This window comes from Corythoichthys intestinalis, chromosome 7, assembly GCF_030265065.1.
Source record: "Corythoichthys intestinalis isolate RoL2023-P3 chromosome 7, ASM3026506v1, whole genome shotgun sequence".
In the NCBI taxonomy this organism is placed as follows: Eukaryota; Metazoa; Chordata; class Actinopteri; order Syngnathiformes; family Syngnathidae; genus Corythoichthys; species Corythoichthys intestinalis.
The window spans coordinates 31,341,370-31,485,548 of NC_080401.1; the positions used below are offsets into that span (position 1 = coordinate 31,341,370).

At 39.4% G+C, this 144,179-nt stretch overlaps 1 protein-coding gene across 4 annotated transcripts; it reads left to right on the forward strand.

Annotated features, from left to right (window-relative positions):
* The first annotated feature begins 46,708 nt into the window (after window positions 1-46,708).
* On the forward strand, window positions 46,709-103,414 carry kita (KIT proto-oncogene, receptor tyrosine kinase a). Of its 4 annotated transcripts, none has more exons than XM_057841855.1 (21): window positions 46,709-47,047; window positions 55,822-56,076; window positions 59,153-59,437; window positions 61,839-61,978; window positions 67,169-67,361; window positions 67,558-67,747; window positions 74,985-75,100; window positions 75,172-75,286; window positions 78,097-78,281; window positions 85,328-85,434; window positions 85,512-85,638; window positions 89,207-89,311; window positions 91,212-91,322; window positions 91,421-91,562; window positions 92,412-92,524; window positions 92,604-92,734; window positions 93,691-93,813; window positions 94,096-94,207; window positions 94,284-94,383; window positions 95,350-95,455; window positions 99,561-103,414. In XM_057841855.1, the coding sequence occupies exons 1-21, from the start codon at window positions 46,990-46,992 to the stop codon at window positions 99,774-99,776; spliced, it is 3,030 nt and encodes a 1,009-aa protein (XP_057697838.1). In that variant the 5' UTR covers window positions 46,709-46,989; the 3' UTR covers window positions 99,777-103,414. The 4 variants fall into 4 exon arrangements, with proteins under 4 accessions (XP_057697838.1, XP_057697839.1, XP_057697840.1 ...); XM_057841856.1 differs by having other exon boundaries at window positions 67,190-67,361; XM_057841857.1 differs by having other exon boundaries at window positions 55,902-56,076.
* The last annotated feature ends 40,765 nt before the right edge of the window (window positions 103,415-144,179 follow it).

The following is a 144,179-nucleotide window of genomic DNA, read 5'->3' on the forward strand; positions in this document are numbered from 1 at the left end:
GCAAGGGCATTGAAGATGAGGCGTGGCTGGGTCTTTCAGCATGACAATGATCCCAAACAAACAGCCAGGGCAACAAAGCAGTGGCTTTGTAAGAAGTATTTCAAGGTCCTGGAGTGGCCTAGCCAGTCTCCAGGTCTTAACCCCATAGAAAATCTGCGGAAGGAGTTGAAAGTTTGTATTGCCCAACGACAGCCCCAAAACATCACTGCTCTAGAGGAGATCTGCATGGAGGAATGGGCCAAAATACCAGCAACAGTGTGTGAAAAGCTTGTGAAGAGTTACAGAAAACATTTGGCCTCCGTTGTTACCAACAAAGGGTACATAACAAAGTATTGAGATGAACTTTTGGTATTGACCAAATACTCATTTTTCACGATGATTTGCAAATAAATTATTTAAAAATCAAACAGTGTGTTTTTCCGGTTTTTCCACATTCTGTCTCTCATGGTTGAGGTTTAACCATGTTGACAATTACAGGCCTCTCTAATATTTTCAAGTGGGAGAACTTGCACAATTACTGGTTGACTAAATACTTATTTGCCCCACTGTACATTATAATTCTTTTAATTCGTTCCACAGCCCAAAAACCTACACTAATAAGACACTCCTTTGTTGCCTTGGCTGTGTGTTTGCGTTCATTGTCATGCTGAAAGACCCAGCCACGTCTCATCTTTAATGCCCTTGCTGATGAAAGGAGATTTTCACTCAAAATCTCTCGATACAAGGCCCCATTCATCCTTTCCTTTACACAGATCAGTTTTCCTGGTCCCTTTGCAGAAAAACAGCCCCAAAGCATGATGTTCCCACCCCCATGCTTCACAGTGGGTATGGTGTTCTTCGGACGCAATTCAGTATTCTTTCTCCGAGAACACGAGAACCTGTGTTTCTACCAAAAAGTTCTATTTTGGTTTCATCTGACCATAACACATTCTCCCAGTCCTCTTCTGGATCATCCAAATGCTCTCTAGCGAACCGCAGACAGGCTTGGGCATGTACTGGCTTCAGCAGGGGGACACGTCTGGCAGTGCAGGATTTGAGTCCCTCACGGTGCATTGTGTCACTGATAGTAGCCTTTGTTACAGTGGTCCATGCTCTCTGTAGGTCATTCACTAAGTCCCCCCGTGTGGATCTGGGATTTTTGCTCACTGTTTTTGTTATCATTTTGACGCCACGGGGTGAGATCTTGCATGGAGCCCGATAATGAGGGAGATTATCAGTGGTCTTGTATGTCTTCCATTTTCTAATAATTGCTCCCACAGTTGATTTCTTTACACCAAGCATTTTACCTATTGCAGATTCAGTCTTCCCAGCCTCGTGCAGGTCTATAATTATGTCTTTGGTGTCCTTCGACAGCTCTTTGGTTTTGGCCACAGTGGAGTTTGGAGTGTGACTGACTGACTGACATTGTGGACAGGTGTCTTTTATACCGATAATGAGTTAAAATTGGTGCCATTAATACAGGTAACGAGTGGAGCCTCGTTAGACCTCGTTAGAAGTTAGACCTCTTTTACAGCCAGAAATCTTGTTTGTAGGTGACCAAATACTTATTTTCCACTCTAATTTGGAAATAAATTCTTTGAAAATCAAACAATGTGATTTTCTGTTTTTTTTCCACATTCTGTCTTTCATGGTTGAGGTTTAACCATGTTGACAATTACAGGTCTCTCTAATGTTTTCAAGTAGGAGAATTTGCTCAATTGGTGGTTGACTAAATACTTATTTGCCCCACTGTAACATAAATTACCTAAAGAACTAATGTGGGGTATGTTGTGTTCTAGATGGAAACTGTTTGTCGTGTGGTTTCCGGCAGAGAGAGAACACCAGACACGAGCCACGACACAACACGAACTCAACTCACCGAGTGACAAGACTCACTGTAGATATACCTATATTTCTATTTATTCACACAAATATATATCTGTTTATTTCACATCGTCATTTAGAATCATTTACTATCCCACAGAACTGCGTTTTGTCTATTTTGTGAAGTCCGGGACAAGGAGTCGCCTTCTGTTATAGGTAAGGGGAGTGAGATACAGCTCCCAGCCCTGTTCTTGATTTGCCTGTTTTTTTTATTGTTTGTGTAGAAACTGTTTGAAGTTGAAGGTCAGGAGACTTTTTTGTGGGAAGCACCTCGTTGTGCTTGAGGAGAGATGTCTGGCGGCCAGCCGGTTTTAAAAATGTTTTCCCTTATAAATGTTTATATCTTAGGTGATTATTGCTTTGTTTTTGTTTCCTGAATTGTTTGTCGTCATCTCCTGTTCGTTAAAAGAATCAAAGAACCTGTAAAAAGAAAGAATCAAGTATTTTCCTTCATCACCTACATCATCCGTTACAGTGGTAACCCTGACCTGCCTCGTTGAAGAGTCCGAGGCATTTTATGAACATTAAATGTGATGACGGACATTAGATTTCTCGAGCAATCGATGTTTAATGAGTCTTCTGCGGCCGCGTGGTTTGTGTGCGCGGAGGCACAGTTCGCCCTTAGGGATATTTCAAGCGATACCATGCGCTTCTACCACGTGGTAGTTGCGCTCCTGTACTCAACGGCGGTCAAAGCTCAGCGCTTTGTGGTCTTTCCGCTGAAGGAGAACAAGTATATTGGGCTTAAGGTGCACTTTCTCAGGCGCTTTAAAACGTTGTGCACATTAGCGACTTCTAAGGCGCCTGAGGTGCTCGTCACGAGAGCCCTACTGCCTGAGGTTCCTGCTGAAGATGGCAGCACTTCCACTTACTCGCAGTCGTACTTACATCCCAGTGCACGCACAGCCACAGCTCACTTCCGCTCTTGCACTTCCCGGCGCCGACGTTCCCGTCGCGCCTCCAGCGTCATTCTTGCTCACCTCAGCTCCGGCGCTTCTTGACGACACCGCGTCCGCTCCTGGTCATCTCGACGACGCCCCGTCCGTTCCTGGCCTTCTCGACGATGCCTTGTGTGTTCCTGGCCTTCTCAACAGCGTCCTGTCCCACGCCTGGTGTCCCAGACGTCTTCCTGGTCGTCCCACGACTGGCCTTCAGGACGTTCTCCCGATCGTCCTGTTCAGTCATCCCATGCCTGGTGTCCAGGACATCGCTCCAACGCCTGCGCCTCCGGAAGTCTCAGAGGTCGCGCCTTTGCCAACGCCGCTGCTAACCTTGCTGCAGTGCCAGCGCCTCTGGAAGTCTCAGAGGTTGCTCCTCTGCCAGTGCCTGTAAACGCCACCGTCGTCTCTCCTGTTTTGCCGCTTCTAGACGATGAGGATGTCTCTTTGACTCCAGTTTCGGCGCTTCCCTCACTCCTGCTTCGACCGGTCGACTTGTTTCGTTATGCTAGTCGCCCTCGCCCCCATCCCCGGCGGGGCAACTCCGACCACCGCGCCAGTCGCCCTCGTCTCCAGACTCGACTTGGTGGCACTGCACGCCGCGCTTCTCGACCTCATCCCCAGCCAAGGCTGGGAAACACATGCTGCCTCTCTGGTCGCCAACTTCTCCAGCCATGTCTGGGCAGTGCGGCATGACGTGGTCCTCAGCCTGGACGTCCGGCTCGGTCGTCCAATGCCTGGCATCCCGGACGTCCTCCAAATTGTCCCACTCGGTCAGCCCACGCCTGGCATTTCGGACGTCCTCCCGATCATCCCGTTTGGTCGTCCCACGCCTGGCACCCTGGATGTCCTCTTGACTGTCCCGTTCGCTCGTCTTCCATCTGGCGCCCGGAAGATCCGCCCGATTGTTCTATTCAGTCGGGTTACGACTGGTGTCCTGCGTGGGTGAATTCTGGGGGTGCGGCTGTAAAGTGACCATTTCCTCCTCATAACATAGTTCACCCACGGAACTAATGTGTGGTATGTTGTGTTCCAGAGGGGAACTCTTCATCGCATGGTTTCCCGTCGAGGGAGAACACGAGACACGAGCACACTGCACAAAACGAACTCAACTCACTCGACTCACCAACATCATCCGCTACAAGTGAGTCTTTTGTGCAGGGATTTTTTATTCCTGCAGATATGGTTGTAGGTCCAACATTATACGTACAATAAGTGACAGTGCTTATTGCATTGTAAAAAAGATGGATTTCAAGAAAATTGAATAAATGCTGAACAAGCTTTCTTTGCTTACAGATTACTAACGGTAATTTAAACCAGTTCTTCTTGAATTTGAACAAACTGCATCCTTGCAAAAAAAAAACAAATATGAAATTCCTCACGTCTTCTGTTATAGTTTGAAACTCCTTAGGTTGTTGAAATGAGGTTACAACTTTTAATTTGTATTCCCTTCAGATTACCACGCCGTATCATTTGACTAGGACAATATTTAGGTATGCAGAAAAGACCTGCAGGGAAATGTTCACAATAATCCTCATGCACTGTTTCTCACCTGCAAGGAGAAAACTTAAAAAAGATAAGTGCCCTCGAGGATGTTACAGAAGATGACTGTCGTTCATATCAGACCTAATGCACTTGTCCATTTTCTATACTGCTAATTCTAGTATGTTTTTGTGGGTAGGCATTTGCCCGATCTGATCATGTGATCGGAAATTGAATTTGAACACTTCATTTTCAGAGGATTGAAATCTGGTGAAAAAGATCAGGTTGTTTTGGATTGACACTTTTAAAGGTGACAATGCAACAAGATAATCAAGAATTAACATCTTTTTTAACTAGGTGCTTGGTGATGGATGGGAACCGTATACATACGAACATTTCAAGGGGGAAACACGGCGCTCGTTTGAACTTTGCCCGTTACCAAAATATTAAGCAAGCATTCACTTGGATGAATTGCAGACTACAGAAATAAAGGATGATTTCAAGTTAGGTCTTTTTTATTTAGACCTACGGAGATTTTGTTTAAAAGTTGGCTATGCCGATATACATTTTGGGAAGAGACTGCAGTTCATTCAAACCAAACCTGCTTTGTGTCCTCCTTGATAAACTCATGGTCACTCTTAGACAACAAAAGAGGTACTCTAATAGTCACATGAATATTTATTCCCCCCGCCCCTCTCTTTACAGGCAGAGAGACACAATGGTGTCTTCATTGGACACAAAACATTCCTTGAATTTATTGCCAGACATAGAACTGGTGATCTCGAAATACAGTGTATCACAAAAGTGAGTACACCCCTGGCATTTCTGGAGATATTTAAGTATATCTTTTCATGGGACAACACTGACAAAATGAAACTTTGACACAATGAAAAGTAGTCTGTGTGCAGCTTATATAATAGAGTTATTATATTTTGCCCCCAAATGTCTTCAGCAAACTGTTTGCAGGCTTGTACCGTCTTCACTAACAGGCTGACCCCCCACCTCTTCAATCTCTGCAGCAATGCTGACAGCACTCCTGTAACGAGTCACATGACATTTTGGAGGTAAAATGACAAGCTGTACTCAGTTTGGACATTTAGGGATGTGCATTTTTTCATAGGGGTTTACTCACTTTTGTTGCCAGGGGTTTAGATATTAATGGCTATATTTTGAGTTATTTTGAGGGGAAAACAAATAAACTCTATATTATATAAGCTGCACACAGACTACTTTTTATTGTTGTACTTTAGTAAGAGGGAAGTGTAAATAAATTATAGAATTAAGATTTGTAAATAATGAAAGAATTAAAAGTGTTTGTTGGCTGTCACAGAGTAGCATTTGCGATTGCTACACAAAAATAGCTATGTAAATTGCCCCCCAGAACGGTCAGAGACGTAAGAAAACCAGAGGATATAATAGATAAGAAAGACAGGGCATATGGTGGTAAAGGATAAATTGTTGAAACAGGAGAATGTCATTGTCAGTGGCGTAAGGCAATGCACACAAGAAAAAGGTGTCGATAAATAAGCTAATTCTGGATCAGGTCGGCTCGGCTTTTTTCTGCCCTCGACACTCAAGCCATCTCTTTAACTGAACATTTGTATGTTTTTCCACATCTTTAAATAGTAAATTTGGCACCAGTGAGTCAGTGACATCATTTTCGGACAGAATTGGTAGGTTTAGCTCAGTACACATCTCATTCGTACACTATTTACTTTCTTTTACTATTAGGGACAAACGGGAGGTTGACCCGCCTAGCCACATTTGCTAACGTCATGAATATTAATGAGCCAAAGTGACGTGTTGCTTGCGATACGCCATTCTGCAAAGATGGCATTGTAACATAAGAGCCAAAAAGTTTTGTTCGAGGAGGGAAAAAGGGAGGCTACCAGGATACTCAATAATAAACACTGGCCCATTTTTCACTCGCTAACGTGACACCCCTTCACTCAACCAAACGTGTCAGCACTGACGAGTTCGGGTGGGGGTTTAGCCACACTAACCCACATGATTGCTAACCGTCATATGCTATTGTTTAGCCACGACTGGATTCATTACCTCATTACCAGTGTTGTCACCAAGGTGTTACTAAATAACGTGCTCCTGTAATTTGATTACTTTCTTTCAGTAAAAAGTAATCTAACGAGTTCATTTTTTCAAAACGGTAAACTGAATGAAGTTATTTTCCTTAGTGTCTGTGCATTATTATTTTGTTATTGCCTTATAATGTATGTAGAATGGATAATGTTGTAGTCATGTACGATGAGCCTTTTGAATAGAACATGCTAGAAAAGTTCCCGCTACGTGTTCGTTTACATGTTAACAGTGACTTTTTGTTTTGGTCTCAAGTCACACGCTTAGTGTTTTGGGACTGAAAGAGGCGTGTGACAGCGGGGGTGCACATTCGAGCCGAGTGTGGCCAAATTTTGAGATGAGCGAGGGAATGGTGATCTGTGTTTTTTGAGTATTTTTCCATTATTCTGCAAGGTTCCAGCGATAGGTTGGCCCACCTACATGCACGGCCGTTTCGTAGCTTTGCCGTTGCAACGGCGGGTAGTCATCGCTCCAAGTTGGCAAGCCATTGTTTATATCATATTCATGTTGAACATTTATGCCGTGAGGTGACGAGTTCGTTTAGCATCTTCGGGATGTGTTGTAGTGTAAAGCGCTTAGTTGCCGCCACGATTTGTGGCCAAGTTGACCACATATGTGTATGGTGTACTTCCAGGTTGTGCACATGCATTTGCGCCCGTCCCCACCTTTGTGTTTATGTGTTGATTATTGTGCGGTCAATTTGCATTGTTTTACATTAGCACTGATATGCTGTTAACCCTAAACCCTAACCCGGAATTTAGAATTTTTGACATTAGGCTTAATCTGCAAGTTAGCAGGGTTCTGTGGAGTTGATTTCAACAAATTCCATGCAATTTGTCATTTATTTGTTAGTTTCAGGGCTCCGGAGTGGCTAAGCTAGCGTGAGTCAATGGTTGTTGAAATCAACTCCATCAAAGATTAAAGCCTTATGTGAAAAATTCTGTTCTTCCCCTTTAAATTCAATTATCGGAAAGTCATTTACATGCGATGGCATTTTTCTGTTGTCATTCCTATGTTGAGACAGCAAAGGGAGAACATTTGATAAAAAAGTAACCGATAAATTTTTAAAGTAACTTAGTTACTGATAAAAAAGTAATCATTAAAATAGATTACTTTTTTGAGGCCTAATCAGTAACCAGTAATGACATTACTTTTTCAAGTCATCTGTGACAACACTGCTCATTACTATTCATCCACAAAGCCACTGGAAACAGAAATGTCGTTAAATCCATCTGCAGGCAACAGGTAGATCATGATTTTACGACAATGAGCGGGCGCTGACGAGTTCGGGTGCGGGGGTTAGCCACACTAAGCCACACGGTTGTTAAACGTCATACGCCATTGTTTAGCCACAACTAGATTCATTGCCATATTACTGTTCATCCTTCATACAGCCGCTGGAAACAGAAATGTCATTTAATCCACCTGCATGTGACCAGGATATCATGATTTTACGACACTCTGAGGATGCGCGCTGGTCTTCATGGGAAACGCTGTCTTCCTCAAAGCAAAACACTACCGCTTTTGTCCACTGGTATTGCTAAAATCGACCAAAACGGAAAAGTTACCTGGTGTTGCTTTACGTACATACAACATACATATAAATAGTGTTCTTTTATTCTATTATTCAGTGATATATTTTTGTTTATTAATAATAATTGTTAATTGCTTATGAGGATAAGCAGCCCGTAAGATGAACGCTTGATGACAGTTTGATATTTTCTGTTTGAAGAACTGGAAATGTTTATATACTATTGTTACATACTTCCATACATATATTGTTATATACCATTGCTCATGTTCTGTCTCTGAATGGGGTCTGTTATTGGCATATTAACTCAGTGGCTGCCATTGTTGATAGTCGGTGATAGACATTCAAACCATTTGAACAGAGAGGGTAGGCAGTGATCATTTGTTTTCAAAGGCATTTCTCAAAACCAAATTTCATCAGATTATGTGCAAAGAGCCCACAGTTTTTTGTGCTTTATTTTTTATTTATTTTTAGTATTTGCCAAACCAGTTATTTTCCACTTGTATTTTTCACACTGCTTTGTGTCTTTATTTCTAGAAACCCAGGATATTTGCCAAACTGCATGTGGTGCCTTGGAGGCGATTCCTTAATCGCCACTAAAAAAAACAGGTTTTAATGCAAACCAGTGATCTGAAACAAAGATGAAGATAGATAAATGAAATGCAGATTATAAGACAGTGAGTCAAATATATGTCAACAGGCCCAAAGATATAGGCCACATTTTTTCCCCTGGACCTTCTGACAAAGGTTTTCAATTTTAGACCTCAAACAACTAAAATTCCATCTTTGACCGCTTACCAAAGGTCCGTTGGCATAGGCTGCAGACCACCATGACCATAACTAGGACAAGCACCATGAATCGGTCTTTTTGGCTAAAGAACCACTTGTTGCATTGGCAGATGTTCCTGATATGACACTTCTTGAAAAGGATGGGGAAATAGTCTTGGCTACTGACTTGATCACACACAGTCCTTTTCACAGCAAAACTACGGAAAATGAGAGCAACGCGCCATTAGGAAATTAGTTATGGATTGTTGTAGGCAGTTGATAAGATCTTGGAAAAGAAAACAAAATAGCCGAAAAATTGACCAATCTCAAGATATGTATGACTTTGCAATGCAGCAGAAGAGGAATGAGTCTTCTTCAACAGCAAGGTCGACACAGGAGTGAGTGTAGAAGTTTCCCTCTCCATAGCTCTCTATATGTATAGAGAATGTGCTGCCTTTGTGTTGCTTGTTATTTTTGTTGATTAAAAAAGCAACAACAAGAACCAACAAATCAACTAAACTCTAGTGGGCCAACTATGCAAAATAATGTTACATAATATACCAAGTAAAGAAAACCTCGAGGTTTACAATCTTTCATAATGATTAGTGTGCGAAAAACACAAGTTACGCAACATAAATAATGCAGGACTGAATTCTATGCTGTTCTGTTCCAGAAATACGAATACAAAGTCTACCTTGTGGACTCAACCCGAGTCTATTGACTTAAAGTATTTTCTGCACTGAATTGGATTTAAAGTCACTGCGGCGTGAACACAGATAAACACATATACAGCAGATATCCACTGCAAGAACGTTAGCAAGTGGTGTATCAAATAAGACGTTTCGCTGATTTGTCTGGGTCCACGCGCGTCAAATTTGCCAAGTAAGCAGCCAGCAGACGGATGTTGATGTTAATGTTGATTTGATTAACTGTAACGGCTGCATTTGGGTCCATCTGTTTGTGGTGCTTTAAGGAAAACAATTCCAAACATAACATGAGACCGAATCCCCAGAGTTGCATCCCAACAAAAGTTGTTATTATTAACATGAAATTTATAATTGACAGTATATCATTGAGTGAGTCTCAGTACTCTACTGGTGATAGGCGGAGTTTGACTTTTGTGGCAGGGAGGGCAAAACATGTTGATGACCCCAAAACGCGGTGCCAACAATAAAATTAACTTACAAGTTATACGCTCGGTTAGTAGCTTAGCCCATGCTCGTAAATACAGGCATCCCAGCTATTTGTGATTGGGTGTGTGTGCGTGTGTGAGCTCGCGTTTTTCTGTGGAGAAAACATTGGTTTTTTCAGTCACTCACACCCTTGCGAAACGAATCCTCACTGTGATGAGTTTGAAAATGGCAGCAGACAAAACAGGAGACTGCATCCTTTTTGACTGAGTATTATAGTCAGGAATATTAATAATCATACATTAAAAATAAGCATTTTTTTGTTTCCCATCATTTTTTAGGGGAATTCTAAATCAGGCTACTTAGGACAGCTGTGCTTTTGGCCAAGGACTTCGTCCATTGAATATGGTATGCACGGTTGTGCTCTGTTGTACAATTAGCGTCTTTAGTAGGGGTTTCGGTACAGGAGTTCGGTACAGAAAGAAAACAAAATGCAAAACATAAATGTGCTAGTTGTTTATTACACACCTTTGTGCTTTCAACAATAGGAACATTAGCCTATACAAAGCTAGAATTCTGCTAAAAAAGTAGTGGATATTTAAAGATAATCCAACAACAATTTGCCTTTCAGACCCCACGTATTGGTCAGCTTTCTTTCTAAAAGAAAGAAGAAGTCCTGTGCTAAACAGAAAAGCAATCCCAATGACAAAGATTTTAACATGTGTTTTACAAATAAAATGCCCCAATGAATCATTTTTTTCTTCTTATGAACGGTTTTCAAAAGCTTTATTGGCTGATTTTCTCAAGTTAAAGCGCCACACAGAAATTAATGAATGTAATTGTGTAAGCAGGATCTGTGTACTATTCTTATCATTTAATTACAGGTGTTTTAGCTCATTTCAATTTATTTTATTTAAATGGGCTATTATTTATTTTATTATGTGTTTATATTTTACAAATGTGATGTAGTATTCATTTATATTGTATATTTGATGTTGTATAACTTTAGTTCCTATGTGAATATTAGTTCCTACTTGTTTTGTTGTGTTTTTTTTTTTATTATTAAACCCGGGGCCAAGTTGGTTAATATTATAGCAGAGAAGACAGCAGTAAATTAACAAAGACAAGTCAACTGTGCCCCGATCTACCACTCAAGAGATCTGATGGATTCAAAAAGTGGGTTACAATTGCATATTAGTTTGAAAATCAACCGGATCCACCGTATTTTTACACGAGTGACTTCCGGTCTGCCCGATCCTAGCTACCGGTAGTAGTATTGACGCAGGAGGGTCGCGTCTCGGGTCAAATAATAAACTCTGCCGTTCTTTTCGCGTGCGTCGTGTTGAGCCACTTCTAGGACGCGTCTAACACGCGGCCACACTGCGACTGGTGTGCATTGGCTGATTGACTTTAACGCCTACGTTTCACTGCGTTCTCGCGGCGGCCACGTTGTCACGCCGTTGACGTTGCTGGGTTATACTGTCGTACCGTGTTGGTCCTCATTATAGTAGAGAAGACGGAGTAAATATAATCTACACAAAGAAACTAACCCGATCGACTCACAGCCTCGAAAAGTAAGGGTTACATTACGTCAGAAACTCATTCGGTACGCCTCCGTTCTGAACCGAGCATCACGTACCGAAACGGTTCAATACAAATGCATGTACTGTTACACCCTTAGACTTTAGTGGGACAAACTAAAACTCCGCTGACCATTTTGGTGGTGCTCTCCGGCGTTTCAAAGGTCCACATCTTCAATCCTTGGTTCTCGCTCAGTAGTTGTTGTTGCTTATGAAAGCTTAGGTTTGAAAAAGGATACGTATATCCATTTTGTTTCTTCTGTCCTCAGGTGGTTTTGCCTAAGCAAAGCCAATGACCGTCTCCAAGGTGCTAGTCACATGATCTGTTCGAAAATTAATTTTGACCCATTATAGATTTTTTTTTTTTTTTTGTTCATTTCATTAATTTTTGTTGTTTGCTTTATTGCTTTGCAACTTTTATGAACGACATTTTACCGGCAAAGTCTTACTTTTAAATTTATATACTGGAAAGTCAATTACATGCAACGACATTTTCGGCCCCCACCCCCAATCTCTGCGTATGCTACAGGTAGATGCTTAACTCGAACGAAGTGAATCCAACATAGTTTTACAGGGACTAGGACAGCTTTTTCCAGAACACCAAATGGTAGGACAATTTGTGGCTTTTAGATAGGCTTTAAAAAAAATCACAAAATCCAACTGAAGTTAACAAATTTCACATGATAACAATGTGATCATAATACAATACTCTGATTCTAAAGCATGTAGTTAATAAAAAGCAGAGGTGGACAGTAACAAGTTACATTTATTCCATTGCCTTTACTTGAGTAACTTTTTGAGAAAAATGTACTTTTAGGTTCTAAGCGTAGTCTTACTATGCCATGCCCTTTAACTTCAGTGTGAAGAAGAAACACTATTCTTGCTCCGCTACTTTAGGTTACACTAGAGTTGATACATTTTTCTTCTTTAAGCTATATACAGTGGAACCTCTACAGATGAAGTTAAATTCGTCCCAGGACCTTGTTTATAAGTCAAAATGGTCATATGTCGAGCAGGATTTTCCAATAAAAATACATTATAATTCCATTAATTCGTTCTACAGCCCAAAAACCTCCACTAAATCCTTAATAAATACTGCTGGAACTTTTAAAAATGGCAGATACACATAGCAAAACAAACAAATTATAAATAAAAATCGTAATAATAATAATAATAATAATAATAATAATTCCTGTAGCAATGTAAAGAATCTAAACAAATTCTAATGTGGTGGCCGTTTTTTTACTGTACCTGAACCGCCACGCGGCTGACGTGACAGAGAGAGGCTTAATCTCAGTATCAATGTTTTCTTGAGAACACCGTCAACTGTGGGGGACGGTAGGCGTTGCACAAGTTGATGGAATAAATGATTAGAAACCTGACGAAAATGGAGATTTCTTTGGCGATGTTATCACAATAATAATTGTCACCTTCACTTATAAAGACTGGCGAACGGTGGTCAGAGGAGGACCGTGGAGATGTATTGTTGAGCCAGTTCACGGATGCGCACCCAACGCTCTTATTTTTCTATAATTTGCATCATCATTTCAATGGTAAGCGTCACCTTCTTCCTTGTTTCACCACCTGTACCAACCTTTTTGAAACCTGTGTTGATTTCTCTCACAATAAAATCCGCCGTGTGTTTGTCCGCGGTGCTGTCATGTCGCCGTATTTCGAGCATGTCGTTGGATGTAGAGACAAATGACGAGTCAAATTTTACGTCGGCTGTCGAAAAGATCGTGTGTCAAAGCGATCGTATGTCGAGGTACCACTGTATTAGATTTTATTTTACTTTTGCCAGAGATACCGACAGTGGGTCTACCAATCTACCAGACATCGCAACAATATGACTCCATTATACCAATGAAATGTAACAATACATTCACATTACCACACACAACCTTGCAGTCGAAAGACATAATCACGTAGTGTCTTTAAAGCGTCATGAAAATTAAAGTATTTGACATAGAGTGAACGTTACTCTAAAGCGCGGATTTCATCCTCGCTCCTAGTTTTTATTTGGCACTGGTAGATCATGGAAAACTGTAGATAAGATATTTTAGTTTCTTGGTAGGTAATATGTTTTCTCCAATAGAGGACACTCATGCTCTATGGATGGGACGGATGATGCTGATGTTTCATTTCTATCTTTGCAGTCGGAATTAAATTATTGGTGTGTATTTTTTGGCCCAATAGGGTCATGGAGAGTTATGGTACAGTAAAATAATAAAACTTCATATAGATGACGTTTTGCTGAGAAAAAAAATATGCACTTGTTTAAAACACTGGTCTCTAAACTATTCCACATAGGGCCGCAGTGGGTGCAGGATTTCACTCCAACAAAACAAGACCACACCTTTTCACCAATTTGGTGTTTTATAGGTGTAAATCAGTTGATTGCAGTCAGGTGCTGCTTGTTTTAGCAGAAACCACATTGGTTAAAAGGTCTGTGCTTGATCGGTATGAACAAAACCAGGACCCACAGCGGCCCTCGAGGACTGTTTGGAGACCCCTGATTTAAAAGAAACATTAGTCATTGTAAACAGTTACAATGTTGCTCCACTAGGGCAAAATCCGAACAAAACTCAGCGCAAGGCATGACAAACATCACACAAGGTTCATGGATACGTTATTCAAGAAATGTTTAGGGCAAGTGAATATTTTTGGTAATAAAAATATATAGATATATTATTTTATTGTACCGTCTACAACGACAACGCTTGGTAATGATAATGTACAATCAGCAGGAAAACAGTAAATTATGTTCAAATAATTGTACCCGCCCGGACAGCACAAACTGTATGTTAAAAAAAAAAAAGTTGCCTAAGAGTTTTAGATGACGCTTGCCACGCTAAAGACTAATGCTAACGAAAACGTGAATGCTATGCTAACGTTCCGAGCCACCTAGTCGATCATCATCGGGTTTGCAACGCCCCATCACCAGCCCCTTCCCTCCTCCCCCCTCCCACTCTGCTCTCTCCAGAGCAGGCAGGCAGGCAGGCGGATGTGTGACAAAATCAGACAACTCCCATTTCATTCAACGAAATTGTAGTAACGCAACCCTTCACATTCTCAGTAACAGTAAAGCATTGCAAAGATGGGAAAAGTAATTAATTACTCTCTACCGAAAACAATAACGGTATTAGAAACGGCTGATTCCAAGACAATTTATCCATGAAATGCAGAAACATGATGTAGCAACAGTCAGCCTATGTGTAATGGAACAAGAAATTTATGTGGGGAAAAGCAGGTTATTTTTTCACAGTCCAATATTTTCTATTTGACAATACAAACTGAAAATTCCATCACCAACATATACCACCAATTCTAATGTGAAGTAAAGTGACCAACTGCTAGCATGCTAAAACAAAGAACAACTAAATTCAATTCTATAATTCCCTCTAGTTCAGTGGTGTCCAAACTATTCCACATGGGGACGCAGTGGGTGCTGGATTTCATTCCTACAAAACAAGATGACATCTTTTCACCAATCTGGTGTCTCACAAGCAGTGTTGGGAGTAACGCCGTTATAAATAGCGCCGTTACGTAACGGCGTCATTTTTTCAGTAACGGTGTAATCTAACTAATTACTTTTCCCTCTGTTACAACGCCGTTACCGTTACTGACGGTCAAAAGCGGTGCGTTACTTACTCTGAATAAATTCAAGAAACGACCAGGCGTGTCGAGTCGACTCTCTGCTCTGTTGATTTGTCATCCAAGACTTGGGGTGCATTCAGGTTCGAGAATAGCGCACGTACTTCTGACTCCAAGCTGTTTGTCCCTGCTCATTCAATTAGACAATGCTTTCCAAAGTTTGGTAACGTTTCTGTATTTGCTACACCTGATGCTAGCCTCGTTCCCATCTCCCACTGTCAGCCAGCAATAATTCTGCTTCCATCTTGAGGACGGTAGACGCTTTGAAGGTGATGTGAATTGTCGGGAAACGAGCCTACCTGAATGCAGCCCCTCGAGAGATGCGATGGAAGTGATTGTGATTGGCTGAGGGTTAGAGTCATGTGTCGTGGTAAGCCAATCAGAGCCGGTGATTTCACAAGCATACCGGAACAGCGCGTGCGGCAAACACACACACGCAAAACAGATGCACAGGGTCGGGATGGCAGAGCATTCAGAAGAAAAATTGTCCTTTAAGAGGTGGAGATATAGACACTATTTCAAGTTTGTCGAAATTAAAGGAAAGAACCTGCATGTAATGTGTAATTTATGTCCCGGGGCAAAGCTTTTGTCGACATCTGTGGTAAGCAATTCAAATCTGCTGAAGCACCTAACAAGTTAACTACCTGTCTGTTCTTCTCTATTCCACTGACTCAAATACTGCTCAGAAAATTTCAAATTCTTTGACTTACAACAAGTTCTTTTTAAAGTAACGGAAATAGTTACTTTCCCTGGTAACTAGTTACTTTTACTATAGAGTAATTCTGTTACTAACTCAGTTACCTTTTGGAAGAAGTAGTGAGTAATGTAACTAATTACTTTTTTAAAGTAACGTGCCCAACACTGCTCACAAGTGTAATCAGTTGATTGCAGTCAGGTGCTGCTTGTTTTAGCACAAATTTCATTGGTTAAACCGTCTGTGCTCGATTGGTAGTAACAAAAACCAGGACCCACAGTGGCCCTTGCGGACAGGTTTGGACACCCATGCTCTGGTTAATAGGTGCTTTGTTGATGGAAAATGACTCATCTGTGGCAGCAGCCCAAACAAGTTGACAGTGTATAAGGAATGGTTTGTTTAACATTACCTACCTGTAGCTCCTCTCAATGCAGTGATCACTCACGAGCTCAAGCTTGTTGTGCTCAGGTGTAACTCCAAAAGGGAGGAGAAAATGGCACAGGTGGTTGAGCGAGTCATCCACTGATCAAAGGATCAGGGGTTTGTATCCAGCTCCCACTTGTGCACATTGTCGTTGTGTCTTTAGGCAAGATACTCACCCTACTTGCTTGTGTAAAAGTAGGGCGGGAATGAGTGGTTGGTGGTGGTCAGAGGGGCTGATGGCGCAAATTGGCTGCCTCACTTCTGCCTCCTAGTTTACCACAAATTAAGCCTACCACAACCGTGGATTAAACAAATAATCCAAAGTAAAGTGTAGTTAAGTGCCCTGAAAATCACAATGTAAAATCTAATGCATTATTCATTATTGTTATTAATTATTAGTAGGGTTGTTCCGATCATGTTTTTTTGCTCCTGATACGATCCCGATCATTTTAGTTAGAGTATCTGCCAATCCCGATATTTCCCGATCCGATTGCTTTTTTTTGCTCCCGATTCAATTCCAATCATTCTCGATAATTTTTCCCCTGCTCATATAAATTTTGGCAATGCATTAAGAAAAAAATGAATACAACTCAGACGAATATATACATTCAACATATAGTACATAAGTACTTTATTTGTTTATTATGACAATAAATCCTCAAGATGACATTTACATTATTAACATTCTTTCTGTGAGAGGGGTCCACGGATAGAAGGACTTGTAATGGCGTACCGCAAGTAACACGTCACTTCTGCTCATTAATATTCATGACATTAGCTACTGTTGCTAAGTAGGGACAAGCCACTGTTTGTCCCTAATAGGAAATGAATGGAAATCGTGTACGAAGGAGATGTTTACAGAGTTAAACCTACCAATTGTCTCCGAAAATGATGTGCCTGGTGCCAAATTCACTGGCAAAGATGTGGAAGAACATAAAAATGTTCAGTTAAAGAGATGGCTTTAGTGTCGAAGGCTGAAAAAGACAAAAAAAAACTGACAATGACATTCTCCTGTTTCAACAAGCTATCCTTTACCATCAGCCCTGTCTTTCTTATATACCCTCTGGTTGTCCAACGTCTCTTACCGTTCTTGGGGGTAATTTAGTTAGCTTTGTGTAGCGATCACAAATGCTACTCAGTGACAGCCAACGAACACTTTTAATTTTTTCATGATAACACATCCTAATCCTATGATTTATTTACACTCCCCCCTTACTAATGTTGTTTTTTTAATATATATAACGGAAACGGTAACAGTGGCAGTCAGATACCATTGTAATTCTTTTCAGGTCATTCATTGTCAGACAGAAGCAGTACGGCACAACGCTAAAAAAAGTTAAAAATATAAAAATGGCTTACCTCTTTGTCCTCTGAAAGACCATGCCAACCCAACATAATGTTTACTGCATATAAAATGGGAATGCTTTCACCGAGCTGGTGTTAAAGTCCGCGCAAGTTGATTCGGTCTTCACATTTTTATCTCCCGAGTTTTTGGTTTCCGGAAAGGTATGAAGAAAACATCCTTCATGTGTCGTAATGTCTACAGTCGTTTTTACAAGTTCCAAAAAAGCAATGCGTGATCGGCATTTTTGTTTTTGAACGATTACCGGCGAAAAATAGCTCTAATTGCGTTGTGTCTATGCGAGGGCGGGTCTATAATGTCCCACTTCGGCTTTACTTCCGCTTTACGATGCGACGTCACGGTCTAAAAATAGCCTGCGTGCGGTACACCATTGTAAGTCTTCAAGGACAGATGTGACTTTGTATATTGTGACTCAATATTGCCATCCAGTGGATTTTCATGAGCTTTCAGTAAATGATAATTCAGGCATTTAACTTCTGCCCAAATGCATGATGGGAAGTGCACCCATGACTGCGTAGTGCTACCAATTGATCTATATTCTCTGCGTTGTGAAATAAAATGAGATGTTAAGATAAAGATCAAGTATTACCTTGCTTCCCCACATTGCCTCCCACGATATTTCTAAACATAGGGAGAGGGATTATAAGGCTATTGCCAATTAAAAAAAGGCTCCAAAGGCTGTCACAATTCACACTATTCATTTTACGCTGCCTTTTAGCTCTCTTTATAGGTTAAAGGGCGCCATTACAGATTGAGCGCGACAATTCGTGAGTGGGTCATGCAGCGCATGCATTGATTGCGTTAAATATTATAACCTGATACATTTTTTCAAAAATTAATTACCGCCGTTATCGGGATAAACTTGATAACCCTACCTTAACCCTAACCTAAAGACTCTGGATGAGTGTAACATATTATGTCTGTAACGTTAAATAAAATTAGAAAACAATTTAATTAATACATATATATATATACATATATATATATATATATATATATATATATATATATATATATATATATATATATTAGGGCTGTCAAATGATTAAAATTTTTAATCGAGTTAATTACAGCTTAAAAATTAATTAATCGCAATTAATCGCAATTCAAACCATCTATAAAATATGCCATATTTTTCTGTAAATTATTGTTGGAATGGAAAGATAAGACAAGATGGAGATATACATTCAACATACGGTACATAAGGACTGTATTTGTTTTTTATAACAATAAATCAACAAGATGGCATTAACATTATTAACATTCTGTTAAAGTGATCCATGGATAGAAAGACTTGTAGTTCTTAAAAGATGAATATTAGTACAAGTTATAGAAATGTTATATTAAAATGCCTCTTAATGTTTTCGTTTTAATAAAATTTGTAAAATTTTCAATCAAAAAATAAACTAGTAGCCCTATTCTGTCCTCAATGTGTGTGAGTACACAAATTGACAGATAGCGAACATAAGTTCCAAAAAGAAATCAGACGGTGTGGCAAAGTAGCATGGGCTTTACTGATGTCATCTCTTTTTGACAGGAGCACGTTTCTTGTATTTTTGTAAAACTGAAAATAACAAGGCAATGTGTCAATAACTTGCATAAATCACAAAATAACATAAAATGTACACACACGTGTCCATTTGAGCAATAGCATTAGCCAATTAGCTCACAAGCATCTAACAATGTAACTGCATTTCACCATATATGTGAACAAATTCAAATACACATCATCAATAACTATCTAATGCTCATGAATATAAACAAAGGAGGAATATAACTCACAAGCGATGCATGTATTAGACACAAACAGTGTGATGGGGCTATGAGAACTGGCACTGAATACTGGATGCGGACGTTAGCTGGTTTGAATAGCACTGTCTATTAGTGTGAGTTCGCGTCGACATATAATCACGTCAAAAAAGCGCGCCGAAACCCAAATAATCAGCTGCACTGAATCGCCAGCAGAGGGCAACATTACGCCACATAACATATGCAAGTCACACCCAAGCGCCAGCAGAGGGCGGAAAAACTCCATAAAACACAATTAACAAGTTGGCCTTTCACTGTACTGACATTTAAATCTGTCTGAGCGGGCCTAGTGCGTTAATTGCGTCAAATATTTTAACGTGATTAATTTAAAAAATTAATTAACGCCCGTTAACGCGATAATTTTGACAGCCCTAATATATATATATTAAAAAAAAAGGCATGTCCGATATTTTTTTGCCGATTCCGATACTTTGAAAATGACGTGATTGGACCTGATCGATCGGCATCCCGGTATGCTGCTTATGGCTGTGCCTGATGCCATATAAGGCATTTAAATTCTGGACTGTCCTGCCTGAATAAGGTAAATGCCTAACCAAATTAAGTGAAGGGTAAAGGCCCAAGTACACCGCATGCGTGATCGTTGCGTTTCCGGTCCGACTCCGGTAAAAAATAGCGCCTGAGCCAATCCGTTCCCATTATATCCTATTGTTCAACGTATACCGGCCGCGTCAGTGCTCCGGATTGACTGCGGACCAACTCCGGCGTGCCGCATGCCCGCCGAATGGTATAGGCTATTTTCTATTTTTGCCGGACACGCATCCGACAAAATGGGCGGAGCTGGGCCTGGACGTAACAGCCCAGGGGCCTAATCATGGTTTAAACACGAGCGAAGATGGATGATGAGCGCTTCATCATGGAGGTGGAAACCCACAAAATCATTTATGATGCAGCAGATCCTTTCTATAAGGACAATATAAAAAAGGAAGCTGCAAGGTGTCCTATTATGTGTGTTTTTCTGTCCTGATCTCATCATGATGCAGTCATGTCTGTCTCTTAATTCCAGATTAACTAAAATATCAATATGCAAAGAAAATATGTGCTCTCTCTCTGCTTCTCTGATGAGTATAGACGCCGTGTGTTTTTCGTTGTTTTAAATGGCACATTATCGCGCGCGATCACGCGAGAACTCACGGGGGGACGAGGTTGGTGGACCGCAGCCGTGCAGCAGCCGGTATGATTTTCCTATTTTTGACGGACTGCGTGGCACGCAGGCAACACTGAACCGGACCGGAACCGCAACGATCACGCATGCAGTGTACTTGGGCCTTTAGACTGAACCCAGAGACAAACAAATCTGTATAAAGCAGGGGAGGGGCTGCTGTGGGTCTTGGTTTTTGTTCCTACCAATTGAGAACAGACAGCTTAACCAATGAAGTTTCTGCTAAAACAAGCAGCACCTGACTGCAATCAACTGGTTACTCTTGTAAGACACCAGATTGGTGAAAAGGTGTCGTCTTGTTTGGTTGGAATGAAATCCAGCACCCACCGCGGCCCTATGTGGAATAGTTTGGACACAAAGCATTGCTGAAACTAAATGAAAAAGTTGTCCACAAAATATACACAAGGTCTGAAATGGATGACAAAGTGACAAAGTGTCATGAGAGTCAACCAAAACCTTTTGGACAAGCAGGATATTTGTTAAACTGCATGTGGTAGGTTAGAGGCGATTTCTTATTTGGTATGGCTGATACTTGTGTGACAATAAAACATAGTCCCATTGATAAAGGTTCTACAGTGGTAACAGTTGAAACCTGTAACTGATTCACCAAGATAAAATTTTCCATGGTTTCCAAATAACAATCGGGACGATGCAACCAGATGACCATTGATTATCCCCATTACAAATGTCGTACAGTGTTTTACTCTCATTTTGAATTAGCCAACCGACAAGCTAGTCCGTCACGTTGGATAATGTTATGAAATTATATCAAACATGAAAAGATCCCCTCTCACGCACATATCCTGTACACACAAGCACGACGGTAATCTTTTTATGAGATAGGAACAAGCACACGATCCCATATATGCCTCCTTAGACTGGCTCCGACGTGCTCTCTGATGTCTATTGTAGGAGCGATAATGTGAATTAAAGGGAAAAAAAAAATCAATGTGTGATAACTGATGTGTCGTTTACAAGGTTTAATGTGTTGAGGAAGTTCAATTAGAGGTACAGTTTCAGGAGCCAAGCCACCTGAGCCTTTAAAAGTCATGTTTATTTATGTTGCCCTGAATAATCACTCTATCTAGCTCGGAGCATAATGCGTTAAAGGTAGATGGACAAATAGCCCACAATCCATATATTTTACGAGGAGCGTCCGAGCTCTGACTGAGAAATACTGTAGGTGGATGCAGAAGCCACTTGGAAATTCTTCAAATGTCATTTATTAGACTTCTCATACCCTTAACCCTTCATAGGGCACGCATTTATTTCACTCGTTGGATTGCATTGATGGCGCTAAGCGTTCAAACCATTTTGACTGGGTGGGCTGTCCATGAAATTTCTGCTAGCCCTCCCAATCAAAATAAATTGGACATGTTGTACAGTCAATGTCTCTGAAAGTGCCAATCATCCTAGTTTAAATGAATTGTATTATATTTTGCATTTAAATATACAGTGGGGCAAATAGGTATTTGGTCAACCACCAATTGTGCAAGTTCTCCTACTTGAAAAGATCAACATGTAATTGTCAATATGGGTAAACCTCAACCATGAGAGACATAATGTGAAAAAAAACACACAAAAAAAACAAAGTCACATTGTTTGATTTTTAAAGATTTCCAATTTAGAGTGGGAAATATGTATTTGGTCACCTACATACAAGCAAGATTTCTGGCTGTCAAAGAGGTCTAACTTCTTCTAACGAGGTCTAACGAGGCTACAATCGTTACCTGTATTAATGGCACCTGTTTTAACTCATTATCGGTATAAAAGACACCTGTCCACACCCTTAGTCAGTCACACTCCAAACTTCACTATGGCGAAGACCAAAGAGTTGTCGAAGGACACCAGAAACAAAATTGTAGACCTGCACCAGGCTGCGAAGGCTCAATCTGCAATAGGTAAAACGCTTGGTGTAAAGAAATAAACTGTGGGAGAAATTATTAGAAAATGGAAGACATACAAGACCTATGATAATCTCCCTCGATCTGGGGCTCCATGCAAGATCTCACCCCGTAGTGTCAAAATGAAAACAAAAACGGTGAGCAAAAATCCCAGAACCACACAGGGGGACCTAGTAAATGACCTACAGAGAGCTGGGACCACAGTAACAAAGGCTACTATCAGTAACACAATGAGCCGCCAGGGACTCAAATCCTGCACTGCCAGACGTGTCCCCCTGCTGAAGAAAGTACACGTCCAGGCCCGTCTGCAGTTCGCTAGAGAGCATTTGGATGATCCAGAAGAGGACTGGGAGAATGTGTTATGGTCAGACGAAACCAAAATAGAACTTTTTGGTAGAAACACAGGTTCTCATGTTTGGAGGAGAAAGAATACTGAATTGCATCCAAAGAACACCATACCCACTGTGAAGCATGGGGGTGGAAACATCATGCTTTGGGGCTGTTTTTCTGCAAAGGGACCAGAATGACTGATCTGTGTAAAGGAAAGAATGAAGGGGCCATATATTGAGAGATTTTGAGTGAAAATCTCCTTCCATTGGCAAGGGCATTGAAGATGAGACATGCCTGGGGTTTTCAGCATGACAATGATCCCAAACACATAGCCAGGGCAACAAAGGAGTGGCTTCGTAAGAAGCATTTCAAGGTCCTGGAGTGGCCTAGCCAGTCTCCAGATCTAGTATTGAGATGAACTTTTGCTATTGACCAAATACTTATTTTCCATCATGATTTACAAATAAATTCATTAAAAATCAAACAATGTGATTTTCTGTTTTTTTTTTTTCCCCCACATTCTCTCATGGTTGAGGTTGTCAATTAAAGGTCACTCTAATATTTTCAAGTGGGAGACAATTAGTGGTTGACTAAATACTTACCAGTATTTGCCCCACTTTACATCTGTGGCGAAAAAGCGTAGATTCCACAGAGAACGATCCTTATTCTATGATTCTCAATTCTCCATCTTGAAAGTTGTTTTACATGAGAATGTTTTTAACGACCAGTTATAAAGCACATTTATGCAATAATTATGGTAGAGACAGACAGACAGACAGACAGATACATACGTACATACATACATACATATAGATAGAAAGATTTTGAAAAAGCGGAAGCCATCCACTAGACTTGGATATTGTGAATATAGGCCAACCGCTTGCAGCAGAATAAATAACTTGAAAGCAGAACATTGCATTAAATAAAACAATTTAAAAAAATAAAAACTAAGTACACACTATCCATTTGATTTATAAACATTAGTTCTGAATGCTGGGGGAAAAAAACTAAACATTCAGTCAGGCAATTAAATCAATTTTCTTTCAGTGTGAAAACTACAAGTAAAATTTGCATGCGCCCTGTGTTCCACAGACTCGTTTGATTTCCATGGAAGCATTTTAAATCTGTGGTAAATTTCTCATGGAATCATGGGTTCCGGCTAACTAATACAGATGACATTACTAACTAATACAGATGACATTGCAAATAATTTTAATGAATGTTTTGTTACAATCGCTCCTAGGTTAACGGAGAACATTCCACAGGGACATTATAATAACATACAGCAAAGGGCTCTGCACTCCTTATTTTTGCATCTAGTGAAGGACACTGAGATAAGGCATCTGGTCGGGACATTGGGAAACAAAGCTTCGACAGACGTGCAAGGCATGGACATGAGGCTTATAGAACTTATAATAGATGACATTCTTCAGCCTTTAACATATATTTTTAATTTTTGTTTTAAAAACTGGAACATTCCCGAATGAAATGAAAGTAGCGAAAGTCGTCCCCGTAATAAAAGGAGGGGACGCACATGTATTTTATAACTATAGGCCAATCTCCATTCTGCCACAATTATCGAAGATCCTTGAAAAACTTTTTCATAACAGGCTTAGCAAGTTCATATCAAAGCATAGCTTACTAAATCATAGCCAGTATGGTTTTAGAAAAGACCACTCAACTGCACAAGCACTGACGGAGTCAATGTAAATTATTATGGATGCGATTGATCAAGGACAGTATTCTGTTGGAATTTTCTTGGATTTGAAAAAAGCATTTGACACGGTAGATTATAATATATTATTTGACAAATTAGAGCGACTGGGAATCAGAGGAATAGCTCTAGACTGGATACGTAGTTATCTATCTAAAAGGCATCAATATGTGACAATTAGTGGGAAAAGGTCGGAAAAACTTGAAGTTATATGTGGAGTACCTCAAGGCTCCATCTTGTGACCAAAATTGTTTCTACTATATATAAATGATATAGACAAGGCAGAGATTGCGCTAGACTTTTTCGTTGTCTGTCATATTGACTGACAGGGTCATAAAAATCCAGTTATAATCTATTTTTACCCATCACTTAAATTTTAAAAATGATAATAACGACATATTCAATAGTATTTAGTTTTCATTCATTTTTAATTCATATTTTGTCCGAACAAGCTTAACAGAGAAACCACACAGTGCCATCACACATCAAGCAGATGAATATGTAACTTTTTCTCCGCAGTGACAAAAACAGCTGACTGTGGCCCCAGTAGGTAGGCTACATATGGAACAATGAAATTAACAGTTCACCTGCTGTGGCCTGAACGCAGTCTCACACCTTCCTCCTGGTGCACATGGACTTGAATTGCATGCCCGCTTGTGCATAATCAAATGTCTCAAGTGGGATTGCTGCAGAGGCTATTGTCATGAGGTTTTGGACTTTTGCCTGGGACAGACGACTTCTCATGGCCGTTTTGATGTTGTTCTGGAGGCTGAATCCGCGCTCTGCGGCCACACTGGAGACTGGGATTACAAGCGCCACTTCAGCCAAAGTTTTGAAATCAGGGAACATTTCTCCAAGTGACCTGATCAAAAGTCGACAACTCTCTGAACGAGGGGTTTCCTGAAGCACCCGCTTCAGCGGAAGAAAATCCCGCAACATGCATTTTTCCGAGTAAGGCCAACGACGTCATGCATCAAGAGAGACAATAGCTAATTAATATGCTCACTCGCCACCCTGTGGTCTGGGGTGTGAATTGCAACCTGTCAAAATGACAGATGGACTTCAGTTTTTTCCGTCACCATTTTAAAAAAACGGTCAACAACGGAAAATATTTGGTTAACGCGACCCCTGATACAAGGTATCCAGCATATTAAAAATGGTGCTTTTTGCTGTCGACACCAATATCTTTTTCTCAGGAAACGACCTAAACAGAATGACCCAACGAGTGAATAACGAATTAAGCAAGCTACAAGAATGGTTCAATGCCAATAAACTGTCAATAAACCTTAGTAAAACTAAATATATGCTATTTGGCAAAAAAGGACTGAAAGAACATCTAGACATTCAAGTAAACCAGGTGGCTATTGAACGTGTTAGAGAACACAAGGTATTAGGTATAGTACTTGATGATTCATTAACATGGAATGCACATATAAGACAACTGAAAAATAAATTAGCTCGGAGCGTCTCCATCCTTTACAGAGCTCAAAATGTACTAGATCACAGGGCCCTTCAAATAATTGATAGTGCACTGTTTTTGTCCTATTTGACGTACTGCGCCGAAATTTGGGGAAACACCTACAAATCTCGATTACAGCCTCTGTTGGTCATCAAAAAAAAAAGCAATACGGATTATTCATAAGGCAAAATACACAACACATACACACGAGTTATTCATCAAATTGAAGCTGTATGATTTAATAAATTTAAAAACGGCACAGATGATGTACAAACCCTCAACTAATAGCCTTCCGTATAACTTGCAAAGTCATTTCCAGGCTAGGGAATCGGAAGACGATTTGAGGGGAGAAAATGTGTTTAAACTTAAGGCAAGGCAAGGCAAGGCAAATTTATTTATATAGCACAATTCAACACAAGGCAATTCAAAGTGCTTTACATCACATGAAGATCATTAAAATCACATTTAAATCAATGTAACGTAAAAACCAAGACAATCAAAATCGGAAATAAAATTATACATAAAAATCGCATTTAATAACAAATAGAATAAAGATTAAATAAAAATAAAACAAAAACTACTACTACTTATAATAATTGAAATCAGCAATGGAGATAAGCACAAGAGGAATAGAAAACAAGTAGATTGAAATATATAGAAAGTTATGGATATGCAGTGCTAAACAAAAGCGTTTTTAGCCCTGATTTAAAAGAGCTAACAGTTTGAGCATACTTCAGACGTTCAGGTAACTTTTTCCAGAGGTGAGGAGCATAATAACTAAATGCTGCCTCACTTGGTTCTTGTTCTTGGAACATGCAGAAGACCGGTTCCAGACGACCTTAGGGGTCTAACTACGCTAGAACAACACTAAAATCATTTTCGGTTCCTTACTCTGGTGTAAAGCTGTGGAACAAACTAGATTCTGCCGTGACCAGCTCAGGGTCATTGGCTGTCTTTAAGAGGAGGTATAAACAAACCTTACTGAATAATTATGTTGCTGACTCAAGCTAACTCTTGGACATAATACGAACTGTACAAATGTTAAATAATGTCTGGGTGGCAACTCAAACCTGGAAGCGAAACCGAGTGTACCCAAAACAATGGACTCAAAGCCAATGCAAACAGAACTCACAAGGACATATCGTCTGTTGGCTGTAAATGCACAGACAATTGACTTCAAGTTCTTCAAATTCTATAGCGACATGGAACTGGTTGATTGGCCACTATCCTGCCCAAGACAACGCCTGCCCGGAAAACACCTAAAAGTTTGGATATTATTTAGGATAGCTGGGGCAGATGGCGGCCGCTGTGTCTGACCACAGTCAAAGTGGAACGATATCGAGGATGTTTCCTTTCGGTGCGCTGCTGGCAGCTACTCTTCTGATTGTGCCAGGTGGGACAGTGATCGCTGGGACGGTCCTTATGAAGGACCTAGCGACGCCAGTCCCTCAGGCCATCCACAACCGGAATGGCGATGCAACCTACTACGAAGCTGCGCAACCTTGAGATGAATGTTCGTCGGGAGTCAGAATGAAAACTGCGACGAGGATTAAGTCGACAAAAGGAGGGTGGCGGACACGGCCTACCATCGGCCTACCATCTCAGCTATTCCCGATCTTCTGGATCGAATCAACTGAATAAACTAACTACTGAATGATGAACTAATCTACTGGATCTAATCAACATAACAAGCACATTGCCCAATCGACAATGGACTAAAATTAACAATCAGAGGGGATCGTTACTATAAAAAACCTTGTAATCACTACGATATCTGAATGTCAAAAATTGATATTCGATATTTTCTGCGTCCTATATGGTATAGACCCTACCCACGTGACATCACAACTCCATCCTCCTGACTGGTACCGCCCAATTGTCCGTCAACACATCGTGTTTACCTGTTACGGCTACGTACATTCCTCCTATTTACGCCGTGTTTTTCTGCTCGTTAACATTAATAATCAAAATGGTGAAGGCGTGTGTGGCGGTCGGTTGCAATAACAGAGAAGATAGACGGAGAGACTTGAAGTTCTACTGGATTCCGAGAGACCCGGAGAGAAGAGCGCGAGATGTGCTGCTGCAATTCGACGAGAAAACTGGGCTCCAAACGATTACCACAGATTATGTAGTAGTCATTTTATATCTGGTAATATGCATTTAATATATATTTAGAGGGTTTTGGGCTGACAACCACAATTAAGATCATTGCTAGGCTAATCGCCGACAACATACACGTATGTATGTAGTGAGAGTGCTATCGCTAAACCATATAAACATTACAAGCCCTAGCTCCATTGACAAATGACATGAAATACATTAGACTTGACAGTGGATGTTAGCAAGAACAAAAGATTTTGAATTGAAAATATTCGTAACTCACCTTTCCAAGCACAAGATAGATTCCTGCCGAATTTTCGTGGACGAGGACCTGTTTCACCCAACCAGCAATGAAGTATTTATAAGCCTCCAAGCTCTTAAAGTTTTTCAAACTTTCGTGAGAATAGGCTGATTTTGTGTGAACAAGATAGTTGTACATATCAGGGTAGCTAGCAGATGTCAGGCAAATACGGCGGAGACAGCGGGTTGAAAAACATCGATTTAGGCATCAAATACGGATCTGGCGAATGGATAAACTGAAGCTTTTCCACATAACGCCTTTTATGCAACGCATCAAGTGAGTTTACGGCATCCGAAAGCACCGGGTCTTCCATGAAATGCATTATAAGTTGCTCGATCAATTGAGACCATTGATAATACAGACACAAAATGACGGACAAGGGGGCGGAACAATACAACGATCACGTGATTTTGTGACGTCGGTGGGTAGGGTCTATACTGGGGACGGGTTTCAATAAGCTTCGGCTTCTCCTGTCAGCCCTTTTCTTTTTGGGTTGAATTAATTGTAAACACATTTAAATGCTGTATGTTTGTTTGGATTTGTCATGCCTGAAGGGATTTTTTTTTTTTTTTAAATAAATAAAAATAATAATGATTAATAACAACCACGCATACACACATCCTATACATACATACACACACATATATATCATATACTGTATATATAACATTTTCTTTATTTATTAAGAAAAAAATTATGCTACTTTTTTGTACATACCCCGATAGCAGGTGATTGAGCACGAGCTCATGTGTCAGCTCGCCAGATTGACATAGCAATCACGGCCGCTGAACGTCAGTGCGCCAGATACGGCCAGGAGTGTCAATCTGACACTCCAAATTATAGGTTACGCACTGTTCCAGGGCGAACCGTGCAGCCCGGACGCCCTCAAAATCTGAAATTTAACAGCTAACGTGTGACGTCACAACAGCGCGCAACCTGAAGGCTGGCATTGGCGCTGCGACACTAAAAAGGAGAACACGCAGGAGTGAGGACACAGCATCTCAGTGGACGGCCAATTTTTATGGTAAGTGCTTCATTCAAAGTCATAATCACGTTTTGAAGTCAGCTGCTTGACTGTTAAACAAGTTATTCAATCGAGCGTTAATAAAATAGCTGGTGTATTCAAGTGCTCTGCCATGTCTGCAAGTTAAGTAATTCAGAATTTGTTGCAGAACAACATATAAAGGTAGAAAGCATTTACTCTGTATTTCTATAAATGTTTTAATGTTGGAATACTGTTAGGGCCCCGCCCCCTGTGTATTTGGACACTGTCTTGATTGCAGGATTGGACAGATGGGTGAGCCTGGACCAGGTGTCGGTGATCATCAGCAGCAGCTTACTTAAACCAGTCATTGGCCTCACATCATCGCTAGATCAACAACTCAACTACAGTAGTTTGTGACTCAAGCTTTCAGCTAACAAAGAATTTTGTAATCCTGATACTGAGCTCATTTTTGTTTTTTGTTCCCCTAGATCCTGCACTAATCGCCTGCCAGAATGCCTGCCTGTCCATTTACCTGTTCTATCACCAAAATTCCCACCGGATTCTTCGGACACTATCTCCCACTCCCTCTAACTGTCAATAAACTCTTGTTATCACTGTCAGTTTGCCTCACGTCTCTGCGCTTGGGTCCCCCGTTACCCCAGAACCTTAACAAATAGAATATGTTGTTTACCGTCTAAGAATTGGTAATCTTTTATGTGGAGTTGCTTGTTCCAAATAAAATCTTTTGTGAAAAAAAATGTGTCCATTAATGTGTTAGCATTAATGAATGGCATGGAAAAGAAGTGTCATTACTGCTTTTAATAAACACATTTAATTTGCCATATAAACACATTAGAATATGATTGGAAAAAATGGACCCCAAATTTAACACTGAAAACTGTTTTGATACAAATCTGGCCCAATGCTGACCAAGATTGGGTAACGTGTGCCATATCCAGGCCATACATTAATGTGGTTTCTGCTACTTTGGACCAGTTCTGGCCCAATACCGTTTGGTAATCCGGCAAGTGAATCCCTACTGAGTTTGGCCCATTGTTCAAAAGGACACTAGGGCAGATCCGTTTTATGAAATTGGGCTGAAATTTGTAGTTGGTCTGGCCCATGTCCGCTCCAGTTATATTTTGCTATCTGGGTAGTTTGAATGTTGCTTATCTAGAAAAAAAATACTACATCAAACCAATTGTGGCAATTGTCTACCTTGCCAAACTTAAACTCTATACTAAAAGGTAACTTTAGCCCAAACTAAGTGACTTCATCGAAACAAGACTAACCAGGGCCCAATCTGAGTGAATCCATTAAAATCATTTACTGAAGTCTGAATTACATCATGGGTTTACTGGGTACAGATGCTGAGTCTTGTGTAAACATTTATCTAATACACAGCAAAATCACGAATGTTAATTTAACTCAGATAGAGTTAAAATCGACACTTTTTCTGAGTTTGTATAATCCTCACGCATTCTGAGTTATAGTTACACTTTGGAAAGTGTTAATATTTTATCTAGGGTTGTTCCGATCATGTTTTTTTGCTCCCGATCCGATCCCGATCGTTTTAGTTTGAGTATCAGCCGATCCCGATATTTCCCGATCCGACTGCTTTTTTTTGCTCCCGATTCAATTCTCGTCATTCCCGATAATTTTTTCCGATCATATACATTTTGGCAATGCATTAAGAAAAAAATGAATAAAACTTGGACGAATATATACATTCAACATACAGTACATAAGTACTGTATTTGTTTATTATGACAATAAATCCTCAAGATGGCATTTACATTATTAACTCTTTCTGTGAGAGGGATCCACAGATAGAAAGACTTGTGACTTTGTATATTGTGACTAAATATTGCCATCTAGTGTATTTGTTGAGCTTTCAGTAAATTATACTGTAGCCATGGCCAAATGCATGATGGGAAGTGGAACCATGACTGTGTGTAGTGCTACCAATTGATATATCTTCTCTGCGTTGGGAAATAACTTAAGGTGTTAAGAAAAAAATCAATTGCTACCTTGCTTCCCCACATTGCTTCCCATGATATTTCTATTCGTAGGGAGAGGGATTGTAAAGCTTTAGCCAATTAAAAAAAAAGGCTCCAAAGGCTGCCAATATTCACTCTACTCATCATACATAGACTTTTATCGCTCTATATAGTTAAAACGGGCCATTACAGATTGAGCGCGACAATGCGTGAGTGGGTCGTGCAGCGCATGCAGTAATTGCGTTAAATATTTTAACGTGATACATTTTTTAAAAAATTAATTACCGCCATTATCGGGATAAATTTGATAACCCTACCTTAAGCCTAAACTAAAGACTCTGGATGAGTGTAACATATTATGTTTGTAACGTTAAATACAATTAGAAAACCATTTAATTAAAATATATATATATATATTAAAAAAAGGCATGGCCGATATTTTTTTGCCGATTCCGATACTTTGAATATGACGTGATCGGACCCGATCGATCGGCATCTCTAATTTTAACCCATTAATTGTGTTAAATATTTGACACTGTCTGTGTTGTTTAATAACACATTAAAGTGTACTTTCAACACTAAATTGTGATACTCCTTTTCACACTGAGTGTTGTTGTTTTTTTATTCGTGGTGTTGTTTATGAAAAATGATTTTTAATACGAAATGTGTTGTTTTCTTACAATGGGAGTGTTACTTCTAAATATTCAGTTTGATGTAGGGGGACCCAAGTGCAGAGACTGGGCCAAACTGGCAATTGTCCTCTATTGTTGTGGTCGCAAGTGATAACGGAGAGATTTTGCATCCACAAAGTAAGCAAAGAAGTCAGGCCCACTTTTACTACTCTTATTCAACCGAACACACCCCACCTATTTAGACAAGACTACTTACAGTCGTGGTGTCACTTCACCCACAAGTCTTTGCGCCTGCTTAGTTTTTTGACACATGCACTGAAAATGGGTGTCCTTTATTAACTCTGCTAGGAGCACATTTAACTCTGCCAGGGGTGTCAGTGTTCAACTCACTTAACTGACACTGCACCAAAAGCGATCTTAAGACTGCTGGTGTTGAAACAACATCCAAATCAACACCGATCAACTCAAAATAATTTACACCAAAAAATCAGTTCTACAGATTTTGCTGTGTAGTAATAAGTAGGGATGGGAATTGATACGAGTTTTACGATTCCGATTCCATTATCGATATTGCTTAACGATTCGATTCTCTTATCAATTCTAATTTGGGGAAAAAGAAGAACAAACGTTTTGATTGGCATCGAGTTTGTTTAATCAGAAGTCACAACCTTACAAACTCACCACGAGGTCAAAAGAGGTCCAAAGCCTTTATTTTAACTATTGCTATAAGTGGCAAATACACAACAATGTGTAACATTTTACTGAAACATTTTTCTAATAGAAATTTTAAAATATTGGTATATATTGGCAAATGGCATATAGGTTGTTGTCCACCTTTGGCAATATGTGTTAAAGTGTATTATTTACCATTATATTGAAATGCATGCCTTTTAGTTTTTATGATGCTTTCTCGCTCAAGTGGGGGCGCCCTTGCGCTTCCTCACGCGAAGAAGAAAGTGCTCATGTGAAGAAGAGCGCACTTACACGCGAAGAAGTGCAGCTTCAGAACATCCAAGCGAGTGAGTGAGTTAGTGAGAGAGGGAAACACTGCTACGAGCCTACGTTCTTTGTTAATGTTTGTAAAATATCTACAGAGGCAACGCCTGTATGTATCATCTTTTGTGTTGTTGTTGTGTGTTTCCACTCGCGATCGGACTCTTAAATCCTGTTGTGTAGTAGTTTGAACGATGTGCTAATGCTTGCGAACGCATGCTAACCGTTTGTGTTATTACTAGTGACGGGATCTGTCGTTCACTTGAGTAAACGAATCCATTCCGGTTCGTTCAGTAAAAAGATTCGTTCAAACAAATCGTTCAACGAATCGTTCGCCCTCCTCACCTCCCTCCCCGCCCAAATGAATCGTTCGGTTAGTGAACGGGAAGTGACGTTGACGAACGAATCACCAAAGACCGCTTCGCAATACAACTGAACGGGAAGTGACATTGGTTGGTCCCTCCCTCTCTTGCACACAGGCTCCTCATTGACCACTCGTCGTAGTTTCAGAAATGAGTGACAGGCAATATCATTCTGCTTTCACAGACAGCCTCGTCTCCTTCCCGCTGCTGCAAAAGCGAGGGAGAACTTCCGCGTCGTCGGTCCTAGTTCAATGGGATCAAAGTCACGGCTCGTGCTTGCATTTTGATTTAGGACACTTTTAAACATTTCCCTTTTGTGGGGATTTGGGGTCGGGGGCGCACGGACTTTCTTTAGCATGATCTTGATCACATATACAATGCTGCTGCTACCAGCCAACGCGGCATGCTTGATGTCACGAAAATAAAAATCAAAAGTTTAATTTCTAAATATAGAACGACCAACACACTATATTTACCTCACGCTTTGTTGTGTTTTTGTTTTTGTGCTCATCACTATCATATTTTGGTAACTATTGTTAAAACTAAAGTGTAAATAGCTAGTTGTCAAATGTGCTGCTCTGAAATAAAAACAATACTACATTTTGATATTTGACAGCTTAATTACAAATCAGTATTAAGATGATCGTATTGAATTTTTGCAATGGTATTAACAAATAAAATAATCCGGTCAGCTCCCCTGTCGTCCCCTCATCTCAGATCGTCAAATGCTGACGAGAAATAATTGTTTGCTCTTTACGATGTTGCCTTTCTACTCTCATTAGTCTGTTAAGAAAAATGTAGACATATTGCGACATCTCCCGTGTCCGCGTGCGTTGTTTTTGGGCGCTTGAGTAGCACATGATGGACGGATGGACATAATTTGTCAAACCAACCAACACTCGACACGCTCTGACGCGAAAAAAAATAATAAAACAGTCGGAAAAAATTGACATGTATATACAGTTTCATTGCAAATCAGTATTATGGTGATCATACTAAATATTCTTTTTTTCTGTGCACATATGAGGTAAATATCGCTGCCATGAAGCCTCCATATAGTGACAGTTCTCTGCCCCCTTCACTGCCGTCACGCGACCGCAGCTCACTTTTGCTTGCCTCGTAGCTACCCGTGGTTTTTTATTATTTTTTTATTTTTTAGCTACCCGTGTTTTAAACTACTGTAAATTTGATAGTATGTCGTCAGTCATAGGTAGTCCCGAGTCAGTTGAGAAAAGTAGTACACTAAACCATGCTCGCTAGATTTGTGTGGTGTTTTGTCTGTTTGAGCAGCATTTGATAGGCTCCACATTAACAAATATGTGACAAAGTCATTTTCTTCCATTTTTTGACTCGTTCACCGCATTACTGGAAAGTCAAGTTAGCAGCAAGCTAGGTCAGGAACCGGAGGACCGAGTCACTGAACGGGAAGTGACATAACTCAGTCTTGCCCCCTTGCGTGCACGCTGGCTGCTTATTGGCTACACGTGGAAGTGAGTGACAGACGCCCTGATTCTGTTTCCGCTCCCTCCCCTGCCCGCGATGAGGCTGGCGTCTGATTGGTCGTGTGCGATGTCAGAAGATGCTGCCGCTTGCTCAACGCCCTCCCACGCAGCGAACAAGCCCTAACTTCATAGAACGAATCAGTGCAGATGGTGATTAGTTCGGTCTCGTTCACCCAAACAATTCGTTCAAAAAGAACGAATCGTTCGCGACCGATACAACACTAGTTATTACTGTATTAGCAGCTAATCATCGCTGATTTACGTTGATGCGAACCTGTTTGTTATTGGGGACGAAATTGTTTTGTATCATTTCTATTTTTAGTTTCACTCTTCAAGTGATGGTTGAATAAAGTCAGCAAATTATACCAACATCTTCTGCATCGTCATTTGGGAGTTTAGCTAGCTGTATAGCCAGGACTGCGGCTTAGCGTCTCGGTGAGGACACTACAGTCGTATTCATTCCCGATACAGTTATCTCCACCTTGCATTGACTGCAAGTTGCTTTGTTGTTTTTTTCCTCATGAAGTGAAGACACACTTTCGAACGTTTGAACCTACGTGCTGTCATTGCGTAACCTTTCATTTTCACCCTCTTTCCTGGTGAAGTGTAGCCAAACTTTGGAGCGAGTGGTTCTTTGCGCCCTGCTAGTTTGATGCATCTGGACAACAAGACACGTCACGTAACGTGATGACGCAATATGCGTCTTTAGGAATCGTTAAAGGGATCGTTAAGGCTTTTTCAATGTGATGTCAAGGCCTCGAAACACTAGGAACGGGTGTTCGGCCATTCCTTACTATGCGGCGAAACGTCCTACACAATGCTCAGCGCGTTTGCGCAAACATTCACACGCATGCGCACATCGGTTAGAAGCGGCGAGTACTCACTATTTTTGTTTTTATTTAGTTATTTACAACCTTTTCACTGCCTCAAAGATACTTTTTGCATGTAATACCCTCTTATACTTTTAACCATTGTGTTTTTTTTAGAGCTGTCAAAATTATCGCGTTAACGGGCGGTAATTAATCTTTTTAATTAATCACGTTAAAATATTTGACGCAATTAACGCACATGTCCCGCTCAGACAGTATTCTGCCTTTTGGCAAGTTTTACAGCAAGGCTTTTGAGCTGTCTAACAGCGAACTCTTGTGGTCGCTTTGCGACATGGTTTATTGTTTTCTTGCCAGTTCAATATGGCTGCACGACGTCTCGGGCTGACACTTGCGTTGTAATGTTGTGCTTATATGATCCTTGGACAAGATTTGTCCGTAAGTATGGTTGTTGTAAAGAATGTATATATTATGTTAGTAAGCGAAATGTTATATTTTTTGTATGAGACGCTTTTTGTATATGTTTAGTGAACCTGTATAGCGTGCTAAGCTAACGTTGTTGCTAATGCAATGCTTGTGTACTGTTTTTTTTAGTAGTTTTACGACGGTCTAAAGAGGACAATGGTTTGAGGCCATTTTATTAATAAATCAGATGGAAAAGGAAGAAGTCTGATTATTAAGGCGTCATTCACTAGCTGTCTAGCTTTGGAAAAAGTAGACGCTTCGGAGTGAGGACAGCATAGACAGATTTAAATGACAGTAGAGTGAAATGCCCACTACAGTCCATATGTACCGTTTGTTGAATGTATATATCCATCTTGTGTCTTATCTTTCCATTCCAACAATTTATTTTACAGAATATATATATAATTTACAGAAAAATATGGCATATTTTATAGATGGTTTGAATTGCGATTAATTACGATTAATTTTGAAGCTGTAATTAACTCGATTAAAATTTTTAATCGTTTAACAGCCCTAGTTTTTTTGTGTTAAGCTTTGAAGCAGTTGACCACATTAGTCACGTAGCATATTTAAACCGTCCTTATTTGATATAACTACGTTTAAGTATTTTCTGCAGGCATTTGTTTAGTACGTTATTCCCAGTGTTGTCACAGATTACTTGAAAAAGTAATTTAATTACTGATTACTGATTACGCCTCAAAATAGTAATCTACTTACTTTACTGATTACTTCATTATCAAAGTAACTAAGTTACTTTAAAAGTAATCTATCAGTTACTTTTTACCCATTTTTCTCCCTTTGCCGACTCAACATAAAAATGACAACAGAAAAATGTCATCACATGTAATTGACTTTCCGATGATTGAATTTAAAGGGGAATATTAGAATTTTGCGCTAGCTTAGCCACTCCGGAGCCCTGAAACTAACAAATATCTGACAAACTGCTTGGAATTTGTTGAAATCAACTCCACCGACGAATTAAACCCAGCTAACCTCTAAGATTAAGCCTAATGTCAAAACTTCTGAATTTCGGGTTATGGTTAACAGCATATCAGTGCCAATGTAAAACAATGCAAACTGACTGCACAAAATTGCAAAGGTGGTGGCGGGCGCGGATGCGCGTGCAAAACCCGGAAGTACTCCTCTCAACACACAAGCGGTCAAATTGGCCACAAAACGTGGCGGCAACTAAGCACTTTACACTCAATCACACTTACAACACATCCCACAGATGCTAAATGAACACATCGCCTCACGGCATAAAAGTGCAACACGCATATGATGTAAACAAAGCTTGCCAACTTGGAGCGATGACTGCCCGTCGTTGCTACGGCAAAGCTACAAAACGGTCGCGCAAGTAGGGGGTCGAACCTTTTGCTGATACCCTCCAGAATGAAGGAAAAATACTCATCTTCATTCGTGGATATCCACAGATCAACATTCCCTCGCAACGTCTCAACACTCGGCTCGAATGTCCACCCGCCTGGCCCACGCCTTTCAGTCCCACAACACATGTGACGTGAGACCAAAACAGGAAATAGCTAAGAGGTTGTCATGGAAACACGTACCGGGAACCTTTTATTTAAGCATTTTCTATTCAAAATGCTCTTCGTACATGACTACAATATTCTACATTCTACATATATTATGAGGCAATGAAAAAATAGTAACGCAGCGACACTAAGGAAACTAACTTTAATCAGATTACTGGTGTAGAAAAATGAACGCGTTAGATTACTCGTTACTGAAAGAAAATAATCAGATTACACTGGTTATTCCTGTATGCAGCTAAACAAAACAAGTTTAGAGCGCACTTAGTACTTTGGGTGTCAAATTCGACTAATGTAGCATGTTTCGCCGATTCAGGAGATTTTGGCAGAACACCGGTTCGGAATTGGAATCGGGTTTCGATTCCCGTCCCTAGTAATAAGGCTGTAATTATTACATTTTGAAGACAAATGCTTGCTAAATGACGTACTTGAGAACGAGTGTGACAAAAACTATCAGTTGCTTTATCTGTTTTAGTTATTTAAAATGATGCACAGCTAGCACATTTATTGTTCAGTTAGTAGCCATATAAGAGCATAGTCTGTATAAAATGTTCAACTCACGAGTCTTGTATATCTTGTGACATGGGCGCATGGCTGTAACTTGTTGAAGAAAGCAGCCAATAGTTTACCAAGCCATGAATTTTATGTGCAATTTTTACGTGTTTATCTGTTATTGACTTTCATTTGCTTTAACCGGAGATTACAACTGACATATAGTGACAACCAGAGTTTAACCTTCAGGGACGAGAAATCCTTTCCTTTTAGCATTAAAAAGTACTGAAAGCGCTGGCCTCCAAAATTGATTTTTAAAAAAAATTATTTTCTGTAAGATTTACCTCCAAAGTATGACAAAAGTGGTGTCCAATGCATTGATAAATATGTGAGTCTTAGAAAAAGCTAAGCCATCAAGCCATTCTTTGGACCTTCTTATGGTGGATTGAGATGTCACAAGACACCAGAAATAGTAAGGAAAAGTTTAAATGTTTTTTTTTTTTTTTCCAAGACCCACCATGACCCTATCCAATGACCCCCCCCCCCCCCCAACTCAGACTCCCATATTTCTTTTAACAATTGAAGATGCAGCCTTCAGGCGTGTATGAGCGAGTGCCAGTGTTCCAATGATGCAACATGTGATTTCAAGAGGGAGGAAAAAACAAAGGGTCATTGTAAATTTGTAGGTTTTTACACTGGGTTAAGAAAATCCACCCAGAGTAGAAAAAAAATCACAGATTTGGAGTAGCGCTGACTCTAAATGATTGGTAAAAATGAGATTTTTCATCAAATTAAGAGTTAAGAAGTCTGAATTACAATACAGTGATACTCTAGTCATCGTGAGGGTTTATGCCGCGAACCATAGGACAGAAATGACTAGGGATGGGAATCGAAATCCGATTCCAATTCCGAACCGGTTCCGAGTATTTCGAGGCCTCGACATCACAATGAAAAAGCCTTAACGATCCCTTTAATGAGTCCTGAAGACGCATATTGCGTCGTGACTGTCTTGTTGTCAAGATGCATCAAACTAGCATGGCGCCAAGCACCACCCGCTCCAAAGTTTGGCTACACTTCACCAGGAAAGAGGGTGAAAATGAAAGGTTACGATGGTTTAACACGAGCATTGCAGCCGTAAACATAACAATGACAGCACGTAGGTTCAAACGCTTGAAGTGTGTCTTCACTTCACGAGGAAAATTTACAACAACACAACTTGCAATCATTGCGAGGTGGAGATAACTGCATCAGAAGGGAAGGTGGAGATAACTGCATCGGGAGGGAATAGACTGCACTGTCCTCACCGAGACAGCTATACAGCTAGCTAAACTCCGAAATGACGATACAGAAGATGTTGGTATAATTTGCTGACTTTATTCAACCATCACTTGAAGAGTGAAACTAAAAATAGAAATGAAACAAATCAATTTCGTCCCCAATAACAGGTTTGCATCAACGTAAATCAGCGATGATTAGCTGCTAATTCAGTAATAACAACACGATTAGCATGCGTTCGCTAGCATTAGCACATCATTCAAACCACTACACAACCTGATTTAAGTGTCCGATCGCGAGTGGAAACACACAACAACACAAAAGACGATACATACAGGCGTTGCCTCTGTAGATACTTTACAAACATTAAGAAAGAACGTAGGCTCGTAGCAGTGCTTCCCTCTCTCACTAGCTCGCTCACTCGCTTGGATGCAGCATTTCTTCTTCTTCGCGTGTAAGAGCGCTCTTCTTCACGTGAGCGCGTTCTTCGTCGCGTGAGGAAGAGCAAGGGCGCCCCCACTTGAGCGTGGAAGCACCATAAAAACTAAAAGGCATGCATTTCAACATACTAGTAAATAATACACTTTAACAGGGGTCCCCAAACTACGGCCCCCGACATTTGGTCCGTCCCCCTGAACAATACCAGAGAGCATTTTGATTTTTCTTTTTTTTTTTTCCCTCAATAATGTTATTTATTTTCTGGCCTTTTCTGTGAAGAACTGAGAGAGGGTTATTTGGTTATTTATCTATTTGATTAATAGTGTTATTATTATTAATTATTATTATATATTATATTATTATTTTTTATTTTATTTACTTTTGTTCTGTGAAATATCTAGAAAGGGTTATTTGATTGTGGCTTTCTGAAAAACAATATATTTTTTTACATTTAGGCACTCCTGCAATCGTCACACTTTTTCTGTTTCAAACTGAACCCGGCCCCTCATCAGAGAAGGGAAAAGTTATGTGGCCCTCACTGGAAAAAGTTTGGGGACCCCTGCAAGTTTAACACATATTGCCAACGGCAGACCAACGACCTATATGAGAATATACACCAATATTTTTATTTCAATTAGAAAAATGTTTCAGTAAAATGTTACACATTCTTGTGCATTTGTCACTTATTGCCACAGTTAGGCTTTGGGCCTCTTTTGACCTAGTTGTGGGTTTGTAAGGTTGTGACTTCTGATTAAACAAACTCAATGCCAATCAAAACGTTTGTTCTTCTTTTTCTCCAAATTAGAATCGATAAGAGAATCGATAAAGAATCGAATCATTAAGCAATATCGATAATGGAATCGGAATCGTAAAAATCCTATCAATTCCCATCCCTAGAAATGACCGCTTTAACTAATAGTGGTGTTCCAATGCAGTTTTACCAATCAATTTTATAGCTTTTCTCAGTCAGTTGAATATTGTAGTTGTATATTGTTTTTCTTTTTTGAAGCTTTTTTCAAATATGCAGATCAGAAATATTAAGATTGGAGTTCTTGAAGTTGTATTCCATTCCCAGCCAGAAGTCTGAAATATACTTTTTTGTTGTCGTTGTTGTTGTTATTGAGCACCAAGTTAGGGGTTGGAAATGAAATTTTGGAGGGCTTTACATGGCATTCCAATGTATATTTGTGGGTTTAAAAAGGTTTTTAGTGCAAGTTTAAGTAAAACAATTAGGTATTTGTATTGCATTCAAATGGACTTTTTGGCATCAGTGGGTGATAATTTGTGGCTTTTAAATGCACTTTTTCTGGTCAGAGTTGAGAAAATTCAAGTTCAAGTGCAGTCCCAATGCATTTGTGCTTTTCTAATGTTGGAAAGTTAAGGCATTCCAATGTCTATTCGTGATAAAACATAAATCTCACGCACTTATAAAAACTCCAAAATTCCTCAAAGGTCCCCAAACTTTTCATAGGGGAAGGTCTGAACATTGAAAGTGTGATCTTTCATCGACCATTCCAATGCATGCTCAATGCCAGGGTTTGGAAAATTACCGTGTTTTGTTGCAATTTTCTAGTCGAAAGACAGAAATGTATTGTTGGCATTCTTGGCGTGTGTTGAGCACAGTTGTATCTGTGGTTTGAAATATTTGGCTTTGAAATACACCAGAGGTCGAGACAATTTCAATTTAAGATCTTTGCTTGCTGTTCCAAAGCTCTTTCGTTGTCAGTCAGGCAATTCGAAGCATTCCAATGCTCTTTTCAACAGTGAAGATTTTCGACATTGTCAAATTTGACAATCAAGTAGCGTTCCAACGAAGTAATCCAAGAAAAACTATTGTAATTTATCATATTGGTGCTTTGAGCTGGGTCACAGTGGACTTCAAGTCTGAGGTTAAAAATATTTGCCGGCCAGGTGCACTGCTCAGGGTTGAAAGGGTCTTAATTCTGAGTCTCTATTGTGTTGTATATAGTACAGAACAGAAGAACTAACTACACTAACTACTAATATGTTGGTGCTATCGTCAGCTAAATGTATTTCCGGTTGACACCATGTGGGGGGCCTGTTGACCAGGGAAAGAGGGGGAAGGAGGTGGGGGAGTCTATAAGCTAAGTGATAGAAAGGGGTAGAGTGTACACAAATCATCTCTGTGATCTAGAACCCAGTAATCGTGTGAATCCTATGTGAGTGAGTGACAAAATAAATTAATTACTTTTTGTATCTTGCCTATGTTTCTCTTATGTACATACAAGATTGCCTTTGGATATAAATGAGTTGACTTACCAGTTTTTCAAGATATGACCAGACAATTATTTGCTTTCATTTGCGAGTGCAGACCTGATTTTCAAGCTTTGAACTAAATTCTCATATTAAGATCAAACAAAATATATAGGGAATCATGTGTTTAAAAAAAGCCACATACAGTGTCTCAGCCTCTAAGTCCATTTGTTTAAAGCTAAATTGCATCTATTCTGATGCTTAAACCGTTTAAGCATGGGATTGAAAACAAATACTGAAGCAACATTTGCAGACAAACAATTTAACAGCCCATAGCAAAAATATGCTACTTATCTGTTGCTTAATTTCGTTTTGTGAGACGAATTTGATCATCTGAAATTTATCTCATTCTCTGCTTGTTTCTGAGTTTCTGCTCCTAAAGGTAGAAATGAGTCAAAATGAGCAAAGATATCATTGCGACAAGGAGATTGATCTGAGAAAACCTGATTGAGCAATATTTGAGAAATAAGAGAAACAGAGGAGTTCTTGACATTGGTCCACAGATTAATTGCATATTTACTGTATTGTTGACTGTAGGCTCTGTGTTAGTCAGTAGAGGGCATGCGTGCTCTTTGAGCCCTTTTTTTCTATTTCTTTTCAACTGCTAGCCTTCTATCTAATAGGAGAAATCGGTTTGCTCAGTGGAAGGTTGACTAGTGCTGGCGCTTGGTATGAGGAAGTATAACAGACCTACAGACAGCGTGAATTGTGTAGATAATTTTTTAAAAAGTCATTTTACATTATAAAAATAGTATGTAATGCAAGGATGTGACAATCAAATGAGAATGTGGATATAAAAAAAAAAAAAAACACAAAAAATGAACAGTGTGAAATGAAATGAGTTTCATTTCATTTACCAACGTGAAAATCTACAGCAAAAGACAAAATTATTTGGGCTAGCGCAGCCCATTCCTCCTCCCGCTGCCCAGCAAAGGAGCCCTCATCCCCTCCCCCCCCGGAATCCAGGGTGGTCCCCCAGGCCACCCGCGCGCCCATCTACCGGCCTTCAGGGATGGCAAGAGGGTACGCACCACCAACCCCACGCCCGTCCCCAATCGCGAACTCTTGTGGTCGCTTTGCGACATGGTTTATTGCTTTCTTGCCAGTTCAATATGGCTGCACGACGTCTCGGGCTGACGCCTACGTTGTAATGTTGTGCTTATATGATCCTTGGACAAGATTTGTCTGTAAGTATGGTTGTTGTAAAGAATGTACATATTATGTTAGTAAGCGAAATGTTATATTTTTTGTATGAGACACTTTTTGTTTATGTTTAGTGAACCTGTATAGCGTGCTAAGCTAACGTTGTTGCTAATGCAATGCTTGTGTACTTTTTTTGGGAGTTTTACTACGGTCTAAAGAGGACAATGTTTTGAGGCCATTTTATTAATAAATCAGATGAAAAAGGAAGAAGTCTGATTATTAAGGCGTCGTTCACTAGCTGTCTAGCTTTGGAAAAAGTAGACGCTTCGGAGTGAGGACAGCATAGACAGATTTAAATGACAGTAGAGTGAAATGCCCTCTACAGTCCTTATGTACCGTATGTTGAATGTATATAGCCATCTTGTGTCTTATCTTTCCATTCCAACAATTTATTTTACAGAATATATATATAATTTACAGAAAAATATGGCATCTTTTATAGATGGTTTGAATTGCGATTAATTATGATTAATTAATTTTTAAGCTGTAATTAACTCGATTAAAAATTTTAATCGTTTGACAGCCCTAATTTGTTTAGACCAAATCACAAAAACAGTTATCTGAAGAAGAAAAACAAAACATACTTTAAGGTGCAGTAGCCCTTCGCTGGATTTCGACCTACTTGAGCATTGAACCTTTTTTTTTTTTTTTTTTTTGCCCCCCAGGTAAGACTAATGCCCACCCACACCCATAGGCGGAGTTTGACTTTTGGGGCAGGGGGGGCACAACATGTTGATGATCCCGAAACGCAGTGTCAGCAATAAAATTAACTTACAAGAATATTTATAATAACAAGTTGACAATAAGCGTTTTTTGTTTCCCATCATACTTTTCGCCAAAATCTTCATCCATTGAATATGGTATGCCCGCCGGTGTCGTGCCAATGTAGTTACCCCAGTCAAAAATTTCATCCCCTGGGTGGAGCCACATGGAGGTAGATTTGTGTCTTTATTATTTAATAAAAAAACAAGTTGCACCACAAAAAAAAGTTCATTCAATCAAAACATATTTTAAAAAATAACAAAGTCGCTTCAATTTAAAAAAAAAAAATGTGTTTGAATGCAAAAATAAATTTGAAACTCAAAAAAAATGCATGTGAAAGCTACTTTTCTTTGATTGGTTTTTTTGTTTTGTAATTGAATTAACTTTTTTGATTGAAGTAATGTAGATTTGTGTGTGGGCAACATTTTGGCTAGGATGTTTTTGTCTTGCTTAATTTTTTTTTTTTTTTTTTGTCAAAAAGAAAAATCACTTCAATCAAAAAAAAGAAACACTTCAATCATAGAAAACGTTTTTTAACGCAAAAAAATATTTGAGATTGAAAAATGTGCATTTGAACACTTAATTTTTCATTGAAAAAGTTTTCTTTGATTGAAGCAATCCATTTTGTGTTTCGGCCATATTGTGGGTAGGACATTTGTGTCTAAATCATTCAATCCCCAAAAAGTTGCTTCAATCAAAAAAATTATATATTTTCAGTCAAAGAAAAAAATCATTTGAAAAATAAAATTGCCCTCCCCTATTTTTTTTTTTTTTTTTTTTTAATTACATGCAAAGCAAATGTCCATCTAAGGTGCTAGTCACATGACCTGTTCGAAAAATACTGTTGCTCCCTTTATAAAATTATATTTTTTTGTTCATTTCATTCATTTTTGTTGCAGTTTTATTGCTTTACAACTTTTATGTGTATATACTGGTATATAGACCCTACTCACCAACGTCACAGAATGACGTGTCGCTGTATCCGGCCGCCATATTGTCCGTGTTTGTTTATTCGTATTCTCAATGGTTTCAATTTGTCGTGCAATTTATAGTGCAATTCATGGAAGCCCCGGTGCTTTCAGATGCTGTAAACTCATTGGATGCGTTGCATAAAAGGCATTATGTGGAAAAGCTTCAGTCTATCCATTCTCCAGATCCATATTTGATGCCTAAATCGATATTTTTCGACCCGCTGTCTTTGCCCTCTCTGCCTGACATCTGCTACCCTGATATCTACAACTATCTTTTCCGCAGAAACTCAGCCTATTCTCACGAAACTTTGAAAAACATTAAAAGCAGCACTCTAAGCAACATTACCCCTTGTGATTTCTAAAATTTTTAAGTTGACTGCGATGGCCGACGCTTCAAGGATAGGTGGATATTGGACTATTTCTTCAATAAAACACGCAACAACTGTGTCTGCCTCAAAGAGACAGTCGCTGTTTTCAAAGAGTTCGATGTGACGCAATATTACCAAACAAGACACACTGACATGTATGACTTCATTACAGGGAAGATACGGAGCGAGAAATTATAGCAACTTGAAGCTAGTTTAATTTCACAGCAGCAGTATTTCGCAAGAGCCCGAGTGTCGAAAGAGAACGCCACAAAGAAGAGACTGTTGAAATTATGAATTTAAAAAAATAATAAAGCAAATGTGACACACAGAAGGGCTTGCTAAAATATGTTTAAATATATTGTTCTATGTAAATCAGCCAAGGTAGCCCCCCGCATTTTTACCACACCAAATCTGGCCCCCTTTGCAAAAGGTTTGGACACACCTGTTTAACCGATGATCCGTAGACGAGGCCAGCTTCTTTAACTTGGTACCAGCTAAATATTATTCAAAATGTAATGATGGTGGAAGAAATAAGCATCTTGAATTTGAAACTGTATGTTGTCGGCGATTAGCCTCGCAATGATCTTAATTGTGATTGTCAGTCCAAAACCCTCTAAATATATATTAAATGCATCTTACCAGATATAAAATGACTACTACATAATCTGTGGTAATCGTTTGGAGCCCAGTTTTCTCGTCAAATTGCAGCAGTCATCTCGCTCTCTTCTCCGGGTCTCTCGGAATACGGTAGAACTTCAAGTCTCTCCGTCTATCTTCTCTGTTATTGCAACCAACCGCCACACACGCCTTCACCATTTTGATTATTAATGTTAACGAGCAGAAAAACACGCCATAATAGGAGGAATTTACGTAGCGGTAATGCGTCAACACGACGAGTCGACGGACAATATGGCGCGGAGGCGTGGTTGTGACGTCATGTGGGTAGGGTCTATAGGAAAGTCAATTTCATGCAATGACACTTTTCGACCACCGGGGGGGGCTGCGCCCCCTTAAAATCCGCTTATGCACACCTGGCATCCTGGTAATGCCACTGCTTTGTAACATGTTTTGTAGTTTTGGGTGAGATAGGAGTGTTTTGAGTCACGAGTGTGCCTAAGTTCTTACCTCAAGGCACGACCGTGCAGTATTTTGGGAGTGGGGGGGCAGTGAGTGAGTGAGTGAGTGATCGAGTCGTTCGTTCTCGCCTTCCCTCCCTCCCTCTCTTTCTTTCTCTCTCCTTCTGTCTCTCTCTCATATAGGCGGCGGGGCTCGACGTGGTAGTTGCGCACACACCCACACACACACGTCCTCCCACACATGCTCAAGAAGATGTCCACACCGCAGCGTCCGCCAGTCACGCACACCTGCTCGCCGCGCACGGTCCTGGTCCGGCAATGTCCACTGACTCTGGTCTACGCTTTGGGAGCCTTCTGAGTGCAACTATTCATTTTCATCTTTTTTTTCATTTCCTACGCGAGTGGATTGTCGTGGAGTAGTGGCGTTCCACTGCCACCGCCCGCTTCCCGCACCTTCCCCGGCTTTCGTGCACAGCTACACCCATGGAACTCTAACTATGGATTACCACTGGATACTTCTGCTGACAGCCGTGCTGCAAGTTACTTTCCACACAGGTAGGTTAATGTTTCACTCTTCTGTTTTTAAATGTATAAGTGTTTCTGAAGTGCTACTTGTTGCATTTGGCTTGAAATTCCTCTTTACGCACGGCGCGCGTAAATACGCACATTGTTTTGTGCGTGTCTGCTGTGGGCAATTGACACGCAAAGCAAGCGGACACCCGTGGATACCAAACACGGATGCTTGCATTATTTAGACGCTAGAGCAGCGGCGCTGCTCGGGGCATTTTAAAATAAACAAGCAAACAAACAAACAAACAAAAAACCCTCAAGTGTTAAGAAAGCAAAGTCAGTAGATTGTGGTGCCTAAACCTGCTGTGTCATTGAGGAAACATGTTGAACTGCGGGGCAGGTTCGTTCTGTTCTTAGTTTTATTGTATTTTCCCCCCTGTTTCCTATAACTCAAACTTGTAGCTTTACATGATTCATATCATTCTTTCTCACGTCAATTTCAAGGAGAAGAAAATAAAACTGTATTGGATTTTAACTGTGTAGAACTATACAGTTTTATTATTTGGGTTCTGGGCAATCGCGTTTGCCTGTTTATTTCAGATTCAGACTTGGAAAACTTTATCCAAATTGATAATTAAGGGAGCAGATGGCTTCTAATATAATCTATACGTCGGTGTGCATTATGTATTTACATTATATTACTGCATTAATAAATATGAACCCTTTATAGGGCAAGTGTCTATTTCTGGCAAAATTTTTAAAAATAATAATTAACCTCATATAGACCTGGCTTCCCCACAGTATGGTGACATTTTGGTCAATGTTGGTCACAATATTACCACAATAATGTGAATAACCACAATGGGAGTATATCAAACTCCCATGTGACACATTAAAACTGTTCAGACCACAAGGACGCTCAGATTCCCATTTTCCGTATCTAAGCAGCCGGACAGGACAGGTAAAAAAAATAATTAAAAAGTTGACATCTCATGTCATTTTTTAAAATGATTAATCCTTATAATATGAATAAAAACAAATAAGCTCTGGTTATGGCCCCCAATAACACTCTAAAGTTTATTGTTGTTTAATTTCATTGTGTTTAACTCTGGGGAGAAGGTGAAAATGCTCATCTTTCAGTGCCATTTAAGTCGCTAGATGTTCAATCCATTTTGACTAGGAGGACTGGCAGAAATCATTTTTAATCTTTTGTTGTTATTAATATGATACAAAAAAGTAATAAAAATTGAATTGTTTACACAAAGAAACACTGCGTGACAACCCTTATGTATGTTATGAAGACGGAATGTAGTAAAATCATGTTTTATGTTCATCAGTTTATGTCAATGTTATGCAAGCTGCGATTTGAAGTCAAGGGAGCCAACTTTGCAGACTTCCTGCATTATTTCAGGTATCTATGTTGTTCTTGGAGGAGCCAGCACTGCTCCTCGGTGTTAGAATATCTGCAGGCCGACCTGCATGCTCGGGCTTACCCGTCATGTGACGTAACGGGGCGACGACATGAAGTTTGCCTTAAGCTCGTCTACGCACGCAGGAGTGCAGCAGCCTAATTCACCTATAGTGTGTCACTCTAATTTAAATTGGCCTCGTCCAATGAGCATGTCTGTTGGGCTGGCAAACCTGGGAAAATATGGAGACAACCTGGAAAATAGTTTCTCATTTGCACCTGGACTGTTTGCTGTCCTGTGATTGTTGAGGTCATGCCAACATATGTCTGCTTTTTCAGGAAGTGACATATAGTAAAGTGAACTGGACTGAAATAGTTACCCTAAGCCTACTAATTTAGACCAGGAATGAAACAGTGCTAAAGCTGCATATCACAATGATAGTGATTCAAATGTATAGAAAACTATAGAGCAGCATGGTAGAGTAGTGGTTTAGGGTTTGCAACTTGCTACTCTAGCTTCCGCCCACATCCCAAAAATTTGCTAGTGTGAGTGATTTGCCAATAGTGGAGTCGAGGTGTGAATGTGAGTGTGAATGCTTGTTAAAAACGTGCCCTATGATTGGTTAGCAACCTATGCTGTGTCGACCACGCCGGGATGGCTTCTATTTCTCTGATCAGTAAATAATGAAAACTAGGACTATGATTGGATAGACAAGGACATTTTCTGGGTGCATGTGGTTGATCTTGAATGAATGTGCCGTCTTTGAACAACAGCGATTTGACTAAATTGAAGGTTCGTGCTCAGCAGAAAATGCATATAAACTTTCATTTATATCGATACAGTGATCCCTCGTTTTTTTGCGGTTAAAGAGGACCAGAACCTGCCACAATAAGTGACAAACCACAAAGTAGTGCCCCCCCCCCAAAAAAAAAAATATATATGTATTATTATTATTTTTTGTGTTCAATGTATTTATTCAGATTTAGCATCGGAAAGATACATATAAGACATGTTTTTTCACTTTTTTCCCCAAAGTATAATTTGACAAAATATATATGTATATATATTTTTTTTAATAAATGTTTTTAAGCACTTCAAATGTAATAATTATGACAAGTTTTAAACATGTTACTGTCCCACCGAATTATTTTTAAACAAGAATATAGTACAAAAATGCTTGGGTTTATTAAATGCTTCATTGAGTGAGTCTACTCAAATCTGCTCGAGCTACTCACTTACACACAATGAGTTGCCGCAGCAACTGTTCAAAAAGTTAAACGATGATTGACACATGCGGCGCTTTTGAAGTTGATCAAACGTGATCAAACACATTCATCTGTCAGTCATCGCTAACTTTAATAAGCAACTCCAGTGCATGTGCACTGCCTGGCGAACAATAGAGCAGGGAGAGGGGCGGAGCGAGAGTGAGACAACGCGATCGGCACCGGACAGCTCATCTGTATAATTTATTTTATTTATTTAAATGAAAAAAAAAAATCTGCGATGGACTGAGGGCGCGAAGTTTGAAGCACAAAGTAGTGAGGAATCACTCAAATTCTAATAAGGACCACAGTAAAAGTTCCCTAAGCTGTGTGTGTGTGTTTTTTAAAGCTAATAATTTTGATTTTGGATGTTTTAGGTTAATACTTATAGGTGCACACTGAGAGATCAGACCTCTACATTGCCATATTTCCGATCTCAGTGACCTATGATCCTTTCTGTACCGTACGTCTCCATATTTTTCCTGGTTTGCCAATCCAACACACATACTCATTGGAGGAGGCCAATTTAAATTAGAGTGACACTGTCAGGGTGCGTGGACGAGGTGGACCCAAACAGGGATGCAAAGCAAGGTGGCGGTGAATCCAAATAATGTTTTAATGATAACTAACAAAAACAATCAAGTACAAACAAAAGGCATCAAAAACTTAAACAGAGGATGCGGGAACCCAAGGGCTATGGCCGGCGAAATAGACATGAATTCGACAGCCCTTGGGATAGACATTAGGATTGACAAAGACCCAACAAGAACCGACAGCTAATGGGGAACTTAAATACAGACATGGGTTAATGAGACAATGGGACACAGGTGGTTGATACAAGAGGCAGTGGATTGGTCAAGGCACAAGGCCACAACAGGTGAAATCAATGGGTAATCACATGGACATGAAAAACTAGGGCAAAGTCTTAAAAAACTCAACTCAAGGCATGATAGACACACTAAAGGTGAATTAGGCTGCTGCACTCCTGCGTGCGTAGACGAGCTTAAAGAGCATACGACAGGAAAAAAAAGACTTAAATAGCATTATTATGTGAATTAGAATCATATTTTGAGACGATTTGACTATATACAACAATTTAGCAAAGCGCAGATGACGAGAAATTAGTCCTTTAATCTGCCGGTTAGCCACGCCTACCATTATAGGGCTCTAGCGTCCCCAACAGGTGGATGACGTCAGTGGGAGAATGGGCTCATCGGTTTTACTATTCAGCCCATTGAGGGGGAATTATTCAGAACGAGGAAAACGCGACGAAGAGAGCCGCAAAATGTCATTGTTTCAGTCTCTCTACTCCAATATTTTTACAGGATATTCTTTTTATCCAAGTAATTTTCCCCAATAGCTAAATAAATGGCTTGAGAAGTACCAGTCAGCCCTTCGAGGGGGAACTATTCACAACGAGGAAAACGCGACGAAGAGAGCTGCAAAATGTCAATGTTTCTGTCTCTTTACTTCAATATTTTTAAAGGATATTCTTTTTATCCAACTATTTTCCCCAATTGCTAAATAAATGGCATGGTCATGACAAATAACAGTCTTGTGCTAAATGGAATATGAAACAATAAAAATGCACTTGCTAAATAAATGGTGTGGTCATGACAAATAACAGTCTTGTGCTAAATGGAATATAAAATAATAAAAATGCACTTATTCAGGACGACATGGCAAAATTACTCCATAATGGTCAAAACTGTCGACTTCACCTTTACTGTCGCACCTCCCGAACGATATTTTATGACACCTAAATCGGACATTTGTCATTTCCCTTCCCTGGCTTCGGAGAATGTAAACAAACCAAGAGGCGTGACAGCTAGCCGACATGCTAACCCAAACCCAGTGATATTTCAAAGTCTTCGAAGCGGAAAATCACACATAACTAGCCCGGATTATTTGACATGACGACTGGCTTGTTGATTGTCTTTGTGGATCGGCAAACCGCCCGGCGGAGAGCACTTTACAGTTCGTTCCTCGGAGGAGGGCGGCTGCAGTTGTTGTGCAGCTAACGTGCAGCTAATGTGCATGAGGAGAGCTTTTTATATGCCTATCAATGATCAAACGTAAGTAGTCCTTTATTTTAAGAAAGTTTGTAGTGTTTACTTTGTAATCACTGTATTCGTATTTGATATAACACAAAACAAGATGTTTACTCACTTCCTCGTAAGTCCAATGGTCCCACAGAAGTAGGGCTTGTTTTGGCCAATATCCACGGTGAATGGGAACCTTTTGAAACTCCAAAAAGGCACACACGCCTCTCCCTCATAAAGCAAGATTTTTCTGCAGCCGTTTGGCTGGCGTGATGCGAAAAATAAACGTATTAATCCTCAAAATCAGCTGAATCCTTAGTCCTCATACACAACAGTACGGCTGTTTAGTGAAGAGGACGCCTTCACCCGTACACGTCACAGCGCCCTCCTCCTCAATGCAAGACCGAAGCCGGAAGTCACTCATTTTCATGGCGCAGGATTAAAAAAACTAAATAAATATAGCGATTGCTTACACACATCCAAGCGGTCCATATCATTCAGGAGCATAAAATACCGCGTGTGTTATGAAATAAACATGCTTTTTCGTGTCACATGCACTTTAAGGCAAACTTCATGTTGTCGCCCCGTTACGTCACATGACAGATTTGACTTTTTTTTTTTTTTTTTTTTTTTTTTAAAGCTAATAATTTTGATTTTTGGTGTTCTTAGTTAATACCTATAGGTGCACATTGAGAGATCAGACCTCCACATTGCCATATTTCCGACCTCTGTGACCTATGACCCTTCATGTTCTCATCTTGTAACCAATCTGCAGATTTGAGTTAGATGGGCATATCCATTATCAAGTTATCGTGAAATGCTTTTTCTGACCTATAAACTTTTGACCTTTGAATTGAACCTGTTCAGTTTGAATTCCAAACATTTTGTGCAATTTTCATGATAATCCCTTGATTCGTCCTTGAGTTATCTTAAAGACAAACATACAAACAAACTGACACCCACAAGGAACCGAATACATAACCTTAAGCTTCCGTAGCTTTCACCTAGTGTGCGGTCAGCAACCCGAGGCTCTATATGCCACATGCGGCTCTTCAGCACTGCCCTAGCGGCTCCCTGGAGATTTTTCAATAATGTTTGAAAATGCAAAAAGATGGGGTAGGGAAATATATTCTTAGTTTTAATATGATTTCTGCTGGAGGAAAACATGACACAAAACATTTTTCAAATTCATTTATATTGTAATGAAGTTAAACTTGAGGTGCCATCGTTCAACAGCGTAGTCACTAGAGGTGGAAATCTTGGGGCTTGGAGCACCTAACGATTGGATTACGATTCAGAGGCTGCGATTCAAATATAAATCCATTATTGAAGAAGACCGCGCTGACTGTGTTTTAGTTTCGCTTTATCTGCTATAATTAAATGATTGGAATTTGGATGTTTGTGAATCGTTCTCATATCTTCCACGGTCGAATTGCGATTAATCTAAGAATCGGAAATATCGCACGCCTCTAGTAGTCACATGGTCCGTCATTCTCTATAGGATGCACTGCATGGAAAATAAACATAACAACAACATTCATAATATTTTCCTCACCATAAGACACATCGGAGTATAGGGAGCACCTTCAATGAATGGCCTATTTTAAAAAAGTTTTCATGTATAGGGCGCAATGCATTATAAGGCGCAGTCATAGTAGTGGTTGGCGATGCGTCATGCATCCACAAGATTGCGCTGAGCTAAATGGACTGTCATGCCATGATTGCCCAATATTGATCCATAAATAAAGCACATCGGATTATAAGGCGCACTGTTGGCTTTTGAGAAAATTGAAGGCTTTCAGGTGCGCCATATAGTGCGGAAAATAGGGTAATCATGAAGGCTCATTATGTATTTGTAGCCAACTTAGTCATTTTGATAGTTAGATAGGCTAATATGGCGGATATACATACATACAGCATGCGTTGCCTTCATTATAATGCTTACAAAAGGCTTTAAATTTTTTTGTGGCTCCATACATATTTGTTTTCTTGTTTTTGCTCCAACATGACTCTTTCAAAATTTTGGGGTAATGACCCCTGACCTAGTGGCAGAAGTAAATATTTAGCAACAATAAAGAGATTGATGACTCTTACTGTAAGCTTTGCATGATAATGAAACACGTTATCAAATGATAACGGACTACTCAATTGGCTTGTGGGGATTCCGTTATGCTTCGGATTATGCAATCCTGCACCATTTTACATCGATTTTAATACCCTTCCCAAGATAGTGGTGAAGCTTTAGCGATGGCTTGCTGGAGGGCACAACATAGCCCAGGAGGTCAACTTCCCAAAAAAAAAAAAAAAAAAGGCTTTCTTTAGAGACCACAAAACACCCGGCTCGGAAAAACACTTTCTGGCTTTCCTTTCACAGCCTTTTCTATTTTTTTAAGTCACAATAATTAAACTGATGCAAACAACACACCAGGATATGCAAGATTTTCTTTTGAACTGGTCAAATAATTTAACAAATTGACAAAAAATCAAAAACAAATAAAAGACAATTGTGTGGAACTGGTTTACATGAAAACATTGCGTAAAGTCAATATTGGAGGCTGCCTAGTGTTCTGGATACTTTTAATCTGTTTATAAAACATCATATTGCTCCACGTGACAGTGTTGCCACGACAAGGCTCGCCTTATCGACATGGACGCGGGTACAATCTTTTGTTTATGTTTGAGTCTGATATTGCATTTGTAAGATCGTGTAATGTGTGAAAATAAGATTGTTCTGAGTTTGTGCACTGAATATGATTGGTGACTGTACTAAGATTTTTAAGGTATCTGAACCTAACTATGTTTTTTACTCAAACGCTCCACTGCAAACAGTCATCTATAGTTTATAATTCCCTCCTATGCAGGACAATATTTGTACTTCAACAGATATGAGTTGGGTCCATTGCTTTTCGAGTAAGTGTAAAGGGGTCAAAATAATCTGACAGGACAATGTGAGTCAAAGAGGGATGCTGCTGATGTAATAAATCTCTCACTAATAAAACCCTTTACTCTCAAACTTCTATTAAAGACATACATCATGTCACAGGTTGTAACATGCAGGAGATTTTGTGTCATAAAAATGATGCAACGTGAGAAAGGATGTTGGAGAGTTTATTTTACTCTCTAGTTTCTCCACCCAAAAATAACACACACTGCTATATCACTATTTTTAAGCAATCATCCTTTCTTATATGTTTCAATTTTACACCAGACCTCAACTGCGAATGACAAATATTGTTTTATTCAAAGTGATGTCAGACTCTTCCGTTTCTTGACAATGAGAACTGACACTTGTAAATCAGTTAAAAAGGTTGTTTTTTTATGCATGTCTCCATGTAGTCTGAAAATTAGCCAAACAAATTTGGGGTGGAGCGGAATTTGGTTCATTTGCTTACTTTTGATGTTGCAACCCATCTAGGATCGCATGCTCACACTCACTCTTATGGCCTAGGAACACATTTCATTTTACCACAATTATTTGGGGGAAGATTTCAAGTGTTTGTGGCATATTATGAGACCCAAAGTGAACTATTTTGCCATCATTTCAAAATGTGTGTTTTTTGCACAACTGCAGACCTGATCATCACCAAAAATACCCTGCGTTTGGCAGGTGTGAGTTGGAGTGTGTGGACAGTTTCTACTGTAAACACACTATACAACAGTTTATGTCAGTATATTGCTTACATAGCCATTCTGCAAATTATTTTGATTTTATACTGTTGTGAGGAGGCGAGTTGGAGCAGCTATTGGTAATTTGGTGGATGCGCGCAGGCAGGTACCTTTGAAAAAGATCCTTTTGCACAGTTTAGGGCGTGAACATTGCCAATTCCATTCACAGGAACATTCAGAAGTAACCTTCACATTCCTTCTACATAACGTTTGCTAGCTTGGTGCAGAGCGGTCTGCTTAATTCATAAGCAGGTGCAGCGTGGTTTACCCTGATGCGAAAATCATGATGCACTGCTTTTTATGCTGGAACACATATGTTCGCTGCCTACTAAAGTACAGCGCATGTGTTGATCCCTGGATAGTACACCAACTGCGAAATACAGGCCAACTCGGATGTCTCCTAAAATCCCCTCATTTTCAGTCATGTTTCTGTTTTCCAGGACGACCTGAGCCCAGCATCACCCCACCGGGGCCCCACCTTGTGGTCCCACTTAACGCACCTTTTGACCTGCATTGCCAGGGTGAAAAGGAGATGGAGTGGCACCGAGAGGAGCGGCCCAAAGTCCGGGGAGAAAGACGGACGGAGGGCGCGTCAACGTTACACGTGGCCCGAGCGCTGCCCGTCCACATGGGCCGCTACATCTGCTTAGAGAGGATGAGTGGCAGGCAGACGTCCATCTATGTATTTGTCAACGGTAGCTACATACTTGACTGATGACTTTATTTTCAGAACGCAATTTTTTTTTTTTTTTTAAATCTGAAATTTCATTACATTTTGAAAAATAATAATTGTGTGCAATTGAGTGTATTTAGTCTTCGATTTCAACTTACCGTATTGGCCCGAACATAAGACGGTGTTTTTTTGCATTGAAATAAAACTGAAAAAGAGGGGGTCGTCTTATATTCGCGGTCTAGACATTATACCCTTTCACGACACTCGATAGCGCCAGATATCATTGAAGCGATGTTCTGTCATGACAGATCCCAGCTACTCTCCCCATTCACGACGCTAGATGGCGCCAGATATCATTGAAGCGATGTTCATTCATGACAAATCTCAGCTTCTCTCAAGTTTAACCAGTTTGCAATTTTTTATTGCAATGTTTTTCCTTATTCAGATTTGTTTCAAGACTACAGTTAGACTTCACTTTGATGGTTAATACAGTTATTGCAATTTTATTGTTTTATCACAATAGATTGGTTTATTTACATTTCAAAAACCAGAAGCCATTCATTTACGAATGTGATTGCCCTTTAGTTTACATATTTAAATGTTCAGATATTAAGATTTGAGTGAGGCAAAATAACATGCTTTTTCTCTCAAATATATTGTTATAATCATTTGTTCCGGATGTGCTGTAATTATCTTTAGTATAAAAATTAATTTGGTGTTCAAAAAGTCTTTTTTCAAACTTTAGTCTTGAAAAAGAGGGGGTCGTCTTATGATCAGGGCCGTCTTATATTCGGGCCAATGCGGTAATTCGTGAAATATTATGAGAAAAAAAACATTCAGAATTATCGTAGTTCTAAAACAATTTACAGGGTGTCCATAAAGTCTCTTTACCATTTCAAAAATTTATTAAAAATGCAATTGATTAGATATTTTATTCAGATTTGTTCTATTGTATTCAGCGTTTATTGAAGTTTACCTCTTATAATACACTTCTACATGGGCACCATTAGTTGCACGAAGCACAGATGACTATTCTGCAAATGCTTACTTTGACCTTTTAACTGAATATGTGGCACCACAACTGAATGACCTTCAACCAACCATCATTTTTCAGCAAGATGGTGCACCACCACATTGGGGGCTGCGTGTTCGTGGGTTCCTCAATCAAACATTTCCAGACCGATGGATTGGAAGGGATGGGCCAATTCCTTGGCCGCCACGTTCACCAGATATCACTCCCCTGGACTTCTTTCTATGGGGCTATGTTAAAGACATTGTGTATCGAACAAAGATAAGGGACATTACTGACCTTAAGTGAAGGATTACTGATGCCATTGCCACAATTGATGAGGCTATGCTACAGCGAACATGGCAAGAAATCGAGTACCGTCTTGATGTGCTTCATGCGACTAATGGTGCCCATGTAGAAGTGTATTAAAAGAGGTAAAGCGAAACTTCAATAAACGCTGAATAGAATAGAACAAATCTGAATAAAATATCTAGTCAATTGCATTTTTAATAAATTTTCAAAATGGTATAGAGACTTTATGGACACCCTGTATTATTATTTATCATTACATTTTAAGTCTGAGTCAAATTTTTGAAGTAATAAAAAAAACAATTATAATTGAAGTGAAACATGAAAAAAAATCCTATTTTAAAAAAATGACTAATAATATTCAGGATTGTGTTTTATTAAATTACACATTTCTTCATGTAATATTGCAAATGCATTTTCATAAAATGTGGCTTTTACACGTTTTTTTTCTGAAACAATATATTTTTACTTGTATCACAATATTCTAGATTGAATCCTCAGAAATGAAGTACATTATACATTTTATATAACATCCCAAATTCCATCCATTCATTCATATTCTATTGTGTGTATTGTATGCTGTATATACTAGATACAGACTTGATTCTCCTTTTTTTTTTTTTAAGAATTTAAGAGTATACTGTAGGTGATAGTGTAGGTGTGCTTGCGTCATGGCCTTGTGCAGGTAGAGAGTATGCTAGACTGTTTTGGCTAGCACGTTCCCTTGGCTTGCTGCCATAGCTGCAGGATAATATCATGTGCTGCTCTGTCCCATTAGAACACTCCTTCTCACAGGCAACAAACAAAAAAGTATGTTTTTATCCAGGAGGTCAAGACAAGCCACCACTAGGAACACAATTCTCCTATATTTTTTTGTCTATTTATCTTTAAAAGCATGTTTTAACATCTTTCTTAGAAAATAATACATTCGCCCAACTACACTACAATTGTGATCTTTGTTGTCCAGAAACAATAGCAAAGAAAAACGTAACATTTCCAAGTTTGTCTTGTCGAACTTGTAGGAAAGATTTTTCACATTTTCAGACTAAAACAAAGATAAATAGACTTTTCTTCTTCTGTGTTTATGTTTCTGGACATTTTGGCTTTGTTCAGACTGACAACTGAAATCCCATTTTTTGGCCAGTCCATATTGAAACTGGATGTCTCTTTTGTCGTCTGAACAGTCATCCAGCGCATAGATCTGATTTTTGCTAGACGAACTGAAACAACAAATGAGAGGCAGCGTCATATCAGATATGGACAAGATGCTTCTCAGTCTGAACACCTCAGTTTTTGACTGTCACTCTATGCTGAATAACGCCTTCGTTGCCACAGTAACCTGTCAGGAGTGTCAATAATGTGGCCCAGTCTCAACAGGCCCAGATCTGATTTGGACACTTGCAAAAAATTGTGTGAACATCAGCCCTAAAAATCAGATTTGAGGAGCAATCTGATTGGAATAAGATGTGCCTGCAGTTTGAACACAGCCATAAAGAGCTATTGATAGCACAGTTGAAGTTGCAATGACCATGTAGAATTGTCCGAATCTCAATCTGAATCAGCAAGTGACCCTGGGCAGATGAGATTGACATGACAATACATTGAAAAAAAATGCAAATGTACTGAAATGGGTAGGTGGATGACATAAAGTACCATACGGTAGTTGGTGATTAACTAAAATTCCTAAATTTGATTAAAACCAAGTGAGAAAGCAAACTGGCGTAGCAAGACCTCACTCCTCTACCTTTTTTCACTCAAAGCTTTTGTATTATTTTGGCAGATCCTGACAACCCTTTCAGGAAATCGAAGGTGTTCAAAATCCTTACCCGCGTGGGCGACGCCGCTTCCATTCCCTGCCTGGCAACCGATCCCAGCCTGTCTGACCTGCACCTGGAGACGTGCTCCGGCGCAGCCCTGCCCCCCAGCCTGCGCCTTACCGCCAGCCTGGAGCAAGGCGTGGTGGTCCGAGACGCGCAAAAGGCTTACGAAGGGTGTTACGTGTGCGCTGGCATGCTGAGTGGGCGGCCTGTGCGCTCACATGACTACAACCTTATGGTAAAGCCAGGTAAACATGTATTTTACAGACATTTTTAGAGTGCAGTCTGCATCAAGCCAATTCTCAACTGAGTCAGTTCTCTAGCACCACTTGTAAAGATGATCTGCAGAGATTATGGCTTTCACTGAACGACCATAAATGGATGACTAATCCTTAATCAACGTTTCAGAGAAAAGGGAAACAGATCTGTAATGCTTTATACAACTGATTCAAAAACAGATCTAAAAACAGCAGTCATATTTACGCTATCACTTTTTCGAGATTTTCCCATGACCCTTTAAATGCACATGTGTCTGCATGAACCAAATACAGTGTGGCAAATAAGTATTTAGTCAACCACTAATTGTGCAAGTTCTCCCACTTGAAAATATTTGAGAGGCCTGGAATTGTCAACATGAAAAAAAAACAGAAAATCACATTGTTTGATTTTTAAAGAATTTATGTGCAAATCATGGTGAAAAATAAGTATTTGGTCAATACCAAAAGTTCATCTCAATACTTTGTTATGTACCCGTTGTTGGCAATAACGGAGGCCAAATGTTTTCTGTAGTTCTTTACAAGCTTTTCACACACTGTTGCTGGTATTTTGGCCCATTCCTCCATGCACATCTCCTCTAGAGCAGTGATGTTTTGGGGCTGTCGTTGGGCAACACGGACTTTCAACTCCCTCCACAGATTTTTTTATGGGGATGAGATCTGGAGACTGGCTAGGCCACTCCAGGATCTTGAAATGGTTCTTACGAAGCCACTCCTTTGTTGCCCTGGCTGTGTGTTTGGGATCATTGTCATGCTGAAAGACCTAGCCACGTCTCATCTTCAATGCCCTTGCTGATGGAAGGAGATTTTCACTCAAAATCTCTCGATACATGGCCCCAGTCATTCTTTCCTTTACACAGATCAGTCGTCCTGGTCCCTTTGCAGAAAAACAGCCCAAAAGCATGATGTTTCCACCCCCATGCTTCACAGTGGGTATGGTGTTCTTCGGATGAAATTCAGTATTCTTTCTCCTCCAAACACCAGAACCTGTGTTTCTACCAAAAAATTCTATTTTGGTTTCATCTGACCATAACACATTCTCCCAGTCCTCTTCTGGATCATCGAAATGCTCTCCAGCGAACCGCAGACGGGCCTGGACGTGTACTTTCTTCAGCAGGAGGACACATCTTGCAGTGCAGGATTTGAGTCCCTGGCTGCGCATTGTGTTACTGATAGTAGACTTTGTTACTGTGGTCCCATCTCTCTATAGGTCATTCACTAGGTCCTCTCGTGTGGTTCTGGGATTTTTGCTCACCGTTCTTGTTATCATTTTGACGCCACGGGGTGAGATCTTGCATGACGCCCCAGATCGTGGGAGATTATCAGTGGTCTTGTATGTCTTCCATTTTCTAATAATTGCTCCCACAATTGATTTCTTTACACCAAGCGTTTTACCTGTTGCAGATTCAGTCTTCCCAGCCTGGTGCAGGTCTACAATTTTGTCTCTGGTGTCTTTCGACAGCTCTTTGGTCTTGGCCATAGTGGAGTTTGGAGTGTGACTGACTGAGGTTGTGGACAGGTGTCTTTTACACCGATAATGAGATAAAACAGGTGCGATTAATACAGGTAACGAGTGGAGCCTGGTTAGACCTCGTTAGAAGAAGTTAGACCTCTTTGACAGCCAGAAATCTTGCTTGTTTGTAGGTGACCAAATACTTATTTTCCACTCTAATTTGGAAATAAATTCTTTAAAAATCAAACAATGTGATTTTCTGTTTTTTTTCCCCCACATTCTGTCTCTCATGGTTGAGGTTTACCCATGTTGACAATTACTGGCTTCTCTAATCTTTTCGAGTAGGAGAACTTGCACAATTGGTGGTTGACTAAATACTTATTTGCCCCACTGTACATTATAAAATTTGACCTTGAAAAGTCTATATGTATAGAAACTTTTTTTCTTTTTCTTTTTTTCTTTTTTAGAATTTTTTTTCATTTTTCTGTATTTTGGTAAACGATTTCACTTCAGTTTTATGGTAAAGGATTTTATATATCGAAATGGTTCAAATTCGACCTGACTAATATTTCAGTCTTTAGTAAAAGTATAGATACTACGGTTAAAAGTAAATCTGTTTTTAAACACTGGGAGTTGAAGTAAAACATTGTCTGAAATATCAATTCTCACCTAAAGTATACTGTAGAATTCGGGAAAGTGTTATTTGATACAGTATTTAAATTATTGACTGCCATTAAGGGCAATCGAGGTCTAGTTTATTGAAACTGGAAAAGCTGGCTGTGAAATATGATCATTCAATGGCAAACCTCCCAGTTCAAATGTTTTGGAAACCTATCACCATAAATTGCGGTGAATCAGTTAAGTGTTTGTACTTAGAACGTGGCTGCCATTCGTTCACACTCGTCCATGCTCCCCTTTTAGTCCCCATGGCGCCCCCTGTCATTGAGATGCGTGCGCCCGAACGAGTTCTCCTCACCCTGAATGAGGATCTGGCACTCACCTGCAACACCACCAACGTCAACAGCGAGATCAAGCTCAAGTGGGTCACCCCACCTGGCTCGGTGAGGCAATTTTGCATTCTACTACGGTTCTGTATGATTTTTTTTGTGGGCTGTCATTTTTTTGTGTGCACCTTCCTATGAAAATACTGCAACTTGTGCAATGGTCAGATTGTTTATGTACTGTATATTCTCAATAAGAGTGCATCAATTGCATTTTTCCTAGCTGGTCATTGATTTTTGGTGTATGCCAATCAATCTTGTTTTACCGTAAAACATGGATCATTACTTCATAACTTAATTGTTTTTTAACTGCACATTCAGTAGTTTTTTTTTCTTATTTGAAAAGTTAAAAACTAAACCATCCAACATCGTAAATTAGAACTTTATTTTCCAAAAAATTCAAAAGCAGCAGCATCTTGCTTTACAAAGAAAAATCACAAGGTTTGAGAAAATTGATAAATTAGTTTTCTGGCAAAGAGAAGTACCAAATTATATCATGTCTTGAAGTTGTTTTTTTTTCTCTTATCGTAACGAACGTGAGCCAAGCCTGTGCATTCGGTAAACATGTGCAGTATTATCTAACTCGACAAAATAAAAGACAAGAATAAGAATAAAAAGAGAAATCGCATTCAGAGGCGAAAAGTATTAAAATACTAAACTTGTGCACTAATTTGCTCATGTTAATGACCACAAACGTCCGAGACCAATTGCTAGAAGTCGCCAACTGACTCAGACACAATCGGCGGACAAGATCATGTACATGTTTTGTGATTAACCGATCACAGATCCTCCAAAATTTATAAACTAGCCAGTACATACCAATTCAGTTAATGAGCAGATGTGGGATAGTTGATAGGTATTTTGGTAAATCAAATCTCAAATCAAATAAAATCTTCTTGGGTTGGAAAGTGAATCCAAATTTCTTGCATCTCTCTGGTTAAACAAAGAATAAATCAATATTTATAATTAAGTAATAAAATTGCCCATGAGTCAGTTTTGTCCTTTTATCCAAAGCCCCTTTCACATACACCTGAACACCAGCCCTTGTATGTGAAAGCGATTTTCCAGGTCGACTGACACGGATATGACGTGGACATTTACCGAGTCGCGTCGTAGTATAATGTTCGGGACTGTCCCGGGAAGCGGTGTGCGTAAAAGCAGGTGTGAAACATCCGAGTCACAGCATGATGACTGATGATTTAAATACTTTGGCGGGTCGATCGTCACTTCCTCTTTCTTTGCAGTAAAGCGTAAAGCGGTAAACAAACATTGCAATTATTTACATAGCAAGCTGGAAAAAGGTAAATTAAACTGAAAACATAAGGAAATTAAATTGCTTCTGGATTGTAGAGCCGAGGAAGAGAGTCCATCGTCCATCTTTGGAAAAGTGTGTTTTTTATTGTTGCCGATGTGAGGGTCCACAACTGCGGAAATAAGGTTATACCTCAAAGCAGAAAACAACGGAGGGAACCGTTCAATGGTTTACTAATACAAACAAAAACACACGCGATTGCGAAAAATGGGGAATAACACAATGGGTCCATGACAGTAGGTCGATGGGGATCAATAATATAAACTAAGTGGTAGGCAGAGAGCCGAAAAGACAACAAAACAAATACACTCAAACGTAGGGGATTTTAAAACAAGGCGGCAGACGAACAAGCTAGTAAAGGCATGAAATTCGAGAGTACAAGGTGTCGAATGGCGCCCAGCAAGTTACTATTTCGGCACACTTTTCTTGGATTGCCTGGGCTTAAATACAGTCTTGATGATCTTGAATTGGCTGCAGTTACAACGTCGTGAATACTCCCACAACTGGCTCTGTAAAAAAATACAGCCGATGCCGACCAAAAATGTAATGTCCGGGCAGAGGTTGCGCTAGACATTTTCGTTGTCTGTCATTTTGACTGACAGGGTCATAAAAATCCGGTCATAATCTATTTTTACCAGTCACTGAAATTTTTAAAATGATAATGATGACATATTCAATAGTATTTAGTTTTCATTCATTTTTAATTTTGTAACGCTTGTTTGGCGGCGAAAAATTAGACACTGAAGTTGTATTTTTCTCCCTCTTTTTACTCTGCTTACCGCCAACAACACCAACAAAACAACTCCACTCCCAAAGAAAAAGAGGCAACCATATAGACCCCAATCACCAACGTCACACAATGATCTTGATTGTGGTTGTCAGCCCAAAATCTTCTAAATATATATTAAATGCATCTTACCAGATATAAAATGACTACTACATAGTCTGTGGTGATCGTTTGGTGCCCAGATTTCTTGTCGAATTACAGCAGTCCATCTCGCTCTCCTCTTCGGGTCTCTCAGAATACGGTAGAACTTCAAGTCTCTCCGTCTATCTTCTCTGTTACTGCAACCAACCGCCACACACGCCTTCGCCATTTTGATTATTAATGTTAACGAGCAGAAAAACACGCCGTAATAGGAGGCATGTACGTAGCGGTAATGTGTAAACACGACGAGCTGACGGACAATATGGCTGCTCCAGTCAGGGGGCGGAGTTGTGACGTCATGTGATTGGGGTCTATAGACAAGTTTCCTGAGCGAAATATGGGCGCCGCCATCTAGGAAAATGTCTGCTTCGCACTTCCGGTCCGGTTGAGTAGCAGTGTATTAGCAGTGTATTGATGACGATAAAACTACGAAATCAAGCCAGAGCAACCCATGGAATCTTCAAAAATTGATTCAGCATGACCTAGATGACACGTAGATGAGATTGGATAGCAGTTCGTGTCACTTCGTTGATCATTCGCGGACAAAATTATTAACAACGGTCAGCCTGTGTTAACGTGAGGAATGGATTGATACTACGGCCATTAGTGACCAAAATGTGGTGAAATTACAAGTTATATTACATTTGCCGACTGCAGAAGGGCTGACATGGATTGTTTTGTTACAAGGAAATGCTACAAGGTTATGTACATATGATGTTAACACAGATAGTATGTCATTCTTTTTTTTTATTGCAGGCATTGATCGCAATAAAACATTTAGACATGATTCCATTTCTTGTTTTTTTTTAAAACGATTGGTGCACTCCAAAACAGGTCAATAAATCACATTTATAAAAGTATTGCAAAAATAGCATACGAGAATGTGATATCAGACCGCAGAGCTCCGGAGCCTCGTGAACAAATAGCGACATCACGGAGGCCCTCGGCGGCATTTAGATGTGCTTTTTTCCCGTCCTCGGTAATTCCAGCTTCAATAGCATATATTTAAAGATGCTGCCGTTCACAAGTTCGTAGTTGGATCACAGCGATCTCGGAGAACCACAGTCTGTCACAATTCCTGCCTCTCTCTCGGCCTCTCCCGGGAGTCGAGCTGTCATCATCATTGTGGAACGCAAATGATATATGTTCGATATATGTCCATCAACGTACAAGTCAAGTTGTCTTCCCTTTTATAACAGCGTTTCCCAGCTGTAAACAAACGAATAAAAACTTGTAACACTTGGATTTATGCGGTGCATTCAAACGCGATTAGCAACAGGCGGATAGCAGCAGTAGCAGAAGCTAGTTGTTGTAAAAACAATTAAACTTCGTAATTACAATCATCATCGTAATATCAATAGCAAAGGCAACAAGTCGTTTCATGCGCCAGATTTTAGGTTTCGTATTTTTAGAGCACATTACCTTCCATAACAGCGGGGGCATGACTGCAGGAGCTGTCAGTTTTGTACATCTCCTTCCGTCCCTCCTGTATGACGAGTACGAGCACCCATGGTTTGGAAATCGACATGGTACGAAGCATGGAGGCCTTGGCTTGGTTCTCCACCCGCCTACATCAAAATAACATTCCCGGGATCTTGTATAAAGACCTTCCAACTTCGATTCCACCGCCATTGACTTCAATGGTAAACAGGCGGAAATGGAAGGGGAAGGAAGACATAAGGAAGTAAACCGGTACCTCGAAAACTTGTCTATACACAGGCGGCAATCTAGTCCACCAATTGGATCACGCGCTGGCACACCGGGTGCACCAATAAGAACCTCGCGTTGATGTGTCAATGACGGTGCTGCCGCCAGACCCCGGTGACGCTACAATATTCTGACAGAATAGCCAACGACGTCATGCATTAAGAGAGACAATAGCTAATTAATATGCTAACTCGCCACCCTGTGGTCTGGGGTGTGAATTGCAACCTGTCAAAATGACGGGCGGACTTCAGTTTTTTCCGTCACCGTTTTAAAAAAACGGTCAACGACGGAAAATATCCGGTTAACGCGACCCCTGTGTCCGGGTTATAAAATCGCACCGGCAGCCCTCCTCGCACAGAGCACGCCAGTGGGCAACACGGGACAAGTTTGTGAAAATGTCCAACCCGCATGATTCCCGGAATATCTTTCCATACGTAAAAGCTATGATGCGAGTAAATCCCGCGTAACCTTACAGGGATATGCGTGTGAAAGGGGCTCAAGTGTAAGAAAGTGAAAGTTCCAATAGCCTATCATTAGGTTCATATTTTTATTGATCTCAAAATTGGGTAGTTCACTTTTCAGTTACAACCCGACAAAACACAGACACATGAAGATAGGGCAGGAAGTCTGCTGGGAAACGCCATCAGATCTTACTATATGCGCCCTATTCCTCAGGTGGAAAAGACAAACAGTAACAAGAGGGGTATTCAAAAGGTGAAAAAAGTACATCCCACACTGTGTTTATTTGAGAGTGTTAAGTGTTAGATGAGGGAAAAACCGAATCTACTCAACAGAATAAAATATTACACGAGCTGACCAGCACATGTGGGAGGCAGAATCAAGCGGGCAGTGGTGTCGGGGGTCAAATACTCTAACAGGAGAACAGAAAATTCTCAATTTGGCTCCAAATTTATGTAACTGACAAATGCTCATTGGATTGACTGGTTTTGTCATGTTTTTTAGTCAATTTATTATGGCTCTTTAAGTGGACAACTGCAGTATTGTGCTTCGTTGCATAGAAACTCCTGTCTGAGTGCAATCAGTGGCCTGTGAATGAGTGTATCAGGCAGGGGTGTCAAAACTAAGACCCGGGGTCCATTTGCCAAATTTCACAGTGGCCCTTGCATTTTTTCGATTTTTATGTATGAAGCCCCTGAGCGACAAGTTTGGACACCTCTAGTTTAAGAGGTCAAAGCTTCAAGATCTGGACTTTTGTGTTGCATGTGTATGTTTGCCTGCGTGCGTGTGGCGAGGATAGCCTTGCAGACGGGGTTAATCTCTAGAGATCTCTGGGCGTTGACAGGGTGCCGTCTGGTATCCACAGCAACCAGTAAAGGTTGACACTGCGTCGCATATCCGGGCGGAGCACTTCGACCACATGCGCAGCGCCACTCTGCGACTGACCGCCGCTGAGCGGCGGGACAGTGGACGCTACTGCTGCGAGGCAGAGAACGAGAAGGGTGTTAGCGTGCGCTCCGTGTGGCTCGATGTCTACGGTGAGTGCGCGGAAAGGAAAGCACAATTTGGAGTTTCAGAAATTCTCCCATCACAATGAGAACTATGTTTTGAAGCTGCTGTTTGCCACAGCTCAGACATGGGCATTGACTTTTCATTGTGGAGGCAGAATTTGTACTACCTTTCCTTAAAATGTAGGCTGTGTAGCTACATAACATGGTTATCATTTCCCTCCAGACAAAGGATTCCTCAACGTCACATCCACGAGTAATAGGACCATCCACGTGCGCTCCGGTGATAGCTTATCCCTAGTAGTAGAGCTGGAGGCTTACCCCAGGCCGCAAACCTTCTCCTGGAGCTTCATGGGCCACCAGTTGAAGAACAACAGCGACCACGTAATCACCACGCAGAGCACGCGCAACTACAGGTGCGAACCCCTCCCCAAAATGTCTCCTCACTCAACTAGTGGGGGTGGAATTTAGCACGAAGTTGGCTGCGGGCCTCGCAGCTCCGTGGCAAATACAAAGGAGAGAAGCTGGCCTCAGGTTGTTTGAGCCAAAAACGCTATCGCCGTTAAAATGCGTGCAAAGCAAACTTTTAAGTATTTGCATTGTTACTCGTCAGTGCTAAGGGAAATATGATATCATGTTTTAATGTCATACTTCATGTGCGTCGCAGTGGACGTCTTGGTTAACTGACTGACTAGGAAATGGCATCAGTCCTCTGAATGAAAAAATGGTGCGAAGCAACACGCTTGCTGTGACTGGCTCACAGTCAACATGTCCGCGCTTTGAAAGTATTTTTAAGTATCAAAGTGTCAGGGAAATTCAACTTTGAACTCCAAGACAAGTGTTACCTCGATAGCTCGATTAGAGAAATGAATACAACCCCAACCATGAATTGCTTTTCTTCGAAGGCTTTATGAACAACAGCTCTCGGGTACAAAATGATGTGACCCAGCCAGGAGCTGTAATCACCCAGAAAGTACAAAGAAGTACAATAGAGGCTGGACATTTATACTGTTGAAAGGGCGGTGCCGAAGCCCACCGTGAAACGAAACTTACTAAGAAACGAAACTCATCATCTCACAAACCTGGGTATTCTTCCATACAAAAACATCTTTGAGCTGAGACCTTGAACACCGTCCCGGCTAGAAAAATGATAAGAAACCACACTCCTCCCTTGTATTCATTCAGGGCACATTAAAAAACATAGGAACATAACAGTCCATATTTGGGCATATGGTGATACAGTCTACTGTAGTCAAGGTCATGAGAAGGCACACTCAACAGATTAATGCAACAATGTTCTCATGCAAGCATAACAAAAGCATACAATATATGACGTATAATGGTTGTGTTTTAAGCATGAATAAAATTCTCTCACACAAAGAAATATATGAATTATTAAATGAAGGAAAATAAAATAAATTAGCTTCATCGCTGCTTCACACTCTTTCGGAAGTTGCATTCCATTTATGTCCCGCGTCACATCGAGTACAGTGCATTTGAGCCCATGCGTGAGTAGTTTGGAGTTTAATCAAGCGAACAGTATACTGATAGTATTAAAATGCATACAAGTGCATTTGCTGTGGTTGAGTACAATATGTTTATGGCACAACCACTTCCCCTTTTTGTCACTATTTTCCAGCGACTTCCACACCCCCTCTGCCAGTCGCCATTAAATCTGGCTGGGAGCGACTTCGCTCAGCTTCGTCGCCGCTAGATCTCAGCACAATCACCTGGCTGTCGGTCGTTTCCACTTGTTGCACAAGAAAACAGCAAGTCTTATTTGAAGGAGTAGGGGAGATTGTAATAGCTTTGTCAACAGCTTCATTAGTTTCGGCGAGAATGGAATTGTTTTTTGTTGTGAAATACAGTTCCACACAATCGTACATCGAGATCTCATTTAGCTTAGCAATTGTTGGTATGGGAAACTTTTTTTCGAGTGCCCAAAAACTTTCAAGAACATGTATTTATCAAGGTTTCAGAAGCCGTGGTGTTTGTGTCTACGTCCACCGAACAAAATGCTATGACAACGCCAACGCTCACTGCCGTCGGGAACGTATCCCACCCATGGGGTTTCAGAATCGGGACCTTTCAAACTAAATTTTCTTGAGCCTCCGGGGTTGTAGAACTAATGCCAAGCCAAAGGGCATTAATATGTATTTTTTTCTTTTAAATGAATAATATCTATCAAAGAAGGAGTCTGACTTTTGGGGCAGGGGGGCACAACATGTTGATGACCCCGAAACGCAGTGTCAGCAATAAAATTAACTTACAAGAATGTTTGTAAGTTGACAAGGAGCGTTTTTTTGTTTCCCATCATTCTTGAGGAGAATTCTAAATCAGGCTGCTTAGGCAATACTTTTCGCCAAGATAGTCATCCAATGAATATGGCACGCTCCCCGGTGTCGTGCCAATGAAGTTACCCCAGTCAAAAATTGTATCCCCTGGGGGGAGCCATATGGAGGTAGATTTGTGTCTTTATTAATTATTCAATCCAAAAAAAGTTGCTTCAATTAAAAAAAAAAAAATGCTTCAATCAAAATATATATGTTTTCAACCCCCCCAAAAAAAGTCCCTTCAAAAAAAAAAAAAAGATAAAAGTGTTTAAATGCAAAAATAAATTTAGCTATTTTCTTTGATTTTTTTTTTTTTTTTTTTTTGATTGTAGCAACTTTTTTGTCTACCTTAGAAAAAGTCCACCTTTACCCCATGAGTAGCCACCCACCCACTACTCGTTTGAGGTCAATATTGTTACCTGTGCACCCCACAGTCAGTCATAATCCAACTGCTACCATGAGCAACACCAGAGAGCTTTTGAAAGACACCAGAAAAAACATGTTAAGCTCCACAAAGCTGGAAAAGGCTATGGGACAATTGGAAAGCATCTTAAAGCAACAGTTGCAGCAATTGTTACAAAATGGAAAAGGCTAAACATGACTGATAATCTACCTCGAACTGGGGATCCATGTAAAATCTCTCCTCGTGGGGTATCATTCATGATGAGAAAACTTAGGGGTCAGTCTAAAATTACATGGCAGGAGCTGGTCAATGACCTGAAGGCAGCTGGATCCACAGTTTCAAAAGTTACTCTCAGTAGAACACTACGGTGCAGTGGTTTAAAATCATGTATTGCTCAGAAGGTTCCGCTGTTGAACTCAGTACATTTGAAGGCCCATCTGATGTTTGCCAGGGACCATCTGAATGATGTAGAGGAGTCATGGGATAAATTCATGTGGTTAGATGACATCAAAGTAGAACTTTTTGGTGCAAACTTTAGTAATCGTGTGTGGAGAAAAAAGAAAGATGAGTACAATCCCAAGAACACCATCCCCACTATAAAGTATGTCGGTGGAAACCTCCTGCTTTGGGGCTGCTTCTCGGCAAAGGGGATAGAACGACTGTACTGTATAAAGCAGAGGATGAATCGTGCAATGTATCGTCAGATTTTGAGCCACAACCTCCTTCCCTCAGTCAAAGACTTGAAGATGAGTTGTAGCTGGATCTTCCAACATGACAATGATCCGAAGCACACAGCCAAGCTGACCAAGCAGTAGCTGCGTCAAAAGCATATCAAGGTTCTGGAGTGGCCCAGCTGGTCTCCAGACCATAATCCATAGAAAATCTTAGGATGGAGCTGAAACTGCGTGTTTCTCATTGACAACCAAGATTTGTGTGGAGGAATTGACCCAAATCCCTGTTTCCATATGTGAAAGCCTGGTGAAGAACTACAGAAAGGGTCTGACCTCGATAATTGCAAACAAGGGCTTCTGCGCTAACTAATAGCACTGATTTTCTCAAGGGTACAAATACCGGTACTTATAAAACCCAGTAAACTACAACTAAGATATTTAAAAATAATACAATGGATTGTTTTTAGATTATGTCTCTATGAGTGGAAATGCATCAATGATTGAAATTTAAGACCCTTTACCTATTTTCTAAGTGGGTAAATTAGTAAAATCACAAGAGGTGCAAATACTTATGCTCCTCACTCTATACAGTGGGGCAAATAAGTATTTAGTCAACCACCAATTGTGCAAGTTCTCCTACTTGAAAAGATTAGAGAGGCCTGTAATTGTCAACATGGGTAAACCTCAACCATGAGAGAAAGAATGTGGAGAAAAAAACAGATAATAACATTGTCTGATTTTTAAAGAATTTATTTCCAAATTAGAGTGGAAAATAAGTACAAACAAGCATTCGTTACCTGTATTAATGGCACCTGTTTTAACTCATTATCGGTATAAAAGACACCTGTCCACAACCAGAGACAAAATTGTAGACCTACACCAGGCTGGGAAGAGTGAATCTGCAATAGGTAGAACGCTTGGTGTAAAGCAATCAACTTGGGAGCAATTATGAGAAAATGGAAGACATACGAGACAACTGATAATCTCCCACGATCTGGGGCTCCATGCAAGATCTCACCCCGTGCTGTCAAAATGATAACAAGGACGGTGAGCAAAAATCCCAGAACCACATGGGGGGACCTAGTGAATAACCTACAGAGAGATGGGACCACAGTAACAAAGGCTACTATCAGTAACACAATGCGCCGCCAGGGACTCAAATCCTGCACTGCCAGACGTGTCCCCCTGCTGAAGCCAGTACACGTCCAGGCCCTTCTGCGGTTTGCTAGAGAGCATTTGGATGATCCAGGAGAGGACTGAGAGAATGTGTTATGGTCATATGAAACCAAAATAGAACTTTTTCGTAGAAACACAGGTTCTCGTGTTTGGAGGAGAAAGAATACTGAATTGTATCTGAAGAACACCATACCCAGTGTGAAGCATGGGGGCGGAAATATCATGCTTTGGGGCTGTTTTTCTGCAAAGGGACCAGGACGACTGATCTGTGTAAAGGAAAGAATGAATGGGGCCATGTATCGAGAGATTTTGAGTGAAAATCTCCTTCCATCAGCAAGGGCATTGAAGATGAGACGTAGCTGGATCTTTCAGCATGACAATCATCTCAAACACACAGCCAGGGCAACAAAGGAGTGGCTTCGTAAGAAGCATTTCAAGGTCCTGAAGTGGCCTAGCCAGTCTCCAGATTTCAAACCCATAGAAAATCTGTGGAGGGGGTTGAAAGTCAGTGTTGTCCAACGACAGCCCAAAAACATCACTGCTCTAGAGGAGATCTGCATGGAGGAATGGGCCAAAATACCAGCAACAGTGTGTGAAAAGCTTGTGAAGAGTTACATAAAACGTTTGGCCTCCGTTATTGCCAACAAAGGGTACATAACAAAGTATTGAAATGAAATTTTGGTATTGACCAAAGACTTATTTTCCACCAGGATTTGCAAATAAATTCTTTAAAAATCAAACAATGTGATTTTCTGTTTTTTTTCCCACATTTTGTCTCTCGTGGTTAAGGTTTACCCATGTTGACAATTACAGGCCTCTGTAATATTTTCAAGTGGGAGAACTTGCACAAGTAGTGGTTGACTAAATAATTACCGTAATTTCCTGAATATAACGCGCACTTTTCTTCCCCCAAAATCAACTTGTAAAATCATGGTGCGCATTATAAATGGGTACATGGATGGATATATATATATATATATATATATATATATATATATAAACCGATTTTTTTTTTTTATTGACACGGCCACGTTGTGTTGAAGAAACGTATGCGGTGATCCGTTGCCGACCATTACGGTACGTGACGTCACCATTTTGTTTCGGTAATACTTCACTCTGATCGGCAGAATGATTTCGTCCGTGTTAAATTCTGCTTTTTTCACTCTTCATAAAGCACAGAATTTAGTTTCTTGAACTCATTCAAGTCAAAGTTTATTGCAGCTCCGCAACTCGGACCATAACAAAAGTAACAACAGACTTCCTGTGTGTGTCCGTCAACTATATCTGTCCGTCGGAAACTCAAACCCAAATAACAATAGTTTCTATTACTGTCGTATCGACAGCAATGAGCGCTCTCGGATTTCCGACTTCTCGACGTTCTCACTTTCATTTTACCGAATCAATCCATGGAAGAAACATTTATTCATCATGATGAAACGAGCAAGTTATACGGCAGCCTTTAAAAGAAAAGTCACATCTGTTTTGTTTTCTCCTAGATTCTGGTAAGTTGGAGTAGTTGTCAAATCATATTATTACCATAAATATTGTCAGTTTATGGTAATGTTTTGAACTACCAATATGCTATGCTTGTGCTGTGTTTCACCATTCAGTAAAATGACATTTCTGTATCTGTACACAAGCTCTGTTTTTTTATATTCTTCTTTTTATTGGTGCTAAAATTAGGGTGCGCGTTATAAACGGGTACAATAATTTCCCCTAGATTTTACAAGTAAATTTGGTGTGCGCGTTATACACGGGTGCGCCTTGTATTCGGGAAATTGGTATTTGTCCCACTGTATGTATTTATATAATTCAATATCAATACTTTTCACTATTTCTTTTTTTTAAACTGGTAGTGGTCATACAATAGTGTGTACCATTTAATATTAGCCTTAAGTTAGCAGGCTCTACAAAAATCAAATGTATTTTGTATTTTAGTGCACAATATGTGCAATTTTTGTTGTTATTTGTGTTTTAGCTTGAAATTTGGCCTAACCTGGAGTATAATAAACTGCTAGAAAACCATCAGCAGTGGAATTTTTTTGAGGGACCGTTCAAAATCTGTCAAATTAGTCAGTTTGCATGTGCATATCCATACAGTTGAGTTATGACATTGCTGATTCTGAGAAATCGATCTGGGACTTAAAACCTCCACCCCAGTTGTAGTGTCATCGGACGAAAATGTATCAGGTGTTTGTTTTTTTCTTTTTTTGCTGTAAAAAAGTGAAATCACTGTAGTAATTTATCTTTGTAGAATTTGAAATATTGCAATCACCCTGTAAATGAACATTGATGAAATGGTAGTTGATTTTAACATAGTGACGACAGCTGAAAAAAATTAATCAAGCACCTTTTAACTTCTGGATTTTTTTCACAAGCAAATAGCTAATCTACCCAATCCGATAATCAGTACCAGGCTTGGTGACATATATGACTATAATTGGAGTATCGGAAAGAATCTGATATGGTCACAAGTTCAGATTCGATCCAGTATTCGCATGTTTTTAGCAAGGTTGCACTTTTCGGGTGCTGTCAACCACTTGGAAAACATGCCCGCTGTGTGTGACTACTTTTTTTTGAGAAACTGAAAATAGTAAAAAAAAGCATGGTTTATTATTTTTAAACAGATCATTTCTCGAAAATGTACCAGCAGAGCTCATTTTAGTACACAAAATACGATTAGTCTTTTACTGGTTGCAATAATTTTGCATTATTTTTAACTGTAAAAAATATAGGTATCGGATTGGACAAATATATCTTGAAAAAAACTGATTGGATCGCACATCAAAAAATCTGTATCTGAACATCTCCAAAAAAACAGGGTTCAATACCTCTTTTTATTTATAATATTTTTTACAATATAGTTACTTCCAAAGAGAGAGCGAGGACAAATAGTGAGCATGCACACATGCACAGCAATATAAATTCTTTTGGGCTTAAAGATGTTCGCTGTGTTTTTCGAAAATGTGTTTTAATGAGCTTAAAATAGCCGAGGTTAAAATGAAATGTTATCTTATTTGTGGCTTTTGCTGATTTCAAGTGACTATGCCACCTTCCCTCTGGTGTTCAGGTACAGCAGCGAGCTGAGGTTAGTGCGACTGAAGACGTCGGAAGGTGGCGTGTACATGTTCAAAGCCGCAAACCGCGATGCATCGCTGAATGAGACATTCACCATCTTTGTGACCAGTGAGTGCTTATTTCAAATGAACAGTGTTATTGATATTATGCATTTTAAATAATTTGTCATTTCTGTTAAGCTAAACCCGAGATTGTGTCACACGAGGGCCCAGTGGACGGGCAAGTGCGCTGTGTGGCAGAAGGATTCCCTGCCCCCAAGATAACATGGTACTACTGCGAGCAGCCCTACATCAGGTAGTGCTAAAAATGTCAACATTGTGTACCTTTAAAGTTCTTTTATCTGTGTTATGAAAGCTATTTAGGTAATAATATTCATTATTCTACCCTATTAATTTAGGTGTGTCAATTTGTATAAAATTGATTTAGTAATGTTGTTGACTGTTCTACTGTAGATCAAAAGTCACATTTGGATATAATTAAATGAGGTCTTTTTAGTCATTTCACCTCGGGAAATTATTTAAACAGATTAAGACATTTTTCAAAATATTTTGACTGGATCAGCAATAAAAATTATAAGGTATCCATTTAGTTCTACAGTTTTTATTATTATCATTTTTACCACAGTTTTTTTTTTTTTTTTTTTTTTTTTGCATAATTGAAAAACTTTAATTATTATTTTGTATCTTAAATACATATTCGGAAGAAAAAAATATGACAAATATTCTTTGTTGCTTATTGGATTTTCTTTTTTTCTTGTATTTTTTTTTTTTTTAATGGAAATACCTGTTGGTGTTTTTCGAATAAATATTATTGAGCTTTTAACCAAAACACAAAGATTTTTTTATGTTGCTGTTTTTTGTGTACCAAAAAGAGCTTCTTTGCCTGTTAGTTTTTTTTTCTATTAGAAAAACAAAGAAATTATTTGCTATTTAGATTCTTTAGTTAATCATTTTGGGTTGTTTTTTATATTTATATCAAAAACAAAAAAAACTGTCATTTATAAAAAAAAAAAAAAAAAAAAAACAGGAAAGATCTGTTTCTATGATACATAATTTTGTTCAAATTTGTTTTGTTTTTTTTGTTCTTGTCAATTCTGTTTACTTTTGTAGATGCGAACCACAAAGGAGAATTTATTGTTTCTTTTAACCAAAAAATATGAAATTCTCTTACTGTATTTGGTTATTGTTTGTTGCTGATTGGTATTAAGAGATCAATGGGTTCTACTACTTTACCCTGAATTGTGTGAAAAAAATGTTGTGAACACAAACAAAAAGTAACAGAACATTAGGGGTTAGGAGGGCTGCTTGGCTGCCTTTCGTCAAGACATTCCTAATAATTGACACATCAATGCAAATAGCCGGGAACAGAGTTAACCTCCAACAGAGTTAACCTCCAAACCAAAACAAGCCCTGTGGTGAACTTATGTCAAAACTGGAGCCTGATGTTCATTTTACACACATCATTACCTATCAAACCAATGGATGCGCCATCTTATTATGAAAGGAATGTTGACTGTATAAATTTAATGAATGAAAATAATAATGTCTGGAGATTACAATGTTTCTTTTGTTTTTTGTTTTTGTTTTAATCAAAGACACAAGCTTTGCACCACAGCTCCAATATACCTCATAAGTCAACAGCATCAGAGTTGCATCAGTGAACATCATAGATGTTATAGGCTACCATATCTCATTTAGCACGCTCAATGCATTCATCAAATATACCGGTACACTGGATAGCATTAGGTCTATTACTGTATATCAAAAAATTTTGGAAAATTTCCACACATCAGTGTTGTTTTTGGCAGCCACTTTAATTTTCGTCTTAGTCTTAGTCTTTTGGACAAAAATACTTCCAATTTTCTTAGTCATTTCAAAATGTGTTCATCTTCGTCTAGTTTTAGCCAACAAAAACTTGGACAAATTTCGTCTAGTTTTAGTCGACTATTCTCAAAATGTTTTCGTCTATAAACTTCAAAAGTTTTAGTCATAAATAAATTAATTAATGAACAAAAGGTTCCCAACAATTTCAAATTAAGGTGATAGACGAGCACAAAACTGAAGAGTCTACAAGGATATCACCATTTTCATAATGATAATACACACTCAGCAGGAAAACAGTACATTATTTGCAATTAATTAAACTCACTTGGACGCTACGAACTGTATGTAAAATCTTTTCCAAGAGTTTAAGAAGACACCCAGTCACCGCGCTAAATGCTGATGCTAACGCGAACGCTATGCTAACTCTACAAGTTAGTTTAGAGTCTGATGATCACTCAGCACAGACCTTTAAAGGCTAAAGCAACCTGGCATATCTAGCCAAGATAAGAAAGCAAAACTCAGCAAGCAGCACCTGACACATATGTTTCACAAAAGGAGACTGGAGTGGGCACAGGTTTACTCATGGTGAGTAAGCATGTGTCTGAAGTGGGAGGGTCAGCGGGAGGCGCAGCATGTCACATGAGTGACACGACCAAACAATGCTAATGCGTGCTAACTACACATACAATCAGAAAATATCATACATTGTGAATTTATGACGGAAACTACTGCGAATTTTCACCTCGTTCTCGCGTCGTCAGACGACAACTGTCATCCATCTCGTTATGTTTTAGTTTACCAAGACACGTTTTCATCGCGTCATAGTCATGAAATAATTGTTCGTTGAAATATTTTCATTATCGTCATCGTTGACGAAAACAATACTGCCACACATACCTCCATGAAACAGCAGGAATATAATTGTAATAATTGAATTAGTTGAACACAGCAGATGTAGAATCAAATTGGCTCACTTAGCATCACAACTAAATCAGAAAAAAACTCAATTTCAGAGCTGGGCTAGCATTAGCTCGTTTAGCATTGCAGGTGTGATAATTACAACCACACACAAATGCCCTGATAAGAACCCCAGGCTGGCCACAAAAGTGCCTGACGAAATTAACAATCTTTGTGAACTTCCAACCATGTGTGGTCTTAAATCAGCATGCTTATGTCTGGACAACTAAGAACCAGTTTGCTGATCCCACCAAAATCCTGTCAACAACATCTAATCCCCCCCCAAAACCTCTTCTCTTTACTGTTGCCCCCCTTTTACGCCAGGTGCTCCCAGCAGGTGAACGCCACCCAAGAAGAGACAGACATCATCACCATCACACTGTTCAGCCCCATGTTTGGAAAGACGGAGGTGGAAAGTCGGGTGAATGTCAGCCGGGGACGCTTCAGTACGCTGGAGTGTGTAGCAACGGTGGAAGGAGAGCAGGCCTATACTCTTTTCTCCATTAGTGGTGAGTGACAACATACAGTATACGCATATGCACCATTATATTTCCAGGCTTATAGGTGAAAATTTACGAACCTAAAATGTACAAAAATTCACAACCAACACTGGATGCAAAGAGAGACCAGAAATCCATTCTAACTTTGTGAGTTAGAATTAGAGGAGCACTCTGAGACCTCTGCATAAGCAGCCATACACAGGGGTCTGTGACCTGTGTGCTTTCATCTCATTACTTCAAAATGTATTCATCTCCTCCATTTGACATTCCAAAAATACCCTGAAAATCTCTTTATTCATTCATGAGTTCTCTTGAACCAAGGGCGGAGGTTTGCATAGGGACGGTAGGGTAATAACACTACCAACTTTTCAGGATGCTCAAATTGTCCCCACCAACTTTTAAGCAACCTTAGGGGCAGTTTACATGGCGATTCTGCGACACAAAGATGCAATGACTGAGTAGCGGACCCGCCTTGCGTGCATATGGTGTCGGCGAAGACGGAAGGCGAAGACGAAAAATACTGAATCCTGCCTCCAAAGTGGAAGAATCCGATTGCGGGGGATTGAGGGGGGCTTCCTCGGCATGCATATCAAAGGCTCCCGCGGCGCGAGACCGCGCCGTTAACGTCAGCACTCGTACACATCACATTGGGCGTGCGCAGCGGTGCTACTAAACATTAAAAACAGCAAATACTGTATGGCGGAATGTCAGCTTTAATTTACTGTTTTAATAATATTTTTAAATATGTTGAATGTTTCAATTTTTGTGCCTTTTTGAACAAAAGAAAAATGCCATTGCTTCGAGTGGGCGGGCATATTTTTTTCCGGGCTGAGGGAGCTTGGTGGGGTCAAAGTGCATCATTCTTTGTCGCCCTGAAAAATCTGCACTTCCCCCTAGGGCCTGGCATGAATACTACATTGTTTTCATGCGGAATTGCGACATTGTTCTAATGGAGACGCAAATGCAAATTTGAAATTTTTCGTATTTTCGGAGAGTCACCATGTAAACGGCCCCTTATTTACATTATATAAAGAGTTCAGTTACAGTATATAGGTAATTAAGATTGTGTTCCCATATGTTGTAATGATAGCATAGACTATTAAGTGCATTATTTTCATTATATTCACACTTACATTGATCCGTTTTCACTTGCTGAATGTGCCGGTCTATTTTTTCCCCCTCAAATGAACGTTTGGTTGGTTGATGACTTCAAGACCATCGTCCCGCCACAAAGACACACACTCATACTCACACAGCCCCGACAGATTCATGTCGAAAACAAGCCGCCTCATCCGCCCCCTTCAGAAAGGAGATATATTAGAATTTTTTTTCGGCCAGCAGCAGCCACTGTAAGTCATGTAAAAAGTCAATGTTCTGGAAGTGGGGGGAACACAACTAATTTTGCTACTGATTAAACTAACCTGCAAAACCGCTGCGGTCAGGCCAGCCTCCACAAGGAACAACGAAGTCAAGCTAGCCGTCCCTTATTTGGATCATTGTTTGCATTATGTGCATTACGGTAATATCGTCCCTACCAGTTTTGAGACTAAACCTATGCCCCAGTCTTGAACACAAACATACAAACAGACAGACACACAAAACCCAATATTTAACCGCTGCTTTCAGTAGGTTTTATCGACTGGCTGAGGTAATTATAGGCCTATCCTCATTGACGTGTGGTTTCTCACCAAGATTTCATAGTACTGTAACAACAAACAAATGCTGATGACGACATAAATTCTCTTTCCTTTTCATCTTTTTTATGTTCCTCAGGCTGTTTAAATACCTTTTAGTTGAGGTTGTCTTGTAGTTGTGGTTAGTATTTTTATGGGATCAACTTTGCTGTATTGTCTGGAGTATGGGGATAGTGAATACCATAACAAAATTCATTCAAATGAGTGATTGATGTTTGCCTCAGTGCCGTCAGTGTCTGAATAGAAACACCTATGAAGACACACCTTCCGTAGGTGTATAATACACTTAAATTAAAGAGCGCTTTGTGGTACAGCATTTACAAACATTGTGAGTCACTGTAGTTGATTACACATTAGGCTGGGTTGCTCTACATAATCTTCAAACTTCTTTCCCATTTAACCCAATCACTGCCATTGACAACCATAGATGTCTTAGCCATTTTGACTGGGTTAAGCTGGCAATGATCAATCATTATAATTGACTAATATTGTCATCAACAACATTGAAGGACTGATAATTGGAAGATATTCTGGGAAGAAAAAAAAAACTTTTTAATTGCCTGTGTACAATCATCAAAAACTTTAATTTGAAAATTTGTGAGAGTATTTTTCAATTTTGTCAGATATTCATGACACAATTTTGCGTATTTAGAAAATACCTTTCCCTCGATGAATTTCTCAAATTACAACTGGACTACTAAGCACCGTCATTACAAAGAACCAAAATCATACTTGGTATGGCCCCACAGTGGACTGTGACTATGGCTCATTTTTATGTATCTTTTTTAGGGCTGTCAAACGATTAAAAATTTTAATCGAGTTAATTACAGCTTAAAAATTAATTAATCGTACTTCATCGCAATTCAAACTAAAACTACAACTAACAAAAACAAAAATATGCCATATTTTTCTGTAAATTATTGTTGGAATGGAAAGATAAGACACAAGACGGATATACACATTCAACACATGGTCCATAAGTACTGTATTTGTTTATTATAACAATAAATCAACAAGATGGCATTAACGTTATTAAGATTCTGTTAAAGCGATCCATGGATAGAAAGACTTGTAGCTCTTAAAAGATAAATGTTAGCACAAGTTATAGAAATTTTATATTAAAACCCCTCTTAATGTATTCGTTTTAATAAAATTTGTAAAATTTTCAATCAAAAATAAAGGTGTAGCCCGCCATTGTTGTCAATAATTACACAATGCTTATGGGTCGCACCCAAGCACCAGCAGAGGGTGACAAAACTCCAAAAAAACACAGGTAACAAGTGGCGATTACACTGTACTGTCATTTTAATCTGTTTGACCGGGGCATGTGCGTTAATTGCGTCAAATATTTTAACGTGATTAATTAAAAGAATTCATTACCGCCCGTTAACGCGATAATTTTGACAGCCCTAATCTTTTTATTTAAAAAATCGTAGAAGCGCTTTTAAATTTAAGGTTATAGGGCTGGACGATATTGTCTAAAATCACCATTAACAGAAAGAAAAGGCACATAATACAGAGAAATGTTTTTTGGTAAAGAGTAGTTTTAAAAAATGTGTTTGGACAAAATAAAAGTAGTGTAAAAAGTAATCGCTATATCTCTCGTGGAACTAATATGCAAAACATCCATCTCGAATAAAATCTTTGTCTCTCTCCTCTCATATCTTCCCAGCTGTGCTGTCAGCACCCAAATAAGTAATAACTACACAAAGGGGCCATTTACATGGTGATGCTGCGACACCAAGATTGTGTTGCGGAATGGCAAAGGCGCAAACTTTTGATTCCGACCTCCAAAGCGGAAATATTCGATTGTATATTAATGGAACGCTCTCGCGCCGATGACGTCAGCACTCACACACGTCACTTTGGGCATGTGCAGTCGCTGCTACTAAACATTCAAAGCAGCAAACATGGTGGAACGCTGGCTTTAATTGACTGGTTTTAATAAAAGTTTAATTTAGATATATTTTATGTTCGAGTGGGCGGGTATGTTGTCTTCCGGGATGAGAAGGGTGTTGTCAAGGAAGTGCATCTTTGGCTGTCGCCTTGTAAAACAGCACTGTCCCGTAGGGCCTGGCATGAATACAACATCCTTTTAATGTGGAATTGCGACATCATTGGAATGGAGACGGAACTATGTAAATGCAGTTTACATCGTTTAGTGTGTTGTATTCTCGGAGCCTCACCATGTAAACGGACTTAAAGAAACAAAGGCTAACACAATCTTATAGAAAAATCTACTGAGTAACTAGTTGCTAGATTTCTGTTCTCTTACCTGCACCTGGCTGACTTCTTAACAGTTGAATTATACTAAACACACTTGGCACATTCGTAACGATCAGCTTCAAATAGTTTTCTTTATCCTTCTTACGAAGGAGTGCATGTGCAGTTTTTTTTTTCTAGCAGACTTTTTTTCCTTTCCTAATGCCACTAAATTTCTTAGGAGGAGCACTTATGTCCTGATCTCTTAATGTGTGCGTATTTAAAAATTATCATTATCTTTTTTTTTTTTTTTTACGTTTTGTCTAATACAGCCTTTTTAAATCCTTCCCACTCGTCAATTCTTTTCTAAAGCCCAAAGTGGTTTTTGTTGTTCTTACAGCTGTGGCGAGTCAGTCGTATGTGTTCAGTCCCCCTTCCGTGCCTGGCCTGGCCTTATTGTTCGCTCCTCTGTCCACTGGTGTGTAATAAGCTCTTTATAGAGATAAGGAGCTTTCTCCCCACTTAAAATCTGAGAATGCAGAGTCTGCAGGAACAAATCCACCTGTAAACCCGTCAGTGGGTTTCTAAAGCTCTACGTTTGTTCAACGACACCTCCAAGCCTCGGCCAAGTCAGGCGGGACCCATATCTGCCCGCCTTCAAAAAATCATTCCCTTCACTGTGGCCTGCATAGTGACTTCCTCCAACCTCAGTCAGTTGCTATCCTGCTTTTTTGGGAGGCGGGGGGGAAGCATTGCGGCAGATGGGGAAGCCGTTATTACACCGCATGGATTTGGAGTCATAAAGTAAACAGTGGACTCCAGCTAATTCCTATCTGCACATCTTATCATACCAATCATGTCTCTCTTGCCTGCTGTTTACCAAGCAGTTTATGGGGCACGAGCACTGAAAAAGTAAATCCATGCCTAAATTGCACTTTTAGTCAATATTTTGAGTTTTTTCTGTTGTTGTGTTTACACACTCTGTGTATCTACGATATTGTTGAAGGTGCCACAAGGTCAGTGTTGTGACCTTTTAACTCTTCATAGGGCACTCATTTAACACATTGGCTGCGAATTACTGTCAGTCCTTCTAGTCACAAGGAATTGGACACCGTCAATATCACTGAAAGAAGCTTTCATAGCCAGTCCTCTGAGTTTAAATGAATTGGACGTGTATCGCTGTCAATGGCAGGCAATTAATTAAATACTAAGAAAAGAGAGTGTTATTGGGGGCCAGCATCAGGGTGTATTTCTATTTTTATTCATTTTATTGTTTTAATTTTGTTTTCATTAATATTTGTTAATTTTTTTAAAGTTATATCATCATATCATATAATAATCAGACTTATTTATTATTTTCAATTCTCTATTTTTGGTCATTAAATAAATCAAAAACAAACTCTTATACTAGTAGACCTCTTGTCCAGATTCTGTACAGTATATGGAAATCCCATTTTGGGTCATGTTGGCCACACTTCTATACAGTGGAATGAAAAAGGATCTGAACCTTTTGGAATTTCTCACGTTTCTGCATAAAATCACCACCAAATGTGATCTGATCTTTGTCAAAATCACACAGATTAAAAAACTGTCTTCTTTAACTAAAACCACCCAAACACTTGTAGGTTTTCATATTTTAATGAGGATAGTATGCAAACAATGACAGAAGGGGGGAAAATAAGTAAGTAAACCATCACATGTAATATTTTGTGCCCCCCCTTTTGGCAGCAATAAGTTCAACCAGACGCTTCCTGTAGCTGATTCCTGGGATGTCCGGTATGAATCGCTGTCTTTAATTCATGCCACAGCATCTCAATGGGGTTCAAGTCTGGACTTTGACTTAGCCACTCCAGAACATGTATTTTGTTCTTCTGAAACCATTCTGACATTGATTTACTTGTGTGTTTTGGCTCATTGTCTTGTTGCAGCATCCATCCTCTTTTTAGTTTCATCTGTCTGACAGACTGCCTCAGGTTTTCCTGCAAAACATCCTGATAAACTTTTGAATTCATTCTTTCATAAATGGTTGCACGTAGTCCATGCCCTGAGGCAGCAAAACAGCCCCAAATCATGATGCTCCCTCCACCATGCTTCACGGTGGGGATGAGGTGCTGATGTTGGTGAGCTGTTTCATTTTTCTTCCAAAAATGACGCTGTGTGTTACTCCCAAACAATTGAACTTTGGTTTCATCAGTCCACAAAATATTTTGCCAAAACTTCTGTGGAGTGTCCAAGTGCCTTTTTGCGAACATTAAACTAGCAACAATATATTTTTTTAGACTTCTGTAGCTTCTTCCGTGGAGTCCTCCCATGAACACCATTCTTGGCCATAGTTTTACATATAGTTGATGTGTGCACAGAGATATTGGACCGTGCCAGTGATTTCTGTTGGTCTTTAGCAGACACTCAGACAATGCTTCTCATCAATACATTTCTGACCAGGTGTGTGTTTTATAGTGGGCAGGGCAGCTGTAGACCACTCATCAGTGATTGGACACACACCTGACTTCATATGTTTGCTAAAAATTGGTTTCAATTGCTCTTTAAGTCTCCTTAGGCAGAGGGTTCACTTACTTATTTTTCCCCATTCTGTCATTGTTTGCATGCTATCCTCATTAAAATATGAAAATGTTTGGGTGGTTTTAGTTAAAGCAGACACTGTATTTTCATCTGTGGGATTTTGACAACGATCAGATCACGTTTGATAGTGATTTATGCAGAAATGTGAGAAATTCCAAAAGGTTCAGAAACTTTTTCATACCACTGTACCAAATGTGAATACTGATGATTGTAAAATTGGTCTAAAATTTCATGGATCATAGTGTCACATTTGGGGTCTTATGGCTAGCAGTTAGCATCTGCCTCATAACTCTGAGCTTGAGGGTTTACATTTATTGTTAAAAAATGTTAAGGTTTTTAAGAAGTCATTAATGTGTGGATTACCACCACATGCTCATAGATTTAGGTTTGAAACTTGAAGATTTGTGCAATTTTGTCATAGCACGTGTCAATTAGCATCAAATTGTTACGTATGATATTTTTGGTTGGGCACTGATTGCTGCCAACCCTCCCAGTTCAAATGAATTGGACATCTATTGCCTTCTATGAAAGAAAATTTGGACATTCATCATGAGCTGTGCTTTCTCTTTTTCTCCACAGAGAGAACAATTCCCCATGGTCTGTTCACCCCCCTGCTGATCGGCTCGGTGTCGGCGGCCTCCGTCCTCTGCCTTGTCCTTATTATGCTCGTCTATAAATACCTGCAGGTATTGACAGCAGGCCTTGATTGAGAATACATACCATTTGTCACTTTTTGTAAATGAATTCTGTTGTTTTGTCGCAGAAACCTAAATATCAGGTGCAGTGGAAGGTTATTGAAGGAATCCACGGTAACAACTACGTGTACATTGACCCCACCCAGCTTCCCTACGATCACCAGTGGGAATTTCCCAGAAACAACCTGCGTTTTGGTGAGCCACCCGCCCTCTTCTCACATTGGTGTAGCACTTTTGTAACACTGGTCTGCGGCACGAGCCTTGGCACCCAGCGCCAACATGTCATTTCTGACAAGCCCAGGCCCTCACAGCAAATGATTTTTGGGGGGTAGAAAGACAGAGAGAGATAGAGAGCAATAGAGAAACAGTAAATTACAACAGTTTGGGCTCCAGCACCTCCGCGACCCTCGTGAGGAAAAGCGGCATGGAAAATGAATGAATGAATAATTCATTTATTGCTATTGATGGGGCCAGACGACAAATGAATGATCACTATGAGCCATAGTGTTTTATTTTTTTTTTTTTTTTTTATTTTTTTATTTTTTTTTTTTATTTTTTTTTTTGTGTACAGACAGACAGAAAGAAAGAACAGATGTGATACATAAAACATGATTAAACACATATGCTACCTACAGTAAGTAGCGTTGCTATCACGATATGACTATTCTTACCATTCAATATAAATTTTAAAATGAACAATATAATTGTTTGGTAACACTTTATAATAACTATCCATTTTACTAGTTAATAGATCATTAGTAAACTGTTGATAAATGATTTATTGTTGAAACTGTTGATAAATGATTTATTGTTGATTTGTGAAGTATTTGTTAACAGTTTGTTAAGCATTTACAGGGTTTTCTTAACCTGAAACACAGTTTGTATAGAAACGGTTCAAGTTTTTGTGTGTAATATTTGGCATTTCTATCTTTTCAGGTTAAGAAATGCCATTCACTTGAAAAGAAAAGGCATTTTGATAAGGCATTTTGCAGGCAGCGCTCAGGTTGCACATTTATGAAAATCTGCCATAGAACCAACAAATATTTGTACTTTTCTTTGAATGATTAACCAATAAAACTTATAACCTTCATCATAAAGTGTATATAGTTTTATTAAGATTCATCAACTAGCATGGGCATTTAGAATGGGGTCAACCATATTGGAACACCCTGTAAATGCTTAACAAACTGTTAACAAATACTTCACAAATCAACAATAAATCATTTATCAACAGTTTACTAATGGTCTATTAACTAGTAAAACGGATAGTTATTATAAAGTGTTACCTTGTTTCCTATTAAATTTAGACCGTTTTTATTTTGGCAATTTCTCTGAACAATTAATCAACTATGAATATAGTCAATCATAGACTTCATCATCAGTTGAAAAGACAGCTCCCACAAAAATTGCGCCACGCCTTCCCGTTGGAGGCCGACCCAGGTAGAGCATTTGGCTTTCACTGTGATAAACTCAAGAACACGCTGCGTTCAAACATTTGATTTAGGTGGAAAAAGGGCAAACGTTTTACTGCATGAAACTAGTAGGCAGGAGTGTCTCAAGAGTGATTTGCTCGAGGATTCAATGTAATTATTATATAAAATAGCCCCATGCATGCACTTTGAAACGTTGTGAAAAAAAAAACATTGGAAAAAATTAGCGTAACATTAGCCCAAAATATTTACGTAAAATGAATGATAACTGCCTGTTTTTTTGCTTTTAACCAAGAATCTAGAGACTGTTTTATGTTCATATCTATAGAAATTGCGGGATGTATGCATTTATTTACGAGAATTTTCAACTAACAAAAAAGCTCTTTGTTTTGTGATGGCCGCCACGTTGCATCCATACACAGTAGCGTAAGTTTTCATTCAAATGATAGGGTAATTTGATCAACGGCCCGTTATTTGACAAAAAAAGCAGTAATTTAGACATTTCTTCATCCATACAAAAAAATTCGCCTTTCACATGTTTTATTTTATGTAACATTTCAATCTAAAAACGATGAGACCAGATAGCCGGGAAGACGTGCCTCGGTGCTGAGGCAAAAGTAACATTCAACCTAAATAAGTTGTGATTGTATAGAGAAAAATGCAAATTCAGCTTTTGTTGAGTAAAATTAAGATGATTCTGCATGCTTTCCTCAAGTATTAAGTTTCTGATGTGAAAATTGAGTGATTTAATAGCTGTTGAAAATTGCACTAAATAAAAAAAAATTTATTTGCTATTTTGGGCAAAAACATATGGTATGTTAAGTATTTTCTTCCTGAAAATTTAGGTGATTATCCCTGCATATAGTGATTTTTGTGCATCTAGCTTAAAATTTGGGAATTTTATAGCCAAGTTTTGTTATACCTGTATAAAAAAAATAATCGGGATTTTATCTGGGAACGACTTTTAAATTTTTTGATGTCGCTTCTCATGGAGACTCATATATGCCTAAAGAGGTGCCTGTTTTGGCTTTAGGTCGCTAGCGGCTTTGGTTTTTAAAATATTTGAATTAAAAATTTTTGAAAATAGGCCCCCTACAGATCGGCCCCGTCAACTGATAGTGAAGATTAGTTGTCTATTAATCATGGCAGCCTTTGCTCTGCATGACATTTGATGTCTGGACCGGTTGCTTTGGCCTGACATGGACGCTTTAGAGCGCCCGTTGTCATTGCATTGAACAGCTATGCAACAACCTGGTGTCATACTCTATATTCCAGTCATTAGGGGCTCCAAGCAGATGTCAAAGTCAAACAGAGTTATTAAGTTCTTTTCAGTAATGTATCAAATTGTCATTTTTGTGGTAGATTAATCGAGATGGCAACCATACAATTCGCTTACTGTTAGTGTTGGTTGCCACAGTCTGATTGAACAGACTGTAGAAATGTACCCTTGATATGTTTTGACAGTCTACTACTGTTTGGAATGCATCCAAGCAATGTAGCTTATCCGAATTCCAAGGTTTTTTTTTCTTTCAGTTCTGTTTTATTGGGCCTCTTCTTGTTTGGCACAATAATTTTGTAGGGAAACATTAGCAAACTGTGTATATGCTAAACATGGAGCCTATTCTAGTTGACTTAGCAGAAGGCAAACAAAGGAGTGGCCGAATACAGTATGTGAGAAGCTCTGTATTAAATATGAATTACAGTAACCCTTTCAGCGCCATTGACGATGATAGACATCCAATTATATGTCTCTTTTCATCCTTCTGCTCTGAATTAAAATGAAGTCCAATTCACTGGAACTGGGAGGGTTCCAATGAATTGGACGTCCGTGGCTGTCACTGGCATTCAATGAGTTAAAGCGAGTCTATTCATCCGTATCGCTTCAGGGTCTTAGGAAAACTGGAGTCTATTCTGGCCGACTATGTGAAATTGGAACACTCGCAGGGTATAAATGAAGAAAGACAACGATTCACAGCAAAATACTCCGATAAAAACCCTTAGCGAATGGAAGTTTCAGCTTGAATATGGCATTGCCCCCTTATGCCACCAGTGATGGACATGGGCAGAGCAACAAAAACAGTCTCGGGGCCTAACAATGACAAAACCCCTTCCTCCCTTAGTGCAAACATAATATTGTTGACATACCCTGGGTGTTGTTTTTTAACCAACCTCCTCCAACAGGATCCTACACGTCCTGGTGCTTCAGCACACAGCCCGGGGGCTCCACTGGTGTTGTCCCAGTAATAGTGGCAGGGCGCCAGTTGAAGGGAGAGGAAGGGAGGGAAAAGCGGCGACGGGCAGGGGGAATAACAGCTTTCTTTGTGTTTCTGCAGGGAAGATACTAGGTTCCGGTGCTTTTGGAAAAGTGGTGGAAGCGACTGCGTATGGACTCTCCAAGGCCAACTCTGTCACCACGGTGGCGGTCAAGATGCTTAAATGTACGTCGAAGGTCGCAAAAGTAAAGCGAAGCTAAGCCGCTGTGTGCAGTTAGCATGACTGCCGGAGGGCTTTGAGTCAGACGTCACATGTGCTCCATTAGAACAGAGACAAGATTATCAGGATGATAAAATCAATCAGCAAAAATTAAGTCAGGAAAAAACACTGAATGGATCGTAAATAGTATGGCGCTTGACAAGACAATTGGGGTATTTAGTACGCTTACCGCACATTAAGCCAAATTTGGACTAATAATAAAGTTCAAGTTATTCCTTTACAAATCATATTTTTAAAACAATAATAAAAGCTTTAAAAGGGCATTTGTGTTTTTACCACACACAGTACACGATTTTAACCCTTTTAGGACAGTTGTTACTACTGTGGAAATCTATTCAAAAGTTGACACTTTAACCCTTTGTAGAGCAAGTGACTATTTTTAGTCATTTTAAAAACTTAAATAAGAGCAATTATATATATATACTGTATGTTTAGTTCAATATGAATCATTATTGTACCTTTTGTAGTTATAAGTAAATAAAGTATAAATAAAACTGAAATACGGAAGGGTTACTGGTTATGGCTCCATGTAACACTTTAAAGTTGTTGTTTTTTTTTTAAAGTAGTATTAAGTCAATGACTGATTGCATGCAATTAATGGCGATATATAATGCATTTAAATCAGGAAGATTGGCTGTGAATGTTCACGTTTCAGGGTTAGATGTTTAATCCATTTTGACTAGGGATCATTTTGACTTGTCTCCATTTAATTAACTCCATGTCAATAGGTTGTCTTCTTTTTAGGAAACTGCAGTGTCAGTGTTTGTTTTGTTTCTTTGAGAAAAAGCAATATCAAGAGCTTGTTTTGTTTTGGGAAGGAACAACATCAAAATGTCTTTTAAGGACAAGGCACCATTAGTATGACCATTGTATTGACTTTGTCTTCTTTATAGGAAAAGTGTAACTTCAAATTTAAGTTACTATTTAGAAAAGTGAAACAACAAGATTTGGTCTTCTTTTTAGGTGATCATCAATTGCTTGTTTTGGAATAAAGTTGAACGTTTTTGAATAAAAAGCAGCATCAGGGTTTTGAAATTCCAACAACTAGAGGTGATGGGCAAAAATTGGATACACACTTTTTGTGGCAATTACAGCCTCAATTCTCCAAGGTGTTGATTCATACAACTTGTGAATTGTTTCCAAAGGAATTTTAAGCCATTCTTCAGTTAGAATACCCTCTAACTTTTCTAGAGACGATGGCGGTGGAAATCGACATCTTAATTGAATCTCTAAAAGTGACCATAAATGTTCAATGTTATTGAGGTCTGCGGCTTGTGCCAGCCATACGAGATGCTCAACTTCTTTAAAATGTTCCTCCTGCCATTCTTTAAAAAATATGTTCAACGATTATGATGCCAAACTCATAGGTGTTTCCTGAAACCTATTGCTGGAACCCTCCAGAATAAAGGAAAAATACTAACGTTCATTCATGAACGTACACAGATCAACATTCCCTTGCACATCTCAACATGTGGCTTCACTCGGCTCGAATGTGTGACTCGAGACCAAAACAGGAAGTAACTGTCAGCGGTTACCATGGAAACGAGAACGTAGCGGGAACCTTGCAAGCAATTTCTATTCAAAATGCTCTTCCTACATGACTACAATATTCTTCATTCAGCATACAATATGAGGCAATAACAAAAATAGTGTCGCACAGACACTAAGGAAACTAACTTTAATCAGATTACTGGTTTGGAAAAATGAACGTGTTAGATTTCTCATTACTGAAAGAAAGTAGTCAGATCAGAGTAACGCGTTACTTAGTAACACGTAGTTACGCGTTACTGAAAACACTGGTTTTAACCAATTTAAACTGGGGTTCTCTTCATATTTTTTTCACAGCAAGCGCTCACTCAACTGAAAAGGAGGCCTTGATGTCCGAGCTGAAGGTTCTCAGCTACCTGGGAAACCACATGAACATCGTTAACCTGCTGGGAGCCTGCACTGTGGGAGGTAGCGTTGCCTCCGTTTTCACCACGGGGTTGAATGTTTATGATGACTCTTGTCCTCGCCCTTCGTGTCAACCATGACGGGTTTATCTGTGCTGGCAGGCCCCATCCTGGTGATCACAGAATACTGCTGCTTCGGCGACCTGCTAAACTTTTTACGGAGGAAGAGGGAGTCTTTTTTCTTCGCCAAGATGGAAGATGACTGCTACTATCGCAATGTGATGTCAGAGACGGGCACTGCTGGGTCAGTTGTTAACCCTTGTTTGGCTGCCAAGGATGGTGCTAAAATTCGAATCCCATTTTGACTGGGAGAGGCTGAAAATACTGTACTATGAGATTATTAAAAAAAAATAATAATAATAATAAAAAGTGCCTAAAGAGTGTTATTTGGGGGGCCTTAACCGTAGTGTATCTCTGTTTTTATTCATTTTATTATTGTTTTGTTAAAAAATATATTAATGTATTACCGTATTTAATCATAAAAATATACATATATTTTTTAAATCATATTTTAAAAGAATGTAATACTGATTTTTTTTTTTTTTTAATTAAAAAAAACAAAATTAAAACCTCCGCGACCCTCGTGAGGAATAAGCGGCATGGAAAATGAATGAATGAATGAAAATTAAAACCTGGCATCCACATATGTGGACATCACCTTTTGAGTCATGCAGGCCACAATAATAACATCTGTTATACATGACCCAAAAAGGGATGTCCACATTTGAGGACGCCACGTCTTTATAAGGTTTTTTTATTTAGTAAATTACCAAAAATAGTCACTTTTTATGGCTTTTTCCTGATGATGCACCTATAATTTTTTTTTATCTTCATTGAAAACAGGCGACGGGCGTATTGTTGCTAAATCATATTTTTTACACCTGGAAAATTTCCATTTTTCTAGCAACTCAAGTCTCCTAATAAGTGATTTAGGTCCGCGAACCGTTCATAGTCAAAACAAAATATCAACTGCAAAATCTGAATTGAGTGGGAAGACCTGGAATGCGTCAAAGCACAGTTTACTATCCAGAACTTGCGTAGGTGTAGGGTGTTAAAATGCTGCTTCTCAGACTGCTCTTTTCCCTCTTCACAGCGACAGCTTGAACGGCTACATGGCCATGAGGCCTTCTGCCATTGGCAAGCCGCCTCCTTCCTCATCCTCATCATCCACATCCACGGTGGAGAAAAGAAACTCTTTCCGCAAAGGCAAGCCGGACATTTTGAAATTCAGTATTTTTTTTAAAAAGCATTAAAATTTAATGTCTTTTTGTATCTTCGTTCTCAGGCGGCTCCTATAGCGAAGAAGATGCGGAGGGGGAAATGTTTGACGATGACGGCCTGTCATTGGATACGGAAGACCTGCTCAGCTTCTCCTATCAAGTAGCCAAGGGAATGGAATTCTTAGCGTCCAAGAATGTGAGTTATCCCACGTAACTACTTTTGTCGATGGGTATAGAGCGAGCAAGGTGTTGTCGCACAACGGTTTAACTTTTGTGTGAACGCAGCTTTAGTTCCGAGTGAGCTGTAGCCAGCTGGTTTTGGCCACCGTTCACGATCATGATTAAGCCTATAGAAAGTTGAGTGTTCAATGAACCAAATCTGCATATTTTAGGAATGTGGGAGGAAGCTGAAGAACCTGGGGGAAAATCCGAGGCAAGATTTTTATAACCTGGAATTTCAAAAATGTTGTGGTATTTAGACCTAGTTGAAATCAACAGGAATTTCCATAACACTGGTTCATGAACGAATGAAAATTTGGTGGGTGCGACTTATAGTCAGGTGTCTCTTATTGTCGAAAACTGACATTACATTGATTTTTTTTTTCAATTATTTTTACATAAATCTTATTTTTTTCATTTCATTTTTATTTAGTTATGTGCATTTTTGTTCCCAATTGATTCTTTTTAATAGTTTAAATGAGTTTTAAAAATCAATTTTAAATTTTCTGGAGTTTAAATATTAATTCAGATCAATTTTACAAATTACAACAGAGGAGATAAAAGTTTAAGAATTAAATCTAACTTCAAGTTATGATTTTAGGTGGAATAATAAGTACTCTTTGTTTTTAACAGCTTGTAAACTTTCAAGAACTTTATGCTTATTCACACTATTAAGTATTCTGATACCTTCCAAAAAGGCTATGTGTTTCAACTTTCAACATCCTTTCATGGGTGATTAACTTGATTTCTGTCTTCGCACAAAGCACAGCTCATGTTTCTACCACTAGTAAACGTGTCAGGAAAACATGTCGTGGCACAATGTTCGAAATTAAATTACTTTTCCGTATCAATTGTCAGCTTGAAAAAAAAGGAAAAAATATGCTTGGCTGATATCATGCATAGAACATGTCTCATTGGTGCTTTTTTTCACAGTGCATCCACAGAGACCTGGCAGCCAGAAACATTCTGCTCACTCAAGGGCGAGTGGCAAAGATCTGTGATTTCGGCTTGGCCCGAGACATCACTACAGATTCCAACTATGTAGTCAAAGGCAACGTGAGTGATATATCAAAAACAATGTATCAGACAAGATAATTTTATCATTCAGCGGAACAGTCTTTTTGTGAATGTGCCATATAAAAATGGCATTACAAAGGCAACAATAATGGAATTAAACCTACTAAACACCCATTTGATTAAAAAAATTGATGCAGTTCCACTCCACCGTGGCAGTTGGCAGAAATGGGGGGTTCACGTTAAAGTTAAAAATCTCGAAAATGTTGTTAGAGAGCAATTTGCAACTGTTCATAAATCCAATTCCCTCAACTTTCAACTCAGGCTCGGCTGCCGGTCAAATGGATGTCTCCGGAGAGCATTTTTGAATGTGTGTACACGTTCGAGAGTGACGTGTGGTCGTACGGCATCCTGCTTTGGGAGATCTTCTCGTTGGGTATGAGCATCCATCCTTTATAAGTGTTTTTCTTTTTTTTCCCAGTCTTTTCTGACCAAATGAATTAATCGTGCAGGAAACAGCCCTTATCCCGGAATGCCTGTGGACGGCAAGTTCTACAAGCTGATTAAAGAAGGATACAGACTGGACTCTCCTGAGTTTGCACCCTGTGAAATGTAAGATTTGGGGGAAGTGTTTTTTGTGTTTTTGAAAGGTGTCAGTCGTGGCGAGTTGTAAAAAGTGAGATTTTTACAGTGGCCCACGCTCATCCTGTTTCACTAGCATAAAACTACTTTTATTAACTTCTACTTTTGAAAAAAAAAAAAAAGAACCTCTATAGACTTTCTTGGTTATTCGACCACCAAAACTTAAATTCTGCATGTAAGGGACATACAACACCAGTGGAAAGAATGTTGTTTAATAAATTGAAATAAACACAGAATTTTATTTTTCTGAGGGGCAATATTGGAGAAAACCGTTAATAAAAGCCTTTTCCTGGGATGTCATTAATATCATATGGAACTATGCCAGAGGCTATTATTGTGTGTGCATATGTGTACTGACGTCACATAATGTTGACATTTTTTTTTTTTAATTCATTTCTCCATTATTCGAGGTCTAAGGAATTTGCAATTTATACACTTAAATACTTTAAACAACCATCTTTCACATGAAGGCCATATAAACGAGCTGTTGTTTTTCCTTTCAATAATCAATCACATAACCAAGGTTTTGTGTGATAAATTTATTTTATGAGTGGTTTAATGTGAACGATTTAAAAAAAAAAAAAAAAAAAAAAAAACATTTAATTTGACATTTTTTCCCCTTGTTAGCTTGCCTCCATGAAATATGCAGTGCTACAAACCAAAGGGAGCTGTTTTTTTCCCCCACGTAGCTCAGTCTCATTATTATTTCAACAAAATGGAATAAAAACTTTTTTTCTCTTTGTTTCTCAAAAAAAAGGAGGGAGTACAAAAATCAGAAAAATATTTGAACAGAATTTTGTTTGATTTTTTTTAAAGATTTTATTTTTAGACAATATCATCCAGCATTCATATGACTTTAAGCACCCAAATTGATTGCCGGTGTTCAGTGACAGTGTTTTGTATCATGTTACAGTAACACATAATCGTGCTCCTTAGGTATCAGATCATGCGGTCCTGCTGGGAGGCCAACCCAGTCCAAAGACCCCCCTTCAGGAAAGTGGTAGAGAGAATTGAACAGCAGCTGTCAGACGCCACCAAACATGTAAGTGCTGACGCGACAGACAGAAATCTTCATGCGGTTTGCATCATGAAGATGTGTGGCAAATTTGCATTCACAGTCAGTTTCAAGGCAGTGAGTTTTCGAGTGTTAATATATTCTGATCACGTTTACCTGATGTCAGGTTCAAGTCGACCTAACCATAACTGATACTTTAAATTCTGGTCATACTTTATCCAGCCCACGTTGGCAAAATTCCTCTTCAACTACAACCCATTTTGGAAATATTAAGACAGTGGAAGACAGGCCAGGGAGCCTTCTGGGTTGCTGTCGGCTTTCACTACCAGCGCTCCAATTGCTTAGATCAAGGGCGTCAAAGTCATTGCTGACGCGGGTCACATTTTAAAGCAGGGGTTGGGAACCTTTGCTGACCGAGAGAGCCAAATACCCAACATATTTTAAAATGTGATTTCAAAAGAGCCATACAGAGTGTGTGTTTACATCTGTGTGTGTAAATACAGTATATTATATGGTCGCCGAGTCGTGATTGATAGAAATCTTGAGAAAACAACTAAGAAAGCCTAACAATCGTTGCTCAATTGCGCACTCAGCACTTGGAAAACAACAAATGGAAACATAGATTGGCGTTTCGTTTATTTCCTCGAAGTGGAAACCACAACCGGGGACAATCAGGGGAATGTGTGCATCACAGTGGCCGAGACAGGTGAAGCCTCTCGAGGCAGCAGTTTCAGGGGCCGTTTACATGGTGACTCTCTCAAAAGACGAAAAATTTCATGTTTGCATTTATATGGTTTTTTCTCTATTCGAGCAATGTCGCAATTCCGCATAAAAACGATGTAGTATTCATGCCAGGCCCTAGGGACCAGTGCAGATTTACAAGGTGACAGTGAATGATGCACTTTGACCTCTTCGGCCCGGGAGACAACATGCCCGGATTGCCCGCCCACTCCAAGCAATGGCATTTTCTTTTGTTCAAAAAGGCTAAAAAAATGGAAACATTCAACATATTTACATAGAAAATATTATAAAAACAGTAAATTAAAGCCGACATGCCGCCATATTTGCTGTTTTTAATGTTTATTAGCACCGCTGCGCACGCCTAATGTGACGTGTACGAGTGCTGACGTTATCGGCGCGGTCTCGCGCCGCGGGAGCTTTTGATATGCAGGCGGAGCAAGCCCACCTCAATCCCCCACAATCGAATTCTTCCACTTTGGAGGCAGGATTCCAAGGTTTGCGTCTTTGCCTTCCGTCTTCGCCAATTCCATACGAACGCGAGGCCACGCCGCAACACAGTCATTGCGTCTTCGTGTCGCAGAGTCGCCATGTAAACTGCCCCTCAGTCTCACTCTCCTAGAAGTGGTGACAATTTGACAGGCGAAAAAGTAATGAAAGTGAAACCGTTCCCCCGCCTGTGTGACGTGGGGTACCACAAAGTTCACTTTCGTGGTTTAATTTTCCCCTACGCATTTTAATATACTCCTATACTATACTTTATAGCCACGCTGTTAGCTGACCGGAGACTTAACGCGCTAGGTGAGCTATGTAAAGCCCATGTCCGTGCAATCTGCAACCATGAATGGGCACCGAATTGAAGCAACGTACGTTTGAAGTGTGGTCCATTTCATTCAGGAGCATAAAATACCGCGTATATTATGTTATATTACTCTCTCACTTTGTAGTCAGTCACGCGGTGCGTTCAGCTACACCATGCAAAATAGATCCACCACATTAGAACCCGATTTGTTACATTATTACAGGTATTATTGTTATCATCACTATTATTGTATTATTATTGCGATTTTTATTCATAATTTTTTTGTTGTGCTCTTTGTAATTGCTATTTGCAATAGTAACAGCAGTATTTATTAAGGATTTAGGCATGGGGCAAGGCAAATTTATTTGTATAGCACAATTCAAAGTCTTTATATCACATGAACGTCATACAAATCCCATTAAATCGAAAGAACGTTAAAACAAAGGCAATCGAAACAGGAAATAAAATTATACATGAAAATCACATTAAATTGAAATCAGAAATGGAAATAAAACAGAAAAGGAATAAAAAGCAAATAGCTTGAAGTTGGAAATATGTAGATAGGTATGGATATGCTGTGATAAACACAAGGGTTTTTAGCCCTGATTTAAAGGAGCTAACAGTTTTACCAAACTTCAGGCCTTCAGGTAATTTGTTCCAGAGGTGAGGAGCATAGTAAATAAATGCTGTCCCACCCTGCGTGGTTCTTGTTCTTGGAACATATAGGTGACCGGTTCCAGATGGACTTAGGGGTCTAGATGTTTCACAGGGATCCAACAAATCAAGCAAGTATTTTGTTCCAAGGCAATTAAGTGTTTTGTAGACGAGCAGTAGTATTTTATACTGTAGTCTATCATTTGACTCACTGGAAGCCAGTGTAACGATTTCAAAACCGGTGTAATGTGGTCCAATTTCCTTGTATTTTTAAGGACTCTGGCAGCAGCATTCTGTACTAGCCGCAGCTTCCTGACTGATTTTTTATCAAAATCTGTAAATATGCCATTGCAATAGTCCAATCTACTGAAAATGAATGCATGCAAGTTTTTCCATGTCATGTTGAGTCAGAAGCCCCTTAATTCTGGCTATATTTTTAAGGTGGTAATAAGCAGATTTAGTGACGAACTTGGCTATCAAATTTTAGGTCAAAGTCAAGAATTAGTTATCTGACTTGATTTGTAGCTGTAAGTGGCATTGTGCTAAGGTGCCTGCTTATCTTTGAACTTTCCTTTTTTGGCCCAAAAATGATCACTTCTGTCTTCTCCACATTTAACAGGAGAAAATTCTGGCACATCCATTCATTGATTTGATGAATGCATTTACTCAGGGAGACTAAGGGACTATAATCATGTTGTGACACAGAAATGTACAGTTGTGTGTCATCTGCATAGGTGTGATAGGAGATGTCATACTGTTCCATGATCTAAGCTAGGGGAAGCATACAGATGTTAAATAAGAGAGGTCCAAGAATGGACCCTTGAAGGACTCCACATGTGAATTTGGTTCATGTTGACTGATGGTTACCGATTGACACAAAGAAATCCCTATCATGTAAATAAGATGTGAACCACTTAAGAATAGTCTCAGTGAGCCCTACCCACTGTTCCAATCTGCTGAGTAGTATGTTCTGATCAACCGTGTTGAATGCGGTACTGAGATCCAATAGTAGCAGAACAGATGATTTGCCAGCATCAGTATTCCGACAAATATCATTTAGGACTTTAATAAGCACGGTCTCATTGCTGTGTTGTGGCTGAAATCCAGACTGAAATGAGTCAAAAAGATTGTTTTGCATCATAAAAACCTGGATCTGTTCAAACAAAACTCTCTTGATAATTTTCCCCAGGAATGTCAGATTTGATATTGGCCTATAATTACTAACGGTTGAAGCATCTAGATTAGGTTTTTTAAGAGGAGGTTTTATTACTGCAGTTTTTTAAGTCTGTGGGAACTCTCCTTTTTGGAGAGAAGTATTTATAATGTGAAGTATGTCTGCGGCAATGCAATGAAAAACAGTTTAGTGTATTTAGTGTATGTTTTCGGACTGTGGTACGAATTAATGTAATTATAATGTATTCTTATGGGAAAATCCTGCTCGACATACGACTATTTCAACTTACAAATAAGGTCCTGGAACGAATGAACTTCATATGTAGAGGTTCCACTGTATTTCTATCATTCTCCTTTTATTTTTAATTACTATAACAAAAACTGAATTTTATTGTCTAAAAATATATGTGTTCAATTTATATTAAAAAACAAGAAAGAAGTCTAAAGTAATTGTTCACTTGCAGTCCTCGATCTTCCATTGTGGTCTATAGTAACTTAATTTGATTTTTATTTTAGTCAGAAACATGATTTACTTTCGCAGGCCACTCAAAATGATGTGACTGGCCTAATGTGGCCCCCAGTCCTTGAGTTTGACACCAGTATCTAGGATGGAAAAGGGAAAAGAAGGGTGGGTGAGCCCAAACAAAACATAAAAATAAAGAAAAAAACACCTCAGAGCATTAGTAAAAGAACAAAACATTATTCCAGTGTTCGTCTTTGCTTACAAGCACGTACTTTGGACTAATTAGTACCACGCTTTTCCAGATCTATCTGAACTTCAGCTCCCGTCTCATGGTGCCGCCCAGACCCAACACTTCCGCCACCGCAGAGGAGGACGACGACAACGACAATGAAGAGAACAGAATCTCCGACACAGCTATACAGCTCAGCTCAAATGGCAACAGTGCTCCGACACAGCCCTTGCTAGTCCATCACCAGGTTTTCCTGGAAGGCATGGGCGTCGGAGTCCAACGGGTGTGAGGGACCCCCCGAGCCCCTTGTCACTTAGAAGAAGTGCCTCTCATGTTCTGCTACTGCAACATAAACAAAACACTGCCAGCCCACTTCCCCCTTTCCTTTAAAGACTCCTACTGTGGTGATAAAAGAAACACGGACAACCCCCTGCCGCTCCAGACAGGACAAAGAAGAACATTTTGTTATTAAACTATACTTTCAAAGAAGAGCAGTTGCAAAAACAACAATTCACTGCCACACATTTAACTCACTGGCTGCCATTGACTGCGATAGTCGTCCAATTCATTTGAACTGGACGAACAAACGTTCATTCACTGCCACCTTCCCACTTCAAATGGATTGGACATTTACTACTGACAAACTAATTCAAAGTCACATTAGAAGTCTGTCATCGACAATGACACTGAAAGAGTTAAAGTCGATTATTTCAGCTTTCTTTGAAGTTTTCCCTTTTTTCATATACTTTTTACATACTGATTTGTCTGGAAAGGAAAAAAACACTCGAGGCACTTCAATTCATTCCGCCTATCCCATTATGCAGCATCATTATTGTTGATTTTTTTTATGTCAGTATTACATATTTCAAATGAAGGTGATTGTTTTTTTTTTCAGGGTCCAATTTTTCAAATGGAGTTACTGGGACACTGGTTTTTATAAGCTATTATTAAGACGGCCTGATCCGCTTTGAGGACATTTCAAATCGTTTCATGGCCACGGGCCGCGATAAGAGGAGGTTGTACGACGCGGTACGCTAGTTCATTTTGTTTGTAGATAGTTTTCGCAAGATGCTGGGGGCAAAGCTTACAAAAAAAAAACATTGTGTTTCCTTTACTCCTCGTTGTTTACATGCTGGTACTGCCATTTCAGAGATTTGTGTTTTTCTGTCGGGAAACAAAATAGCTGACTGTTCGGGACTTGCCGTTCAATAGACTGGAAAGCAGACATTTAAGCTGATCATATTGTTCCCCAGCCACATGTTACTTTTCACCCCATTCTCCCTTTTTGAGTCCAGATGTTCGTGCTTCCAATGTTCCCGCTGGGTAAATGTCCTGTTCGTACGAATGAACATACTGGATTGTGATCGCAAGAGTGTGTGTGCTTCTCTGAATGATGAAAAAAAAATTGTTTTTAAGTCATTTTATCCACGCGTTTACATGACAATGACATTTTGCCCCGTTTACACACAAAAAAAATCAGTCCTTGTGGCCAATGGTGATAAGCTTCAAGATCTTGACATTCACCCTATAATTGTTTTTAATTGCCTATATCAGTGGTTCTCAAACACTTTATAATAAGTACCACCTCAAAGAATATTGAAAATTGGCTCTCTGAGTGCCACCATTACGCCGACATTACTCATTGATGACAACAGTGTTGTTTTTGGCAGCCCTTTTAATTTTCGTCTTTGTCTTTTAGACGATAATACCTATTAGTCTTAGTCATATTTTAGTCATCTCAAAATGTGTTTGTCCTTGTCTAGTTTTTGTAAACAAAAACTCTAGACTATTTTGGTCTAGTTTAAATCGACATTTATTATAGAAGTTTTTGAAAAAACTTTACTCCAAAAATAATAAAGATTGCTAACTATTTCGAATGAACATGTCTATCTAAAAGGAAAACACCAACTTGTTGATAATACACACTCAGCAGGAAAACAGTACATTATTTTCAATTAATGATATCGACCTGAACGCCATGAAATGTATGTAAGAAAAAGTTGTCCGAGAGTTTAAGAGGACGCTCGCAATTACCATTAGCTTAATGCTAACGCGAATGCTATGCTAACGTTAAGAGTTACATTTAGTGTGTGATGATCACTCAGTTCAGGCCTTTAAAGGCTAACGCAACATTGCATATTATCTCTGGCCAATATAAAAAACAAACACAAATCTTACTGTGTGCATGTGTGCAAGCCTGGAGACTGGATAGCAGCAGCATGTCACATGAGTAAAACAACCAGACACTGCTACAATGCAGGCTAACTACACATAAAATGTCACACATTATAAACATGTGACGGAAACTATTGCGCATTTTAATCTCGTTCTCGTCTGTCAGACGAAAACCAGCACTCATCTCGTTATGTTTTAGTCTCCCAAACCATGTTTTTAGCTCGTTATGGTATCGTCATGAATAAAATTTTCGTTGACAAAATATTTTTGTAATAGTCATCGCTGACAAAAACAACACTGGATGACAGTACACTCTAAAAATTGAAACCTTCTATTGGTCATGTTAATTTAAGATGTTAGCTAGACATAAATCAAATTATTTATTAACTTGTCTTGTGTATTCCTAACTGTTGAAAGATAAATTAGCTTAGCGCGGTCATGATGGTCACCCTCACTTACAGCAAATTATTATATATTAACTTAAACTGAAGTCTAGTTTACGCCAAAATGTTGAGTTTTAACGGATAAGGTTTTTGTCTTTTTTTTTTTTTTTCTATCTAAACTTGAAAATTCAAGTGAAACTGATTGACTTGAAATTTCAGCCAACTTTTTTTTGTGTTTGTAGAAAAAATCTGACTTCCCAGAATGACCTCAATTTAATATTTTGGAAAATAACTTGTTTCAGTTGGTCTTCATTGCCGTCATGTTGACATCAAGTATGATGACTTCATCTCGATTTCATTCTTGCATTCTTTTTTATCTCATCAAAATTCTTTATTTTTTGTTATTATTGCAACATTGTGTGATTTAATTTTGAGTCAAAATAAATCGGATGTCTATCGCTGTCAATGGCAGCCAAGCCACAGTAAAACATTAACAGTCTGCTTAGAGTGTGGGATAAAGAGTTGATATACTTAAGGTTGAGTTAAATGGTATTACACCTGTTCCGTAATATTTAAAAAGAAACACTTTTCAAAAACTCAGTCTGAATCTTTCGTAGCTGAATTTGGATACAACTGAACTGTACTTTATAAATGCCATGTAGTGGGAAACAAAAAAAGCTGTTTGAACATTTAGTTCAATAATCTTTTGCGGACCACGAGAGTGAGCTGGCGTACCACCAGTGGCACTCGAACCACACTTTGAGAACCACTCGCCTATGATGACTGGCTGCAATTGATAAAACTAGACATCTAATCCATTTTGATGGAGAGACCGGTGCTTCACTACAAAGTAACATTACAAGTTACTGGCCTGGCATGCATATTTCCACTGTCGTCGTCATGTAAACACGCCGGAAAATGTGCTATCTGCTCCAGTTTTGTACATATACATTTTACTGTGCATATACTATAAAGTCATATCGGAAGGCGACCATTTTAATGAAGAAGCGGTACACATAAAATATACGTAGAAAATATTCTTCTTATGCTGGTTTTCTGACCTTGTACTGTACACTTTGTCGCCCCGGGAACGTGACTCGACAAAAATGTCAAATTGAACCGACCATCATCAGACTTTTCCCCATGCATAAATGATATTTATTTAGTGTTGCTGTGTATAATGGATGTGTTACATGTGTCAATGTAAATAAAAAGGTCTATATTGAAATAGCAACGTGTTGAAGTACTTTCAGTCGAGGCCGTAGGTTTGGTCTCAACATTAGTAGAAACGATATAACAACATAACTGGCATTTACACTTTTTGGTGGGGACGGGACATAAGACCAAACAGATTATTGAACGGTGGTCAGGGCTACAGTTCTTACGAATATGAACTGAAGTAATTGATAAGCTAAATGATCAATGCAAAATAAATCGATATATTGCCTTTCATGTGTAATGGTTCAGTCGATACAACGTTCGATTCAAACCTTTGTTTTCAAGGAGTACTAAAGAAACTTTTGGAATGCAATTAATTCCCTTTTTAAAAAAAAAAAAAAAAAAAATATGGGGAGGTATTCCAAGAATGGGTCCACTTGTGGGGGACACTGGACCACTCCTAGACTCAAAGTAAAAAGGGTTAATATAAAAAAAAAAAAAATCTTAGTTATTCAAGGACCGATCTAAATCTGATGCATCCAAGGCCCCTTTCACAAACACCTGAACACGGTTTAAATCCCGGGATTTAAACAGGCAACCCTTATATGTGAAAGCAATTTCCCAGGTCGACTGACACATAAATGACGCCGACATTTACCGAGGCACGTCTTAGTGTAATGTCCGGGACTTTCCCAGGAAGCGGTTTGTGTAAAAGCAGGCGTTAAATTCATGGGTCACAGCACGATGGCTAATGATGTATCTATCAGGACGGGCCAATCGTCACTTCCTTTTCTTCACAGTAAGACGAAAAGCGGTAAACGAAAATCACTATTATCAACATAGCAATTTGGAAATAGCTAAATTAAACTGAAAACAATGAAATTAAACTGATACTGGATCGTAGAGCCGAGGAAGAGAGTCTATCCTCCATCTCTGGAAATGTGTGTTTATTTTGTTGCCGATGCTGTAACTGAGGAAACAAGGTTGTATCTCAAACGCGTTCAAGGGTTATTTAAATACAAACAAAAATACACGCGATCGCGGAAAAGGGGGAGTAACACAATGGGTCCTTGACAGTAGGTCGACAGGGATCAGTAATACCGTATTGGCCCGAATATAAGACGGCCCTGATTATAAGACGACCCCCTCTTTTCAAGACTGAAGTTTGAAAAAAGACTTTATGAACACCAAATTATTTTTTATACAGAAAATAATTACAGTACATCTGAAACAAATGATTATAACAATAAATTTGAGAGAAAAAGCATGTTATTTTGCCTCATTCAAATCTTAATATAATGAACATTTAAATATGATAAACTAAAGAGCAATCACATTTGTAAATGAATGGCTTCTGGTCTGAAACAAATGATTATAACAATATATTTTAGAGAAAAAGCATGTTATTTTGCCTCATTCAAATCTTAATATAATGAACAGTTAAATATGTAAACTAAAGAGCAATCACATTTGTAAATGAATGGCTTCTGGTTTTTGAAATGTAAATAAACCAATCTATTGTGATAAAACAACAAAATTGCAATAACTGCATTAACCATAAGGGGTTTGCGTTGGCCTGGGGAGTCAATTTCAGCATTCGCTTCAATGATATCTGGCGCCATCTAGCGTTGTGAATGGGTATAATGTCTAGACCCTGAATATAAGACGACGGCCACTTTTTCAGTCTTATTTCAATGCAAAAAACACCATCTTATATTTGGGCCAATACGGTAGTAACCTAACCGGATGGCAGAGAGTCAATAAGACAACAAAACATAAACACTCAAATACCAACACAACGTAGGGGATTTCAAAACAAGGGTGGCAGACGAACAAGCTAGCAAATACACAAAATTACAGAGTATAAGGTATCGAATGGTTGCCTGGTACACCAGACTCACCGCTGTTCCAGCTATTGAGTCTGGCCACCATTCAGCGGATACCATTTCCAGGGCGGAGCAAGCCACAGCAAACAGACAGCGGAGTGGACCAATCAGCGACGGGCAGACGTGACGTTAGTAAAACGACGAGGGTAGGATGAGGGACTTGCGCGCGGAAGTAAACATACGAGGAGAGCGGAGTTTATTCAACATAGCTACTTTGGCTAGCGTGAGACAGACTGTTGTCAATGACTCGTGTCGATGTGTTTTTGGTCATTTAAAACTGATTTTACCGTGGATTGGAACATATTCTCGGCTCTCCTTTTCACCATCTGTGTTGTTGTGGAGACGAATTTCGACGCGCAAGAGTGATGTTGCTCGTTAAGAACACGTCACGCAAATAAACTAATCTGATTTATCGATTGGTTTTGTACCTGCTCAAGAGGCCGTTAATGGGCTGGTTCCCAAACTTTTCTCTCAGTGTTTGAAAAATACAGGGAGAACAGTCTGGCCGTGCCAGGCAAATCGTATGGCGCCCAGCAAGTTGATATTTCGGCACCCTTCTCTTGGATCGCCTAGGCTTAAATACAGTCTTGATGGTCTTGAATTGGCTGCAGTTACGACGTCGGGAACACTCCCACTCTGTAACAAAATACAATCTGACCAACAGAATGATGCCAACCAAAAATGACGTGATGTCCAAGTAATAAAACCGCGCCAGCATCCTTCCCCGCACAGAGAGCGGTGTCCAACCCGTGTCACTCCCGGGATATCTCTCCATGCGAGAAAGCAATGATGCGAGTAAATCCCATGCACCTTACACACGAATTTACCGGCTTATGTGTGTGAAAGGGGCTCAAGACTCGAACTAAAGTACTCTCATGAAATTCTAATGTGTGATTTCATTTCACAGTTTTTTTTTCGTGTCAGTTCATGTTCATGTCAGTGTCCTTCTGAAGTGGGCCCATTCTTGGATAGCTCCCCGTTTTTTTTTTTTCATAAAGGGACTTGCACTCTGAAGTGACCGCATTGCATTACCGTAATGCACATAATGCAAACAATGATCCAAATGAGGGACAGCTAGCTTGACTTTTTTGTTCCTTGTGGAGGCTGGCATGACCACAGGAGCTTTGCAGGCCAGCAAGTTCACACAGTTTAATGCTATTCTAACTCTGATGCAGGTCGGAGTTTTGTTAGCAAAATTAGTGGCGTTTTACCCACCTCCACAACAATGATGTATTTTTACATTACATACAGTGGCTGTGCTGGCAGAAAAAAAGCTTCTAATATCCGGTCTCTTCGAAGCGGGCGTAGGATTTCTGTCGGGGGTTGTGTGAGTGTGCGTCTACGTCTGTTTGTGGGGTCAAGTCATCAGCCATTTAAACGTGCGTTTGAAGGGGGAAAACAGAACGGCACATTTAGCAAGTGAAAAGGGATGAATGTAAATCTGAACATCATGAAAATAATTCACTTAATAATGATAGGGTCTATTCTATCCTTTCAACATATGGGAAGACAATCTAAATTACCTATATAACTGAACTCATTATATAATGCAAATAAGGTTGCTTGAAATTTGATGGGGGCAATTTGAGCATCCTGTAAAGTTGGTAGTGTTATTTCCCTACCATCCCTATGCAAACCTAGGCCCTTGCTTTCAGTCCTTCAGCACAGGAATCTCAGGCACTAATCTAGTGTGTGAGTGTCTTCCTGCGTCTGTGTGTGTGGTCGGATACATTTGGTTAGTCGCGCGTGAGTGCGTGCCAATAGGTGCTTGTCCCCGACAGCGCATGTCACAAGTAATTCAGATAATCTCTTTGTTGTGAAATGGAGCTTAACGGCCTCTCGCCATTGCCAAATGCAAAAACCAGTAGAGCCGACCTTCGCCTTTTAGGTATAGGCCAGGCTAAAATATATTCAGGTCCCACAAGATAATAGCATCTCAGTATTTATATTCAGCATGAGGTTCACTTACAAAACTATTGTCTCTAAAGGGGGTGTGGTAGAGAAAATTGACTTTTAAAAGGCTTGTTGCTGAATTGCTCTCTCTTCAAGTGTGAAATTACATGAGCAAGTTAAATCTTTTGTGAGTTTTGGAATCTCTTTGTTGGGAAGTGGAGCTTGACGCCAAATGTCAAAGCCAATATAGCGCACTTATAAAAGTTATTCAAGGTCACCTTTCATTCTTAAGCCAGTCCACTCAAGTGAGTAAATAACATCATTGAAAACAGTCTTGTCTGTATATTCAGAATGTTGTTGTGATTACATGTTACTAAGTGATTGACTTGATCACTTTACACCTACAATGTTTCACTGCACCATATTCTTCGGACTACGAGGTACATTTATTTTTCTCAAAAATTGACAGTGTGCCTTATTATCCAGCTCTAGCTGTGCTTAATGATCCCGAAACTATTTTGTTGGCGCATAGCTGTATTATTCTGCCGTAGCAACGTTCTCAAGATGCACATTTATCATACATCAAAACCAAAAATAAAGCAACAAATCAAATAATTATTAATTTTTTAATAAAACAATAACTACAATGTTAAAAGACAAAGAAAAATGACAAATAAAGGGCACTGAGTTCTAATGCGCCTTAAAGGGAAGCTTGGACTTAAAGACTTGTATGCTATAATAAGCCACAATTGTTCTCTTTTACTAAAATATGTTATTCGAAACACATGTATTATTGCCATTGATTTAAAAATCTATAATATTTAGTACATGTAATGACCTACGGAGGGCGCCATGTTTTACACGCGCAATGCACCCTGGGGGTGACGACACAGTTGGGCTGGACTGGGAGAACAGCTGTGCTAGCTAGGACGCAAAGCTACTATGACAACTGGCATGATTTTGTCACATTCTGCTGCTGGTCAGATTGTTTTGTTACTGAGCTGTGGGATGAGTTCCCAACATCGTACCTGCATGCAATGCCAGGTCATCAGCAGTGTCTTCAAACCGATCCTAGGCAGCTTGCCGAGATATCGACTTGCTGCCATTTGACAGTTTGAATTCTTGACCCCCTTCATTGCGGGTTGCATCTTTGCCTTGGTTTTTCCATTCAGCTGTCTCTCAGTTTTCCCTCTGTTTTTTTTTTGTTTTGTTTTTATTGTCCCTCTTTTTTTTTTTTTAATTGATGCCGACCTACAGTCACGGACCCTTTTTGTGTCCCCCTTTTCGCGATCGCGTGTTTTGTGTGTGGGGGGGGGGGGGGGGGGGGGAGGGGGGGGGGTTTACAAGGGCGTAGGTTTGGTCTCAACATTGGTAGGGACGATATTACCGTAATGCACATAATGCAACCAATGATCCAAATAAGGGACGACTAGCTTGACTTCATTGTTCTTTGTGGAGGCTGGCCAGACCGTAGTAGTTTTGACGGTTAGCAAGTTTAATGTTAAGCTAACTGTTGCAGGTACTCTGAATAGCAAAATTAGTGGTGTTTCCCCCACCTCCACAACATTGATGTCATCAGCCAACCAAACGTTCGTTTTAGGGGAAAAATGGACCGGTACGCGCAGCAAATGAATGTATATAAATAAATGTAAGTCTGAACATAATGAAAATAATTCACTTAATAATGATAGGGTCTATTCTATCCTTACAACATATGGTAAAACAGTTTAAATTACTTGTATATTTGAAATCTATATAATGAAATAAGGTTGCTTAAAAGTTGGTGGGGACAATTGAGCAACCTGAAAAGTTCCTATTGATATGTCCCTACCGTTCCTATGCAAACCTACGCCCCTTGTGTGTCTAATAAACCCTTTTACGCAATCCCGATGATATTGTTGTCCGCTTGCTTCCACATTCGCAGACCGTAGCATATTTGTTGGTTTTCATCTGAGGACCTGTTACTGATTGCAACTAATAGATCATTAAACAATAGACATACTATCGATATAGAAAAAAACTAACATGGTCCTTGTGGGGATAGTTAATATTACTAAACAGTGTGGTCTAGAGTGCTGCCTGCATGCAGCAACAGTGCGGAGTCCGCAGCTGTCACTGTTAGTAGATGAACATTACTGATGTTCTGCAATTCCTTCCTACATGGCGAAACGTCTCCACATAGCAGCGACTACTTAATATTTGTGTTTTTATTTAGTCTTTTATTACCTTTTCATCGCCTCAAGAATACTTTTTGCATACTTTTCTTAATGCATTTTTAGTACGTTCGGCCTGTTTGCATCTAAACAAAACAAGCTGAAAGCGCACGGTACTATTTTGGGTGTCGGATTCGCCTGTTGTAGATGTTTCACCGATGTAGGACATTTTGTCAGAACATCGGTTTGGTCTACTCTCGTCTCATCCCGTCTTTCCTGTTTATTTTGCTTTTGCTGCTTGTTTTGTGAAATATCGACAGTGCTGTCCTGCTCATTAATGTTCCTCTCGGGTTCAAATTGAAAGGGCTGGCCAGATGACATGTTTATGTTGCTTGAATCATACTCTGAAAGCCCGGAAGCGCCGCCCGTTAATGTCATCGCTCACCGTGCATTGCGGCATCAACAACAATGGCGACCTACTCGTTAAACTAATTTTACAAATTTTATAAAAACGAAAACATCAAGAAGGGTTTTAATATCAAATTATTATAACTCATACATACTACTATTTAAATTTTAAAACCTACAAGTCTTGCTATCCGTGGTACCCTTTAAAATGCGGTGTGCCTTATGTATGAAAATAAACTTAATTGATGGTGTGTCTTATACTTAAAAAAATATATGTTTTTTTTTTGTTTGTTTGTTTGTTTGTTTTTAAGAAAAAAAGTAGGTATATGTTAAGCCCAGTATTTTTTAATATTTTCTAAAGACGGGTTTCTTGTCGTTCAAAACCTTGACTTGAGAGACAAAAAAGAAATAAATAGTTTAAAACCAACTCTCATGCCTAACTCAACAAAAATTACGTATTCAAGTGTTAGCGAAACGATACATAAGCCAAAACTTCCACTTTGGGCTAATTTGACAAGAGACGGCCACAAACATGTTCTTACGACTCTTAAGAACGGTATTAAAAGTGCCTGTGACACGAAAAAGCATGTTTATTTCATAATACACGCGGTATTTTATGCTCCTGAATGAACCGCTTGGATGTGTCATTGTCCAGCTGCTTCCTCAGCGAGCTCTCCTGTCCGTATTAGCAGGGGAACGAGCTGTAAATTGCTCTCCGCCAGGCGGTTTGCCGACCGGCTATCAACAACCCAGTTGTCATGTGAAATGACCCGTGCTAGTTATGTGAGATTTTCCGCTTCGAAGACTTTGAAACATCACTCGGTTCGGGTTAGCGTGTCGGCTAGCTGTCACACCTCTTGGTTTCTTTACATTCTCCGAAGCCGGGGAAGGGAAATGACATAAGCCCGATTTAGGTGGCATAAAATATCGTTCGGGAGGTGCGACAGTAAAGGTGAAGTCGACAGTTTTGACCATTATGGAGTAATTTTGCCATGTCATCTTGAATAAATGCATTTTTATTATTTCATATTCCATTTAGTACAAGACTGTTATTTGTCATGACCATGCCATTTATTTAGCTATTGGGGAAAAATACTTGGATAAAAAAAATAATATCCTGTAAAAATATTGGAGTAGAGAGACTGAAACAATGACATTTTGCGGCTCTCTTCATCACGTTTTCATCGTTCTGAATAATTCCCCCTCAATGGGCTGACTGGTCCTTCTCAAGCCATTTATTTAGCTATTGGGGAAAAAAATACTTGGATAAAAAGAATATCCTTTAAAAGTATTGGAGTCGAGAGACTGAAACAATGACATTTTGCGGCTCTCTTTGTCGTGTTTTCGTCGTTGTGAATAATTCCCACTCAATGGGCTGCATACTTAATCAGATGAAATCGTGACTCCGCTGACGTCATCCACCTGTTGGGGACGCTAGAGCCCTATAATGGTAGGCATGGCTAACCGGCAGATTAAAAGACTAATTTCTCGTTATCTGCGCTTTGCTAAATTGTTGTATATAGTCGAATCGTCTCAAAATATGATTCTAATTCACATAATAATCCTATTTAAAGAGAATTATAATACTGAGGGGCTGTGAGATATCAATAGAACCGTTATGTGGAAGATAACAAATATTAATAACGTTAACAAAAAAAAAATCACATTCATGAGCAATTATCAAAAATAGATCAAAAATTACGAACATTTCTGAAAGTATTCCGGAAACAGCCGGATGGGGCGGAGACGTCACAACAAGGAAACAAAAGGTCGAGGCAGGTGCCATCGTTGTTTATCGACGAGAAAGTTCCGTTCGTGTTTTATCAAAAAATCGCTAAAATGGTTCAAATCTGTCATGCTATGGTGTACAAATAACCATTTGTCGCAATGTAGTACCTATGAGTTCCCGAATGCAAGAAAAAGAGCCGAACTACGCAGACAATGAGTAAAGTTCGTCCGTGCTAAGAGGGCTAATTTTGCAGACCCAGCCTCCGGCACGGTTTTGTGTGGTGCGCATTTTTCACCTGAAAGCTATTCGAACTATGGACAAATAAAATCAGGTTTTGCTAAGAAAATGCTGCTGAAAGCAGATGGGGTGCCCACCTTACACGCGCAGCCACCTAAATGTCCCCAGATATCAAGAAAGAAGACGATGGCTGGCTCTGATGAGACCACCCCACCACCCCAGGCTAACAAAAGGAGCGGAGCAGCCAAGCTCGAAATGGCCAGAGTGAGTTCTCTTTTATAATATAAAACATATCTCGCAGTGGATATAGGAGTGGACACATGTATAAATTATCGCTTGTAAAATATATAGAACAAATCCTCTAATCCCATTCATATTTGTGTCCTTGCAGAGCGAAAACCTATGATAGCACAATAAATGATAATTATTCTATACATTACTTTATTTTGATGTCACGGTGTATCAGCTTCACAAAAAGAAATGCAAAACAAACCGTTCGGTGTTTCCCACACGATCCGTTGCCGGTGTTTCATCAGTGTGATTTCTCCCCTTAATGATCCTTTCATTAGGCTGCATTGGCTTTCCTTTGGGCTCAAACTGATAACCCAAAACACCAAAGAAAGGTTCATTACTCTCCTCGTCTCCATTAGAAGAACGTTCGTTACGTCGGATTCGTCGCTGCAACTAGAAACAAAATTGTCCGCCATCATCGCCGCCATTCAGTACTAAGCACTGAGCCGGCTGTTTCCTTGTTCTGACGTCACGCACACAATATGCTAGATTTCCGGGATCTCGGGCACCGGTCGTTTTAGCTTGACAATCGATCCAAATTTCTATCATTTTCTTGGTGTTGCAATGTGTGTAATTACACGTAGTGGCATGGTATGAATCCAAAAGGCATGCGTTTATGGATAAATGATGGAATATTAGCATTTCCCCAGGTGTTGTAATACCCTTTAAGACTTTTTTTCTCCTGTCGTACGCACTTAATTACAAATTACGTATGTTTATAGAGCACAAGATGTAGAGTAATAGCATGTGTTAGGTAAGAATGTATTAGGTTATGGTATTGGGTATATGTTTAAATGTATGGACAGAAGCTGATACATCAGTACATAAGGACAAGGGGTGGGAGCAAATAAGTTTTACTTCTTCTCAATCCTTTTTTAATTTTTATATTATGTCTTATATTTTATTTTATTCTTGTTATTTAGTATTGGTACTGATTGAATATTCGAAATAAACATGTTCATAATCATCCTATATAATAACTCCTTTAATCTAATCCTGTGAGGCACATGCATCACAGTTTGGGAAGTTAATTTGGTCTCGATAATAAAATACAGTAGTATATAGTATTACAATTGCATTGTTGTGGTGTCTGATTAAATCTGATGAAAACTGTTCTTCAGCAAGTGCATTACAAATCGTATTTTTGTCTTTAGCTTGTAAATCTGATGGCAAGATCTCTGAAGTTAAATGTCGTTATAATGTCGGGAACAACCCGATTTTATCTACAATCACTACAAAATCTCTCTGGTCAATTAAAAAAAAATGCCTATCAGTCCAAGCAAGCATTGGATTTTATCTGATTTGTGGCTACTGTTCTGCACTCGTCAACTCCTGCTGGCTTTCGCCCAGAAGGCCAACATCTGGTACAAAGAGGAACGCCGTGAGCACGATGGCGTTTAAACTTGCGTGGGCAGCTTCCATTGTTTTCAAAGAAGCTGATAAGAGATCAAGAAGGAAATCCTGCATGTGAACATCTGACTAATTTATTTATTTATTTTTCAGAGGAAGTGGCACTCATTAAGAGATTACAATAATGCGTCATGTCTTTTCATTTTAAAACTCATAAGACATGTCTGTTCATTGCCTCCCACCTACACACTTAATCCCTCGTCTCATAAAAACAAGTCTGATGTCTCACTAAATCACATTCATAAAAGCAATTTTATTGTAATAACCTATCATTTTGACCCCAAAGTTTTCGCGTTCCTTGAGGGAAATCAAACTGAAAAGTTACGCCTACGTATAAAAATGTTCCAGTTCATGAGAGCGGCCCCAAACCTTAACAATACTGAAATTAACCCATTGGTTGACATAGCATATCGCCTCTAAAAATTAACTGATTGACCACACATTAACTTTGGCGTACTACCCATTTTGAACTAAATCTGAGGAATCACATCAACAACCTTACTACGATTGCAACTGCTTTAATGCTATTCCATAAATTAACACTACAACTTCTTTTAAGTATCCCTCGATTTTTCTCAACTGCACGTGTTACGATTTCACAAAAAAACGTTAACCTGTGTGTTTTGGAGGCATGTTTGCTTGCTTTGTGACCGCTCAACTGCTGCCCACAACTTGTGGTTGTAAATTCGCTAGACTTGTCACTCTCCTTCCGAGCAGTTAAACGTCTTCCAGGAAAGAAGGAAACAGTTGAAGAAGTGAAGAACTAAGTTCTATGGGGGGCAAACAAACATTCATAGGAGGCACCTGCAGCTAGCTTGTTGTTCACATGGAATTTGATATACTGACACTCACCCTAAAAATGTTCATAATTTAACCTACAGTGGGGCAAATAAGTATTTAGTCAACCACTAATTGTGCAAGTTCTCTCACTTGAAAATATTAGAGAGGCCTGTAATTGTCAACATGGGTAAACCTCAACCATGAAAGACAGAAAGTAGGGGGAAAAAAACAGAAAATCACATTGTTTGATTTTTAAAGAATTTATTTGCAAATCATGGTGGGAAATAAGTATTTGGTCAATACCAAAAGTTCATCTCAATACTTTGTTATGTACCCTTTGTTGGCAATAACGGAGGCCAAACGTTTTCTGTAACTCTTCACAAACTTTTCACACACTGTTGCTGGTATTTTGGCCCATTCCTCCATGCAGATCACCTCTAGAGCAGCGATGTTTTGGGACTGTTGTTGGGCACACGGACTTTCAACTCCCTCCACAGATTTTCTATGGGGTTGAGATCTGGAGACTGGCTCGGCCACTCCAGGACCTTGAAATGCTTCTTACGAAGCCACTCCTTTGTTGCCCTGGCTGTGTGTTTGGGATGATGGCATGATGTTTCAACCCCCATGCTTCACAGTGGGTATGGTGTTCTTCTGATGCAATTCAGTATTCTTTCTCCTCCAAACACGAGAACCTGTGTTTTCACCAAAAAGTTCTATTTTGGTTTCATCTGACCATAACACATTCTCCCAATCCTCTTCTGGATCATCTAAATGCCCTCTAGCGAACCGCAGTCGGGCCTGGACGCGTACTTTCTTCAGCAGGGGGACACGTCTGGGAGTGCAGGATTTGAGTCCCTGGCGGCGCATTGTGTTACTGATAGTAGCCTTTGTTACTGTGGTCCCAGCTCTCCGTAGGTCATTCACTAGGTCCCCCCATGTGGGTCTGGGATATTTGCTCATCGTTCTTGTTATCATTTTGACGCCACAGGGTGAGATCTTGCATAGAGCCTCGGATCGAGGGAGATTATCAGTGGTCTTGTATGTCTTCCATTTTCTAATAATTGCTCCCACAGTTGAATTCTTTACACCAAGCCTGGTGCAAGTCTACAATTTTGTCTCTGGTGTCCTTCGACAGCTCTTTGGTCTTGGCCATAGTGGAGTTTGGAGTGTGACTGACTGAGGTTGTGGACAGGTGTCTTTTATACCGATAATGAGTTAAAACAGGTGCCATTAATACAGGTAACGAGTGGAGCCTCGTTAGACCTCATTAGAAGAAGTTAGACCTCTTTGACAGACAGAAATCTTGCTTGTTTGTAGGTGACCAAATACTTATTTTTCACTCTAATTTGGAAATAAATTCTTTAAAAATCAAACAATGTGATTTTCTGCTTTTTTTTTTCCACATTCTGTCTCTCATGGTTGAGATTTACTCATGTTGACAATTACAGGCCTCTCTAATATTTTCAAGTGGGAGAACTTGCACAATTAGTGGTTGTCTAAATACTTATTTGCCCCACTGAACTGTATATCAATTCATTTATTGCCATTGGACATTTTTTGTCTCTAGCAATTTTCAAATTTTTAGTCTAGAAATTAACTATAAACTATTACAGCATATGCAACATATACTATGTATCAAGCTGGATTGAAATATGAATTGGTTAAGTAACTGTTGAATCGATCTTAGTGCAAGATCAATATCGTTATTTTTTAGATATGCCGTTTTGTTGAAAGGATTGCGTTTCATTTAACAGCCCAAAATGTTTCGGCAACATAACAGGCAAAAATGTCGAAAATGTTTGTTTTTTAATGGCATTTTGTGAAATGTAGCTGGTTTAGTTCAGATTATAGAGAAGTTTCCTGAGCAAAACATGGGCTGCGCCATCTTGGAAAATTTCTGCTCCGAACTTCCGGTTTAGACAAAACATCATGAGTTGCTGTTGAAGTTAGAAGTGTGTTGACAAAGTCAAAATCAAATCCAAGGAACCCACTGATTCTCCAGAAATGGATTTAGCACAACGTGAACGAGGGTCCGGGACTAAATACAGTAGGCTATAGGAAAATTTTTGTCACCGACCAGCTACAAAGCTCCTCTGTGAATGTACCCCGCCATACACCTTACATCCGGAACTAGCAGACAATATTTCAAGAATGTGGATCGCTTCTCTAAATTAAAAGACTCCACCTGAAAGATGATATGTTTGTTCTTATCATTTCGTTGATAAGAAACCCACCCAAGAACATCCTTTCCCGGAATTTTGGATGTGTTGTTATAGTAGCAGCTACAGCAGCAGCAGTAGTTGTAGTAAAAAAAAAATATTAAACTTCATAATTACAGTCATCATCGTAATATTAATAGCAAAGGCAACAAGTTATTTTATTCGCCAGATTTTAGGTTTCCTATTTTTGGAGAGCATACCTTCCATAACACAGCGGCAGCATGACTATACGAATGCCCTGGACCTGCGATACATGTAAAGCCTGCAGTTTCGACGTCTCCCTCCTTTGTCACCATCAGCACCCATGCTTTGTAGTACATTGAGGCAATGACTTGCTTCCACATTTGCCTTCAAAATGACAAAATTACCGTGTTCGTGTAGGAGGACACATCCAACTTTGTGGCTGCGCAGGTACCGGAATTCCTCGGAGCTTTTCAGGTTCCTGATGGCGTTTCCATCCACTGCCATTAAGTTATTAAAATACGATAATATTTCATTTGTGGTCACCCTCGTCCATTTCTTTATGTTGTCTTCCCATGTCAAGATGGCAGAAGGATGTGGTATTTCAAAATAGTGTTTTCCAGGGTTTTTAGTGAGTGATGCGACTCCAGCACCATTGCTGTCAATATAAAGTAACGTGAAAACAGAAGTCGCGAGCAGAAAGCAAGAAATAAAGCAAAAGTACGCCGGAAACATGTCTATATTTCTTGTATAGTGTACGGGTACTATTAGCCTGTTTTCAAATTTGGTTATGCAAAAATGAATGGTACTTTTTACACATACAGTAAACGTTCACGTGGAATTGCGATCTCATTGAAGATAAACCATGAAAATGCTAACATAAAATATGTTGTATTCTCAAAGTGTCACCATGCAAGCGGCCCCTCAGTTTTATTCACTCTTACGGCCCGGCTGCAATCAAGTGGCTTAAGCAGCTACATCCTGGTGAGTTGTGCTAAATGCTGGGAAATGTAGCCTCAGGGTTGGCGGCCATCTTGTCAGGATTCCTCATTTCCTGTCAAGGAACATAACGTCCCTCCACTACTAATGATGTCACAACGTATTTTAACGGAATTTATTTTGGGAAATTACATTTCTATTAAACGGGCAAAGTTTTTCAAGATTGAATGTTCCCAAAATAATGTTAGCTGTTGAGCTGCCCTTAATGACTATTTATGTTTAATTGGCGTGTTTCATCTCCCTTTAAGACATCCCTACACCTAAAAATGTTTTTTTTAAAAACAAAAAAACTTTGCTTTATCCTGAGTCAGCATGTATCTAGGTCAGTTTTGGATTCATGTGTACCCTGTGGCGCTTGTACTCCATCACAAGGTGAGTCACATTGTGGTAGGCACAAGACTTTCCAGTCAATGAATGGTGGCTATTGTAGCATAAAGATTGTCCTAACTTAATAGAGACAACATAGAGTGATCCCACACTTAAGGCTGTTAATGAGGACCAGAACCAACCACGTAAAGTAAAAAACCGTGAAGTAGTGTCACCCCCGCCCCCACCCTCCCATTTTCAACATACATTGGTACCTCTGCATATGAATTTAATTCATTTCAGGACCTGGTTTGTCAGTCAAAATGGTCGTATGTCAAGCGGGATTTTCCCATTAGAATACATTATAATTAAATTAATTTCTACCACAGCCCAAAATAAATACTGCCGGTACAGCCACAAATGGCAATTACGCATAGAAAACAAATAAATTATAAATACAGATCGTAATAATAATAATATAATAATAATTTTTGCTGTATTCCCCCGTTTTTCCGTGAAAAACGCGGAAACCGTGAAAAAATTCACTGTATTCCCCGGCTTTCCCACGAAAACTGCAAAAAATGAAGGAAGACAGCAAAAAAAAAAAAAATCACTGTATTCCCCGTTTTTCCGCGAAAAACGAAGGAATACAGCGAAAAAAACTTTCACCATATTCCCTCAGCCAACTTAAGATCTCATACGTCTCATGAACAGTCTCACCAATTTTGAGGAGGATCCAACTTACTCCCAAGGTGCCAAGGTCTCAAATGTGCACCCTGTAAATTGATAAAAAATTAACATTCAATCCAAAATACTAGTTGAGTTCCAAAATAATAGTTTAGAATGCGGGTGCAAGAGACTTTTTGGAACAGTTTAATAAGTTGAAAAACCCTAATAGAAGAGGCCTTTTTGAAAATTCAAGGGGGCGCCACTGAGCCATTTTGATACATTTTTTTCCCCAATGTTGCAAAATAATCGAAATTTACACAAAGCCACATGTATGTGAAATTATCGAAATTTAGGCAAAGCCACATGTATATGCGAATTTGGGTGAGTTTTCGTGTTAAGGCCTCCAAATTGGCCATTTTAATTTGCCATGAAAAAAACAATAATAATATTCCTTTGCATTCCAATAGGTCTCTCACGCCAGTTGGTGCTTGGGCCCTAATAATTGTCACCTTAACCTATAAAGACTGGCAAACAGAGGTCGGAGCAGGACCGTCGAGATTGTAGACATATCCCGGCCATATTGTCGAGCCAGTTCAGTGATGCGCACACCACGTTCAATTTTTTCTATCATTTCCTTCTTAATTCCAATAGTAAGCTTCACCTTTTTACGGGTTTTTACCACCTGCACTAACCTTCTTGGGACACATGTTGATTTCTCTCACAAGAAAATCCGCCGTGCGTCCGTCTTGTGGGAAAACAATGAAATTGTGACGCCGTTGTAAATCGTCATATTTCGAGCATGTCGTCATATGTTGACACAAATGACAAGTCCAAGCGAAAGGATCATAGTCGAGGCTTTCGCATGTTGAGGTACGACTGTACATTTTTTTGTGTATTCATAATATCAAATAGTGTATATAAAACTTTATAAATGTTATATGTTAATATGTTATCATTAGAACATTAAAAACTAGTTTTAAACACGTAAATAAAATATTAATAATAACATACATAAAGAAATAGCCAGTGTTGTTAATAACGGCGTTACAATATAACGGCGTTACTAACGGCGTTATTTTTTTCAGTAATGAGTAATCTAATTAATTACTTTTCTCATCTTGGCAACGCCGTTACCGTTACTGAGGCGGGAAAGGCGTGCGTTACTATGCGTTACTAAGTTGGTTGAATAAAAAAAAGTCTGAGAGAAACGGACTCACGGGGACGAGAGCAGAGCAGGAGTGGGGAAGACGCCGTTGCAACCGCGATGCTAGGTGGCTCCAATAATACCTGACTGCAGCCATAGCCGACAAACTACGCCCACATGACACGGTAGATATCATATTATAGAACTAGATGCAAATGACAGAAACTGCTGCACTGCAAACATGTTTTAAGGACTACATGCGTTTGTAAACAGCCGCCATCTTAAAGCAGTAGACCTCTCAGGAAGGCCCTGATGTAGAGATCCTTCCTAGCGAACCTAAGTAATTTTTTAAAATCTAAAATGCTCCTAAATCGGCAAAATCTTAACTTAAATCTATCTTTAAATGATGAAACAGTTTTAAAAATTACACATGTTTAAAGTAGACAGAAGGGAACTAATGCAATAACGGGAGAAATTTTAACAACTTTAACGATTGATTCACAACTTTAAATGACTTCCACACATAGCAAAGGTTACTAGCTAGTTATCGCAATACCCTTGTGTCTAGTTAAGTGGAGGGTAAAGAATTGGGCTAGGGCCAATTGTCCCCCAAACACTTTAAGCTTCACATTGTGTGACCTGTGTGTTTTTTTGTTTTGTTTTTTTTTGAGAAAAAAAAAATATCACTAGTTACTTTGCCAAGTAACTAATTACTCTTACATTCAGGTAACTGAGTTACTAACGCAATTACTTTTTGGGAGAAGTAATTTGTAACTGTAATTAATTACTTTTTTAAAGTAAAATTAACAACACTGCATGGCACTAAATGCGTTAGTAGACAGCCGCCATCTTAAAGCAGTAGACTTTTTAGGACGGCTCTGTTGTAGAGAACCTTCCTAGCGAACCTAAGTAAATTTTTATCTAAAATACTTCTAAATCGGCAAAATCTTGACTTCAATCTATCTTTAAATGATGAAACAGTTTTAAAACTTTTATATGTCGAAAGTAGAGAGAAGGGAACAAATGCAATAATGGGAGCAATTTTAACAACTTTTTACAGTTGATTCAGGGTAAAGGGTAAATTAGGGTAAAGAATTGGGCTCGGGCCAATTGTACCAAAAACCTTCACAAAAAACTTCACATAGTGTGGCCAATGTTTTTTTTTTTGGTTTTTTTTTTTTTTTTTTTTTTTTTGAGGAAAAAAAAAAATAATAATTATCACCAATTACTTTGCCAAGTAACTAATTACTCTTACATTCAGGTAATTGAGTTACTAACGCAATTACTTTTTGGGAGAAGTAATTTGTAACTATAATTAATTACTTTTTTTCAGTAAGATTAACAACACTGGAAATAGCATACATAAAATAATGTATAAATAACATAAATAATACATACTGTACGTTCATTCTCTCATTTGCTCTCTCATATGATATGTGTGTGTGTGTACGTGTGTGTGTAAGTGTAGTTACATACATAGATGTAAATAAAGTGTACATAAATATTTTTTTAGAACTCTAAAAAAATCTGCGATGCACTGAGGCCGCAAAAGTTGAGCCGGGAAGTAGCGAGGGATCGCTGTATATCGAAAAATAACACTATAAAATATTCAGGCAATATTTGCAGGGCAATATGAAGGACGCATATGGCTTTCCTTCGTGGGTCACTTCCCATTTTTTGCTCAAGCTGCTTAGCCAACTGTTAGACCCACACCTTTCCCCCGCACTCACTACCTTTGAGGGATCCCTGTGGTTTGGCATCCCTCTCGAGATGTTAGTTCTAAGAAGGCAAAGGGGTTTACCTAGTTTGCACTGGGAGGGCAATATGTTCAGGGACAGGATCAGGCTCTTAACAGATGAACAGATTCCTACAATTCAATTCTATTTGAAAGTGCATTTTTAACTGTAAATAAGTAACAGTGTGGCTGCTTTAAAGCTGCGCTAGGTAACTTTTCAACCTTTATAAAATATATTCGTAACATTTGTGATAATATGTCGACTGACAACTAGTAGAATGACACCTGTTTTATATCATGAATGGGTCTGTATTGCTTTCCCCAGCACTAGTTAACTTTAAGGAGGGTGGCAGGAAACCTGCCACACACAAAAAAAATACAAATGTGCTGAGTTCTTTACGCCAAACGTTACTTCCCCCGTTCCCCATTTATTATGAAGACGGAAGTCGATGTGAACGCTTTCGCGTGAATGCTGAAAAGATGGCAGAGCAATAAAAGAGACAAAAAGTTTTGTCTGATGAGGAAAAAAATAGAGGCTACCAGGATATACAGAATAAACATTGGCCCGGCTTTCACCCGCTGGCGGGATTAGACAAATTAAAGACTAAAAACAGTAAAAATAATTAAGTATAGAATGTTCAAAACAATAAAATATTAACGTATCAAAATAATTAGCAGAACAGTAAAACAAAGAAATCAGGGATTATAATGGATATGCGAGTCTGAACAGGTGAGTTTTGAGTTTCAATTGAAAAAGTGGGAATGAGTCTTTGTTCTTGAGGTCGGGTGGAAGTGAATTCCAAAGCCGAGGAGCAGAGCGACTGAATGCTCTGCTCCCCATGGTTCTGAGGCAAGCGGGGGTGGACAGACAAGTGTATTGAGGTGGAGGTCCTAAAGGCATGGGAGGGAGTTGTAGTATGGTGGAGGTTGGACAGGTAGGGAGGGGCAAGGTTGTGGATGGCCTTGAATGTGAGGAGAACTGTGAACTGGATGTCGAAGTGGACCGGGCTCCAATGGCTATTGGAGCTGGCGGAGAACTGGAGTGATGTGGTGGATGAAAGGGGTACGGGTTATAATGCGAGCGGCGGAATTCTGGACCATTTGCAGTTTATGGAAGGTCTTTTGAAGGAGGCCAAAGAGGAGGGAGTTGCCGTAATCCAGGCGGGGAGTGACAAGACTATGAACCAGGATGGCAGCAGAATGGGGTAGGGGCGTTACCGGGGGGGGCAGGGGTAGGCAGTGCCCACCCATAGACAAGTTCTGCCCAGCCAAAGAAAACTGGATGTAGTACTTACGGTAGTCTGGGCACCGCGTATGGTATCCCATTCATATAGTACTCATGTGTTCTAAGTTTTAACCTTTGCGTTGTTACCTCCTCTTTCACCTTAAAAAAAAAAAAAAAAAAAAAGAAAAACTGAAATGAAATGTTGGTTATGTTCCTAAGGGGCGCTACACACATTTACGCATATATACATATATATATATATATATATATATATATATATATATATATATATATATATATATATATATATATATATATATATATATATATATATATATATATATATATATATATATATATATATGTGTGTGTGTGTGTATGTATATATATATGTATATATACATATATATATATAAATATATATATATATATATATTTTTTTTTTTTTTTTTGTCCACCAGTGTTCACCTGGCTGTTGAGTTTGTTGAGTTTCCCGCGTCGGCGGAACAAAGAATGACTGCTAGGGGGTGCTACATAGTGTATGAAATTTGTCTTTACACGGAATCAAAGATTGTCTTGACCTGCCTGCCAATTTTGGTGAATTTTGAAGCATTCTAAGGGGGTCAAATTGAGGTCAAAGGGGCTGCAGAACAAAGAATAACTATATTAATAATAATAAAACCGAGGAACCACAATAGGTTACCAAAAAAAAAAAAAAAAAACATTTTCACCCGCATGTCCATACTGTTCAGTTATGGATTTGTTCTAAGTCGAATAAAATCAAATCAACTTTTATTTGTTTAGACCAAATCACAACAACAGTTATCTCAAAGAAAAAAACAAAACATGTTTTAAGGTGCAGTAGCCCTACGCTGGATTTCGACCAACTTGAGCACTGTGGCTTTTATTTATTTATTTCTATTTTTTATTCTTTTATTTTTTTGCCTCTCCAGGTAAGACTAATGCCCACCCACACCTGGCATCCTGGTAACACCACTGGAATGGGGGTGAGGGAGGAGCGGAGGCAGTTGATGGCGCGTAACTGATAGTGGGCAATCCGGGTAATATTATGATTGTGTAAATGAAAAGAGAGTGTACTGTCCAAGATGACAGCCAGGCTCTTACCTTGGGGGGAGGGTGAAACAGTGAAGTTGTCGATGGTGAGGGGATGGCTATGGTATTTGGATATGATGGATTTGGAGCCGATGAGGTTTAGCCATACGAAGTTACACGGTTGCTAATCATCATATGCTATTGTTTAGCAACAACTGGATTCATTTCCTGATTATTATTCGTCCTTCACACAGGCTCTGGAAACAGAAATGTTGTTTAATCCATCTGCAGGCAACCAGGAGATTGATTTTTGATTCAGTGATGATTTTACGACACTGCTCGGGTGTGCGCTGGTCCTCAAGGGAAACGCAGCGCTGGTCCTCTTGGGAAACGCAGTCTTCCTTAGGTCAAAACACTACCGCTTTTGTTCGATAAAATTAACCAAACTGAAAAGTTACAAAGTGTTGCTTTAAGGCATTTTGTTGCAAGCCATAAGTGCACATGTGAGACAAGAAGCGGGAAGTGAGGATTTCCCAAGTCCAGGATGGATGGATAGATGGCAATACCAGTTTTATGCCGATATGATATCAGTTCTTTAGATAACAATGCTATATTCAGCGATATTACAGTCTGCCACGATTCAATTCAATTCAGTGGCCTTCAATTGATTAATTACATTCTTATGTAGACATTTGACACAATCAGTTACATTTCAGCTAAAGCAATAGAAATGTTGCTGAAACATTACAGCCATTAATAAAACATTCTTTGAAATAGATGGTATATCTGAAAGATGAAGATGTTTTGCATCTTGATCAATATGTCTGGGGCGTGACTGAACTGATGGATAAACTGATCCAATCAGACCCGATAGCTGAGATTAAAATCATTGCTTTTACTCAAGGAATTTTTCCGACCAATGCTGGCATAAAGCAGTTTGGATTGCAGTGATGGAAAAAACAATGTCGTGCAAGTGGAGCTCACCGACCTCTATTGTAATGTGCTAGACACAGGAAAAAGAAACTGGAGATTTAAAAAAAGAACCGGATACCTCTATGCTCAGCTTCAATATTTAATGTTTGGACAGAACAGAACAGGACAGGTGATAGCCTTTTGCCCAATGGAAATTGGCTCAAGGGACACAGTGACACGTGGAAGAGCTTGAGAGTGTTGAGGAGTCAAAGTTGTTTCATTTTTTTAACTGTTTTTCAAATCTATAGGCAGTCACAAGTCACTAATTGCCTTGTACAGTGCTATGAAAAAGTGTCTGAACCTTTTGGAATGTGTCACATTTCTGCATAATATCACTATCTTTTTCAAAATCACACAGATGCAAAAAAATGTGTCTGCTTTAACTAAAACCACCCTAACATTTACAGGTTTTCATTAGGGCTGTCAAAATTATTGCGTTAACGGGCGGTAATTAATTTTTTTAATTAATCATTTTAAAATATTTGACACATTTAACACACATGCACATGCTCAAACAGAATAAAATGACAGCCCAGTGTAGTGTCCACTTGTTACTTGTGTTTTTCGGTGTTTTGTTGCCCTCTGCTGGCGCTTGGGTGCAACTGATTTTATGGGTTTCAGCACCACATGAGCAATGTGTAATTATTGACATCAACAATGGCGAGCTACTAGTTTATTTTTTGATTGAAAATTTTACAAATTTTATTAAAACCAAAACATTAAGAGGGGTTTTATTATTAAATTTCTATAACTTGTACTAACATTTATCTTTTAAGAACTACAAGTCTTTCTGTCCATGGATCGCTTTAACAGAATGTTAATATTTGTTAATGCCATTTTGTTGATTTATTGTTATAATAAACAAATACAGTACATATGTACCATGTTGAATGTATATATCCGTCTTGTGTCTTATCTTTCCATCCCAACAAGAATTTACAGAAAAATATGGCATATTTTATAGATGGTTTGAATTGCGATTAATTACGATTAATTCAACCAGACGCTTCCTGCAGCTGCAGATCAGTATGGCACATTAATCAGGACTAATCTTGGCCCATTCTTCTCTACAAAACTGCTGTAGTTCAGCCAGATTCCTTGGATGTCTGGCATTAATCGCCGTCTTTAGGTCATGCCACAGCATCTCAATGGGTTTCAAGTCTGGACTTTGACTTGGCCACTCCAGAACGTGTATTTTGTTCTTCTGAAACCATTCTGAAGTTTATTTACTTCTGTGTTTTGGATCACTGTCTTGTTGCAGCATCCATCCTCTTTTTAGCTTCAACTGTCTGACAGACGGCCTCAGGTTTTCCTGCAAAACATCCTGATAAACTTTTGAATTCATTCTTCCATTAATGATTGCAAGTTATCCAGGCCCTGAGGTAGCAAAACAGCCCCAAATCATGATGCTCCAGCCACCATACTTCATGGTGGGGATGAGGTGTTGATGCTGATGAGTTGTTCAATTTTTCCTCCACACATGACGTTGTGTGTTACTTCTTACTACTAAATCAACTTTAGTTTCATCAGTCCACAAAATATTTTGCCAAAACATCTGTGGAGTGTCCAAGTGCCTTTTTGTGAACATTAAATGAGCAACGTTTTTTTTTTTAGACAGCAGTGGCTATGAACACCATTCTTGGCCATAATTTTACATGTAGTTGATATGTGCACAGAGATATTGGACTGTGGCAGTGTTTTCTGTAAGTCTTTGGCAGACACTCTAGGGTTCTTTTTTACCTATCTGAGTATTCCGCGCTGAACTCGTGGCGCTATCTTTGGTGGACCGCCACTCCTTGGGAAAGAAGCAACAGTGCCAAACTCTCTCTATTGCACCTTTCCCACTGAAACTAGTGGGTCAATGCGCGTTTTTTCCAAGCCGATGCAACCCACTAGCAATTGGCATTTGGCACCATTCCCATTGACAACAAAGGGCTGTGTCTTTTTTTTTTTTCCACCCGTCTAACCCCCCACCCCTCCTCAGCCGTGCGTAAGGTTAGGTGACGTCACCACGCTAAGATGCCTGTCGACAAGTGCGACCGAATTCATTCAGTTCAAGGAAGTAAACAATGCAGAGCAACATGGAATCCTCCTTTCTGTTTGTGTTCTCTGTTTTCATGCTTTTTACTGCCCTCAAAATGGTCGAAATGCAGCAAAGGATCAACACTCTGCTTGTGCTGAGGCAACGTAGGCGACGTGAATTTTGGTTTGGTGTCCTACTGGCTCCTTCTTCTTCTACTAGCATCGACGTAACTACGGTTATGGGGGGTGTTAAATGGGAGGTGACTGGCACGTTGTTATGACGCATCACGTAAGAGCCTATGTCACCACGTAGATTAGGGTGTTGACTGTTGACCCGGGGTTTTGCTTTCACACTGCATGACGATCAGAGCCGAGGTGATTTTAACGCGGGTCGCTTGGCGGGTTGATTGACACGGGTCGAGGCGGGTCGCTGCACCTTTCCCACTGCCACCAAAAGCTGATTGTTAGTAGGTTGACATGGGTTTTATTGGACAGTGGGAAAGGGGTATATTTGTAGACCGCTTCTCTGAGTGTCGATTTGTGTACATCCAGAATTTTAGAGACAGTTTTCCCAGCTTTATATAAATCAACAATCCTTAATTGCAGGTCTTCAAACAGCTCTTTTGACCGAGCCGTGATGCACATCCGACAATGCTTCTCATCAAGACATTTCTTACCAGGTGTGTGTTTTATAGTGGGCAGGACAACTTCAAACCACTCATCGGTGATTGGGCACACACCTGACTTAAAATGTTTGGTATAAATTGGTTTGAATTGCTCTTTAAGTCTCCTTAGGCTTAGGGTTCAATTGCTTATTTTTCCCCCCTTATGTCATTGTTTGCGTGCTATCCTCATCAAAATATGAAAACCTATAATGTTTGAGTGTTTTTAATTAAAGCAGACACTGTATTTTCATCTGTGTGATTTTGACAAAGATCAAATCACATTTGATGGTGATTTTATGCAGAAATGTCAAAAGCTCCAAAAGATTCAGATACTTTTTCACACCACTGTAATTTCTCCCTACATTTATTGTCCTCCTTATCTTCTCATGGGGATTGCCAGTGGGAAGAGCTGATATGTGAATAGAGGAATGAGGGTGTAAATAAACTATTTGGCCGTCAATGCTGATTTTTCACCGTGCCTAGCCACAACTCTAAATAAAAATTAGTGTTTAGTCAATAATGGTAATGGCTGTGTGTGTTTTATGTTCAATTTTATGCCTCATTTGTTATGAAATATTTTTCCGCTGTAATTTGCCTAAACAATTCTTAAAATATCCAATGAAGTCAAGGTGATGGATGACTAACAGGCCTGGTAGGTGATTCCCTTCCCATTAATATAAAATATGGCTCAAAGACCTCGGGCAGAAGGCGAGTCCCGGACAACAAGTCTGTGTGGGATTATGATCTGTCAACATCATTTTTCAAGTTTTCAAAATTTACCCAAGTGCCCTTGCTTTGAATTAACAGCACAGCTAAGGCAACCACACACAGATTTCCTTTCCTGATTCGTCCCTGGCCTGCATGACCGTCTCTTGCTATTCTATTAATGCGCGCATGATTCTGATGTCATGTGCATTGATAGATGACATTGATAAGCACTGTCGGGCCTCATAAATGGGCAATGGCTCTGTACAACAAAATAAAACAAAAAAAAATTAAAAAGATAAAGCCCGGAACATCTGGTGGCGTGTATGAAGCTTACAGGAAGTGCACGTGGCCTCAAGTCATTCCTTGTTTTTATAGAAATCATCGCGCATTAGCATACATGGAAAAGGCGTTGTTCATTGAACTGAAGTTTGTAGTGAACACATAATTGGTTAGTCACTGTCTGATGTGCAAATCCGAGCAAGGAAAATAATAAAATACTGTAATAGCAAAAGTCAACAGATGTGTGGCCATGAAAACAACGCTATGCGATAATTATTGTCTGCATAGATACTGAAGATATACAGTGTATCACAAAAGTGAGTACACCCCTCGCATTTCTGCAGATATTTAAGTATATCTTTTCATGGGACAACACTGACAAAATGACACTTTGACACAATGAAAAGTAGGCTATGTGCAGCTTATATAATAGAATTAATTTATTTTCCCCTCAAAATAACTCAAAATGTAGCCATTAATATCTAAACCCCTAGCAACAAAAGTGAAACTACATACATACATCAATAAATGTCCAAATTGAGTACTGCTTGTCATTTTCCCCCCAAAATGTCATGTGACTCGTTACAGATATGGTCTGAGCACTAATAGGCTGACCCCCCACCTCTTCAATCTGCAGCAATGGTGACAGCACTCTTGTAACGAGTCACATGACATTTTGGAGGGAAAACGACAATTAGTACTCAATTTGGACATTTAGGGATGTTCTTTTTTTTAATAGGGGTGTACTCACTTTTGTTGCCAGGGGTTTAGATATTAATGGCTATATTTTGAGTTATTTTGAGGGGAAAATAAATTAATTCTATTATATAAGCTGCACAAAGACTACTTTTCATTGTGACAGTGTCATTTTGTCAGTGTTGTCCCATGAAAAGATAAATATCTGCAGAAATGCGAGGGGTGTACTCACTTTTGTGATGCACTGTAAATTATATTGGGCTAATATTTTTGAGAATGATAGTTATTCAGTTCAGACATGTTTAATAACTACAGTAGTGTAATTTTGGGACAACTGTATAAGACACACCTGACCAGAAGCCATACCCACCATATTTCACAAGAAAATTGTAATTGTTCATCCATAAAACTGTAAACCGCAAGCGTCCAACTTGTAATATGGGTTGTTAACACCAAAAGATATGCAGCTCATTAGCCTGTCAGAATACATAAATTATCCACACTATGGGCTATACTATAAGTACATAAGTACAGGGTTCAAAGTGGGAAAATAACTGAGCGGTTTTTAGACCAAATATTACACTTTGGGAGTGGCATCCAAATTTGTATTGTTTTTCTCTATCACATCTGATCAAGGTTATTTTACCCCACAGCTGGTTTAATTACTATGTTGTTACCACATGCATACAATTTTAAATATCCTTTGTATAAAAATAATCACATTAAATTAACATTGCAGTCTTATCTGTTACTTTAATATTTCATTGTATTTATTTATTGTATCAAAATGTCTTATAAAACAAAACAAATACATTAGTACTGTATTTTTCATATTTTTTAAGAAAACAAGAATCCAATCGTTCAAAAACTCAAAAACCATCATGATGGTGAAGTATATGAATTTGCATCCAAACATTACCATAATTATCGGACTGTAAGCCGCTGCTTTTTTTTTTCTTTCTCATTTTGAATTCTGAGGCTGATTTGTTAATTTATTTCAGTTAATAGGAAACACCAAGCCCCTTGGTAAGAGCTGTTCAGTCCCTGTAGGACCGGTGTCAGAGTCTGGTCTGCATTGCCGACAGTAAGTCGAATTCGTTCCCAGTGAAGGTTGGACTCTGCCAGGGCTGCCCTTTGTCACTGATTCTGTTCATAATTTTTATGGTCAGAATTTCCAGGCGCACTCGAAGCATTGAGGGGGTCCGGTTTGATGGCCTCAGCATTGCATCTCTGCTTTTTGCAGATGATGTGGTGTGGTTGGCTACATCAAGCCGTGACCTCCAACTCTCACTGGAGCGGTTCGCAGCCGAGTGTGAAGTGATTGGGATGAAGATCAGCACCTCCAAATCCGAGACCATGGCCCTCAGCCGGAAAAGGGTGGCGTGACCTCTCCAGGTCGGGGATGAGGTCCTGCCCCAACTGGAGGAGTTCAAGTATCTAGGAGGAGCGGGAGATTGACGGGCAGATCGGTGCAGCGTCTGCAGTGATGCGGTCCGTAGTAGTGAAGAAGGAGCTGAGCCAAAAGGCGAAGCTTTCAATTTACCAGTCGATCTACGTTCCTACCCTCACCTATGGTCACGAGCTGTGGGTCAAAAAAAAACAAGTTCCCGGATACAAGCGGCCGAATTGAGTTTCCTCCGCAGGGTGTCCGGGCTGTCCCTTAGAGATAGGATGAGAAGCTAAGTCGTCCGGAAGGGACTCGGTGTCGAGCCGCTACTCCTCCGTGTTGAGAGGAGCCAGTTGAGGTGGCTCAGGCATCTGGTTCGGATGCCTCCTGGACCCGGGATCCCGCCGGAGGAGCTGGTTGAAGTGGCTGGGAAGAGGAAGGTCTGGGATTCCCTGCTAAAGCTGCTGCCCCAGCGACTCGACCCCGGATTAAGCTGCAGATGGATGGATGGATGGATGGATGGATGGATGGATGGATGGATGGATGGATGGATGGATGGATGGATGGATGGATGGATGGATGGATGGATGGATGGATGGATGGATGGATGGATGGATGGATGGATGGATGGATGGATGGATGGATGGATGGATGGATGGATGGATGGATGGATGGATGGATGGATGGATGGAATAGGTAACACTTTATTTGACAGTGGCGTCATAAGACAGTCATAATTATGACATGACACTGTCATGGGCGTTAATGAATGCTTATGACAGATGTCATTAAATTTAATCCCGCAGATTTTGTCACTAAATCCATTTATGTCCAGCTCGGATATTTTACATCCATACAAAAGTGAGATCATTTGCCGGACGACGCTAAATGACATCTGTCATGAGCATTTATTAATGCTCATGACAGTGTCATGTCATAATTGTGACGGTCTTATGACGCCACTGTCAAATAAAAAGTGTTACAGGTCAATCTCTTTTGGTGAAAATATCCCATAATACAGTGAGGACAGCTGCGGTTTATATTCCGGTGAGGTTTATCTATGAACAAATGCCGTTTTCGTGTCTAATTCGGTGGGGAGTGGCCGATAGTCAGGTACTCCTAATAGTCCGCAACATGCAGTAGTCAAGCAATGTCAGACATAAATGTACAAAAATTGATTTCAGTGTAATAAAGGACCGCTCATTTGTAACTCATTTTAACTCATCCACTGCCATTGATGCTGATAGATTCATATTGTTTATAGTTTCTCCAACGTATACCGAATTATGTATTACGCTATGTTACATAGTGATAGTTTTGCTTGTTTCATGTTTATTCATGTTTATAATTCTAACTAGTATTACTTTTGTTGTGTGTTTTACTAGGGATCTGATTCAAAGTTGCACTGATAATTGACTGACTTGAGTTTTGACTGTGAAACCAATCACCGCTGTGTACATAATAGAAGAACGAACTGATGATCTTGTGAGGGAAACATGACAATGAGCTTTTGACAGGCAGCCTCAAGGCCTGTCAGAAGCCCCTCAATGGACCTTCCGGTGAACTTGGGGCAGTCATGTGTGTCGGTATCCTGAAGTCACGCTCCACCACAAGCTTCTTCTCCGCATATGGTGCGATGGAATGAACAAGTCACCGGGGAGAGGTGAGTCACGCATGTGTGAGGAAGGTTCTAATTAAGTGCAAAGATACACGCCAGAGGGACACGGCCATCAGCTCCACTTCGTAATGCAATGCAATTATGGAGGGGGTTTTTTTTGTTTTGTTTTGTTTTTTTGTAATCCCATTGCTTTTCTCCCTCATTTGGCTGATATGGCCTGGAGGAAGCAACTTGGATAAAATGTATGGAATTGAATGAAACTGAATACTGGTAATATGTCTGGATGCTTACTTGAACGAAGGGTCCAGTTAAACCAATAAGAAAAAGCCAGGTCTTCCTTCATCAATCTATGTTTTTTCCCAATATTTAGTTTGTTCCATTCTTAGACAATTTATTTGCGTTCCTTGCTCCTGATTTGTCACTACTTATTAGTAGTGTTGCACCGATGCCATTTTTTGACTCCCAATTTCGACAACCGACTGTGTGGTATCAGCCAATGCCGATACTGCACTGGCCAATGCCAATCCTGCACCGGCTGATGCTGATACCGTACTGATACACCGTTTTTTGAGAAAATGTTAAAAAGGAAATACTTTTAATAAATTATTACATACTTATTATTTATACTTATTACATACTTACTTGAAGGTAATGTAATTGCTATCATGTCTTGGCCAAACACTCCTTAACTCATTGTCTGCGAATAGCAGCGCTAAAAGTCCAATCCCCCAGATTTTGGCAGAACACCGGTCTTCCGCCTCACATCATCACCAGATCAACAACTCTCCGATGTGACTTACAGCTAACAAAGAATCTTATAATCCTGATACTGAGCTCATTTTTGTGTTTTCTTTTTTAACCCCCCCGATCCTGTACTGCTTGCCTGCAAGAACGCGTGCCTGCCCGTTCACCTGTTCTACGTATCGCCGAACTGCCTACTGGTTTCTTCGGACACTATCTACCACTCCCTCTCATCGTCAATGAACTCTTGTTAGCACTGCCAGTTTGCCTTTGTCTCTCAGTGCATTGGTCTCTCGTTAACCCAAAAACCTTAACAAACACAGTATGTTGTTTACAGTCTAAAAATGAGTCATCTGTACTGTGGAGTTGCTTGTTCCAATTAAAATACTTTTTGGAAAAAACAATGTTGTATTGCTATACTGTTGTATGTTGCATTAATATGTTAGCATGAATAAATACATGGAAAAGTTTTGTCATAATTGCTTTTAATAGACAAATTTAATTTGCAATCTAAACACATTAGAGTATGATACATTGAACAAAATGGACCCCAAATTTTAATACTGAAAACGATTTTGATACAAATTTGGCCAGATTGGGTAACATGTGTGCCATATCCGTGCCATACATTAATGTAGTGTCCGCTGCTTAGGAGCAGTTTTGGCCCAAAACTGGTTGCTGATCCGGCAAGTGACTCCTTACTTACCGTAATTTTCGCACTATAAGGCGCACCTCACTATAAGCCGCTACCCACCAAATTTGAGACAAAAACGACATTTGTTCATAGATAAGCCGCACTGGACTATAAGCCGCAGCCGTCCTCACTGTATTATAGGATATTCACACCAAAGATATTACAGTATTTTTCGGACTACAAGTCGCACCTGAGTATAAGTCGCACCAGCCATAAAATGCCCAACGAAGAGAAAAAAAAACAATACAAGTCGCACCGGCGTAAAAGTCGCATTTTTGGGGGAAATTTACTTGATAAAATCCAACACATAGAACAGACATGTCATCTTGAAAAGCAACTTAATATAAAAATACAATAGAGAACAACATGCTGAATAAGTGTACAGTGTACAGTGCATGAACAACGAAATGCGAATATACTGTCCTCACCAGGACGCTACGGCTCGGTCCTGGCTATTCAGCGGGCTAAACTCCCAAATGACGATGCTGGACGTCCATATAATTTGCTGAATCAATTTCATCCTCGATACCGAACAGGTTAGCATCGACGTAAATAAATGATCATTAGGTGCTTTTACAGCAATGACATGACACAAACGGTTAGCATGCGTTCGCTAGCATTAGCACATCGTTCAAACAACCACACAACAGGCTCTAAGTGTCCGATCGCAGGTGGAAAACACACAACAACAACAGAAAAGATGATACACACAGGCGTTGCCTCTGTAGAGATATTTTACAAGCATAAACAATGAACGTAGGTTCGCAGCCGTGTTTCTCTCTCGCTAACTCGCCCACTCACTCAGCTACATAGCTGTCGGTCTTCTTCTGGCGTGAGAGCACTCTTCTTCACATAAACAAGTGCAAGTGCGCCCCCACGTGGGCGTGAAAGCGCCACAAACTAAAAGCATGCATTTCAATATAAAAAAGTCAATAATACAATTGAACACACATTGCCAAAGGCAGAACACAAACGTGGCCATAGATATTACGTTATTCAGATAACAATAGCATAAAGAACATGCTAACAAGTTTACCAAACCATCAGTGTCACTCCAAAACACCAAAATAACATGTGATATGATATAATGTGTTAATAATTTCACACATAAGTCGCTCCTGAGTATAAGTCGCACCCCCAGCCAAACTATGAAAAAAATTGCGACATATAGTCTGAAAAATACGGTAACCGGTAACACTTTATTTGACAGCGGCATCATAAGACCAAATGAACCACCATGAAGCTTAGAACCAATTGGCTGCGAAGCTTCATTGCTTTAAGAAGCTTCATTTGGCCATCACTGCTGTCTTGGGGAAGACAGTCAACCTCTGCTGTCAAGACTGCTATCTGCCGTCAAGACTGTTATCGTGCAACATGCCTCCTAGCATGCACTGCAGCGCAACAGATGTAAATAACAATCAAAATTCATGTTCTGTGCTAATTATTTCTTCAGTTACTGTTGTAGTTGTTTTATTAATTGCAAGTGATGGTATTTGGTAACACTTTATTTGACATTGGCACCATAAGACCGTCATTAGAAAATCATGATTATGATATGACAATGTCATGAGCATTAATGAATGCTTGTAACAGTTGTCATTTATTATTATCTGGCAAATTATTTCACTTTTGAATGGATGAAAAAGATCCGAGCTGGACAGAAATGGAGTTAGTGACATAATTTGCCGGATGACAGTTAAGGACATACATCATAAGCATTCATTAATGCCCATGATAGTGTCATGTCATAATTATGACAGTCTTACAGTAGTTTTATGACGCCGCTGTCAAATTAAGTGTTACCTATCAACCTAAATAAATAAATAAGCCGCACTGGACACTAAGCCGCAGGATTCAAAATGAAGGCAAAAAGTTGCGGCTTATAGTCCGAAAAGTATGGTAGTTTGGGCCATTGTTAAAAAAGACACTGGGGCGGTGCCGATTTACAAAGTTGATCCGAAATTTGCAGTACATCTGGCCCATGTCCGCTCCCGTTATATTTTGTTATCTGGGGAGTCACTTGCTGGATAGTTTGGTGATAGAACAGGTGAACGGGCAGGCAGGCGTTCTGGCAGGCAAGGAGTAAAGGATCGGGGGGGGGGGTACTTTTAAAAATGAGCTCAGTATCAAGATTACAAGATTCTTTGTTAGCTGAAAGTCATGTCAGTGAGTTGTTGATCTGGTGAGGATGTGAGGCCAAGGACCGGTTTACGTAAGCCGCTGACAATGATCAGTGGCACTTGGTCCCAGGCTAACCCATCTGTGCAATCAAGGCAGTGACGCAAATACACAAACACAAGAAGGAGGGGCTCAGTTTGAATAATAGTATTCAAACATTGAAACATTAACAGCAACACAGAGTAAATGGTCCACGTACTTTTCAGCCATTCGTTTTTTCTTCTAATTTTGGAAAACAAAAAACGGAAAACGAACCCAATTCCGTTTTTTGTTTTTATGTGGTTAACGAAAAATGAATTGTCTCCCGTTTCTCGATTAAACACTAAAAATTGAATAACGGAAAACGAGCATACCGGTCAAGTTGTACGGTTTCGGTGTAATTTGTACAAGTGAGCACTGATTTTTAAATGTGTACACCATACGTTCAAAATCTGTATGTTTTTTAATTATTATTTTTTTCTCCGTTCGGATTTGGTCACTGTTTTGGCAACGAGACAATGTGCGTTACTATGCGTTACATTGGTTGAATGACGCGAGAAAAGTCAGAGACACGGAGCTAGGTGGCTCCAATATTTCCTGACTGTAGCCGACAGCCTACAATCTACGCCCAGATATCACATGCATATAGAACTACTTGCGAAATCACAGACTCGGCGACGTTGGTAAATAGCCTCCATTTTAAAGCAATAGATTTCACAGAAAGGCTCTGTTGTAGTGAACCTTCCTAGCTAACCTAAGTAACTTTTTATCTAAAATACTCCTAAATCGGAAAAATCTTGAGTTAAATCTATCTTTAAATGATGAAACAGTTTAAAACTTTTACATGTCTAAGTAGACAGAAGGGAATTAATGCAAAAACAGGAGCAATTTTAACAACTTTAACGGTTGATTCACAACATTAAATGACTTCCAAACATAGCAACGGTTACTATGTAATTTTTATTTTATTTTATTTAGTTAGTTTTTTCTTTTTAATGAAAAGAAAAACATGAACGGTAACACCAGTTACTTTGCCAAGTAACTAATTACTCTTACATTCAGATAACTGAGTTACTGAATCAATAACTTTTTGGGAGAAGTAATTTGTAACTGTAATTAATTATTTTCATTCATTCATTCATTCATTCATTTCCATGCCGCTTTTTCCTGAACTGGTTGCCAGCCAATCGCACTAATTACTTTTTTAAAGTAAAATTAACAACACTGGTCATAAAGTTGAAGTCTGCAGAATGAAAAGTGACGAAAGCGGAGATTTTATTCTGCCAGTTTGTTGCCGAACACAATTTGCCCACAACTATTGCTGATCATTTTTCAGAATTAGCAAAAGAAATGTTCCCTGACTCAAAGATTGCATCGTTAAGTTAATTTTATCAATTGTTCTTTTTGCACACACAAAAGAACTACCTTCAAGTCAAACTGAATTGCAAGCTGAAGTGCCATGAAGTGCAGCCATCAAAAGACATGATAGAAATGGCCAAAAGTGCTACATACAATTATAACAAAAGTCACTGTTAAATATTAGTAATCATGATGTAGCTGAAGATATTGTTATTTGATTGCAACAAGGTACATGTTACAATATTACCAATAAATTCATATTATTTTAAAAATTGAGTTTTATTTTTGTTTCATATTGCACGCTATATACGACATGGTAAGATTAGTCACCAATTTGTAACGGCATACGTCACTATTTGTAAGATTGCCAACGGCCTCGGGTTGACAGGTATGCTGTTGAACTGAAGTGGAAAAAGAAAATACGCCTAATATTTGTTTCTCCATCTTATAAATATTATACGGCTGCAGCAGGGTCTTGTCTATTTATAAGAACTGGGCCATGGCTGATTTTAAAAGCGAACTTGGTGGAAAACAAATATAGGGAGTATTTTGTTTTTCGATTTTGTTTGAATAAACTAATATTGGAAAAACGAATCAAGGCTCGTTTAGCATTATTGAATTACCACCTTTTAATCAGGAAACGGGAGATTATGTTTTTTGTTAACACATATACAAACGGAAAACGGAATTGGGCTCATTTTCTGTTTTTTGTTTTCCAAAATTAGAAGGAAAAACAAATGGCCGAAAGGTACACGGATCATACACGGCCACAACTGCACAAACCCCACTCTTTCAGAATAACCAACTTGTGCTTGTAATTATTACCAACACTTAAAAAGCCTGAAAATATGTGGGCATGTAAAAAATGAACGGGCACAAAAATAGAGAGCTTGGTTTAAGCAGATGACTATGACTCTGCTAAAATACAGAACACAACAAAAACAGACAAATAAAATTCAAATTAAATCCAGTAAATGAAGTAACTGCTCGGTTTTGGGGAAGAGAGGATAAATTGTTTTGTTTTGTTTCTTTCTCCCTAGAGCATGCGTTATTTTTCCTTGTCTCACACATGATCATTTTATTGTGATCATGGGGCAAGAATATGACGACCAGCACTGCAATGAATGAGGATGGTTGATAGAGTTTGTATCCCCCATTGGAAACAATGGGACATTCTATTCTGGGGTCAAACTGTTATAAGCCACTATACAGCTCTCTTACGTGACATTCTTATAAACAATACAAACAAGATATTCCTGTCTTAAATTTAAGTTAATGTGTATTGTGAAGGTAAATAACGTCTCACTATTTAGTGTACTTACGACTCGGTTGTGTGGAAATCAGTAATTTGTACTTCGTCAAAGTACAACTGTATTCTTTTGCCCTAAAGTGTTCAGAAATGTGCTTATATTTCAAACAAGAAACAGATAAGTAGAAAACCCTCAAAGACAGCCTGAGTCCACATTCAGACAAGAGGCCCTAAAACAACAGGAGCCGCCTCAACGCTAAACCTGCAAATATTGGAAATCTTCCTAGAATAGCAGTTGTTATTAAAGCTGCACCTGATGGGACAGGGAAAAAGTCACCTCACACTCACATCTGTGGGGACCATGTGAAAGTTGAGAGGAGTTACATAAATAAATAGGGTTGGGGTTAGGTCTAAGACAATTGGTCTAGCATTGGCCTTGTGGGTTTGTGTTTCTGGAAATTATTGTCTTTTTAATGGCGTGTAATTGACAATTTACTGCAATGCTTGAGCTACACTCGGTGTTTGAGAGATGTTGTGCCTCTTATCATGAAATATCTGTCTACAAAATGCCATGTTTCTAAGTAAAACCCGGGGTAATTACCAATCCAAATGACCTAAAAAATAATGACAAATTTAGCAAAATTAGACAAAAAAAACCTCAAACATGTTAGGCTTAAAAAGGGGAACTGAAGAGCTTTTCGGATTTCGCTCTTGAGTGTTTTACTCAGTTGAATTGTATTAAATGCATCATTCGCTGTCTCAAAAAGTCACATTAAAAAAAAATAATAATAATTGACCGCATAGTTTTTGAGTTATGGCCATAGCAACACCATAGTAACGAGGGACGCGCCATCCTGCCGACGTCGTCGTGACGTAACTTCCAGGAAGCCTCGCCACCACTCTGAACACGGAAATATAGCACCACGCTATCCTCGCCATATATTGCAAACATTTTCTGGGTTTTACTCGCGGGATTCGTCATGCCATCTCGATGTGTAGCGATGAATTGCTCACAGGAAGACTCGAGACTCTAAAAACTTTCTCCTGCAAAAGGTTTGGACCGTTTTTGTGAGCATGCATACAGGTCCCCAATCGGCTCATTGTTTTCATCATTTCAGCCACAACAGCTTTGAAAACCTACAACAATGCAACCTTGGTTTTACAAATACGTATGTATAGATCCTTAATGGCTTTTATGATTCTAAAACGTAATGCACTTCTGTTGATAAACGAGGGGGACTCCTACTGCCTGTTTGTTTGAAGTGCGACATTTTTTTTTTGTTGCTGTTGCCCTGTCATAAGTAGATAGGTTTGCTGACAGGTCTACTCATGTGATTTTATGACTATAACAATAGGTATTATGTAAATTCAAATGTTCCCAGCACCAAATAGGTCCTTGGCTTGTTGTTTTTTGGCCTGTCACAGGGTAAATATAAAGCCTATATATTAAACAATCCTCTGCAGGCCCAAATGTATCAAATACATCTCAATAAAACTGCTTTGTGCTGCTTTGACTGGGGCATTATTATTTGAGCACCAAGAAATTATTATTAAATTAAAATTAGGATTCATCCAATATTTTCATGCTGCTGTGATTTTTTTTTTTTTTTCTCCAGGAAGCCAAACATTAAAAAATTAAGCGGCGTAAACCCTCAACACGATGAAAAAAGCGTTGCAAGTCAGTCGCCACCCAGTTTCCCAAAATCAAGAGAGAGTGGGTCGAGTCATATGATGACCCAAGTGATGCGGTGTCCAGCGATGACGACTGAAGATATCCTATGAGGCCTGCCAGATCCTGAATTTCTTCCGTCTGCGACATCAGATGATGATGACTTAGGAGAAATAAATGTAGCAAATTTTGATGAGATGAAATCATAAACTAGTCATATATACAGTACACATTTTTAAAAGAAAAATATACCTTCACATTTTAATGATAATGCATTATCTTTGTATAGAGAACACTTAATGCTACAGAAAAGAGTAAATACATATTTCCCACTGCCACTTTCATTTTTCAATGTTGCACTAGTCCGTTGCTATCCTAACTTTGTGTTGCTTACTAAATTTATGTTCTTTGATGTGTGTCATTGTGTGTTTGGTATAACTTAGCTTATAAAGTTGGGAGAACAAGTATTTGATACACTGCCAATGGGTTTTCCCATTGGCAATGTATCAAATACACTGCCAATGGGAAAACACACTGCCAAATGAGTTTTTCCATCGGCAGTGTATCAAATACTTGTTCTCCCCACTGTATGTTGTGTCACAATCTGACAGCGAAAGCTGATGCTGATTCAACATAAATCTGGTATCATTTATTATTGTGGCCTATTGAATTTTTTTCAGAATGTAATATAATTACAATATATACCAATAGAATACATTAAACAGTCAACAAAATGTGTCAATGTTGTTTAAAATTTATGGTTTTATTTTTTAAATGTAATTCATGCCCCTGTCAGTGCTTCAGCCTCCTCAAGTTTGGCTCTCATGTCTGGGATCGCCTGATGACACAGGTATACTCTTGGAAGGGTAATTACTTGACGGTTTACAGCAACACCTGGAAAATAAAATCGTTTTGTCATTTATTTTGAAAAATCAATAATATATCATTCATTTAGCCACATTTGGGCTAGCTTTACCATATTTAGATCAGTAGGAGCTGTCCCATTACCTAATATCCAGTTTTAGCTATGTGGAGAGCGTGGAAAAATATACAACCATATAATCGCATTCCAATAAAAAAATCACGATGCTGGACTTACCACTCACTCTCCCGTTCGTGAAGTGTCGAGCTGTCAATTGGCGTCATGACGCCATCTGCTGTGTCAAGTAAATCGCCGTCATCTGACGCCTCAGGTTAAAACATGTAGGGATTAATTGTAGTTCATCTTTCCTGGGAGCCTTTGCCATCGGTAGCGTAACGAAAGAGCTTTCCTGAATGGTTACCTTTGGTGGAAATATCACTGACATCGTTGTTGCTGCTATGCTAGCTGTGGGTAGTCTTCTGTTGCCTACGTCACACTTCCGGGTTGGCGAAGGGAACATTAACAGAGTGCAAAAAAACTAAAAAAAACGCAAGTTATCCTTGCAATTACGTGTTGATAATGTCATGGTTGTTTTGACGAACTCGTCCAAAGTCTATATTCGTAAAATTACACCAAAATCCGGAAAGGTCTTCAGTTGCCCTTTAAGGTGCCTTTTCAGCAAGGTTTGCATAGGGACGGTAGGGACAGAACACTACCAACTTTTTAGGACGCTCAAATTGTCCCCACCAACTTTTAAGCCACCTTATTTGCATTATACAATGAATTCAGTTATAGAGGTAATATAGATTGTTTTCCCTTTTGTTGTAAGGGTAGAATAGGCCCCATCATTAGTAAGTGAATCATTTTCATGATGTTCAGACTTACATTTATCCCTTTTCACTTGCTGAACGTGCCGGTCCATTTTTTTCTCCTCAAACGCACGTTTGATTGGCTGATGACTTGATCCACCACCCCCTCCTCCCGCCACACAGATGAACACGCACACTCACAGAACCCCGCCGATAGAAATACAATGTCGTGTCCTCCACCCGCTTCGAAGAGGAGGGATATTAGAAACCACTGTAAGAAATGTAAAAAGACGTCAATGTTGTGGAGGTGGGGGAAACACCACTAATTTTGCTACTAAAAGTCCGACCTGCATCAGAGTTAGCATATCATCTGCCAGAACTTGCAAAACTACTGTGGTCAGGCCAGCCTCCACAAGAAACAATGAAGTCAAGCTACCGTACCTCATTTGGATGATTGTTTGCATTATGTGCATTCACGTAATGCAACACGGTGGCAACTCCCAAGAATTGGTCCACTTCAGAAGAACACATGAACAAGACTGACATGAAAAAAATCTGTGAAATAAATTCACACATCAGAATATCATAAGAGTACTTTGGTCCAAGTCTTGGGGAGGTCTAGGATGCCTCAGATGTTAGATTGGGCTTTGGATATCTTCGATTTTTTTTCATGAACTTTTTCCCAAATCACTTATATATTAGAATGCTTTAGTTTGAGTCAAGGGGTGCTCCAGTGTTAGGCTTGCCACCCGTCACTTGAAATAAGGAATCGTTCCGAATTGGGAATTAAAATTTGCGTTCCGTATTGAACCAATACAGAATACATAGAAATAGATACATTTCTAATAGAAGCGTGCGAAATTTCCGATTCTGAGATTATTTGAGATTCGGCCGTGAAAGATTCGAGAACGATTCATAAAAATCCAAATTCCAATTATTGAATTACGCCAGGTAAAGCAGACCTAAAACACAGTCAGCGCAGTCTTCGGGACGCAATGAGGAATGGACCGAGAGTAAATACCATGTTCAACTCATGCTGCTAGAAAAAAAAACAAATAATACCTGACTGCGGCCGACAGCTGATTCAAACAATGCCCAGTTGCTAGTTGCTACAAACATACGGCCACATACGGCTATAGTAGATATCACATATATGTAGAACTTGATGCAAAATGACAGACTTGCCGTTTAGTAGTTGCCGCGTTGTTAACAGCCGCCATCTTAAAGCAGTAGACTTCTCTAGAAGGCTGTGTTGTAGTGGACCTGATTAACTTTTTATCTAAAATACTCCTAAATCAGGAAAATCTTAACATGAATCCATCTTTAAATGATGAAACAGTTTTAAAACTTTGACATGTCGAAAGTAGACAGAAGGGAAATTATGGGATAACGGGATAATTTTAACAACTTTAACGGTTGATTCACATCATTAAATTGATTGAATGTAGTTTAAAGCTGATGATACAGAATGGGACTTGAGTATGTTATTTACTGTTTGAAACTGTTAACTTGATACTGAAATATTAGTTTGGTTTAGCCTGAGATGATTTTTGAACTATTTTGAAAGTAATGTACAAAACATTAAAAGCGCTGGGGGGGGGGGGGGGGGGGTAACATCAATAATCAATTTATAATCGAATCGGAGCCTCTGAATCGTAATCGTAATTGAATCGTTAGGTGCCAAAAGATTCCCACCTAATTTCTATGCATTTTAGGAGTTTCGGGGATGTCCCTTATTTTTCGCCTGTACAGCTTTGGGTGTGAGGGGGCGTGCCTCATTTCTATTTCTGATAGGACTCATTCTTGGATTTTTTTTTAGATAAAGGGACTTCCACTTCAAAATGTTTCTTCAGTAGTTTTTGAAAACAAAGGTTTGAATCGAACGTTGTATCATGCGAACCAATTCGCAGAAATGTTAGTATAATATTGCTTTGATCATTTCAACGATCAATTAATTAGGTTAATATTCCTGAGAAATGCGACCCTGACCCCCATTCAATAATCTGAGTGGTCATATTAATGTCCCCTCCCCAGCAAAAAGTGTACATGCAGGTTATGCTGTTATTTCATCCCTACCAATGTTGAGACCCTTGCTTTTCAGATATTTTTTTAAGATTCTTTATCTGTGGCTCCACCCAGGATAGATACCGTGCAGAGTTTAAACCTGAGACAAAATGGAACTTGTAGATTGGGCAATGAGTTCCATGGATAAAATATTCTCTACGATGAGACCGACATCCAACCAACGCCCATGTCCAGCCACCACCTTCACGTCTGGTTATGTGGAGGATGCCTGGGGTAAATGGAGGCCGTTATGCCTGACGTCCCTCCAGATAGAGGACGCAGAGGACCTGTATATCTTCGGCGCTCTGATGGCTCTCGCCTTCCTGTTGCTTCTTGGTGCCCTCTGGGTTCGCCGATTCTCGATGAGGATGAAGAACCAACTCCACGAGATACTGGAGGTTGCTCGTCACAACGGCGACAAATTGGCACAGGTGATGAAGGAGCAAGCAACGCTAAGTGACGCCGCCGCACGACTGGTCACAAAAATTGACGCGGAGCTGCGTGATCATGAGAGACACGCTCGACCAAACCGGGCAAGGGATGATGATGACTAATCTCCTGAAGCGGATACTGCACACGCGAGCCTCAATAGCACCCCAGGCTTTCCCTCCCTTCATCTACTTGGACTTCAACTGATACAATGAACTCAAATTAACAATATGCGAAATTTCCATGGCAATCAATGACTTTTGAACGAAATGCGTTAGACAATGACTGGATTGATACACAATATGTTGTTTGTGAGACCCGGGCTGATGGAGGACGGGTTTCCGATAAGCATTTGCTTTTCCCGTCTTCCTTGTCTGTCTTCATCTTCGTCTTTCCTTCGGGTAAACAAAAATTCCGCACTCTGAAAAATGTTCCACACTCTGAAACTGTTAATGATTTTGATAATGATTTTGATGATTTGATGATTTGATGATGATG

Bases quoted from the DNA above. Each gene is read 5' to 3' on its own strand.
- kita (XM_057841855.1), top strand. From the start codon at position 46,990: ATGGATTACCACTGGATACTTCTGCTGACAGCCGTGCTGCAAGTTACT. The intron at 67,362-67,557 runs GTGAGTGCGCGG...ATTTCCCTCCAG, and splicing joins CGTGTGGCTCGATGTCTACG to ACAAAGGATTCCTCAACGTC. The intron at 94,384-95,349 runs GTAAGATTTGGG...CGTGCTCCTTAG, and splicing joins GAGTTTGCACCCTGTGAAAT to GTATCAGATCATGCGGTCCT.